Genomic DNA, 118,280 nt, shown 5'->3' on the forward strand with positions numbered 1-118,280 from the left:
CATCCGTACACGGGCCCCGGGGAGCTTCCGGCTGATGAGGGAATGGGAACCGATGGGTCTCTCAGACAGAGCTGAGCTCCAGCTGTCTAAATGCAAGGATCGGGAACTCGGAGAAAGGGAACAAAATCTTTTACATCAGCTGTTGTGAAAATCACCTTTGTTCTGCCTCCAGTCACAAACCAGAGAAAATCTGCAGATGCTGGAAATCCGAGCAACACACACAAATTGCTGGAGGAACTCAGCATTAGTACTCTTTTCCATAGATGCTGCCTGGCCTGCTGAGTTCCCCCAGCATTTTGTGTCTGTTGCTGGTTCCACCCCCTCTTGTTCTGGACTTTTCTACCCGTGAGAACATGTTTTGTCCCACTCTCTCTGGGTACATAATGATATCAAACACCTTTGCCCTGGGCAACAAGTAGCTTTCACATCACAAATGTGCCAGACTCCAATGAGACAGACTACTGCCCTTCCCTTCATATTCATTGGCATTGCCATCACTGAGTTCACCACCGTCAGTCACCTGGGGGAGGGTTCAGGGGAAATATTTATGTACAATACAGAAACTGGTGTTACCTGTGTGTATTGTGGTGATGCAAAAGTAGCTGGAGAATTTACAAGTGGGAAGAAGTGGAGTGATATTTGAAATCTGACTTTTTTAAGCATCATTTAGCAAGCAAACCAGATATGGACAGTGTGCAAAAGCTGTGGTGAGAAAATCCTTCATCACCCACTACAGGCCTGCTACATAGGTTATGTGAGAGTGCAGATGAACTTGATCAAACCCAGAGGACATCAAAGTTTTTATTAACAGTGATTTGCTAGCTGTTAAAATGAATAGCTCAAAATTTTAGTGCCCACACGTTGTCACTGGGCAAAAAATTGCACAGCACAAGATTTTTCCGCACACTGGTCATTACAAATTACAGGGGAGACCTCCAGTGTCCCCGATGCCCTCACCTACAAGATGTGCATCCAGCTGCAGCTTGTAACCCTGCACTTTAAGGAGTTGAAATGGATGAATTCTGGATCATCCAGGAGATGGAGGCGGTGATTGATATGACATGAAGAGAGGTGAGTTACACCCAAGGTGCAGGACATAAGAAACTGGGTGAGAGTCAGGAAGGGGAATGAGGTTAAATAGCCATCGCAGAGTACTCTTGTGTCCATCCCACACAACAACAGGTGGACCACTTTAGAAACTGTTGAGGGGATTACTGACAGAGGAAAATCAAAGGGGTGAGAGGGGATTCGTTAGTTAGAGGAACAGAACAAGAGGGGACTAATATCCCAGTGGTGAGGCTCGCTAGTGCTAGTGTGGGTGGAGGGGTGATGTGGTTAAAATAAGTTGTAGGGGATTTGGGAGATAGAATGACAGAACAGATAGTGGGGAGGGTGAATTCAATTGAATTGACTTTATTACATATATCCTTCCTATACATGAGGAGTAGAAATCTTTACATTACATCTCCGTCTGAATGTGCAATATATAATTTATGGTCATTTATAATAAATAGTTTGTACATACAGCAGTCAATATAACATGGAAATGCAATTGTATCAGCATGAATTAATCAGTCTGATGGCCTGGTGGAAGATGATGTCCCGGAGCCTGTTGGTCCTTTTGCTGTGGTACCATTTCCTGGATGGTAGCAGCAGGAACAGGTTGTGGTGAGTTGGGTCGCCAATATGCTTTGGGCCCTTTTTCACACAGAGGGTTGTGGTTCTGTGGAATGCTCTGCCTCAGAAGGCAGCGGAGGCCAATTCTCTGGATTCTTTCAAAAATGAGTTAGATAGAGCTCTTAAAGATAACGGAGTGAAGGGATATGGGGAGAAGGCAGGAAAAGGGTACTGATTGTGGATGATCAGCCATAATCACAGTGAATGGTGGTGCTGGCTCGAAGGGCTGAATGGCCTACTCCTGTACCTATTGTCTATTGTCTACACACCTGTCTCTGTAAATGTCCTGAATAGTGGGAAGTTCACATCTACAGATGTGCTGGGCTGTCTGCACCACTCTCTGCAGGTTCCTGCGATTAAGGGGAGTACAGTTCCCATACCAGGCAGTGATGCAGCCAGTCAGGATGCTCTCAATTGTGTCCCTGTAGAAAGTTCTTAGGATTTGGGGCCCATCCCGAACTTCTTCAGCCGTCTGAGGTGAAAGAGGTGCTGGTGTGCTTTTTTCACAACACAGCCGGTATGCACAGATCATGTGAGATCCTCGGTGATGTTTATGCCAAGGACTTAAAGCTGTTCACCCTCTCAACCCCAGATCCATTGATGTCAATCGGGATTAGCCTGTCTCCATTCCTCCTGCCGTCCACAATCAGCTCCTTTGTTTTTTTTAGATCAGATTGGATTCAACTTTATTGTCATTGTGCCAAGTACAGATACAAAGCCAATGAAATGCAGTTAGCATCTGACCAGAAATGCAAAGAATAGTGTTATTTACAAAATAACTGAGAATAAAAAGTAAGTACTACAGCACACAAATATAAAAGTACTGAGACAGTAATACTGTCCCGAGTAGTACTGAGACGGGTGCAATACTGCTTAGCGCTGTGATGAGAGGTTCAGCAGGGTCACAGCCTCAGGGAAGAAGCTCTTCCTGTGCCTGCTGGTGTGGGAGCGGAGGCTCCTGTAGCACCTACCAGATGGGAGGAGAGTAAAAAGTCCATGGTTAGGGTGAGATGCATCCTTGATAATGCTTTTCGCCCTGCCCAGGCAGCATTTATGGTAGATGTTCTCAATGGTGGACAATTAGGTGCTGATAATCCGCTGGGCAGTTTTCACCACACGCTGGAGTGCTTTGCAGTCCGATACAGGACAATTGCCATACCACACTGAGATGCAGTTGGTGAGTATGCTCTCAATGGTACAGCGGTAAAAGTCCGTCATATCCTGGGACAGAGGAGAGCTTTATTGATGCTCCGCAGGAAGTAAAGGCGCTGTTGCACCTTTTTGATCAGGATGGAGGAGTTCAGGGACCAGGTGAGATCATCGAAAATGTGGACACCAAGGAGTTTGAAGCTTGATACACGCTCCATTACAGATCCGTTGATGTAGATGGGGATGTGAGTGTGGCTCCTAGCATGCCTGGAGTCCACAATGATCTCCTTGGTCTTCTGGGTGTTAAGAGGCAGATTGTTATCAGCACACTACACAGCCAGGTGCTGGACCTCATCCCTGTAGGCCATTTCGTCATCCCCTCTGATCAAGCCAACCACCATGGTGTCATCTGCGAACTTGATTATGGAGTTAGAACCATGTACAGGAATGCAGTCATAGGTGAAAAGGGAGTACAGAAGAGGGTTCAGCCCACAGCCTTGAGGCACGCCGGTGTTCAGGGTGAGAGTGGAGGAGGAGAGGTTGTCTAACTTAACTGATTGGGGTCTGTTTGTCAGAAAGTCCAAGGTCCAATTGCAGAGGGATGAGCTGATACCAAGCTGGCGAAGTTTGGTGATCAGCTTGAAGGGGCTTACAGAATTGAATGCCGAACTAAAGTCAATGAACAGCATTCTGACGTAAGAGTTGGGGCTGTCCAGGTGGGTCAGGGCAGAGTGAAGTGCCGTGGAGATGGTGTCCTCTGTTGACCTGTTGGTGCGATGGGGGTCCAGGGTAGTGGGCAGACAGGATTTCAGATGTGATAGAACCAGTCTCTCAAAGCACTTTGCAATGATGGGGGTGAGTGCAACTGGGCGGAAATCATTCAGGCTCGTGGCAGTGGAATGCTTCGGCACTGGCACGATGGTGGTGATCTTGAAGCTTGTGGGGGACAACACCCTGGGCCAGGGACAGATTAAAAATGTCTGTGAAGACCCCGGCCAACTGTCCTGCACAGACTCTGACCACACGGCCAGGTATTGCATCCGGACCAGCTGCCTTCCGTACATTCACCCTGCTCAGGGTCCACAAACATCGGAGGTGGAAAGTGAGAGAGACAGTTCACCAGGTGGGAGATCCGCTTTGAGGGTGACCTCCTTGTTCCCTCGATCAAAGCGAGCGTAGAAGTAATTGAGCTCATCAGGGAGGGTAGCAGAGCTGGAAGGGGGCACAGTACTAGGAGGTTTGAAGTCTGTAATGACCTGTATGCTATGCCACATGGGCTGGGGGTCAGAGGAGTTGAAATGCTCCTCGATTCTCTGTTTGTAAATGTGTTTAGCCTGAGAGATTCCCCTCCTCAGGTTGGCCCTGGCTGAGCTGTAAGCCTCCTGGTCTCCAGACCTGAAGGCTGAATCTCTGGCTTTGAGCAGGAGGTGAACCTCTCTGTTCATCCATGGTTTCTGACTGGGGAAAACTTTTATTTGTTTTAGTGATGTCTCTCTATCTACACACTTGTTGATGTGCTCAAGGACAGAGTTGGTTTATAAATCAATGTTAATCTGAGAGTCTGTGGTGGTATGGGCAGCAAACGTGCTCCAGTCTGTGTGCTGGAATTGGTGCTGAAGAGCAGAGTCAGCCCCCTCCAGCCAGATCTTAATAGTCTTCATTGTGGGTTTCACACGTTTAGTGACCGGGCTATACTTGGGAAGCAGAAACAATGAAAGACGGTCGGACTTTCCCAGGTGGGGGAGGGTAGTGAGTTTGCAAGCATCAGCCACATTTGTGTACACATGATCTGAGGTTTTATTCCACGTGGTGGTGCATAATACATTTTGGTAAAATCTTGGAAGCACGGTACGTAGGTTACAATGATTAAAGTCCCCAGCGACAGTCAAAGCTCCATCTGGATGCAATGTCTGCAGCTTGCTAATAGCAGCACTGAGGTCTTTCATGGCTACTTTAGCATTAGCATCCAGTGGAACATAAACTGCGACAGCAATGATGCATGTTTTGTGACAATGAGGGGAGGTTGTTTTCTTGACACCAGTCAGATGTTGTTCAGACACCAGATACAGTCAGCAATCAAATGGTTGAGCCTGGAGCCTTCTCCTCCCCACCCTCCCGCCACCTTCTTTATTGGGCCTCTGCCCCTACCCTCTTCAGTCCTGACGAAGGGTTATGGCCCGAAATGTTAACTGATCATTTCCACGGATGCTGCCCGACCTGCTGAGTACCTCCAGCGTGTTGTGAATGGTGCAATGAATGTGCTGAGCTGTGTATATCACAATGCAAGAAGCATCGCAGGAAAGCCAGATGAGCTCAGGACAGGGAATTATGATATTGTAGCCATTACTGGGATTTGGTTGCACCCAACATCTGAGGGATTTAGAGGGACAAATTTGTAGAGAGATCGCAGACCATGCCAAGGAACAAAAGTTGATTCAGTAAATGATTTTAACTTTCCATGTATTGACTGTGAATCCCATACTGTAAAAGGACAAGATGGGGTGTAGGTTGTCAAATGTGCCCTTAATCAGTACGTAGAATTCCCGATGCAGAAGTGTGCAATGATCTGTTAGGAAATGATACGGGGCTGGTGACAGAAATTAGTGACCATAATGCCATGAAATTCAGGATAAATATGGGAAAAGAGAGGTCTGGACCATGGGTTGAGATTCTAAATTGGAGAAAGGTCAATTTTAATGGTATCAGAAAGGATCTAACAAGTGTGGTTTGGGACAGGCTGTTTCCTGGCAAAGGAGTACTTGGTAAGTGGGAGGCCTTCAGAAGTGAAATTTTGAGGGTGTAGGGATTGTATGTGCCTACCAAAATAAAAGTTGAAAGGTAACTGGTGCAGGGTACCTTGGTTTTCAAGAGATATTGAGGCCCTGGATATTTTGTTCCCCTAAATGCCTCAGACTGTTGGGTGATACCAAGACTCACTAATGACTACATTATCATAATTCCACCGCCTGAGCCCATCTGACTTTTTTTTTTAGTCATCATCTGTTGGTTTCTAAAAGCTTCCCAGTCGTTTTTGCTCTTTTGTTTGCCCTCTCTTTGGCTTTTATGTTGGCTTTGGCTTCTCATTTCATCCACAGTTGTGTCTTCCTGCATTTCCAATGCTTCCACTTCTTTGGGATGTATCTATCACTCAGCTCCCGAATTGCTCCCAGAAGCTCCAGCCATTGCTGCTCCATTGTCACTCCTACCTTTTCCCTTCCAACCAAGTTTGTCCAGCTTCTCTGTCATAGAAATATGGAGAGGTTCAGTACGGAAACAGGGTATTTGGCCCATCTAGTCAATGCCGAAAAAAACATTTAAGGTCTCTACTGCAAATACCTGCACTGGGACTTTCGCCTTCAGATGCCTGCCATCCAGGCTCCCATCCAAACTTCTTTTAAATGGTGAAACCGAGCTCATATTCACCACTTGAGTTGACATCTCATTCCACACTCTCACGACCATTTCAGTAAAGAGCTTTTCCAAATGTTCCTGTTAAATTTTCACCTTCTCCACTTACCCATGACCTCTGGTTGTCATCCCACCCAACCTCAGTGGAAAAAGCTGCTTGCATTTACCCTATCTATACCCTCATAATTTTGTATACTTCCAACAAATCCTCAAAGCAATGTATAATTTCCTTCTTTATGTTTAGAGCCTTTTTTAGGTGTATAAGCTAATGAGGGGCATTGATCATGTGGATAGCCAGAGGATTCTTTCCCAGGGCTGAAATGGCTAACACAATTGGGCATAGTTTTAAGGTGCTTTGAAATAGATACCGAGGGTATGTCAGGGGTAAGTTCTTTACACAGAGAGTGGTGGGTGCGTGGAATGCACTGCCAGCTATTTGTGTGAGAGGGTTTCAGTTACTGTGGGGCCAGGCACCCATGCAGCTCAGTGGGAACGGAATAATGCCAATGGAGAGAGTCAAACTGAGCCAGGTCACAGATTGGAGATGGCAGAAATGCCACATTCTTAGAGAGACAGGAAGAGCATCAGAGAATTTGGTGGTCATTCCAGATACCAGCACTGTGCCCAGTTAGAAGATGATTTCTCTCTCCACCTTGGGTTGAACTTCACTGTAACAGTGTGAAGTCAGTTCACAGCTTGACAACTCAAGGGATCTCATCTGAAATGTTGTCCTACACCCATTGATGGATTTTGTAAATATTTTTACAGGTTAAAAATGACAAGGAATTTGTCTACGGGAATCTCGAACACAACACGACAGTTTTGCTGTCTCTGTACAGATATTTAAGAAGTGGAGCAAGGGATTCACTCGATCATCCTTCCTGCTCCAACTGTGGGGAGGGATTCACTTGGTCATCTCAACTGAAGGTACATCAGCAAGTTTACACTGGGACAAGGTCATTCAACTGTTCTGTGTGTGAGAAGGGATTCAGTCGGTCTTCCCACCTGTGGACACACCAGTTAGTTGGGCAAATTGCTAGTCATCTGCTGAATTTGTAGGGAAGGATTCACTTGTTCATCTGACCTAATGGCTCACCAGCGAGTTCACACTGGAGACCGGCTGTTCACCTGCTTGGACTGTGGGAAGGGATTCACTGAATCATATAAGCTACTGAGACACTGGTCAGTTCACACTGGGGAGCAGCCGTTCACGTGCTCAGACTGTGGGAAGGGATTCCCTTGTTTCTCTAAACTGAAGGTACATCAGCAAGTTCACACTGGGGAGCGGCTGTTCACCTGCTTGGACTGTGGGAAGGGATTCACTGAATCATATAAGCTACTGAGGCACCAGTCAGTTCACACTGGAGAGCAGCCGTTCACGTGCTCAGACTGTGGGAAGGGATTCACTGAATCATTTAACCTACGGATACACTGGTCAGTTCACACTGGCGGGAGGGCGTTCACGTGCTCAGACTGCAGGAAGGGATTCACTCGCTCATCCCAACTGAAGGTGCATCAGCGAGTTCACACTGGGGAGAGGCCATTCACCTGCTCAGTCTGTGGGAAGGGATTTACTCTGTCATCTCGGTTACTGAGACACCAGTCAGTTCACACCTGGGAGTGGCCGTTCACCTGCTCAGACTGTGGGAAGGGATTCACTCTGTCATCTGCACTGAAGGTACATCAACGAGTTCACACTGGAGAGAGGCCGTTCACCTGCTCAGTCTGTGGGAAGGGTTTCAATTACTCATCTCAACTGAACATACATCAGCGAGTTCACACTGGAGAGAGGCCGTTCACCTGCTCAGACTGTGGGAAGGGATTCACTCGTTCATCTCAACTGAACATACATCAGCGAGTTCACACTGGAGAGCGGCCGTTCACCTGCTCAGACTGTGGGAAGGGATTCACTCGTTCATCTCAACTGAACATATATCAGCGAGTTCACACTGGAGAGAAGCCGTTCACCTGCTCAGACTGTGGGAAGGGTTTCACTTACTCATCTCAACTGAACATACATCAGCGAGTTCACACTGGAGAGAAGCCGTTCACCTGCTCAGACTGTGGGAAGGGATTCACTCGTTCATCTCAACTGAACATACATCAGCGAGTTCACACTGGAGAGCGGCCGTTCACCTGCTCAGACTGTGGGAAGGGATTCACTCGTTCATCTCAACTGAACATACATCAGCGAGTTCACACTGGAGAGCGGCCGTTCACCTGCTCAGACTGTGGGAAGGGTTTCACTTACTCATCTCAACTGAACATACATCAGCGAGTTCACACTGGAGAGAGGCCGTTCACCTGCTCAGACTGTGGGAGGGGTTTCACTCGTTCATCTCAACTGAAGGTACATCAGCGAGTTCACACCGGAGAGAAGCCGTTCACCTGCTCAGACTGTGGGAAGGGATTCACTTGCTCATCTCAACTGAACGTACATCAGCAAGTTCACACTGGAGAGAGGCCGTTCACCTGCTCGGACTGTGGGAAGGGATTCACTTGCTCATCTCAACTGAACATACATCAGCGAGTTCACACTGGAGAGAGGCCGTTCACCTGCTCAGACTGTGGGAAGGGATTCACTCGTTCATCTCAACTGAAGGTACATCAGCGAGTTCACACTGGAGAGAGGCCATTCACCTGCTCAGACTGTGGGAAGGGATTCACTCAGTCATTTAATCTGAAGGTACATCAGCGAGTTCACACTGGAGAGAGGCCATTCATCTGCTCAGACTGTGGGAAGGGATTCATTCAGTCATCTGAACTGAAGGTACATCAGCGAGTTCACACTGGGGAGAGGCCGTTCACCTGCTCAGTGTGTGGGAAGGGATTCACTTGCTCATCTCAACTGAAGGTACATCAGCGAGTTCACACTGGAGAGAGGCCGTTCACCTGCTCAGACTGTGGGAAGGGATTCACTTGCTCATCTCAACTGAACGTACATCAGCGAGTTCACACTGGAGAGAGGCCGTTCACCTGCTCAGACTGTGGGAAGGGATTCACTCGTTCATCTCAACTGAAGGTACACCAGCGAGTTCACACTGGAGAGAGGCCATTCACCTGCTCAGACTGTGGGAAGGGATTCACTTTGTCCTCTCAACTACTGAGTCACCAGCAAGTTCACACTGGAGAGAGGCCATTCACCTGCTCAGTGTGTGGGAAGGGATTCACTTGGTTGTCTCATCTTCAGAGACACCAGCATGTTCACACAGGGGAGAGGTAGTTCACCTGCTCAGTGTGTGGGAAGAGTTTCATTCGGTCATCCAACCTGCAGAGACACCAGCGAGTTCACACTGGGTAGAGGCTGATCTGCTGCTCAGACTTTGGGAAGAGATTCTCTCAGCCATCGCCACCAAATGTCCATCATTGAGTTCACAATGGGGAGAGGCCGTTCACCTGCTGTGAATGTGTGAAGCAATTCGCTCAGTCATCTAACCATATTTAACTCTCACTTCAGCTAGCAGCTTAATATAGGGGGTGATAGCCCCCAGCCCGGCCAAACTTAAGAAATCTCGTTTGGGTGGATGCTGCACGATGTGACCCCCATTACAAATCAGTACCCTGAAATAACAAACGGTACATAATATACGATTAAACAATTGGGCTTTGTAGTTATTACTTTGACTATAGAGTTAGTAAAGAAAAAATAAAGGAAAATGGCCCACTCTCTCCATTCATGTCTTCTCACCTCTCCCCAGCAAAAGACCGCAAAAATCTCTCTTCCAGACTCACAAGAAAGAACAACATTTCTCCCATTGGATAGCCCTGCACTTCAAAACCCTGTTGTCTCTAGTCGTAACGTAAACATTGCTGCTACAGAGAAACAGTAACCTCAGCAGTGATACATTACAGAGAGGCCATTACATTAACACTGAAACCTCACAGCATGTTACAGTTGTGACACATTACTGGGTTCACAATAGACAATAGGTGCAGGAATAGGCCATTTGGCTCTTCGAGCCAGCACTGCCATTCACTGTGATCATGGCTGATCATCCACAATCAGTACCCCGTTCCTGCCTTATCCCCATAATCTTTGACTCCGCTATCTTTAAGAGCTCTATCCATCTCTTTCTTGAAAGCATCCAGAGACTTGGCCTCCACAGCCTTCTGGTGCAGTGCATTCCATATATCCACCACTCTCTGGGTGAAAAAATGTTTCCTCAACTCCATTCTAAATGGCTTACCCCTTATTCTTAAACTGTGGCCTCTGGTTCTGGACTCACCCATCAGCGGGAACATGCTTCCTGCCTCCAGTGTGTCCAATCCCTTAATAATCTTATATGTTTCAATAAGATCCCCTCTCAGCCTTCTAAATTCCAGTGTATGCAAGCCCAGTCGCTCCAATCTTTCGACATATGACAGTCCCGCCATCCCGGGAATTAACCTTGCGAACTTGCGCTGCACTCCTTCAATAGCAAGAATGTCCTTCCTCAAATTTGGAGACAAAAATTGCACACAGTACTCCAGGTGTGGTCTCACCAGTACCCTGTACAGCTGCAGAAGGACTTCTTTGCTCCTATACTCAATTCCCCTTGTTATGAAGGCCAGCATGCCATTAGCTTTCTTCACAGCCTGCTGTACTTGCATGCTTGCTTTCAGTGACTGATGTACAAGAACACCTGGATTTCGTTGTACTTCCCTTTTTCTTAAATTGATTCCATTTAGATAATAATCTGCCTTCCTGTTCTCACCACAAAAGTGGATAACCTCACATTTGTCCATATTAAACTGCATCTGCCATGCATCCGCCCACTCACCCAGCCTGTCAAAGTCACCCTGCATTCTCATAACATCCTCCTCACATTTCACACTGCCACCCAGCTTTGTGTCATCGGCAAATTTGCTAATGTTACTTTTAATCCGTTCATCTAAATCATTAATATACATTGTAAACAGCTGCGGTCCCAGCTCTGAACGTTGTGGAACCCCACTGGTCACCGCCTGCCATTCCGAAAGGGACCCGTTAATCGCTACTCTTTGTTTTCTATCAGCCAGCCAATTTTCAATCCATGTCAGTACTCTGCCCCCAATACCATGTGCCCTAATTTTGCCCACTAATCTCCTATGTGGGACTTCATCAAAGGCTTTCTGAAGCTCCAGGTACACTATATCCACTGGCTCTCCCTCGTCCATTTTCATACTTACATCCTCAAAAAATTCCAGAAGATTAGTCAAGCACGATTTCTGCACTGGGGAGAAAGTTTCAATAAGCTGCATGCTGGATATTTGTCCATCACCGTTGCTGAATGCAATTTTGAGAGTGACTGTCGGTGCTGAACTCTACAATTATTGCTGATGCTCACCACACCCAGTTCTGCACCCTGGTCACTGAGCATGGGAGGAGGTTCTTCTGCTGCATATTCACCTTTATTGGGACTGGAGTTTAACGTGGACTGGAGTGGAGAGCGGCCAGTGAAGGAGTGGAGCTTTGAGGCTTTGGCTCGAGAGATTTCAGCGAGCAGAGGCAGAGGATGAGCTTGCTCCCAGTAAGGTAAGGCCGGGAAAGTTTATTTAATTAATTAACTTAGGAGTTAGTAATGGAGGCAGTAGATAGGGCAGTCCAGTGCTCCGATTGTAGGATGTGGGAAGTCAGGGACAGGACAATTGTCTCCGATATCTACACCTGCAAGAGGTGCATCCAGCTGCAGCTCCTGTCAAATCGGATCATTCGGGGGGCAGAGGCAGTAATAGATCAGAGTTTCAGGGAGACAGTCACCCCTAAAAGTCAGGAGACAGGTAGCTGGGTGACTGTCAGGAGAGGGAAGGGGAATAGACAGAAAGAGCAGAGCACCCCTGTGGCCGTTCCCATCAACAATAAGTATACTGTTTTGGATACTGTTGGTGGGGACGACCTACACCTACCAGGGACAAATTGTAGTGGTCACGTCTCTGGCACCGAGACTGGACCCTCAGCTCAGAAAGGAAGGAGTGAAAAGAGGAGAGCAGTAGTGATAGGGGATTCGATAGTTAAGGGGACAGTTAAGAGGTTTTGTGGGAAAGATATAGAATCCCAGTCTGTTGCCTCCCTGGTGCCAGGGTCCGCGATATCTCGGATGGAGTTCTCGGTATTCTCAGGAGAGAGGGTGAGCAGCCAGATGTCCTGGTCCACGTGGGGACCAATGACATAGATGGGAGTAGGGATGAGGTCCTGAAGAAGGAATATGGGGAGTTAGGGAAAAAAAGTGAAAAAGCAGGACCTCAAGGGTGGTAATCTCGGGATTGCTTCCTGTGCCGCGAGACAGAGAGGGTGGGAACAGGAAGTCGTGGCAGTTGAATGTGTGGCTGAAGAGTTGGTGCTGGGGGCAGGGGTTCAGATTTCTGGAGCATTGGGATCCTCTCTGGGGAAGGTCTGACCTGTACAACAAGGACGGGCTGCACCTGAACTGGAAAGGGACCAATACCTTGGTGGGCAGGTTTGTTAGAGCTGTTGGGGAGGGTTTAAACTAGATTGTCAGGGGGGGTGGGAATCAGAATGTGAGTGCAGAGATGAGGGTAGAAGGACAAGGGCATGATGCTGTGTGTTCTGAGTTGCTGAGGAAGGACAGGCAGGGACAAAACATACATGTAGCCAGTTCAAGGGGTTGAAATGTGTCTATTCCAACGCTAGGAGTATTAGGAATAAAGGGGATGAACTTAGAGAATGGATCAGTACGTGGAACTATGACGTTGTGGCCATTACTGAAACTTGGCTGGAGGAAGGGCAGGATTGGCTGATGCAGGTACTGGGGTTTAGGTGTTTTACAAGGATTAGGATGGGAGGTAGAAAAGGGGGGAGTAGCATTACTGGTCGGGGATAGTATCACGCCTGTAGAAAGGGAGGACGCTGCAGAGGGAGTGTCCACTGAGTCGGTGTGGGTGGAAGTCAGAAATAGGAAGGGATCAATCACTGTGCCGGGAGTGGTCTATAGGCCCCCAAATAGCCCTCGGGACACCGAGGAACAGATAAGCAGGCAGATTTTTGAATGGTGCAGGAAATACAGGGTTGTAGTTATGGGTGATTTCAACTTCCCTCATATTGACTGGCACCTCTTGACTGCAAGGGGGATAGATGGGGCTGAATTTGTCAGGTGTGTTCAAGAAGGATTCCTGACACAGTATGTGGACCGGCCGATGAGAGGACAGGCCATTCTGGATCTAGTTCTCGGTAATGAACCTGGTCAGGTGGCAGACATCTTGGTGGGGGAGCATTTTGGTGAGAGTGACCACAACTCCCTTAGCTTCAGCATAGCTATGGAAAAGGATAAAAACAGACAAAATGGGAAAGTGCTTAACTGGGGAAGGGCTAACTATGAATGGATGAGGCAGGAACTAGCGAGAGTAAATTGGAAACAGGTGTTCAAAGGTGCAAGCACAGGAGTAATGTGGAGGAAGTTTAGGAACCACTTGTAATGGGTTCAGGATAGGTTTGTCCCACTGAGGCAAGGAAAAAATGGTAGGAAAAGGGAACCGTGGCTGACGAAACACGCGAGGCAACTCGTCAAGTGGAAGAAGGAAGCATATGTTAGATATAAGAAGCAGTCAGAGCCCTGTTGGTCGCTTTTCGATTGCTCCTACCTTGTTTACTTAATTGTCTCTACCAGTCTTTTTTTTTGAAACCTTATTATAATACTTCAATACTGCTTTACTATGGCTGGGAAAAGAACCAGAGCATTTGCAAAAGAAAGAGAAACAGAAGATGAATCCCCAGTCACTTTGGATTCAATCAGTGACTTCCTTAAATCGCAGAAATAGGAATTCTCTGAGGAGTTTCAATGGCTTAACAGCAAATTGGATACAATTCAACAAACTTTATTTGAGCATGAGAACCAAATTCAGGAGAATACTGCGAAGCTAATGACACTTGAAGAGGACATTGAAGATACAATTAAACTCTGCAAAGAGTTATCTTTATCCAGTGATAAAATGCTGAAAAGGATCATCAGTCTCGAAAACAGGAACAGGAGAAATAACTTGCAAATCCTGGGTCTTGAAGAATCAGTTGAAGGCGCTGACCGTTCGAAGTCTTTGCAAACTTTCTGAAGCAGATTTTCCCAGCTTTATTCACTTCTGAGCCGAAGCTCAATCGAGCTTTTCACTCTCCGACTTTGAAGCCGTTGTCCTCAGCGGCGAAACCCAGATCGGTCGGACTAACCTTTCAGGAGTTTCATATTAAGGGCCTTTTAATTTGCCATACCCGGCGACAAGGAATGATTGATTTCCAAAGTTACATGGTTAGATTTGTGGAAGACTATTCACCTGAAATTTTGACTGATTGCATGAAATATAAAGAAGTTATGTTGGAATTTTATAATGAAGGATATAAACCATCCCTTCGGTTCCCCGCTCATCTGAGTATTGTTTTGAAGAACGGATTGTGAAAAAGAATAAAGTCAGTTGAAGATGCAAAAGATTTTCTGAAGGATGAAGTCTAAAACTGTTATACTTCTTATTTGATCAAGTTTTTTCTTCTGTTAATATGAATTTAAAATAAGGTTTCATTAAGCTTACATTTGGCTGTTCATATATTGTCTTTTGTTTTTTTTGATACTACTTTATTTTATCCCTTTTTGAGGCTTTATTTTAATACAGCTTTTTTGGATTTGTTTAAAGTGACCTTTTCATATTTTCGAATACTGAGTTCTTTTGCTTTTTATGTTGTGTATTGATAGGGACATAATGACCTTGCAAGACTGGAGTTTTTTCTGTCAACAGGATTTTTTTGGGGCCGGTACTTAGTTCTTAGCTCACTGACTGTCTATTGGTCAGCTTTCTCGCTTTGGATGGGGGAGGGCGTAGGGCCTATTTCTCTCTGGGAGCTGTGTTGGGTTGAATATATAATTGTTTGAGATTCCTGCGCCCTAAGGACAAAGAGTTTTCATTCTTCTCACATGTTTATCATTCTTATTCTCGAATTGATTACTTTTTTATTGACTCGTCTAATTCCATCTGTAATCGACTGCAAATATGACATTATCGCCATTTCAGATCATGCTCCAGTGAAACTTTCTATCAAGTTAATGGATACCACTTGTACTAATAGGCAATGGTGATTTAATTCCAATTTGCTTCAAGACCTGTACTTTGTTAAATTTATGAAGGAACAGATTGATTTCTTTTTTTCCAACTAACATTACGGAAGAAATTTCCAAAGGCACAGTTTGGGATGCTTTTAAAGCTTATATCTGCGGACAGATTATTTCTTTTTCTGTTGGTTTAAACAAACGTATTAAGAATGAAACATTTTTGTTGGTTGATAAAATTAAAGAAATTGATAAGAAATATTCTATTGCTCCTAGTAAGGAGCTCTACAAACAGAGAGTCAAACTTCAAATGGAACATAACTTATTATTAACATCCTCAATTGAAAATCAATTAATGAAAACTAGAAATAAGTTCTATATTCATAGTGATAAATTGGGTAAATTATTAGCTAATCAATTGAAAACTACTTCAGTTAAATGTCAAATTATCCAGATTCGTAAACATGATGACACTTTGACAGTTGATCATGACGAGATAAACAAAACTTTTGAAGAATTTTATATTTCTTTATACAATTCTGATTTTCCTCATGACTCTAACACTATGCATGATATTTTAAGGAAATTGAACTTTCCAAAATTATCACACAAAGAATGTTCAACATTAGAAACTCCGATGACAGATGAAGAAATAACAATGAATTCTGGCAAAATACCTGGTCCTGATGGTTTTACAGTGGAATTTTTAAAGTTTTTTTTCCTCTATTCTCTCTCCTTGGTCGTCTAGAATATTTAAAGAAGCAATCAGATTAGGTAAATTACCACAATCATTTTATGAAGCTTCTATTTCTTTAATTCTTAAAAAGAATAAAGATCCTACTGATTGTGCATCAGACAGACCGATATCGCTTTTGAATGTAGACTCCAATTTTTTTTCTAAAATATTAGTGACTAGGTTAGAAAAGGTACTACCTCAAATTATCTCTGTGGACCAAACAGGATTTATTCAAAATCATTATTCATTTTCTTAATATTAGGAGGTTAATGAATATTGCTTATACTCCTTCATTTAACACTCTGGAATGTATTATTTCATTAGCTGCTGAGAAGGCTTTCAACAGAGTTGAATGGCCATATTTAGTTACTGTGTTTGAGAAATGTAATTTTAGTCCGATATTTATATCTTGGATTAAATTGATATATCATTCCCCTGTAGCTTCTGTTTGTAGTAACAATCAAAGATCTTCCTTTTTTTGTTTATCTCGGGGTACTAGGCAGGGATGTTCATTATTATTTGATATTGCCCTTGAACCTTTAGCAATTGCCATCCCAGACTCACCTAACATTTTTGGTATTACCCATGGAAATGAAATACATAAGTTATCATTATATGCGGATGATTTGTTATTATGCATCTCTAATCCTGGAAAATCTATTCCTGTTACTTTATTCTTGTTGGCTCAGTTTAGTAATTTCTCTGGTTACAAATTTAAGCTTAATAAGAATGAACTATTTCCCCTAAATATGCAGGTTTCTATTGATGGATGTTTACCATTTAAATTGGTTACTGACTCTTTTATATATTTAGGGGTTAAAATTACGAAAAAGCATAAAGATTTATTTAAAGCTAATTTTTCTACCTTTAATCGATCAGATTAAACTTTTGTTTACTAAATGGTCACCAATGTCTTTATCGTTGATCGGTCAGATCAATGTTATCAAGATGATTATTTTGCCTAAGTTTTTATACGTATTTCAAGTGGTGCCAATTTTCATTCCAAAATTATTTTTTGATAATGTTGATTCCAAAATCTCCTCATATATATGGCAGAACAAAAATCCTAGGTTAGGCAAAGGACATTTACAGAAATCTAAAAAGGAGGTGAGGTTTAGCTTTGCTGAATTTTAGATTTTACTATTGGGCAATTAACATTTGATATTTAAATTTTTGGTTATGAGAGTTGGACGCAACTTCAAGTCCACGTTGGGTGAGTCTTGAATGTAATTCTTTACAAGGGTTTTCATTGGGTTCTACTTTAGGGTCTTCGCTTCCCTTTACTCTTTCTAAATTGTATAAACAAATGGATAACCCAATAGTTAAATATACTTGACATATATGGTTTCAATTTGGAATTCTTTTTGGGTTGAATCAATTTACTTTAGCAAGTCCTATTGTATCTAATTTCTTTTTTCAACCCACTAGATTAAGAATATTTGGCTTGGAAAATTAAAAGTAGAGTACGATTTTGTGATTTATTTTCAGATAATTGTTTCACGTCTTTTGAACAACTAATAAATATAATTTGCCTAGATCTCACTTTTTTAGATATTTACAAGTTAGAAATTTTTCTAAAATACTGTTTTTCCTACCTTCCCGAATTTACAAACGTTTGTATATTCAATGGATATTTTGGAAAAACAAAATTAGATTTAAAGCCTCTTCAGAATGGTGTAATAGCAATTATTTATGATATAATTATGAAAATATGTCTAATAAAAATCAGAGTGATTGGGAAAGGGAACTTAAGATTATTGTACCAATTGAAAAATGGGAAAAACATCTTCAATTAGTTAATTCATCTATATGTGCGAAACATGCGTTGATACAGTTTAAAGTAGTAGATAGGGCTCATATGTCTAGGGATAAATTATCTCGTTATTATTCTCATATAAATTCTATCTGTGATAGATGTCACTCTGAGATAGCTTCTCTAACTCAAATGTTTTGGTCATGTCCTTTGTTGAAAAAAATATTGGAAATATATTTTTGATATTATCTCAACTGTTTTGAATATTGACCTACAACCTCACTCTATTACTGCCATTTTTGGGTTACCAATGATAGAATCAAGTCATTTAACCCCTTCAGCTCGTCGGATGATTGTATTTCTTACATTAATGGCTAGAAGATCCATTTTGCTGAATTGGAAAGAGATTAATCCTCCCACCACATTTCATTGATTTTCTCAAACTATGTTGTGTTTAAATTTGAAAAAAAAAATTAGAAGTGTTGTTTATGATCCCTCTATTAAATTCGAAGAAGACTTGGAGGCCATTTATTAAACATTTTCATATGATGTAACTTGACCTTTTCCAAACTTATTTTATTTCTTTGTAATACATGGTGAGAGGAACGGAGTCAACAACACTAATGGTTCCCTTTTTTTAACAATGTTACAAAACAGCCCGTGCCTTTTTTTAGTTCAGTTGATTAACATTGTTTATGTTAGTTTTTTTTTCCGGGATATATTTTTGTTTTTTTTTTTCTTTTTCATGATTTTTTTATATAGATTTTTTTGTTTTATATTGTTCATCTGTATCATGTATGATAGGGAGACTTAATACTCATGTGTCAACTGGGCTTATATTTAACTATGAAAATTACAATGCTGTATTCCCAATAAATTTGTATCAATACTGTGGTATGTTTATTATTATGATACTAATAAAGATTGAAAAAGAGAAAAAAAATATATATGATTGTTTGTTTGAATATCTTACTTTATGGTTTGCTTTCTAGTTTTAATAAGTTATGGCCAGATATTTTTAGTTACATGTTGATTAGTATTTAAAATGGTTTGAAATAGTAACCTATTTAATTTGAATGTGAAAGGGCTGAATCACCCCACCAAAAGGAACAAAGTGTTTGCTTATATTCAAAAATTAAAAGCACCTTTTTTTTTACAAGAAACACACATACGCAGCTGTGATAGCTTACGTTTTTTTTACTCGGTGGAAGGATATGCAATTCCACTCTTCGTTTAATGCAAAATCATGTGGAGTTTCGATTTTTGTAGGCAATACAATTTCCTTTATTCAGCATAAAGTTGTTTCGGACCCTAATGGTCGATTTGTTATTGTATCGGAGTTCAGACAGTAAATTGATTGTTTTTGCTAATGTTTATGCCCCCAATGTAGATGATCTATGATTTTTTGAAAGTCTATTTTCATTTTTGCCAGATTTGTGTACGTACTCCCTTGTGATGGGAGGAAATTTTAACTGCTGGTTAGATCCAGTATTAGATCGCTCATCTATTAAACCAGCCACACTTAATAAATCAGCTTTGTTTATCCAATCTTTTCTAACCATATGTGGTAGAGTTGATGCTTGGCGATTTCTTCATCTGACGGACAGGGAGTATTCTTTTTTTTCTCTCATGTCCATCATACTTATACTGGGATTGACTTTTTTATTGGTAGTCAAATGATTCTGTTAGTTCAATCGGTTGAATATAAAGAGATTGCTATCTCTGACCACTCTCCTGTAATTCTATTTTTTAAAGCTTCCTGTTCCTATCCCCATGAGTAGATTTTGGCGATTTAATTTAACTCTGTTATCCGATGAAGATTTTTTAAACATTTATGGAGAATCAAATTACTCTTTATTGTTGAAGAAAATATGTTGGAAAAGACATCTAGCCTTATCATATGGAATACTTTTAAAGCATACATCTGGGGTCAAATTATTTCTTATATCACAAACATCATTAAAAAAGCTAACAAAGAAAGAAATGAATTAGCCAATCAGTTAAAGCAACTGGACCATAAATATGCTTCAGTTCCTGATCCTGAAACATATAAGAGACGTACTGAAACTAAAACTAAATATGATCTTTTAATGTATCCAATTGAAAGCCAACTTTTAAAAGATAAGATTAGATTATGAGGACACTCAGTCCTCGTTTGTCATTTAGTAATGCATGCATTAAGAAATGATACAATGTTCCTCCAGTATATTACGGAAACACAAGACAGACCAAGACTAAAACTGACAAAAACCACATAATTATAACATAGTTACAACCCTGCAAAACAATACTGTATTTGATAAAGAGCAGACCATGGGCACGGTAAAAAAAAAAGTCTCAAAGTCCCGATAGCCCCATCATTTCACACAGACGGTAGAAGGAAGAAACTCTCCCTGCCATGAACTTCCAGCGCCGCAAACTTGCCGATGTAGCACCCTGGAAGCACCCGACCACAGCCGACTCTGAGTCCATCCGAAAAGGTCGAGCCTCCGACCAGCCCTCCGACATCCAGCACCATCTCTGCTGAGTGCTTTGACCCTGGTCCCGGCCGCCAAGCAACAGGCAAAGCCAAGGATTCGGGGCCTTCCCCTGCGGAGATTCTGGATCGCACAGTAGCAGCGGCAGCGAAACAGGCATTTCAGAAGTTTCACCAGATGTTCCTCCGTGCTTCTCACATCTGTCTCCGTCAAATCAGTATTGTGCACAGCATCCTACTTGACAAATAACAATATTCATCGCTGGAGTGGCCGCTGTGTGCTTCGTCACGCCACCGCCTTCTCTCAGTCAACTTTATATTTACGAAGATAAAACTGGTAAGCTACTGGCTAATCAATTGAAGCCATTTTCAGCCAATCGGCAAATTAAAGAAATACATAAAATTAATGGGGACATGACAACTGACCACCTTGAAATTAATGACACTTTTAGGGAATTTTATTCTAAATTGTATAGTTCTGACTCTGTTAATGATAATATTGCAATGAATAATTTTTAGATCAATTAAATATCCCAAATCTTTCATTAGATGATTGTAGGCAATTGGATCAACCTATTTCCCAGGAGGAAAGTGCTCAGGCTATTTGAGAATTGCATTCTGGGAAATCCCCAGGATCCGCTGGATTCTCTGGAGAGTTTTATAAGGCTTTTTCCTCCTTGCTTATACCACACTTATGTTCTACCCTTACAGATTCCTTTAAGGCAGGAAGACTACCGCAGTCTTCTTACGAAGCTTCCATTTCGCTCATTCTCAAAAAGAATAAGAATCTTACTGTATGTTCTTTGTATAGACCAATCTCTTTACTCAATTTCGATACTAAAATTTTATCCAAAGTATTGGCTCGCAGACTTGAAAATATTATATTGTAGCTGTGTGCTACACACAGCGCTAAAAATAACCACACGTAGTCGGTGAGTTAGGGTTGTGATAAAAGAGATTTATTCAAACTTCGCGGCCTGCTTTAAAGCCTTCCTGTTCCCGCCCTCCCTGGGTGGGACTGCTGTGGGGAATGCATAATCACAGACCCTTAACGCGCACGGGATTTCCCCCCTGCTGCTGAAGATGGCCTGGCGCCCTTTTTGGGGCCGGCCTCTCTGCCAGCGCGCGCCGGTTCGTGTGTGCTAGAAAGTGGGTCACCACGTAACCACCCCCCGCCCCCAGAACCGGCGATACCTCCCCCAATGTCCACAGTCTGGATTGGCCTCTGTTTGGGAGGTCTGCCCCTGCGCCGCGGTGCCTGAGCCTGGACCAGCTGCGCCAAGTCCACATGGGCCGGTTTGAGTCGGTCCACCGTGAAAACCTCCTCTCTCCCCCCCAATGTCCAGCATGAACGTGGACCCGTTGTTCCTGATCACCTTAAACGGCCCCTCGTAGGGCCGCTGTAGCGGTGCCCAGTGTCCGCCCCGTCATACAAAAAGAAACTTACAGTTCTGCAGGTCTTTGGGTACGCAGGTCGGGCTCTGTCCGTGCTGTGAAGTGGGGATGGGGGCCAGGTTACTGAGACGCTCCCGTAGTCAGACCAGGACTGCTGTGGGTTCTTCCTCTTGCCCCCTTGGGGCTGGTATGAACTCTCCTGGGACGACCAGGGGTGCGCCGTACACCAACTTGGCCGACGAGGTGTGCAGATCCTCCTTGGGCGCCGAGCGAATTCCGAGCAGGACCCAGGGAAGTTCATCCACCCAGTTAGGCCCCTCCAGGCCGGCCATGAGAGCCGACTTCAGGTGATGGTGGAAGGTATTTGTGTGGTGTAGCTGCGATCCTAAAAGGCTGGCCATAGCCGACCACAGGCTGGAGGTGAACTGGGCTCCCCTGTCGGAGGTAATGTGGGCAGGTACCCCGAAGCGGGCTACCCAGGTTGCGATCAGTGCTCGGGCGCAGGATTCGGAGGTGGTGTCGGTGAGCGGGACTGCCTCTGGCCATCTCGTGAACCAGTCTATCATAATTAGGAGGTACCGCGCTCCTCGTGATACTGGCAGGGGCCCCACGATATCCACATGAATGTGGTGGAACCTCCAGCGGGTGGGTTCGAACCGCTGCAGCGGAGCCTTGGTGTGCCGCTGCACCTTGGCCGTTTGGCACTGCATGCACATTTTGGCCCATTCACTGACCTGTTTACGCAGTCCATGCCACACGAACCTGTTGGCGACCAGCCGGACGGTTGTCCTGATGGAGGGATGCGCTAAGTTGTGAATGGATTCGGAAACCTGCCGGCGCCAGGCTGCTGGGACGATGGGGCGGGGTTGGCCGGTAGCTACGTAACACAGTAGGGTCCTCTCACCTGGGCCTACGGGGAGGTCTTGGAGCTGTAAACCGGAGACTGCAGTCCTGTAACTGGGGATCTCAGCGTCTGCCTGCTGTGCCTCTGCCAGCGCTGCATAGTCCACCCCCTGGGACAGGGCCTGTATGGTAGGTCTGGATAGTGCGTCCGCCACGATGTTGTCCTTTCCCGGACATGCCGGATGTCCGTCGTATATTCGGAGATGTAGGACAGATGTTGCTGCTGGTGGGAAGACCAGGGGTCGGACACCTTAGTGAACGCAAAGGTAAGCGGTTTGTGGCCTGTGAACGCAGTGAAGGGCCTACCTTCTAAGAAATATCTGAAATGCCGGATTGCCAGGTATAGTGTCAATAGCTCCCGGTTGAAAGCACTGTATTTGAGTTCGGGTGGTCGTAGGTGTTTGCTGAAGAATGCCAGGGGTTGCCAGCGACTCTCGATGAGTTGTTCCAGCACTCCACCAACTGCTGTGTTGGATGCGTCCACCGTGAGGGCAGTAGGAACGCCCATTCTGGGGTGCACTAGCATCGCGGCGTTTGCTAAGGCTTCTTTGGTTTTAACAAAAGCGGCTGCGGCCTCTTTATCCCAGGTAATGTCCTTGCCCTTACCCGACATCAGGGTGAACAGGGGGCGCATGATTCGGGCTGCTGAGGGGAGGAAACAGTGGTAGAAATTCACCATACCCATGAAACGTCGACTGTACTTCTTCCTAGAGATGCTGCCTGGCCTGCTGCGTTCACCAGCAACTTTGATGTGTGTTGCTTGAATTTCCAGCATCTGCAGAATTCCTCATGTTTAGGAATGATGGTGCTTAGTTCTCTGAAGGTGGAATCTCATGTGGATAGGGTGGTGAAGAAAGCTTTTGGTTTGCTGACCTTTATAAATCAGAGCATTGAGTATAGGAGTTGGGATGTAATGTTAAAATTGTACAAGGCATTGGTAAGGCCAAATTTGGAGTATTGTGTACAGCTCTGGTCACTGAGTTACAGGAAAGATGTCAACAAAATAGAGAGAATACAGAGGAGATTTACTAGAATGTTACCTGGGTTTCAGAACCTGAGTTACAGAGAAAGGTTGAACAAGTTAGATCTTTATTCTTTGGAGCGTAGAAGGTTGAGGGGGGACTTGATAGAGGTATTTAAAATTATGAAGGGGATAGATAGACTTGACGTGGATAGGCTTTTTCCTTTGGGAGTAGGGGAGATTCAAACAACTGGACATTAGTTGAGAGTTAAGGGGCAAAAGTTCAGGGGTAACACGAGGGGGAACTTCTTTACTCGGAGAGTGGTAGCTGTGTGGAACGAGCTTCCAGTAGAAGTGGTAGAGGCAGGTTCGATTTTGTCATTTAAAAAAAATTCGATCGGTATATGGACAGGAAAGGAACGGAGGGTAGAGGCAGGTAGATGTGACTAAGTGACAGTAAGCGTTCAGCATGGACTAGAAGGGCCAAGATGGCCTATTTCCGTGCTGTAATTGTTATATGGTTATATGAACTTGCGGGTGTCTCTGCAGGTTGGACAACTGAGTGACTTCCTTCTCAGACTGAGCAGGTGAACGGCCTCTCCCCAGTGTGAACTGACTGGTGTGCTTGTAGGCTAGCTAACCGTGTGAATCCCTTCCCACAGACTGAGCAGGTGAATGGCCTCTCCCCAGTGTGAACTCACTGATGTATCTGCAGATCAGGTGATCGAGTGAATCCCTTCCCACAGACTGAGCAGGCGAATGGCCGCTATGCAGTGTGAACTGACTGGTGTCTCCGTAGGTGAGATGCCTGAGTGAATCCCTTCCCACAGTCTGAGCAGGTGAACGGCCTCTCCCCAGTGTGAACTCTCCGATGCACCTTCAATTGGGATGACTGAGTGAATCCCTTCCCACAGTCTGAGCAGGTGAACGGCCTCTCCCCAGTGTGAACTTGCTGGTGTCTCTGTAGATCAGATGATCGAGTGAATCCCTTCCCACAGACTGAGCAGGTGAACGGCCTCTCCCCAGTGTGAAATCGCTGGTGTTTCAGTAGGTCAGATGACTGAGTGAATCCCTTCCCACAGTCTGTGCAGGTGAACGGCCTCTCTCCAGTGTGAACTCGCTGATGTACCTTCAGATGAGATGATAAATTGAATCCCTTCCCACAGACTGAGCAGGTGAATGGCCTCTCCCCAGTGTGAACTCGCTGATGTACCTTCAGTTTAGATGAGGAAGTGAATCCCTTCCCACAGACTGAGCAGGTGAATGGCCACTCCCCAGTGTGAACTGACTGGTGTTCTTGTAGGTGAGCTGACTGTGTGAATCCCTTCCCACAGTCTGAGCAGGTGAACGGCCTCTGCCCTGTGTGAACTCGCTGATGTATCTGCAGATGAGATGACTGAGTAAATCCCTTCCTACAGACTGAGCAGGTGAATGGCCTCTCCCCAGTGTGAACTCGCTGATGTATCTGCAGATCAGGTGATCGAGTGAATCCCTTCCCACAGTCTGAGCAGGTGAACGGTCTCTCCCCCGTGTGAAGTCTCTGATGCACCGTCAGTTGAGATGACGAAGTGAATCCGTTCCCACAGTCTGAGCAGGTGAACGGCCTCTCCCCAGTGTGAACTCTCTGATGTTCCTTCAGTTGAGATGACGAAGTGAATCCCTTCCCACAGTCTGAGCAGGTGAACGGCCTCTCCCCAGTGTGAACTCGCTGATGTATCTGTAGATCAGATGATCGAGCAAATCCCTTCCCACAGTCTGAGCAGGTGAACGGCCTCTCCCCAGTGTGAACTCGCTGATGTGCTTGTAGGTTAGCTAACTGTGTGAATCCCTTCCCACAGTCTGAGCAGGTGAATGGCCTCTCCCCAGTGTGAATTCGCTGATGTACCTTCAGTTGGGATGATCGAGCGAATCCCTTCCCGCAGTCTGAGCAGGTGAACGGCCGCTCCCTGGTGTGAACTCGCTGGTGAGACATTAGGTCAGATAACCGCGTGAATCCTTCCCCACAAATTCAGCAGATGACCAGCCTCTGCTCAGTGTGAACAGACTGGTGTATCCACAGGCGGGATGACCGACTGAATCCCGTCTCACACATAGAACAGGTGAATGGGCTTGTCTCAGTGTAAACTTGCTGATGTACCTTCAGTTGAGATGATGGAGTGAATCCATTCCCACTGTCTGAGCAGGTGAATGGCCTCTCCCCTGTGTAAGATGACAGGCACGTCAGTCGGTCAGATGATCAAATGAATCTCTCCCCACAGTCTGAGCAGGAAGGATGATCGAGTGAATCATTGCTCCACTTCTTAAATATCTGGACAAAGACAGCAAAACTGGCGTGTTGTGTTCGAGATTCCCGTAGACAAATTCCTTGTCATTTTTAATCTGTAAAAAGATTTACAAAATCAATCAATGAGTGAAGGACAACATTTCAGATGAGATCACTTGAGTTGCCAAGGTGTGATCTGGCATCACACCGTTACAGTGAGGTTCAACCCAAGTTGGAGAGAGAAATCACCTTCTAACTGGGCACAGTGCTGGTATCTGGAATGACCATCAAATTCTCTGATGCTCTTCCTTTTTTTATAAGAATGGGGCATTTCTGCCATCTCCAATCTGTGACCTGGCTCAGTTTGACTCTCTCCATTGGTATTATTCCCTGTTCCCACTGAGCTGCATAGGTTCCTGGCCCCACAGTAACTGAAACACTCACACACAAATAGCCGGCAGTGCATTCCATGCACCCACCACTCTGTGTGAAAAACTTACCCCTGACATCCCCTCAGTATCTATTTCCAAGCTCCTTAAAACTATGCCCCCTCGTGTTAGCCATTTCAGCCCTGGGAAAAAAACCTCTGGCTCTCCACACGATTAATGCCCCTCATCATCTTATACATCTAAAAAAGGCTCTAAACATAAACAAGGAAATTATACATTGCTTTGAGGATTTGTTAGAAATATACAAAATTATGAGGGTATAGATAGGGTAAATGCGAGCAGCTTTTTCCACTGAGGTTGCGTGGGATGGCCAGAGGTCATGGTTAAGTGGGGAAGGTGAAAATTTAATGGGAATATTTGGAAAAGCTCTTTCCTGCAGTGGTCGTGAGAGTGTGGATTGAGATGTCAGCACAAGTGGTGAATATGAACTCGGTTTCACCATTTCAAAGAAGTTTGGATGGGAGCCTGGATGATAGGGGTATGGAGGGCGATGGTCTCGGTGCAGGTAGTTGCATTAGACCAGCGGTCCCCAACCACCGGGTCGCAAAGCATGTGCTCCCGGGCCACAAGGAAACAATATGATTTGGCGATATGAGTCAGCTGCACCTTTTCTCATTCCCCGTCACGGCCACTGATCAGCCATTACACATGTGAGGTCATGACCCGCGCGTCATCTGTGTCAGCGCGGGAAGGAGATCAACTCCTCGAGCTTGCAAATGACGGCGGGCTGAGAAGTATGTTTGAAATAACATCTCTGTCGGCATTCTGGATCAAAGTCAAGGCTAAATATCCTGAGATAGCCACGAAAGCACTGAAAACGTTGCTTCCATTTCCAACATATCTCTGCGAAGCGGAGTTTTCTCCAATGAATGCAACGAAAACTAAATTGCGGAATAGACTGGACAGGAACTCACTTCGAGTATCGCTGTCTCCCATCATCCCTCGATAGGACCGTGTTGTTGGAGGGAAACAAGCCCAGGGCTCCCACTGATTCAGCGATATTGGTGTGTTCCAATGATCTTATATATTCATACGGGGAAAATATGTGCTGTGTGTTTAAAATCCAAATGTTACTTAAAATGTCATGATGCTATTGACTTACTTATATAACCATATAACAATTACAGCACGGAAACAGGCCATCTCTGCCCTACTAGTCCGTGCCGAATGCTACTCTCACCTAGTCCCGCCGACGTGTACTCAGCTCATAACCCTCCATTCCTTTCCTGTCCATATAGCTATCCAATTTTTCTTTAAATGATAATATCGAACCTGCTTCTGCCACTTCTACTGGAAGTTCATTCATCACTTACTTCAAGCTCCTCTGATAATTGACTTATCACTATATTCATGCGAGGAAAATATGTGCTGTGTGTTTAATATTAAATTCGTTAGATAAACCCTTTTAGAAATGAAATTGGGTGTATTAGCCATTTATTACGTATATTCCAGTCATGATTAACACCGCCCCCCCCCCCCCACTCCTGACACTCCGACAGAATCACGAAAAAGGATTTGCAGGAAAAATCGGCAGGTCACGACGCGCATGCGCACTGGTGCCCGCGCAAGGCTTCATGGTCATTGTTGTCTTTCTCTGGGTAAACGCAACGTATTTGACTGCTACTCTTGTCCGTTGGCAACCCTACCCACCACCGCCACCCCACCGGGTCGGCCGCTCCACAAGAATATTGTCAATATTAAACCGGTCCGCAGTGCAAAAAAGGTTGGGGACCCTTGCATTAGACAGCTTAAATGTTTTTTCAGCATTGACCAGATGGGCTAAATAGCCTGTTTCTATACTGAACTTCTCCATGTTTCTATGACACAGAAGCTGGCCAAACTTGTTTGGAAGGGAAAAGTTGGGAGTGACAACGGAGCAGCGATGGCTGGAGTTTCTGGGAGCAATTTGGGAGCTCAGTGATCGACACATCCGAAAGATGTGGAAACATTGGAAAGGCAGGAGGACACAACCGTGGTTGAAATGAGAAGCCAAAGCCAACATAAAAGCCAAAGAGAGGGTAAACGAAAGAGTGAAAACGATTGGGAAGCTTTTAGAAACCAACAGAAGACGACTAAAAAAAAAAGTCCGATGAGCTCAGGGCGTGGAATTATTATATTGTAGTCATTAGTGAGTCTTGGTAGTGCCCAACAGTCTGAGGCATTTAGAGGAACAAAATATCCGGGGCCTCAGTATCTCTTGAAAACCAAGGTTCCCTGCACCAGTTAACTTTCAACTTTTATTATGCAGGCACATACAAACTCTACACCTTCAAAATTTCACTTCTGAAGGCCTCCCACGTACCGAGTACTCCTTTACCAGAAAACAGCCTGTCCCAAACCACACTTGTCAGATCCTTTCTGATACCATCAAAATTGACCTTTCTCCAATTTAGAGTCTCAACCCATGGTCCAGACCTCCCTTTTTTCCATATTTACTTTGAATCTCATGGCATTATGATCACTAATTTCTGTCACCAGCCCTGGATCATCAGCCTATTGCACACTTCTACATCAGAAATTTTATGTACTGATTAAGGGCACATTTGACAAACTATACCCCATCTAGTCCTCTTACAGTATGGGAGTCCCAGTCAATACATGGAAAGTTAAAATCACTTACTGAATCAACTTTTGTTTCTTGGCATGGTCTGCAATCTCTCTACAAATTTGTTCCTCTAAATCCCTTGGATTGTTGGGTGCAACCAAGTCCCCAATAATGGCTACAATATCAGAATTCCCTGTCCTGAGCTCATCTGGCTTTCCTGCGATGCTTCTTGCATTGTGATATACACAGCTCAGCACATTCATCGCACCATTCACAACACGCTGGAGGTACTCAGCAGGTCGGGCAGCATCCGTGGAAATGATCAGTTAACATTTCGGGCCATGACCCTTCATCAGGACTGAAGAGGGTAGGGGCAGAGACCCCATAAAGAAGGTGGCGGGAGGGTGGGGAGGAGAAGGCTCCAGGCTCAACCATTTGATTGCTGACTGTATCTGGTGTCTGAACAACATCTGACTGGTGTCAAGAAAACAACCTCCCCTCATTGTCACAAAACATGCATCATTGCTGTCGCAGTTTATGTTCCACTGGATGCTAACGCTAAAGTAGCCATGAAAGACCTCAGTGCTGCTATTAGCAAGCTGCAGACATTGCATCCAGATGGAGCTTTGACTGTCGCTGGGGACTTTAATCATTGTAACCTACGTACCGTGCTTCCAAGATTTTACCAAAATGTATTATGCACCACCACGTGGAATAAAACCTTAGATCATATCTACACAAATGTGGCTGACGCTTACAAACTCACTACCCTCCCCCACCTGGGACAATCTGACCATCTTTCATTGTTTCTGCTTCCCAAGTATAGCCCGGTCATTAAACGTGTGAAACCCACAATGAAGACTATTAAGATCTGGCTGGAGGGGGCTGACTCTGCTCTTCAGCACCAATTCCAGCACACAGACTGGAGCGTGTTTGCTGCCCATGCCACCATAGACTCTCAGATTAACATTGATTTATAAACCAACTCTGTCCTTGAGCACATCAACAAGTGTGTAGATAGAGAGACATCACTAAAACAAAGTTTTCCCCAATCAGAAACCATGGATGAACAGAGAGGTTCACCTCCTGCTCAAAGCCAGAGATTCAGCCTTCAGGTCTGGAGACCGGGAGGCTTACAGCTCAGCCAGGGCTAACCTGAGGAGGGAAATCTCTCAGGCTAAACACATTTACAAACAGAGAATCGAGGAGCATTTCAACTCCTCTGACCCCCGGCCCATGTGGCATAGCATACAGGTCATTACAGACTTCAAACCTCCTAGTACTGTGCCCCCTTCCAGCTCTGCTACCCTCCCTGATGAGCTCAATTACTTCTACACTTGCTTTGATCGAGGGAACAAGGAGGTCACCCTCAAAGCGGATCTCCCACCTGGTGAACTGTCTCTCTCACTTTCCACCTCTGATGTTTGTGCCACCCTGAGCAGGGTGAATGTACGGAAGGCAGCTGGTCCGGATGGAATACCTGGCCGTGTGGTCAGAGTCTGTGCAGGGCAGTTGGCCGGGGACTTCATGGACATTTTTAATCTGTCCCTGGCCCAGGGTGTTGTCCCCATAAGCTTCAAGATCACCACCATCGTGCCAGTGCCGAAGCATTCCACTGCCACGAGCCTGAATGATTTCCGCCCAGTTGCACTCACCCCCATCATTGCAAAGTGCTTTGAGAGACTGGTTCTATCACATCTGAAATCCTGTCTGCCCACTATCCTGGACCCCCATCAATCTGCCTATCGCACCAACATGTCAACAGAGGACACCATCTCCACGGCACTTCACTCTGCCCTGACCCACCTGGACAACCCCAACTCTTACGTCAGAATGAGGTTCATTGACTTTAGTTCAGCATTCAATTCTGTAAGCCCCTTCAAGCTGATCACCAAACTTGGCCAGCTTGCTATCAGCTCATCCATCTACAATTGGACCTTGGACTTTCTGACTAACAGACCCCAATCAGTTAGATAACCTCTCCTCCTCCACTCTCACCCTGAACACCGGCGTGCTTCAAGGCTGTGTGCTGAGCCCTCTTCTGTACTCCCTTTTCACCTATGACTGCATTCCTGTACATGGTTCTAACTCCATAATCAAGTTCGCAGATGACACCATGGTGGTTGGCCTAATCAGAGGGGATGATGAGACGGCCTACAGGGACGAGGTCCAGCACCTGGCCGCGTGGTGTACCAACGACAATCTGGCCCTTAACACCCAGAAGACCAAGATCATTGTGGACTTAAGGCATGCTAGGAGCCACACTCCCAATCTACATCAACGGAACTGTAGTGGAGCGTGTATCAAGCTTCAAATTCCTTGGTGTCCACATTTTCGAGGATCTCACCTGGTCCCTGAGCTCTTCCATCCTGATCAAAAAGTCGCAACAGCGCCTTTACTTCCTGCGGAGCATCAATAAAGCTCTCCTCTGTCCCAGGATATGACAAACTTTTACCACTGTACCATTGAGAGCATACTCACCAACTGCATCTCAGTGTTGTATGGCAATTGTCCCATTTCGGACCACAAAGCGCTCCACCGTGTGGTGAAAACTGCCCAGCGGATTATCGGCACCCAATTGCCCACCATTGAGAACATCTACCATAAACATTGCCTGGGAAGGGCGAAACACATTATCAAGGATGCATCTCACCCTAACCATGGAACTTTTACTCTCCTCCCATCCGGTAGGCACTACAGGAGCCTCCGCTCCCGCACCAGCAAGCACAGGAAGAGCTTCTTCCCTGAGGCTGTGACCCTGCTGAACCTCACATCACAGCACTAAGCAGTACTGCACCCGTATTGTACTGTCTCAGTACTTTTATATTTGTGTGCTGTAGTACTTACTTTTTATTCTCAGTTATTTTGTAAATAACACTATTCTTTGCATTTCTGGTCAGATGCTAACTGCATCTCATTGGCTTTGTATCTGTACTCGGCACAATGACGATAAAGTTCAATCCAAACAACAGGAATTCTGCAGATGCTGGAAATTCAAGCAACACACATCAAAGTTGCTGGTGAACGCAACAGGCCAGGTAGCATCTTCAGGAAGACTAGTCCTGACGAAGGGTCTCGGCCTGAAATGTCGACTGCCCCTCTTCCTACAGATGCTGCCTGGCCTGCTGTGTTCACCAACAACTTTGATGAAAGTTGAATCCAATCTAATCTAAAAAAAACAAAGGAGCTGATTGTGGACGACAGGAGGAATGGAGACAGGCTAACCCCGAATGACATCAATGGATCTGGGGTTGAGACGGTGAACTGCTTTAAGATCCTTGGCATAAACATCACCGAGGACCTCACATGGTCTGTACATACCGGCTGTGTTGTGAAAAAAGCACAACAGCGCCTCTTTCACCTCAGACAGTTGAAGAAGTTTGGGATGGAGCCCCAGATCCTAAGAACTTTCTACTGGAACACAACTGAGAGCATCCTGACTGGCTGCATCACTGCCTGGTATGGGAACTGTACTTCCCTTAATCGCAGGAACCTGCAGAGAGTGGTGCAGACAGCCCAGCACATCTGTAGATGTGAACTCCCCACTATTCAGGACATTTACAGAGACAGGTGTGTAGACAATAGACAATAGGTGCAGGAGTAGGCCATTCAGCCCTTCAAGCCAGCACCACCATTCACTGTGATCATGGCTGATCATCCGCAATCAGTACCCGTTTCCTGCCTTCCTCCCATATCCCTTCACTCCGCTATCTTTAAGAGCACGATCCAACTCTTTTTTGAAAGAATCCAGAGAATTGGTCTCCACTGCCTTCTGAGGCAGAGCAATCCACAGAACGATAACCCTCTGTGTGAAAAAGGGCCCAAAGGATATTGGCAACCCAATTCACCACAACCTGTTCCTGCTGCTACCATCCAGGAAACGGTACCACAGCAAAAGGACCAACAGGCTCCGGGACATCATCTTCTACCAGGCCATCAGACTGATTAATTCATGCTGATACAATTGCATTTCTATGTTATATTGACTGCCATATGTACAAACTATTTATTATAAATGACCATAAATTACACATTGCACATTCAGACAGAGATGTAACATAAAGATTTCTACTCCTTATGTATGTGAAGGATGTATGTAATAAAGTCAATACAATTCGTTCACCCTCCCCATCTGTTCTGTCATTCTGGCTCCCATTCCCCCTACAACTTATTTTAACCACATCACCCTCTCCCCACACTAGCACTAGCGAGCCTTACCACTAGGATATTCATCCCCTCTTGTTCTGTTCCCCCAACAGTTTCTAAAGTGGTCCACCTGTTGTTGTGCGGGATGGACACAAGAGTACTCTGCGATGGCTATTTAACCTCATTCCCCTTCCCGACTCTCACCCAGTTTCCTGCGTCCTGCACCTTGGGTGTAACTCACCTCTCTTTATCTCACCCCCTCCGACTCTCGGATGATACGGAATTCATCCATTTCCGGCCCCAACTCCTTAAAGTGGCGACACAACATGTGCACACTGAATTTTATATATAGAGGTACTCATTTTAACAGCTAGCAAATCACTGTCAGTAATAATTTTGATCTGCAATCTCACACAACGTATGTAACAGGTCTGTAGCAGGTAATGAAGGATTTTCTCACTGGAGCAATTGCACACTGTCCATATCTGATTTGCTTGCTAAATAATGCTATAAAGTGTCAGATTTTCAAATATCACTCCACTTCTTCCCACTTGCAAATTCTCCAGCAACTTTTGCATCACCACAATACACACAGGTAACACCAGTTTCTGTATTGTACATAAATATTTCCCCTGAACCCTCCCCCAGGTGACTGACGGTGGTGAACTCAGTGATGGCAATGCCAATGAATATGAAGGGAAGGGCAGTAGTCTGTCTCATTGGAGTCTGGCACATTTGTGATGTGAAAGATACTTGTTGCCCAGGGCAAAGGTGTTTGATATCATTATGTACCCAGAGAGAGTGGGACAAAACATGTTCTCACGGGTAGAAAGTCCAGAACAAGAGGGGGTGGAACAAGCAACAGACACAAAATGCTGGGGGAACTCAGCAGGCCAGGCAGCATCTATGGAAAAGAGTACTAATGCTGAGTTCCTCCAGCAATTTGTGTGTGTTGCTCGGATTTCCAGCATCTGCAGATTTTCTCTTGTTTGTGACTGGAGGCAGAACAAAGGTGATTTTCACAACAGCTGATGTAAAAGATTTTGTTCCCTTTCTCCGAGTTCCCGATCCTTGCATTTAGACAGCTGGAGCTCAGCTCTATCTGAGAGACCCATCGGTTCCCATTCCCTCATCAGCCGGAAGCTCCCCGGGGCCCGTGTACGGATGGTGGGGCTGAGAGAGAGGGAAGAGAGCAGGACTGTCCCGGGATTGCGGGTCACGGAGTCCGGAGTCACAGCAACTACCCGAAGTCGGTGTTGAAAACGCCGCCCGGTGAGACCCCCAACCCGGAGATCCCTTCTCACCTCAACCGATCATCCGGGGCCTTTTGTGCCCCGCGCGCTGGTGAGCTCGAGCTTGGTCGGTTTAACGGCCGGGCTACGAATCACGTGACCAGCCCCTCCCCCACCGCTGTCTACAGAGGAGTCACGCGCTGCGCTATTCCCATTGGTACGAAGCGATGTCAATCACTGCTTCCAGCCAATAGCGGAGGCGGACCAGCCGAGAGGGCGTTACCCCCGCTGACACCGTCTCCCGAACTTTCCGTCACGGCGGGACAACCGTCAAAGTAAATGTCCGCTTTCTGATTTATTTCCATTTCCCTCCGAGGGAAGTTGGGGCGTTTGTGAAGCGTCTCCTGCGGCCGGAGTCTGATGTGTCGCTGAGAGGTAGGAGGAGACCGCTCGGCCCGTCGGTTTGATGCCGGTTCCCCGGGGAGGGAGAGGATGAAGACGGTGAGAGAGGGGGCGGACAGGATGTTTGTCCCGGTGGGGACAGGAGGGGCTCATCTGTGGAAATGTCTGAGCCCACGGTGGTGGCGATTCACCACATTGGGGGGCAAACACCGGCAGACTGTTGCCCTGCGAGCGGGGCCAATGGTCCGGGCAAAGTGACAATTATTTGTGTTTTGTTGAGACTGTACCGGGAATATGGTGTAAAATCCCGCTCCCCACACTAACACGGGTCACACAGACCAAAGAACAAACTGCCGGAGGAACTCAGTGGGTCGGGCAGCATCTGTGGAGGGAAATGGACCGTCAACATTTCGGGCCGAGACCCTCCCTCTGGACTGAGAGTGGACGGGAAATAGTCCGAGAAAAGAGGTGAGGGGTGGGGATGGGGCAAGAGCTGGGGAGTGAGAGGTGGATCCAGGTGAGGAGGAGGTGGGAAGGTGGAAATAGTGACGGGGTGGGAGGTGAGTGGTTGGGGCAACACGGGGCTGCAGAAGATGGAAATTAATTCCATAGAGGATTAACAAAGAGGTTAGAGAGTAATTGTTATGGAGAGTGCAATGAAGATTCACCAGACTGATTCCTGGAGTGGTGGGTCATCATATGAAGAAAGATCAAATGTGATAACCCTTTCATTTGGCGAATCGAGGACTGAGAGGTGAACACATTGAAATGCACAACATCATTACCGGTTGAACCAGGGATCCCAGTCTCTGAAAAAGGAGGTGGACTGTCCGGGACTGAGATGAGGGGAAATGTCTCCACTCCGAGGGTGGTGAATGTCTGTAAATCCCCACCACAGAGGGTGGTGAAGACTCAGTGATCGGAGGAATGTGAATAGAAATTAGTGTTAATAAACATAGAACTCTGTGACCCGGGGGGGGGGGTGGAGAGGAAGGGACAGGGAAGATATGGAGGGAAAAATTAAAAATGTTGCTGAAATAATACGGGAAATAATGAAATAAAGTGGGAATGCGTCGGGCAGCGTGTGAGGGGCGAGGAGACGTCACCGGGTCACGTGGGAGACCCTTCTCCCGTCACGTGATCCCGTTTTGCCGCAGAGATGCGGCAGCTGCAAACACGAGGAAATCTGCAGATGCTGGAAATTCAAGCAACATACATCACAGTCGCTGGTGAACACAGCAGGCCAGGCAGCATCTTTAGGAAGAGGTACAGTCGACGTTTCAGGCCGAGACCCTTCATCAGGACTAACTGAAAGAAGAGCTAATAAGAGATTTGAGAGGGAGAGGGAGAGGGGGAGGGGGGAGATCCAAAATGATAGGAGAAGACAGGAGGGGGAGGGATGGAGCCAACAGCTGGACGGGTGATAGGCAAAAGGGATACGAGAGGATCATGGGACAGGAGTCCCAGGGAGAAAGACGGGGGCGGGGGGCCCCAGAGGGTGGGCAAGGGGTATATTCAGAGGGACAGAGGGAGAAAAAGGAGAGTGAGAGAAAGAATGTGTGTATAAAAATAAATAATGGATGGGGTACGAGGGTGGGGCCTAGCGGAAGTTAGAGAAGTCGATGTTCATGCCATCAGGTTGGAGGCTACCCAGACGGAATATTAGGTGTTGTTCCTAAGTGTGGCTTCGTCTTTACACTAGAGGAGGCGGTGGATAGACATGTCAGAATGGGATGTGGAAGTAAAATGTTTGGCCACTGGGAGATCCTACTTTCTCTGGCGGAGAGAGCCGCAGGTTTGGTTCAGAGGCCCCGCCCACCGCGCTGATGACGCGCAGACGACATCGCGCATGCTCAGTACGGGCAGGGCGGTGTTGTTTTCCGTCCTTTGTTGAAGTGAGTCGGCGGTGGGATCGGGTTCGGGATCCGGGAACGGATTATTCTCTGCGGGGCAACACCAACAATTTCCATTCGGTGAGTATTGAAGCCGGTCCCGAGCGGGGAGTTCTGATGTTGGGCAGTGAGTCCCTTTAACTTTTCCGAACTCAAACAAGAGGAAAATCGGCAGATGCTGGCAATGCGAGCAACTTCCGCAAAGTGCTGGAGGAACTCAGCAGGCCCGGCAGCACCCAGGAAAAGAGTACAGTCGCGTTACCGGCCGAAACCCTTCGGCAGGACAGGAGAATAAAAGGTGGGGGTGGGAAAGGGAGAGAGAAACACAAGGTGATCGGTGAAACCTGAAGCGGGAGGGGATGAACTTTCCCAAACTGGCGGCCTCGCCTCGCTTCCTTGACAGAATCTGCCGGGGTCGGTCCGGGTTGTGAGACCTTCACACCGAACCGTCTGAGATGAGCCGCCGTCCAGTCCCTGTTGTTCTGGTCCTGTTAGCATGGTGACGTAAAATATATTTCTATATTGTTACTGACAGAGAATCGTATAATTTGTTTTCCGTGTGTCATCAGAATGTGCTTGCCTGTGATGTTGCTACAAGTCAGTGTTTCTCTGTCCCTGTAACTTCCCGTACTTGTGCATTTGTCAAATTCAACAGGACCTGAGACAACTCAGTGAGATTTGATTAGAGACGATCACCTTGGCAGCTCGGTTGGCCAAATGTAAAGAGACAGGACACTGTTAAATGCAAGATGCTGAACAGTGATGATGATCAGAGGGATCTTAGAGTCCACATTCATCTCTCCCTGAAAATGACTGCACAGATTGATCGAGTGGTTAAGAAGCCAAATGGCATGGTTGTCTTTATTAGTCGAGACATTTGAGTTCAAAAGTCTGGAAGTTGTGTTGCAGCTTTATAAAAACCTGAGGGTGGCCTCATCTTGGCACAGGAGGAGGCGATGGGTTGACACGTCGAAACAGGTAAAAAAGAGGGCATCTCCCTCGGTCCTGGAATGAAAAACCTCATCCTGAGAGCAGATGCGGCGGAGACAGAGGAATTGCAAGAAGGGGATGGCATTTTTGCAAGAGACAGGGTGAGAAGAGGAATAGTCCAGGTAGCTGTGAGAGTCCGGAGGCTGATAGTTGACATCAGTAGATAAGCTGTCTCCAGAGATAAGACAGAAAGATCAAGAAAGGGGAGGGTAGTGTCGGAAATGGACCAGGTAAACTTGAGGTTAGGGTGAAAGTTGGAGGCAAAGTTAATGAAGTCAACAAGCTCAGCATGCGTGCAGGAAGCAGCGCCAATGCAGTCGTCAATGTAGCAAAGGACAAGTCGGGGACGGATACCAGTATAGGTTTGGAACATGGATTGTTCCACAAAGCCAACAAAAAGGCAGGCATAGCTGGGACCCATATGGGTGCCCATAGCTACACCTTTAGTTTGGAGCAAGTGGGAGGAGCCAAAGGAGAAATTATTAAGATTAAGGACTAATTCCGCTAGACAGAGCAGAGTGGCGGTAGAGGGGAACTGGTTGGGTCTGGAATACAAGCAGAAGCGGAGAGCTTTGAGACCTTCCTGGTGGGGGATGGAGGTATACAGGGACTGGACATCCATGGTGAAAATAAAGTGATGGGGGCCAGGGAACTTAAAATCATCAAAAAATTTCAGAATGTGAGAAGTGTCATGATCATAGAGAGCGATTGAACAAGGGAGGGATAAAACCGTATTGAGGTATGCAGAAATGAGTTCGGTGAGGCAGGAGCAAGCTGAGACAATGGGTCTACCTGGACAGGCAGGTTTGTGGATCTTGGGTAGGAGGTAGAAATGGGAAGTGCAGGGTGTAGGAACCATCACCAACTTTATCTGCTCAAGGGATCTCCCATCCACTGCTACCAACCTTATAGTTCCCACACTCCGCACTTCCCGTTTCTACCTCCTACCCAAGATCCTCAAACCTGCTTGTTCTTTTTTAAAGAAAGGGGCTTCCCACCTCCACCATCAACTCTACTCTCAAATGCATCTCTCCCATTTCACGCACATCTGCTGTCACCCCATCCTCCCACCACACCACTAGGAATAGGCTTCCCCTTGTCCTCACCTACCACCCCACCAGACTCCGGGTCTAACATGTAATTCTCCATAACTTCCGCCACCTCCAACGGGATCCCACCACTAAGCATATCTTTCCCTACCCCCCTCTCTCTGCTTTCCGCAGGGATTGCTCCCTGTGCGACTCCCTTGTCCATTCATCCCCCATCCCTCTCTATCGATCTCCCTCCCGGCACTTATCCTTGTAAAGGGAACAGGTGCTACAGATCCCCTTACACTTCCTCCCTCACTACCATTCAGCGCCCCAGACAGTCCTTCCAGGTGAGGCAACACCCCACCTGTGAGTCCAGTACTCCCGATGCGGCCTTGTATATATTGACGAGACCCAGCGCAGACTGGGAGACCATTTCGCTGAACACCGACGCTCTGTCCACCAGAGAAAGCAGGATCTCCCAGTGGCCACACATTTTAATTTCATGTCCCATTCCCACCCTGATATGTCTATCCCCGGCCTCCTCTACTGTCAAGATGAAGCCACTCTCAGGTTGGAGGAACAACACCTTATATTCCGTCTGGGTAGCCTCCGACCTGATGGCATGAACATTGACTTCTCTAACTTCCGTTAATGCCCTACATCCCCTTCATACCCCATCTGTTACTTATTTACTTTCCAGCTCTTGGCTCCATCCTTCCCCCTCCTGTCTTCTATCATTTTGGATCTCCCCCTCCCCCTCTTACTTTCAAATCTCTTACTATCTCTTCTTTCAGTTACTCCTGATGAAGGGTCTCAGCCCGAAACGTTCACTGTACCTCTTCCTATAAATGCTGCCTGGCCTGCTGCATTCGTCAGCAAATTTTATGTGTGTTGCTGGCCACTTATTCATTTATCTTCCAGCTATCTGCGCTCCTGAAAGATGTATTCCCTAAACTTAACTCTCCCTGCGGAAGATCCTGATCAGCAACCCAGGCGGTCAATTTGCAGACACTTAATATAGTGAATGACCCTCAGGATAGAGGGGTGCATATTTAAAACCAAGATGCAGCGAAATTTCTTTAGCCAGAGTGTGGTGAATTTGTGAAGGCAGCTATGGAGGCCATGTTGGGGGTATTTAAGACCGACAGTAGATGGGAAATTGAGAAGATGTGTGAGGGGTGGGGATGGGGCAAGAGCTGGGGAGTGAGAAGTGGATCCAGGTGAGGGGGTGGTGGGAAGGTGGAAATAGTGTTAGGGGTGGGAGAAGAGTCATGGTGGAAACACGGGTGAGGTTAGACAGTGCAATGAAGATTCACCAGACTGATCCCTGGGGTGGTGGGGTCATCATATGAAGAACAATCAAATGTGATAACCTTTTCATTTAGAGAATCGAGGACTGAGAGGTGAACACATTGAAATGCACAAAATCATTACCGGTTGAATCAGGGATCCCAGTCTCTGTAAAAGGAGGTGCACTGTCTGGGACTGAGATGAATTAAATGAAATTGAATCGGATTTATTTCTTATGTCCTTCATATACGTGAGGAGTAAAAATCTTTATGTTGCATCTCTATCTAAATGTGCAATGTGCAATCATAGTTATTTAAAGTAATTTATAATAAATAGAACAGTCAATGTAATATAGAGTACACTCGAGTCAGCGTGAGTTAATCAGTCTGATGGCCTGGTGGAAGAAGCTGTCCAGGAGCCTGTTGCTCCTGGATTTTATGCTGCGGTACCATCTCACGGACGGTAGCAGCTGGAATAGACTATGGTTGGGATGGCTTGGTTCCACAATGAGTCTTCAGGCCCTTTTTACACACCTGTCTCTGTAAATGTCCTGAATAGTGGAAAGTTCACAACTACAGATGCGCTAGGCGGTCCGCACCACTCTCTGCAGGTTCCTGCGATTGAGGGAGGTACAGTTCCTATACCAGACAGTGATGCAGCCAGTCAGGATGCTCTCAATTGTCCCCCTGTGGAGGTTTCTTAGGATTTGGGGGCCCATATCAGACTTCTTCAACCGTCTGAGGTGAAAGAGGCACCGTTGTGCCTTTTTCACCACACAGCCGGTAAGTATGGAACTGTGATGTCCTCAGTGATGTGGATGCCGAGGAACTTAAAGCTGTTCACTTTCTCAACCCTAGATCCAATGATCAATAGGGGTTGGCCCGTCTCCATTTCTCCTGTAGTCTACAACCAGCTCCTTTGTTTTGGCAACATTGAGGAAGGGTTGTTTTCTTGACTTCTTCCCTGTAGGCCACCTCGTTACTGACTGAGATTAGGCCAATCAATGTAGCGTTGTCGGCAAATTAAATTCGCAGATTGGAGCTGTGGGTGGTGATACAGTCATGAGTATACAGGGACTAAAGGAGAGGACACAATACGCAGCCCTGAGGTGCACCTGTGTTGGCAGTCAGTGGGTTGGCAGTGAGGGAGCCCACTTTTTACAACCTGCTGGTGACATGACAGGAAGTCTGGGATCCAGCTGCCCAAGGCAGGGTCAAGGCGAGGGCTCTGAGATTCTTATTGAGCCTGGATGGAGCTACGGTATTGAATGCTGAACTCTAGTCCAAGAACAGCATTCTCACATAAGCATCCTTCTTCTCCAGATGTGTAAGGACGGTATGTAGAGCTGTGGCTATTGCACCATTTGTCGATCGATTGTTTCAGACTAAACACATTGATGAAGGGAGAGCCATACAGTGTATATGGATTGTTTAAGAGCCGTGATGTAATGTTGCAACTATATAGGACCCCAGTCAGAGCCCAATTGGAGTCCTGTGCTCAATTCTGGTCACCTCACTACAGGAAGGATGTGGAAACCATAAAAAGGGTGCAGAGGAGATTTACAAGGATATTGTCTGGATTGGGGAGCATGCCTTATGAGGATAGCTTGATGAATTCGGCCTTTTCTCCTTGGAGCGACGGAGGATGAGAGGTGACCTGATGGAGGTCAGGGACAGGAAAGTGCCGGATTTTAGATGTTTCAGAAAGGACAGGGAGGGAGGCAAAAGAGCTGGGGCCGTGGCACTGTTGATCAGAGATAGTGTCACGGCTGCAGAAAAGGTGGACGTCGTGGAAGGTTTTTCTACTGAGTCTCTGTGGGTGGAGGTTAGGAACAGGAAGGGGTCAATAACTTGGTGTTTTTTATAGGCCGCCCAATAGTAACAGGGATACCAAAGTGCAGATAGGGAAACAGATCCTGGAAAGGTGTAATTATAAGAGTTTTCGTGATGGGAGATTTTAATTTCCCAAATGTCGGTTGGCATCTCCCTGGAGCAATGGATTTAGGTGGGGTGGAGTTTGTTCGGCGTGTTTAGGAAGGTTTCTTAACACAATATGTAGATAAGCCTAGAAAAGGAGAGACTGTATTTGATTTGGTATTGGGAAATTAATCTGGTTAGGTATCAGATCTCTCAGGGCACTTTGTAGATAGTGATCATAATTCTATCTCCTTTACAATAGCATTGAAGAGAGATAGGAACAGAGAAGTTAGAAAAGTGTTTAATTGAAGTCAGGGGAATTATGAGGCTGTCAGGCAGGAAATTGGAAGCTTAAATTGGAAACAGATGTTCTCAGGGAAAAGTATGGAAGAAATGTGGCAAATGTTCAGGGGATATCTGTGTGGAGTTCTGCATAGGTATGTTCCCATGAGACAGGGAAGTTATGGTAAGGTACAGGAACTGTGGTGTACAAAGGCTGTAATAGACCTAGTCAAGAAGAAAAGAAAAGATTACAAAAGGTTCAGAGAGCTAGGTAATGTTAGAGATCTAGAGGATTATAAGGCTAACAGGAAGGAGATTAAAAAGGAAATTAGGAGAGCCAGAGGGGCCCATGAGAAGGCCTTGGCGGGCAGGATTAAGGAAAACTCCAAGGTATTCTACAAGGATGTGAAGAGCAAGAGGGTAAGATGTGTAAGAATAGGACCTATCAAGTGTGACAGTGGGGAAGTGTGTATGGAACCGGAGGAAACAGCAGAGGTACTTAGTGAATACTTTACTTCAGTATACACTATGGAAAAAGATCTTGGTGATAGTAGTGATGACTTGCAGCAGACTGACAAGCTTGAGCATGTAGATATTAAGGGAGAGGATGCGCTGTAGCTTTTGGAAAGCATTAAGTTGGGTGAGTCACCGGGACCGGATGAGATGTACCACAGGCTACTGTGGGAGGCGAGGGAGGAGATTGCTGATCCTCTGGCGATAATCTTTGAATCATCAATGGGGACGAGAGAGGTTCTAGAGGATTGGAGGGTTGCGGATGTTGTTCCTTCATTCAAGAAAGGGAGTAGAGTTAGCCCAGGAAATTATGGACCAGTGAGTTGATGGAGAAGATCCTGAGAGGCAGGATTTATGAACATTTCGAGAGGTATAATATGATTAGGAATTGTCAGCATGGCTTTGTCAAGGGCATGTTGTGCCTTACGAGCCTGATTGAATTTCTTGAGGATCTGACTAAACACATTTGTGAAGGAAGAGCAGTAGATGTAGTGTATATGGATTTCAGTAAGGCATTTGAGAAGGTACCCCATCGCAGGCTTATGGGAAAGTAGGAGGCATGGGATCCAGGGGAACATTGCTTTGTGGATCCAGAACTGGCTTGCCCACAGAAGACAAAGAGTGGTTGTAAATGCATCATATTCTGCATAGAGTCCGGTGACCAGTGGTGTGCCTCAGGGATCTGTTCTGGGACCCGTGGTCTTTGTGATTTCAATAAATGACTTGGATGAGGAAGTGGAGGGATGGGTGAGTAAATTTGCTGATGACACAAAGGTTGGGGGTGTTGTGGATGGTGTGGAGGGCTGTCAGAGGTTACAGTGGGACATTGCAGCTATATAGGACCCTGGTCAACCCCACTTGGAGTGCTGTGCTCAGTTCTGGTCACCTCACTACAGGAAGGATGTGGAAACCAATGAAAAGGTGCAGAGGAGATGTACAAGGATGTTGCCTGCATTGGGGAGCATGCCTATGAGAATAGGTTGAGTAAACTCGGCCTATTCTCCCTGGAGCGACGGAGGATGAGAGGTGACCTGATAGAGGTGTACAAGATGATGAGAGGCATTGATCATGTGTATAGTCAGAGGCTTTTTGACAGGGCTGAAATGGTTGCCACAAGAGGACACAGGTTTAAGGTGCTGGAGAGTTCGTACAGAGGAGATGTCAGAGTTAAGTATTTTACTCAGAGTGGTGAGTGCGTGGAATGGGCTGCCGGCAACGGTAGGGTCTTTTAAGAGACTTCTGGATAGGTAAATGGAGCTTAGAAAAATGGAGGGCTATGGGTAAGCCTAGTGATTTCTAAGGTAATGACATGTTTGGCACAGCTTTGTGGGCCGAAAGGCCTGTATTGTGCTGTAGGTTTTCTATGTTTCTAGTCGGCAAACCGTAGGAGGTGCATTTTGGGTGGTATCAAGCTGCTGATCCAGCATCAAGAACAACCCCATACACCTGCCCTCTCGTCATGTCCTTTGCCCTGACAGATCAGTAAACTCTGACATTTCCCCTTAAATATATGCATGAATTTGGCCTCCAGTGCAGCCTGTAGCCAAGCATTCCACAGATCTACTACAGTCTGGCTAAAAATTCTTCTTAACACTGCTCTAAAGGGTACCTTCCTCAATTTTGAGGCTGTGCCCTCTAGTGTTGGATACCCCCACCAAAGGAAAGATACTCGACTTCCACCCTAGCCAGTCCTTTCAACATTCGGTAGGTTTCAATGAGATCCTCCCCCACCCCACCCCTGCATCCTTCTAAATGCCGGTGAATATTGGCTCAAAGCCGCCAAACACTCCTCAGATGTTAACCCCTTCATTCCTGGAATCATCCTCGTTAATCTCCTCTGTACTCTGCACAATGAATACACATCCTTTCGGAGATATTGAGCCCAAAACCATTGACAATATTCAAAGTGTGGCCTGACTAGTGTCTTATAAAGGCTCGGCATTATCTCAAACAACATTATCTCCTTGTTTTTTATATTTTACTCCCCATCAAATAAAGGACATTTTATTTGCCTTCTTTACCGCAGATTCAAACTATAAATTAACTTCCTCGGAGTCTTACATGAGGACTCCAAAGTCCCTCTGCAGCTCTGACATTTGAACCTTCTCCCCATTTAGATGATAATGTGTACTATCATTCTTTGTACTAAAATGCATCATCATACTTTTCCCAACATTGTATTCAATCTGACACTGTTTGCCCATTCTTCCAATTTGTCTAAGTCCAGCTGCAGTCACATTATTTCCTCAGCACTACCTACCCCTCCACCTACCCGCATATCATCCGCAACCTTTGCCACAGAGCCATCAATTCTATTATCTAAATCATTGGCAAACAATGTGAAAAGCAGCAGACCGAATACTGACCCCTGTGGTACACCACTAGGCAGCCAACCAGAAAAGGCCTCCTTTATTCCCACTCGATGCCTCCTGCCTGCCAGCCATTCTGCTATCCATGCCAGTGTCTTTCCTGTAATGCCATAGGATTTTACCTTGTTAAGCAGCCTCATGTCTGGCACCTCATCAAACGCATTCTGAAAATCCAAGTAAATGACATTATTCTGCTGTTGAAGAAAGGCTGAAAAAAAACCCAGAAGACTATAGACCAGTGCTTCTGACATCAGTAGTGTGGAAGTTATTAGAAGCACTGCATATATAAGTATTTGAAAAGACAGGACTGATGTTGTTTACGTACACTTTTGCTAGCATTTAACAATCCCGTGTAGGAGGTTGGTCAAGAAAATTCATTTGCATCATGTTCAACGTAAGGACATAAATTGGAGTAGACAATGGCATTTTGGGAGAAGGTAGACAGTGATGGTAGATGATTATCTCCATTAATTGGGGCTTATGACCAGTGGAGAGCCGCAGGAATGGTAGTTGGGTCTGTTGCTGTTTGCCATCTACATCAATGATTGGGATGATAACTTATTTAACTTGATAAGCACATTTGCATATGACACCGAGATTGGGGATGTAGTTGACAGAGAGGCAAGTTTTCACAGGTTACAGTGGGATCCGGAACAGCTAGAAATTCTGCGCTGACAATGGCAGACGGGATTTAATGCAGGCAAGTGTGAAGTGTTGCACTATGGTAGGTCTTACACAGTAAACAGTAGAGCACTAAAAATTGTGGTGGAACAAAAGGATCTGGGAATACAGGTCCATAATTCATTGAAAGTAGTGCCACAGGCAGATAGGGTCGTAAATAAAAGCTTTTGCCAAAATGACCTTCATAAATTAAATTATCGACTGCAGGAGACAGGATGTTATTTTGAAGTTGTATAAGACATCGATGAGGCTGAATTTAGAGTATTGTGTGTAGTTTTGGTCACCTACCTACGGGAAAGATGCAAGTAAGTTTGAAAGAGTACTGGGAAAAATTTCAAGGATGTTTCCGGAGGACCTGAGTGATAAGGAAAGGTTGAGTAGTTTCAGACTTTAATCCTTGAAACAAAAAAAATTGAGAGGGGATTCGATAGAGCAGTACAACAGGATGATGCGTATAGATAGGTAAATGCAAGCAGGCCTTTTCCACTGAAGTCGGGTGGAACGACAACCAGAGATCATGCATTATGGGTGAAAGGTGAAAAGTTTTAGGGGGACATGAGTGAAGACGTCTTCAATCAGAGAGCGGAGAGACAGTGGAACGAGCTGCCAATAGAAGTGGTACATGCGAGCACGATTTCGCCTTTGAAAATATGGATGGGGGAATATGGCTACTGTGCAGGTGGGCGGGAACAGGTGGTTTAAATGGCTCGGACAAAGCGTCTGTACTGTGTTCTGTTTCAATATGACTCTCTTAACTATGACTCTGTGACTCCTTGATCACAGACAAAGATTTGATTGAGTAAAGATCCGAAATTCATATCAGACTTGAATGATTCACACCTTAATTCCCCAAGAATATTCAACAGTGTGGATGTGTTTTGATGCGGTTTCAAACTGCCCACACACTCCCAGTCGTGGATCTTTCGTAACCAGGGAAAGACAAAATGCTGGAGTAACTCAGCAGGTCTGGGCAATATGTATGCAACTGAATACAACGGGGAATGTTTCAGGCCGAAACTCTTCAGTGGAACTGGAAAGGAAGGGGGAAGAGGCAATATCACTGATTGATTTGGAAAATGTGGGTTGCTTTTCTGTGAGACTCGGAGCTCAGGGTCTGTGTTTAACCAGCTGACTGCATGTTCTTTAGAGCAGAGAGTGGCCTTTCTGCTGAAACCAATTCCAACCGGTTTGACATTTCACTCTCAATCACGTAAACAAACTCACTTTAGTATTCTGGTGTATAATACACTTAAAGTAGTGCCACAGGTAGATTGGGTCATAAAAAAGAGCCTTTTCCAGATTGCCTGCGTAAATTAATGTACTGAATCCTGGAGATGGGGTGTTATTTTGAGGTTGGTGACATTGGTGCGTTCGAATTTGGAGTGTTTACTGCAGTTTTGGTCATCTACCTATAGAAGAGAAATAAATAAGGTTGAAAGAGTACTGGGAAAAGGTGTGGGTTGTTTTTCTGTGATATAACAACCTTAGGGTCTGGTGCAAGCAGCTATCTGGCCCCGCACATTCCACAGAACTGGAGGCAGTTTTTCCTAAAGCAAAACTTTAGGCTGTTCTGCTAAAAAACCATATCCAACTGGTTTGTCGTTTCACTTTCATTCAGGTGTGAAAACATTCACATTATTAGTCTGCTTAACTGCAGGGAAGGTCAGTGAATGTGAAAACTGATATAAAGAACACTACTGGTAGTCTCGAAACCACAACGTTCAGGTGTAACCTGTCCTTTTTGAAAAGGTCATACTTCCCCCAGAAGAGATCCCAATGATCCAAGAATCTGAAGCCCTGCCCCCTGCACCAGTCTCTCAGCCGCGCATTCATCTACCTGATCCGACTATTCTTGCCCTCGCTAGCACGTGGCACAGGTAGCAATCCCGAGATTACTATCCTGGAGGTCCTGCTTCTCAGCTTCCTTCCTAACTCCCAGAAATCTCTCTTCAGGACTTCCTCCCTTGTCCAATCTATGTCATTGGCACCAACATGTACCAAGACAACTGGCTGCTCACCCTCTCCCTTTAGAATATTCAGGACCCGATCCGAGACATCCTGTACCCTGGCACCTGGGAGGCAACACACCACGCAGTTATCTCTATCAGGCTCACAGTATCTCCTGTCCGTTCTTCTGACTGTGGAATCCCCTACGACAACCGCATTTCTGTTCTCCCTCCTTCCCTCCTGCACAACAGCGCCAGGCTCAGTGCCAGAGACCCGGTCACCCTGGGCGTCCCCGTCAGATCCTCCCCCTCAACAGCATCTAGAACAAGATCTTTGTTGGCAAACGTTGGCAAACCTCTGCAGATGTGTGATGGAAGGTCTGATGACTGGCTGCATTATAGACTGGTCGGGGAACACCAATGCCTTTGAGCAGAAAATCCTACAAAAGTTAATGGACTTGGCCAATATGTCACGGGTCTTAACCATTGAACACATCTAGATGAAATGTTGCTGTAGAAAGGCAGCATCTATCATCAAAGATCCTCACTGCCCAGGCAATACATTTTTCTCACTGCTGCCATCAGCTACAAAGTACAGGTGTCTCAAGATGCATACCACCAGGTTCCCGAACAGTTACTATCCTACACACATTTGGATGTGAATGTACAAGGCTTGATCAGTAAGTTCACAGATGACACAAAATTAGTAGATGGTGCTCACAGTGAAGATTATCGTAGCTTATAGGGGATCTGAATGGCAGAGGAATGGTAAATAAATTGTAAAGCCAACACAAGCAGCAACGGTTGCATACAGAGGCTGGTGATAATGTGGAGGGAAGTGCCAGAGGAAGTGGATGAGGCAGGCACAATTGTATAATTCCAGAAGCAGTTGGGATATGTAGGTGGAGTGAAGAGGCCAGGAGGGAAATGGGCCAAACACAGGAAATTGGGACCATCTCTGTGGACACTGTGGTTGTCATTGTCCCATTGTGCTGAAGGGTCGGTGTCTGCGCTCTGTTGCTCTGTGATTCTGTCAGTAGGATGCGCCAGATATCACTGGACAAACATACAGACGTGGTGTGGGACTTGATGTTAACAGGGAATGTTTGCTCCCTAAGCGAACTGCTGCTCTGATGCAGAGGATGGTGATACTCTCACATTTGCAAAGTAATCCTACTCTCTCTGACTCACTGTCTGCTTGTTGTGTGTAATTCAGGGCATCACCAGCAGGTGGAGCTGTCCTGCACCGCGACCAAAGTGTAAACAAGACGACAACAATCAACAATCGTCAGTCAGAATCAGAATGGCTACAGGTATGTTCACTGGGCTCTTTATAATTAAACCTCTGTCCTGTGGTGCACAATACCTCAGATGAAGAAACTTACACAGACGCTAACAGGGCAGAGAAAAGTTTCATCAAGCAGTGTCATTGATGCCACTGGTAAAGCGGCTTTGTGTAATCGATCAGTCCAACAGTCCCAGCGCAGGGACCTGACACCAATAATGGTCGAATCACTCTGCTCACCATGCAAAGCTTCACCTGAGTGAAAGGAGCCAGAGACCCTGAATCAGGTGGTTGAGAGTCAAACATACAGGAATGTGACAGCGGTGTTGTGTTGTTTGTTATGTAAAAGTCCAGGTTCAGGGTTTGTTGCACACCAGGGCCTGTTTAGAGGTGACAGACATCTCCAACTTTCATTTACACAATTCAGAGCCAGATGATTGGAGCATTTCAGGGATTTCAGAGATTGTGTGATAACACAACATTGCAGGTTTTGGAAGGGTAGCTATCAACTCCCGCCTGGTTTTCATGACTGCTGTGCGAAGGAGATGAGGCTGAGGTGTGTTTCTGAAATCTGTTTTCTGCAGCCGAGCCGAGAATAGCTGAGAATCAGGATGTAGCTCGTTGTAGATAAATGTGTGGTCTGCTTCGATGTTTTAATACCCCAATGAATGACAGGTCTGTGGACAAATGGTGAACGTGGGTCTCTCAAAAAAAAAGTTTAAGGAGCTTCGATGGCACAGGAAATATAAAACAACAGGAGACAAACATGGAATCAAAGAAAGCTATCGGGACAATGCAATGTCATTGGTGAGTAGGATTAATGTGATTCAGACGGCGTTTCCAGAGGGGAACTAAAGCGGATAACACAGAAAATGATAGGGGATCTCAGCAGATCAGGCAACATCTATGAAGGAAGATGATTTTCTCTGAGGCAGAATATGTTCTCATCCGATTAAATATTTTGTAATTGAATATTCAATCTGCAATCTCTCCAGTACTAATATAACCATCCTGTAGTATTGTTACCAGAACGCACACGCTATTCCACCTGGTCCAACCAACAGTTTATAACCTTGTCACAAGATCTTTCTGCGCCTGTATTCTGTGCTGCAGCTAATGACGGTAAACATGCTGTCGACTCCACACATTGTCTACCTGTAATCTTTGGAGTATTAAAAGTTCAAAGTTCATTGCGAATTTATAATCAAAGTACATGTATGTCACCGTAAAAAAAAACCCTGAGATTCATTTTCTTGCGGGCGAAACAGCCGACTGGATACAGAGCTGGCAAGCTGGAAGGAATCAGATGGTTAATAATAGAGGGCTAGTCAGTTTGGAGGCTTGTAACTGTGGTGTGGGTGGTTGTTGGGTCCACTGTTTGTTCTTTCAATTAAAGACTTCGTAGATAAAATTAATGTCGTTCGATAGTTTGTGGATGACGTCAAACTTGGTGGTATAGTGGGGTTATGTAAACTCACAAGGAGACTGAGTCGAACATGGAAAGTGCTCCAAGGAGTGCGTTCACTTTGTAAAGTTAAACCAGGGCAGGAGTTGTATTGTAAATTGTAAGGCCCTGAACATTGTTGTAGAACGAGGGGGACCAAGGGTACAGATGCACGATTCCCTGGAGCAGTTTATACACGTAGATAGGGCACAGAATGGATGTCATTATGATGGAAAGGGTACAGACAAGATTCCTCCAAGGGACAGGACAGTGTGCGTCTTAAGGGAAAGGTCAGTCTGCGAACCAGGGGACTGGACAGTGTGCGTATCAAGGCAATGGTCAGTCTGTGACCCAGGAGACAGGATACTGTATGTCAAAGTGTAAGGCGAGTATGTGGGGCACCCAAGGTTATGGGAAGAAGGCCGAGAAATGGGATTGAGGACGAGAAAAAAGATCAGCCATGATTGAATGGCAGAGCAGATTCGATGGGCCAAATGGCCTAAGTATGTTCCTATATCTTATGGTCTTATTGTAGCCACCCTTTGTGAATCCTTGTTTTGCTGAGCTCTAAATCAGTCTAGTATAACTTGTAATTCGTCATTTATTTCAGGCGGGAAATTAAATCGGCTGAGGAAAGCACTCAAGAGGTTTTCACGAGGCGGTTCATCGAGTGAAGGTGATTGGGACACCGGAAACAATGCACCAAAGCAGGGTCAGATTGAGAACAATGTCTCAGTTGAATGTGGTCCGGCCGCAGAGGAGGGAGAGCAAATTCAGCCCAGAGACAGTGACGTCAGAGACACTGATCAGGACCCTAAAGCCGGCACAAGTGAGGCGACTGTCTGTCAGCCCAGAGACAGTGACGTCAGAGACACTGATCAGGACCCTAAAGCCGGCACAAGTGAGGCGACTGTCTGTCAGCCCAGAGACAGTGACGTCAGAGACACAGAGCAGGACCCTGGAACCAGTACAAGTGAGGCGACTGTCTGTCAGCCCAGAGACAGTGACGTCAGAGACACAGAGCAGGACCCTGGAACCAGTACAAGTGAGGCGACTGTCTGTCAGTCCAGAGACGCTGCTCAGGATCCTGGCACCAGTACAAGTGAGGCGACTGTCTGTCAGCCCAGAGACAGTGACGTCAGAGACACAGAGCAGGACCCTGGAACCAGTACAAGTGAGGCGACTGTCTGTCAGTCCAGAGACGCTGCTCAGGATCCTGGCACCGGCACAAGTAAGTCGACTGCCTCGTTAAATACAGAATTGTCAAGCCAACAGCAAGGAATCAGTGAGTAAAATCTGAGGGTGATGTGTTCACAGAATGTGGCAGGGAGGAGGGTAAATGTGAGGCCTTGTTGGAGGGATGGTCAGGGGAGAGGGGAAATGTGTGGCTGTGGTACATGTGGTGTAGTGGGGCACCCGTTATCCCACTACAGGAAATCTATTACCTCTTCCGAGGATTTCCAGGATGTGCATTAGAGGAAATGCAGCTGTCCAGATAAAAGAGCATTTCTGGGATATGAATTCAGGGAAATGTTTTCGCCAGGATGCTGAGAGCATCTCTGGGAAGCGACTCTCATTGACAGCCCCAACATTTATTCCAATCCTAAATTGAAAGAGGTGAGTGGGTGGGGTGGGAGGGCTTGGTTTCTGGTAAAGTGGTCCTTATGGTAAAATAATTCCAAGAGCATTGTTGGGTAGGTTTTTGAGGCCACTTTTGGAGAGGGGGACATATATGGCTGATACCAGTGTGGTTCCTTGTGGATAATCACTGGTCAAAGATCGTCAGCCAGGTTAACCCTCATTACCAACTGTCTGCTATGAAGAAGAAAACTATGAATCCAAAAGGCCATTTTACCACAGTTCCCAAGCATGTTAATTTTCTGTATGAGACTCCGATGTGGGACCTTGTCAAACACCCGACTAATATCCGAGTAGACAATATCCACTGTGTAACTTCATTTGTCACCTCCTGGAAGTACTCCATCCAGTTAGCAAAACACTACTTCCCCCACCCAAAGCCTTGTTTGCTGAACCCTAACCCACCGCAAAACTCTCTCTTCCATACTCCCGTGGGGCAGAAGATATCAAAGGCTGAATGTAAGAACCGCCAGCCAAAAGGACATCTCTAATTCTGCATTTTATAAGACTATTGAATGGTCACTATTCAATGTTCTTATTAGCTCTTAATAATAATGAGACAATTTTATATTTAAAATTGTAACATTGTGCATGTCATATCTAATAACCACTCACTTAGCGAACCACAATATACTTACAGAAGAGCAGAAAGAATACTGTTAATGTATGAACAGATTTAAGAAACAATTGGTAATATATTATCTAATTCTATATCAAGTCTTGGGGAAAGCAGAAATCTTTAAATTTTATATTGTCTATCAACAACCATTTGATTCTGTCCCTCATTCACGGTTAAAAGAACTTCCTAATATATACACCTGATACTTAGAACATCTGAAGCATTGGCAGACAGTAATCACCCTATTAACAACCTCAAAGGAACAACTACTGTTTTCAAAATAAATGGAGGCATTTTCCAGAGCAAAACACAACGCCTGCTATGGTTTAGTCTAGCCTTAAATCCGCTCTCTAATTTACTGAATCGGACAAAAATCGGATATTAAAGCAGAGGAAAAAAAAACAAATGAAGTATACCTTGACACATCTACTGTACAGAATGATTTGAAATTATTCACTCTTGCATCAGTAAAGCTAAAACAATTAATTCAAATAATGGAACTGATGTCCAAAGATTTAAACGTGAGCTTTAGACTAGAAAAGTACAGAACATTAAAAATTACAAGAAATATTGTAGAGCTTATAGCGTATGACAAAGCATCAGCATTCAATACAACAGATGGATGGATATGAAACATAACGATACTAAGGATATCAACAAACAAAGAAAATTGATCATCATGTGATAAAGAGAACTGTTTCAACAGAATTTCCTTCAAAGCTTAAGAAAATCTGCCAAACTGAGCTGAATAGTAACAATATAACAAAGGCAATAAACATGTTCGCTCTGCCTATATTAACGTATTCTTTTGGCATAATATCTTGGTCTGAAACCGATCTGGAAAACTTACTAAAAAAAAGGACTGAAGTAACAGTCCAGTGCACTTAAATTAACATTACCTACCACAGTATGAGGAAGAGGATTAACAGACATAAACAAAAATACGCAACAGTCAGATAAAACTTCTCAGAATTAGAAACAGGCTTACTATCACAGATATATGTCGTGAGATTTATTGGCATTTATTTATATATAATTTTATACTATAGATAAATAGTATACACATCCCGCATGTCTAGTCCTATTTAGTAGATGACACTTTGGCAGCAATTACAGGCTTGACTTGTGCGGATAGGTCTCTATCAGCTTTGTGCATCTGGACACTGCAATTTTTCCCCATTCTTTCCAAAACTGCTAAAGTTCTGTCAAATTGCGTGGGAATCGTTAGTGAACAGAACATTTCAAGTCCAGCCAAAAATTTTCAGTTGGATTGAGGTCTGGACCCTTACTTAGCCTCCCCAGGACATTAACTTTGTTGTTCTTAAGCTCTTCCTGTATAGCTTTGACTTTACGCTTGGGGTTATTTTGCTGCTGAAAAAATCTTTTCCCAAGTCGCAGTTCTCCTGCAGACTCCCTCAGATTTCCTTCCAGGATTTCCCTGTTTTTTGCTACATTTATTTTACCCTCTACCTTCACAAGCCTTCCAGGGCCTTCTACTTGTGCAATGTCCCCACATCATGATGCTTCATGGTAGGAATCTTGTGATTTTGACGATGTGCACCTCCTGACTGCAAGGGGGATAGATGGGGCTGAATTTGTCAGGGGTGTTCAAGAAGGATTCCTGACACAGTATGTGGACCGGCCGACGAGAGGACAGGCCATACTGGATCTAGTTCTCGGTAATGAACCTGGTCAGGTGGCAGACATCTTGGTGGGGGAGCATTTTGGTGAGAGTGACCACAACTCCCTTAGCTTCAGCATAGCTATGGAAAAGGATAAAAACAGACAAAATGGGAAAGTGCTTAACTGGGGAAGGGCTAAATATGAAGGGATGAGGCAGGAACTAGCAAGAGTAATTTGGAAACAGATGTGAAACAGGGTGAAAGCAGAGAAGTAATGTGGAGGAAGTTTAGGGACAACTTGTGCTGGGTTCAGGATAGGTTTGTCCCACTGAGACAAGGAAAAAAAGGCAGGAAAATGGAAGCGTGGCTGACGAAACACATTAGACAACGCGTCAAGAGGAAGAGGGAAGCATATGTTAGATATAAGAAGCAGGAAGCAGGAGGGGCTCATGAGAAATATAGGGTAGCCAGGAAGGAGTTTAAGAAAGGACTTAGGAGAGCTCGAAAGGGGCATGAGAAGGCCTTGGCACGTAGGATTAAGGAGAACCCCAAGGCGTGCTGTGTATGTGAAGAACAAAAGGATGACAAGAATGAAGGTGGGGCCGCTAAAGGACAAAGAAGGCAACAGGTACCTGGAGGCGGAGGAGGGTGGGGAGGTCCTAAATGAATACTTTGCTTCAGTATTCCCAAGTGAAAAAGACCTTGATCAGGGTGAGGTCAAATATAACAGGCCTGTGCGCTGGGCAATGTCGACATTAAGGAAGAAGAAATGTTGGATCTTGTTAAAAACATCAAGATCGCTAAGTCCCCAGGGCCGGACGTGATATACCCCAGGTTGTTGTGGGAAGTGAGAGAAGAGATCGCTGGAACAGTAACTATCATCTTTGAATCCTCTTTGGCTGCAGGGGAGGTGCCAGAGGATTGGAGAATGGCAAATGTAGTTCTCTTGTTTCAAAAAGGTAATAGGGAGAAACCTGGGAACTATAGACCGGTGAGTCTTACGTCGGTGGTCTGCAAACTATTGGAAAGGATTCTTAATGATAGGATCTACGAGCACTTGGAGAAGTACAGTCTACTCAAGGATAGTCAACATGACTTTGTGAAGGGAAGGTCGTGCCTCACGAGCTTAATGGAGTTTTTTGAAGAGGTAACAAAAGAAATTGATGAGGGTAGGGCGGTAGATGTGGACTACATGGATTTTGGCAAGGCATCTGACAAGGTCCCCCACGAGAGACTCATCCAGAAAGTCATGAGGCATGGGATCAGTGGAACTTTGGCTGTTTGGATAAAAAAGGGCTTACAGGAAGAAAGCAGAGGGTAGTTGTGGAAGGAAAGTATTCTGCCTGGAGGTCGGTGACTAGTGGAGTGCTGCAAGGATCTGTCCTGGGACCCCTGCTCTTTGTGATTTTCATAAATGACCGGGATGAAGAGGCAGAAGGATGGGTGAGTAAGTTTGCCGATGACACGAAGATTGGAGAAGTGGCAGGAGCTGTAGGTTGTCGAAGGTCACATGAGTATATAGACAGGATGCAGAGTGGAGCAGAAAAGTGGCAGATGGAGTTCAAACCTGTTAAGTGTGAGGTGATGTATGTTGGAAGGACAAACCAGAAGATTGAGTACAGGGTTAATGGTCGGTTAAGTAAGAGTGTGGATGAACAGGGGGACCTTGGGGTTCAAATCCATACATCACTCATGGTTGCTATACTGGTTGATAGGACAGTTAAGAAGGCCTGTGGGAAGCTAGGCTTCATTAATAGGGGGATTGAGTTCAAGAGTAGAGAGGTCATGTTGTAACTCTACAAATCTCTGGTGAGACCACAGTGAGAGTATTGTGTACAGTTCTGGTCACCTCATTAGAGGAAGGATGTGGAAGCTATGGAGAGGGTGCAGAGGAAATTTACCAGGTTGTTGCCTCGATTGGAAAACACGTCTATGAGGCAAGGTTAGCAGAGCTGGGACTTTTCTCTTTGGAGCATGGAAGGATCAGAGGGGACTTGATAGAGGTCTACAAGATTATGAGAGGCATAGATAGGGTGGATAGTCAGTACTTGCTTCCCAGGGCACGAATTGCAAACACCGGAGGTCATATGTACAAAGTTAAGGGAGGGAAGTTTAGGGGAGACATCAGGGGTAAGTTTTTTACACAGAGGGTTGTGGGTGCCTGGATTGACTTGCCAGGGATGGTGGTGGAGGTTAAAACATTAGGGATATTTAAGAGCATCTTGAATAGGCACATGGATGGAAGAAAAATAGAGGGTTACGGAGTAGTCTGGGTTTAGTACACTTTTTTTAGGAATATATGAGGGCCGAAAGTCCTGTACTGTGCTGTAGTATTCTAGTCTCTAGTGTGGTGTTTTGCTTACACCAAATATAGCATTTAGACTGAGCGCCAATAAGCTCAATTTTGAGTTAATCAGACCTTCGAACTTCAGGGTCTCCCAGATGCCTTCTGGCAAACTCTGGCCGAAATTTCATGTGAGTTTTCTCTTTTCAACAGTGCGTTTGTGTTTGCCACTCTCCCATAAATCTGTGACTGGTGAAGCGCCCGGGCAACAGTTATTGTCTGCGCAGTCTCTACAATCCCAGCAACTGAAGCTTGTAAATCCTCACGAGTTGTCATAGGTCTCTTGGTGGCCTCCCTCACCCGTCCTCTTATTGCACTGTTGCTCAGTTTCTGAGGACAGTTCCTCCAGGCAGATTTACAGCTGTGCCATTTTCTTTCCATTTCTTGATGATTGACTTAACTGTACTGCAAGGGATATTCAGTGACTTGGACATTTTCTTATATCCATCTCCTGACTTAAGCTTTTCAATAACCTTTTTGCGGAGCTGCTTGGTGTGTTCTTTTGTTTTCGGGTTTTTTTTTTTTTTGCCAGGATACTGACTCAGCAGCAGTTGGACCTTCCAGATACAGGTGTATTTTACTACAATCGGTTGAAACAACTTGACTGCACACAGGTGTCCAAAAACAGATCTTATTTAACTAATCATGTGACTTATAAAACCAATTGGCTGCAACAGTGTTGATTTGGTGTCACATTAAAAGAGGATGAATATTTATACAATCAATTATTTTGTGTTTTATATTTGGAATTGAGTTAGATCACTTTAAATAGATGTTTTCACATTGACTTACGTAAGTATTTTATGTTGATCATTGTCAGAAAAGACACATTAAATCAAATGTCATTGAACGTTGTGAAACAATAAAACATGAAAAGAGAGAACATAGAAATCTACAGCACATTACAGGTCCTTCAGCCAGCAATGTTGTGCTGACCATGTAACCTACTCTAGAAAATGTCCAGTATTGTCCTACAGTATAATCCTCTATTTTTCTAAGGTCTGTATACGTATCTAAGAGTCTCTGAAAGGACCCTATTGTGTTCGCATCTACTATCTTGCTGGGAATGCATTCCATGCACCCACCTGTATCTGCATGATATCCCTCTGTACCTAATTCCAAGCACCTTAAAATATGACCCCTCGTGCTAGCCATTTCAGAACTTGGATAAAGCCTCTGTCTATCTACAAGATCAATGCCCCTCATCATCTTATACACCTCTATGAGGTCACCTCTCATCATCCATCGCTCCAAGAAGAAAAGGTCAATTTCACTCACCGTACTCTCATAAGGCACACTCTCCAATCCAGGCAACTGCCTTGTAAATCTCCTCTGCATTCTCTCTACGGTGTCCACATCTTTCCTGTAGTGAGGTGACCAAAACTGAACACAGTATCCAAGTGAGGTCTAACTATGGTCTTATATGGCTTTAAGCATCATGTGGATAGTCAGAGGCTTTTTTTTCCCCAGGGCTGAAATGGCTAACACGGGAGGCCACAATTTTAAGGTGCTTGGATGTAGGTACAGAGGAGATGTCAGGGGTAAGTTTTTTTTTACACACAGTGGTGAGTGCGTGGAATAGTCTGCTAGCGACGGTGGTGGACACGGATACGATAGGGTTTTTTAAGAGTCTCCTGGATAGGGACATGGAGCTTGGAAATATAGAGTGCTGTGGGTAACCCCGGGGAATATTTAAAGTAAATACATGTACGCACAGCATTCTAGGCCGAAGGGCCTGTATTATGCTTTAGGGTTTCTGTGTTTCTGTTTCTGTCTCACAGGTCTCGAAATCAATCCCACAGCTGATGAAAGCACTCACACCATACGCCTTCTGAACAACACTGTCAACCTCCACAGCAGCTTTGAGTGTCTTATGGACACAAACCCCAAGATCCCTCTGATCCGCCACACTGCCAAGAGTCTGACCATTAATACTATATTCTGTCTTGAAATTTGATACCCCTGGTCACCGTTCTGAATGCAGAATTCGAACCATCTACAACTATCTTTTGCCTTCTGTGAGCAGCCAATTCTGGATCCACAAAGCAACGTCTATTGGATCCCATGCCTCATTACTTTCTGAAGGAGCCTTGCCTGGGGAACCTTGTCAAATGCCTTCCTGAAATTCATAGGCGCCACATCCGCTGCTCTACCTTCATCAAAGTGTTTTGTTGCGTCCTCAAATAGTTCAATCAGGTCCGTAAAGCATGACCTGCCCTTGATAAAGCGAAGTTGACAATCCCTAATCAGATTATTTGTTTCCAAATGCTCATAAATCCTGCCTCTCAGAATCTTCTTTAACAACTTGCCCATCACTGAAGTAAGATTCACTGCTCTATAATTTACTGGGTTATCTCTAGACTCTTCCTTGTACAAGGGAACAATATTTGCAAACCTCCAATTCGCTAGTATTTTCCCCATCATATTGATAATGGAAAGATCATCATCAGAGGCTGAGCAATCTCCTTCCTTGCTTCCCATGGTAGCCTGGGGTATATCTCTTACAGTCCTGCGACATATCTAACTTAATACATTTCACAAGCTCCAGCACATACACTTTCTTAATGCCTATACACTCAAATACCTCAGAATATTCCGCAGGATGTGGAATTCTCCTCAGGACGGAGGAGAAGATGGCGGCGTGACGCAGCGTGCGCGGCCTCTGCGGTGAATGATATCTGTATGTGTTAAGTAGGGTACCGTGAACAATTCTGATTTGATGGAGACACGTGAAAACACGGCGGAACATCTGGAGAAACTTCTGAAACGTCCACTTCGCTGCCGCTGTAACTGTGTGGTCCGGAATCTCCGGAGGTGAAGGCCTCCTGACTTTCCCAATCCACTTTCATATTAAAATCCCCCATAATTATCTTGACATTTTCCTTCTGACACGCGTTTTCTATTTCCAGCTGCAACTTGTAGTCCACATCCCGGCTGCTGTTTGGAGGCCTGTATATAACTGCTATTAGTGTCTTTTTACCCTTGCCATTTCTTCATTCCACCCATAAGGATTCTGCCTCTTCAGATCCTATGTCCCTTCTTTCTATTGTTTTGATATTGTTACTTACCACCAGGGCCACGCCACCTCCTTTACCTACCTTCCTTTCTTTCCTATACACTGTGTATCCTTGGATATTCAGCTCCCAATCACATCCATCATTTAGTCATGACTCGGTGATGGCCACAATGTCATATCTTTTAACCTGCAGCTGTGCAGCAAGGTTATCCACTTTATTTCTAATGCTGCGTGTATTTAAGTACCGTACATTTAGATCAGTATCTGCTGCCGATTTTGCTATATTTCTATTCTGCAGCAAATTATCCTGTACATTTACCGGCCTGTCCTTCTTGCCATCTTTGCTGCACAGTATTTTTGACTTATTTCTATCTTCCTCTTCCTCGATCCTAACAGATTGGTTTCCTTCCCCTTGCCGACTTAGTTTAAACCCTCCCTAAGAGCTATATTAAACAATCCCGCCAGGATATTACTGCCTTTTGAGTTCAGGTGTAATCCATCTTTTTTTGTATAAGTCATACCTTCCCCAAAATACATCCCAATGATTCAAGAATTTGAAGCCCTGCCCCCTGCACCCGTTACTTAGCCACACATTCAGCTGCTTAATTCTGCTATTCTTAGCATCATTAGCGTGCAGCTCAGGCAGCAATCCTGATATTATTACTCGGGAGGTCCGACTTTTCAATTTTCTTCCTAGCTCCCAGTAACCTTTCTTCAGGGCCTCCTGTCTTTTTCTGTCTATGTCATTGGTACCAACATGTACCAACATGTACCATGGCCCTCTCTCCTCAGAATACTCGGGACTCGATCTGAGACATCCCGTACCTTGGCACCAGAGAGGCAACACAGAATCCGGGTATCCTTGTCCGGCTCGCAGAATCTCTTGTCCATCCCCCTTATGACGGAATCCCCTATAACTACCGTATTTCTTCTTGCTCTCTTGATTTCGGCACTGGGCAGAATGCCAGAGTCTCGTTCACTGTGGTCCTCCTCTGTCAGGTCTGCCTCTTCAACAGTATCCAAAACAATATATCGATTTCTGAGGGGGACTGTCACAGGGGTGCTATCCACTACCTCTGTATAGGTAGTACCTATCAGCTCCTCACTTTCCCTAATTAGCCAAAGGTCATCAATTTCCATCTCCAGCTCCTTAACACGGTCCTTCAGGAGCCTCATCTCAGTGCACCTGGTGCACATGTATCCTTGGGGAGGCTGCGGGTCTCCCAGGGTCCCCACACCTGGCACTCCAAGCACAACACTAATGCTAGATGCATACCTCTAATGCTACTGTTTGTATTAAATACCAGAAAACTGTAACTTACTCCGTTACTGTGAGACTCAACGGTCGAAGTCCGTTGAGCCAAAGCCCTTTCACTCTGCACCCTCTCACTCCGCAGCCCGCTCCGACACTGCCCGCAGGATATAGCGGTTTTCTTTTTGAACTGTTCGCGCTCAACCGGCTGACGTCACCCGCCTGCGCAGTCTGGCCTCTCTCCTACTCCGGGAAATAAAATGTCTTCTCGCTGGAAATCCTTAGCCTCATACCGCTGTCTTCTTGATCCGAAGAGAAAATTATGGTATTGCTTTGCACTGCTGTAACTATGTGTTATAATTATATGGTCTTGTCAGCGTTAGTCTTTGGTTTGTCCTTTTTTATGTGATATCATCTGGAGCAACATGTATCATTTCTTAGTGCATGATTTCTAAATGACAATAAACGAGGACTGAGTGTCTTCATAATCTAAGGTAATCTAATAATCTAATATTTAAAATAACCTACAGATTGAGAAACATCTGTTGAGAATGTAGCGTGAATTCTAACAAAATCAACTTGACATTGCTGGCAACCCCCAATGATATGTTATACTTGCATGACGTTCCCTCAACTCCAATGATAATTATTACAAAAGTCGATGATATGTTATTATTATTATTTAGGTGCCTTACCGTTCGGCATGGGCGATCATGTCTCTCCATCCATCACGGTCTCTGACCCTCCGAATTGTAGTTGTTGCCTCCCTTGTTTCTAACCATGATGTTAATCCAACTATAATTTTCATTCTCTGTCTGCCTCTGCTTCTTCTTCCTTCCAGCTTTCCAGTTGTACCTAAATGTTCTAATGTCTCTCTTCGCATGAAGAGTCCAAAGAACTTTGATGGTTGTTTTCTGAGTTTTTTAAAAGTAATGTACGTCTTTTTTTCGTTCTTTGCAGAACTTCTTCGTTGGTTATCCTGTCCGTATATGATATGCATCGCATTCTTCTGAGGAACCACATCTCTGCTGCATTGATTCTGTTTTCCATTGCATTTGTGATGGTCCATGACTCGCAGCCATACAGCAATATAGGGAGAATGTAGCAGCTGACAGTTCTAAGGCGGATGTCCATCATTATTTTCTTGTTCGTTAGGATGTTTCTTATTTCTGTAAATGCTGTTCGTGCCATTGCTATTCTTGCTTTTATGTCTGTTTCACATTTGCCATCAGATGTTACCCATGATCCAAGGTACTTGAAGTTGTGAACTTGTTTCAGGATTTCGTTTACCAATACGATCCCACAGTTTGGATATCAGCTTTCTTTGATATTACCATTACTTCAGCTTTCTTTTTGTTTAAGGTTAGGCCAAGTCTTTCGCTCTCTGTGTTGATGGTAGATGCTAGTTTCTTTAAATTTACTTCACTGTTTGCTATCAGTACTGAGCGGAGGTTGTTGATATTGTATCCTCCCATGCTTATTCCAGGTAGGTCTTGTATGGTTCTCATGATGATTTCACTGTACAGAGAGAACAGCTCTGGTGATAGAACACAACCCTGTCTGACTCCTCGCTTTATTGGCTGATATTCACCAATCTCGTTGTCTATCTGTATGGCTGCACTTTGTTGCCAGTAATTCTTAGATCTTTTCCGTCGATATTAACATCTTTAAGCATTTTCATGATGACCTGGAGTTTCACTGTGTGAAAGGCTTTTGTGTAGTCAATGAAACAGAAGTATAGGTCTTGAAGTCTAGGTCTTAATTTTTCTACACCAAAATCTTCTAGCGCTTCATGCAGTTTTACCAGAAAGTTATCTGGACACGATAATTTTCCCTTTCACATTTTCTTCATAGTATGTTCCACTTCTTCTTTCAGTATTGGCAACAACAGTGATATGTATCCGATCCTTTATTAGCAATTAGCAAACATACAATCGCGAAGCAATGGAACTGAAGTGTAGCCAAGTGTCAGTTCAGCGTATTTGAATGGATAATAATAAAATATATGACATCGGTCAGTTCCTAGCTGTGTATCGCATGGAACACAGCACAAATATGTAACTAATTCCCTCCGCGTTTACCAAACCCCGGCTGATGCGGATCATAAAAAAAAGCATCATAAATACACAATGCAGATAGAGAACAGATACATGACTCCGACACACAGGCTCAGCTCCGATACATGGTCTTCCACCTGAAATATTAACATACCCTCTGTCTTGTTGAATAATTCCAGCATTTTGTTTTATTTATTTAATCAACAATCAACAATCTCCTCCCTCAGTTCCCGCAGCAGCTTGGGGTATAATTCATCCAGTCCCGGCGACTTATCAAACTTAAAGACTTTCAAAAGCTCGAGCACATCCTCTTTCTTCAAGTCTATACACTCAAGCATTTCAGTCCGCTGTAAGTCACGCCCACAATTTCCAAGGTCCTTTCCACTTGTGAATACTGAAGCAAAATATTCATTAAGTACATCAGAATGTTTTAAATGATCGGCAGATTGAGAAACATCTGTTGAGAATGTGGTGGTGAATTCGAACAAAACCAAGTTGCTGTTGCTGGCGACCCCACAGGTTTGTTATATTTTCATGGCTCCCGTCAGCTACAGTGATAATTGTTACAAATGTCGGTGATATGTATTCCATTCTTTATTAGCAATCAGCAAACATGCAATCGTGAAGCGATGTAACTGAAGTGTACCCAAGTGTAAGTTCAGCATATTTGAGAGGATAATAACAAAATATATGACATCCGTCAGTCGCCAGCTGTGTACCCCATGGAACAAAGCACGAATATGTAACTGATTCCCTCCGCGTTGCTAGTTACCATAAGAAGCATCATAAATACGCCACACAGAATACAATGTAGATAGAGAACAGTACATGGCTCCGACACACAAGCTCAGTGCTGATACAGGGTCTTCCACCAAAAATATTAACACACTCTCTGTCTTGTTGAATAATTCCAGCATTTTGTTTTATTTATTTCAAAGATTTTTTGCCAAATGTTGTTTTGGATGTATGGCGCCTACATTGTGTTTAACAATGTGCCATGTAACTATTTGATAATAACCAGGTGATATGCTCAAAGAAATTTTGATCGGAGTACTGAAGATAATTATGGTCTTAAAGTCCTGCTAGAGAAACTGTAACGGTTTAGGACTAGATGTCTTGATGCTGTGGGTGGGATTGCGTTGATAGGGATGTCAGAGTGTTTCTATGTAGAAACAAATCATATATTGCTATAGGTGTCAATGCCAGGCGATGTTAAACTGAAAGGAGACGATGAGAATCAGTTCTGACTAAGAAATCTGTATAATTCAGTGACGAGAGGAATAGATATCCCATTGGTCAGCAGAAATGTTTCACCCCACACTGCTGTAATAGCTGTCCATTACTCACCACAGCGCCACCAGTGGTAGGAGGACCAAAGCAGCGGGCGCTGTCAGCTCAACCTGCCTTGCCTTTCTGTTAACACATCCCTCCCGGTCCAGGACGCAAGTTTGCTCCCTAAAAGGGAATTGCCTGCAATAAGGCGAGTAGATACCCTGGAGAATCCTGGCCCAGTGTACAATCCATGAAGACAGCGGAAATGTGCATTGTGTGACTGTGGGTGGATGGGCGCAGGTGGACCAGGCCATGCCAAGGCTTCAGTGGGCAGGCCCAAGATGTTTGGAAGTGTTTGCCTCCGTTTATAAACAAAACGGTGTTCTCCTTTAAACCCCAATTAACGTTTGACCCTTCCGTTATTTTTTTTATTTTTTTATTTTTTTTTGTTACAGAGCAGCAAAAACTGGTCACTCCCGTCGTCAAAAAGGGTCAAGATGTGAGCAGTGGAGGAGTTCCAGTGACGTCAACATCGGGAAAGGACACGGGTATGTTAGCGTCTGCTCCTGCTCCTCTAACAGATTGTGATGGACATTAAAATAGCGAGTTACTCCAGAAGACAAGTCATTCCACAGGTGCTGAAAGTTCTGGGCAGCAAAAAGACACACAAAACATTTGCAGAACTCAACAGGTCAGGCAGCATCCATGGAGAGGAATAAACATTTTACGCTTAAGATCAGGACCACAAGGAATAGAAAGTAATGTGGCAATATCTGGAATTTTGTCCCCTTCATTTTCAGTCCCAATGAAGGGCCTTGGCCCGAAACGTTGATTGTTTATTCTCCTCTACAGATGCTGCCTGACATGCTGAGTACCTCCTGCATTTTGTGAGATATTGCAGAGATTTTCTGAGGAAGAGTTTGACCAGGCAGGCAGACAGTGACTCAGAGCAAAGCGGTCGTGATGGGCAGTACCAGGGAGTGATGGTGATGGGTTACTATATTCTCAGGAATAAACAGAGTCCTTTCCAGACAGAGAGATATACTCCTGGGACCAAGAAGGCTCAACAGATGGAACTAAACCCCCTCCTACACCCCCGATTCTCCGACCCCCTGGCCGCATCCATTCTCCTCATCCGCAGCCCCACACCTGTCTACCCCTTCCCATCTCGGATTGTGTTCCATGACCAATTTACCAATTTTAGTTTCCTGAGAGAAAGTTGCTGTCTAATGGGACGTTGATAATTTATTCAATTGTTTCCCCATTTTCCTTCACAGATCCGAGCTCAGCGATCACTGAGCTCCTGGCAAGCTGGAACAATTTCCAGCTGCTGCAGTTGACGGATTTCTACCGGGACAGGCTGGAGCAGGCGATGGAAGGAGGGGTGCACGGAGTGAGCCTGGCGTTAACGGCCGAGAATCAGTTCAGTGGAGAGGAACATCGGGTGAGTGGGAGGGAGAATGGGTTTGAATTTTCACACATCACAGGACTGATGGGTGTCGGAACTCTGACTCATCGGATATGAAATTAGATAAACAAACAGCTGGAAAATAAATACTGTACATGCAATTACAAACATGTGAGTCTGAACCAGTGATAGAAAGGGGTGAAAAGACCCCGCGGACTGGTGGGTGGCTGCTCAGTGTTCAGACTGAGTTGAGCAGGTAACAGTTGTGTGAGTTTACAGTACTAAATGGAAATATGACAGGAGGTTTCGGTTTGGGAAGACCGTGCAGCGTGACGGCAGGATGTCATTGAGAACCGGGACATCATCAGTGGGTGCCGCGGGAGCTGGAGTGTGTTCTGTTCTGGGTGGAGATGATTGTGTTACAATCTGTAACTGCAAACAGTGTGGATCGGGGAATACTGCCATGTTGTAAAGTGTAATCACTGAATAAACCTTCACTGGAAAAGGCAAAGGAAAGGCGTCAGGTGTCAGCCGGTAATCCGCTGTCATGTTGGAACAGGTTGATTAAGGAGATGAATTACGTCACCTTTTCTGCAACTTCTCTGCAACTGCTCACTGTTATAAAATCTCTCCTGACTTCTTTCTTCCTCTGCGATCATTATTTTCTGATTTTTGTTCTACACCATCAAATCCGGTGAGGAATTATTTATGGATTTGGAGCCACATCAATGAAGCGGTCACAGACCAGCCAGGATCTCATTGACTGGCAGACCAGGTTCACGGTGAATGTCCCTCCGTGTTCTCTGCACTCAGAATGTACAGTCCGTGTCCAGACAGGATCAGCACCCGTCCGGGTGACTGCTCAGTGTGATCCCGTTACAGAGCACATCATTTACTCCTCATTCTCTGTGTGAATCTGTCAGTCCCCAATATGTTCACTGTTACTCTTCACAGAAAATCTCTGATCTCGCTGATAAGGGAGAGCGGGCGGACAGTTCTAAACTCCTCCTGAGCCTGGTGATGGAGAAAGGCTCCCGCGCCCGGAGGGTGATGTGGGAAACCTTTGTCAAAATGCGGATTGGTGTTCCAAAGTTGGACAAAATACTGAAAGAAATACAGGCACATGGTGAGATAATACCAGATATTAATTTAATTTTGGATTCAAACATCACACACTTAATAATTTTACAATTTTCAATTCCTTAATTTTTTTAATCCGAGCAGGTTGTGTTCCGGTCCATCAATCCATACCGACGATTCCCGGTGAGCTGAAAGGTAAGTGAAGAAACAGTTGTTTCCACCAATGGTTGATATTGTGTAGGGCCATATTGTTGTTGAGCCATGTGAATTTGACCAGATAAATGTTTGCAACATAGCACAATGACACACATGGAAAATGTTTGCTGGAGGGAGAGCTTTCAGAGGACACTATGAGGTAGAATTCGAAGAGTTAGGGGGCGGGGTTGCTGAAAGGGATCACACCTCTCTGGGTTCTGCAACTAAAGCTCCTTCCACCGGGGTCAGAGTGGAAAATAAGATGATCTGGAAGAGTGAAAAGCTGATTTTGTTTTTCATTTTCTTTATCGTGAAACGGAAAATCAATCCCTTACAGCCGTCCAATCCCCGGAACAGCCCTCAGCCTAAATCGCTTTTCTAAATTCTCTTACATCCCACAGGTCATCATTTTTAGAGTTGGGAGTCAATTGAAGTTCACGTCAGAGAATGACAATGACGGTTTCCATTTAATGAGAAAAGCAGATAACACCCCAACTAGTCTGTTCAACGCCGGAGCAGCATATGAACCCCACTCTGTTCACACCGGCACTCCCTCAGTTCAAACAGTGATACTGTTACCCAGTTTAATTTCCAAATCAATAATCCTGGGAAGTCCATCAGGAGACGGTGTTAGTGAGGGTGAGATTCGGGACAAAATCCTCTGCTCAGTCCGCAGAAACTGACATTCATGTGTGCCGGTGTTATGTGACGGACACTGTGGAAGGGTGAGAGATGGGAATTGGGACAGGGAAACCGAGGGTTGTGGGATTCTGGGAAGGAAGCTGGAAAGGACTGAAAATACCTATAAACAATATTGCAATTAATTAAATTGTGACCGTCTGGATGAGAAGCTCACTACATCGGTAAGCACATCGTCTCAGTAAGACTGGAGCACAGAGCAGCGCATGGGCTCAAGAGATTGTGAGGATTCCTAACTACAGACTGAATTGGATCACACAAATGCACATTTAACAGAGGAGAGGGCGAAGAAAACACATATTGTAAACATTATCAATATTGCATCAGCCCATATTTTATCTGATTACTCGAAGCTCTTGAACAGATACATAAGAAATCTTGGCCAGAACCATGATTCAGCCTCCATTCAGTTCCATAAACAATTTCCAAAGATGTTAATTTTCATTTGGGACCAGAATAGTTGAATCAGGAAGTTTACAAAACTCTCACGTCTCTGTCGCCTCTGTTAATGCTTTTCCAGTCCATATTTAGAGAAAAAGCCCTTCAGTTTCCCTGCACCATGGATTTGGTAAATCCCTACAAATTGCCTGCAAACTTGTTATTCACTGTTCTTCATGTTGTTTGCTAAGGAAGCAGACATGGCAGTGAAATTCCCACACATATTTCTGAATTCGAAACAAGTTCAATCCTTGGTTATTGAAGAACTTCATTTATACCACTGTCACATTGTCTAAAGCAACCATGTCAACATCAATGTTTTCCTATTTCACCCGAATACATTGAATAGAGACCCACACACCCCTGGCGAGGTCCCGACCTATTGGACTGGCAGACCTCTTACTCATTCCCATTGAAGCTGCCTCACCTGTTGAGCCCCTGTAACTCATTTGTAAGTTGCTTTGGAGTTCCGCCAGCATTTTGGATTTCCAGCATCTTGAGCTTCTCGAGTTCACCCTTTTAAGAGTCTCTGTTCAGCTGTAGCATGGCTGCAAGTGACAGTTCCCACACTTCATCCAGACCCTGTCTTACACTAATATCTGCCTTAAGGTTCTCAATACTCGGGGCATCGCCATCCCTTTCCAAAACTAAGACAGATGACCTTATATCCAGAATGCTTTCCCACTGACACTCCAAACACTTGTCCAGCTACATTATCTTCAGTCTAGTCGATGGAAGTTGCAATTTGGGCTAATAAGGCTTATGGTAAGACAGGCTGGCAGGGCCGGCTAAATAAACATGATGGGATAGCTGGATCTGAATTGTTTAGTTCAGTGGAGAGAGTGTTGTGGGTCAGGTAGTTGGACCTTGAGAGTGCATCAGCACATGGAAGTGTGATGTTGTTGCCTTTATGAAGACTTGATTGAGAGAGACAGAATTCGCAGCTCCATCTTTCAGAATTCCCATATTTCAGATTTAAGGGCGAGGAAAAGTGGTTGGGGTAGCTTAATAACTGATCTGGGGAATTTGAAAGCTGCATTCAGAGAGGACACATTGGGGAGGTCAAGCATCTCTACAATATGGGGAGAGTTCAACCATAAGACAGATACAATCACCGATGGGTCTTTACTAAACATCTCTCAGTAGAACATCAGGAAATAGAGGAACTGATATGCAGGCAAAGTCTGGAAAGATGCAAAAACAGTGTGTTGTAGTGGGTAATTTTAATGTTCCTTCTGTTTTTGAGGATATAAAATGTTCTTCCTCATCTTTCCTTAATGCAGGAATATTTTAGGAGTTTCTCTGGCGAGATCTGCCCTTGGACAATTATGTGTATTGTCCAACGGGAGGAGAAGCTGTACTGGGATGTGAACCTCCAAGGTGCTCGGGTTTCACTGGAAGAGGTTTTCGGAGCTGTGAGCAAAACTCCAGTTCTGAGATTGTTGTGAAAAATAATAAATCTGCAGCTTGTGCACTATGGGGCTGTGGGGAATTTAAATTGGGGGACATTCAGCAGGTGACATGCATTGTGGAAGTATGGAGTGAATGTCAGGACACTGACATCAAAGATGTACGGAGGGATTTTGGTGTCAATCTCCATAGCTCCGTGAATGTGACAACACGTCAGAGAGGACATGGCCGCATATCCCCCTTCATTAGGCGGACCACTGAGTATACCGATCTTTATGTTACAACTGTGTAAAAATTTGGTAAAACTTTGACTTGTCTGCACTTGGATTATGCGAACAATTCTGTCTCCCATTACAGGAAGAATGAGGAGTCCTTGTACAGGGAGCAGGAGGTTTTACCGGAGTGCTATCAGGATTAGAAATCATCCTGCTCTTTAAGATGTTCGTTCCCTTTGCATCATAGGTCTAGAGCATCCACTGTGTACCTTTCTGTTCAGATGTTGTCAGACCTGTTGAGTATTTCCACGCATCCTCTTTAGGAGACACAAACGATCTTCTGGAGCAACCCAGTGCGTTGTGCAGCATTTGTAGTGGTTGTAGGCAGATGAAAATATTGATGTTTGATATAGAAACGCTCACTGTCCACGATGCTTGCCAAGATCTTTACAATGGCTCCCCCTGGCGTACAGGAGCTGACTGACATGCAGTAGTGTTTTATATATATATATATAATTAAACATCAGAGAGGAGCGTATTGCGGGAGATGTGATTCCCAGACCTAGTCCTTGGACAGAATGCCCACTACACTTCTTTCTCAGTTCATATGTCACATTAGCACTGGGGATTAAACTTTTCTTCCACAAGAATATGATATTTGTGGCAGTATTGGGAGGGTGCCGTTTATGGGACAGTCGGAAATCAGTAAAATATCAAGGAAATATTCACCTTCACAGCACAGTTAATTTGGAATCTGAGGACCTGCTGTTTATGTAGGCCAGGCCTCTCTGTTCTTTATCTGAGTTTTTTTTTGTCCTACATCAGGTCCGCAATAGCAATTATTTCCTTCTCCTTTACGCTTATCCATCTTGAATCTTGAATCTGTTGAGTATTTACAACACACACTCTTTAAGAGACACGAGACTGCAGATCTGTCGTCTCATACCATTTCCTTCAGGGACTCAGTGAGCTGAGCAGCATCTCTGATTCTGGAAGGGGAAAACTGCGTTTTGTGTCAAAATGCTGACTGTCTCAATTTTCTGAACAAGACATTGACATTTTCTCCACCAACCACCGACCCACAGTACACGTGCTGATCAACAACTATACTTTGTATTTTGAATCAGTGAGGGGGTGGGGAGCTGTGATTCCCCGACCTGCTCCTTTGAGAGAATGCACACTACCATTTCCTCCATCTCCATATGCCACATCAACACTGAGCTTTCAATGTTCGTGTACAGGAACAATGGCAGCTGTGACAGTAGTGAGAAGGTGTCCAGTGCGGGACAGTCCGGGGTTAGTATACAACCAGGGAAATACTCACCTTCACAGCAAAATTAATGTGGAAATGTGATGATCGGTGTTTATCTAGACCAGGACCCTGTGTCCAGTCAGGAGTCTGTTAACCCAATTTACTTTACTGTACGAACATCCATCGAAGAATTCAATTAATGCAATAGCTTTGAGCTAACCCTTGTGTGCTTAAATACTGAGTTCTGAGTTGAGGCATCTGACAGTTTGTCCACTCTCTGTTCCCATGGAAGATGTTCAGCAGAAACACAAGGAGACTCTGCGGGCACAAACTGAAACACTGAGAGTGAACACGATCCTGATGAGGGAGAAGGTGAAGGTTTTCCAGCTGGTTGATCGATACGCTGAGCTCACGGTCATTTCTACTGTTCGAGATCGGAGACTGGTGGAACATGAGCTGCTGGCAAGAGGCAGAGACCACGAGGAGTGGACAGAAAAACATCTCCGCAGAGAGCTGGAAAAAATCCGGACTCATCAGTTGATCCAGAGCAACTTTTCCCGGAGTAAATCCAAATCTGGGAGTTCGGCAGCAGTGGCCGGAGTCCCGGGGATCGGGAAAACAACAATGGTACAAAAGATTGTTTATGACTGGGCCACGGGGAAAATATACCAACAGTTCCAGTTTGTCTTCAGTTTCAAATTCCGAGAGCTAAACACTATCAATTGCATAATAAACCTCTCGAACCTGGTGCTGTTTTTCTATCCATACCTGAGGAATGTTCTGGAAACATTGTGGAATAATCCAGAGAGGTTGCTGTTTATATTCGATGGTTTGGATGAATTCAAGGACAAAATTGATTTTGCTGACAGTTGGAGAGACACAGAACCTCAGCACCAGTGCCTAGACCCTGAATTCCGTTGCAAAGTGTCTGACATTGTGTACAGTTTAATCCAGCACAAGCTGCTCCCAGGGTGTTCAGTGCTGGTGACCACCCGTCCCACTGCGTTACATTTATTGGAAAAGGCGAAGATTGGTATCTGGGCTGAAATCCTGGGATTTCTTGGAGAGGAACGAAAGGAATATTTCATCAGGTATTTTGAAGATCGGACGGTGGCAGAAGCTGTTTTCAAACACGTGAAGGAGAACGAGATCCTGTACACCATGAGCTACAACCCCTCCTACTGCTGGATCCTCGCTCTGGCACTGGGCCCCTTCTTCACACAAAGAGTCAGGGACCCGCAGCGAGTTCCCAAGACCATCACCCAACTGTATTCCTACTATATTTACAACATCCTGAAAAACCATGGCCGTGAGATTGAGAACCCCCGTGATGTGTTACTCAGGGTTGGTCAGATGGCCTTCAGAGGAGTATCTGAGAAGAAGATTGTGTTTACCGATGGTGATTTGATCAACTACAATCTGCAGCCTTCCCAGTTCCTGTCTGGGTTCCTGATGGAGCTTTTGGAGAGAGAGGATTCTGGCCGGTGTGTGGTGTACACATTCCCACACCTCACCATCCAAGAGTTTGCAGCTGCAGTCGCACAATTCCTGACTCTAAATCCCGGGGATATCCTGAAACTCCTCCCTGAAGCCCACAGCACGACAGATGGGCGATTTGAGGTATTTCTCCGTTTTGTTGCTGGTCTCTCCAACCCAATGACAGCTCGGGGCCTGGAGGAGTTTCTGGGTCCATTTCCTCATGAAACAACCTGCCAGGTGATTGACTGGGTGAAGGAGGAGGTTAAACGCCAGAGTGGAAACACGAAGAGTGAAGCTGGTAAAAGGAGCCTCCTGAACACATTGCACTACCTGTTTGAGTCTCAGAATCGTGGACTGGCTCAGGCCGCACTGGGATCTGTGAAAACACTTTCCTTCAGTGGAATGACGCTGACCCCGATTGACTGCGCGGTCCTGTCTCATGTCATCGGACTCTGTGATACAATAAAACACCTCGACTTGCAGAGCTGCCACATTCAGAGTGAAGGAATCCAGCGGCTGGGACCCGGGCTGCACAAGTGCCAGGAGTTGGGGTAACTCTATTAATCTCTCACTCTGAACTGTGAAACTGTCCCATTGCGTTGTTTCAATGTAAATGAATTTGGGTAAAACTGTAGTAAATCAGATTGTGTAGAATTCTGACAAGTGACCAGGGAATCGATCAGTCATTCCCCAGAAATGGGGTGGCTCTGTGATTAATTGTGAATGGATGTTGGAGGCTTCATCAAATCAGTGAACAACGGCCATTGGTTTAATGGTAGTAAATCACAGGAATGGCTGTGTTTCTCACTGCTTGTGACACGTCCATTCACAATGTTCCTGATCACTGTTACTGACACCCAGACCGACACTGACTGCAGCAGTTGGGTCAAAGCTTCACACCCTCTTCCCAGTGAGGGACAAGAGACCGCCAACGGACTGTCCCAGTGAGAGGGAGAGAATTACCATTGTGAGATTGTCCTCCCCTCCCCTTCCTCATGTGTGACTATCACCATCAGTCCAACTGTGTGACTGCGCTCACTATCAGATACCCAGACCCCATGGGTGCATATCCTTTCCCGATTGTGGGAGTAAATTCAGACACACCCCATCCGTTCAGCCTATCGCTGCATCCCGTCGTCTCGTGGGATAGCCTCCTCTGTGACCTCCCCAACCCCTTCCTCCCGTGGGGATCGCTCTTCCCTACACTCCTTCTTCCTGTGCTAACTCTGATTCGCATTCCCCTTCCTCCTATGGGGATCGCTCTTTCCTGCCCCTTCCGACTTTCATCTCAATCCCCTAACCTCCTGGTGGAGCTCTGTTACCGACCTCCCATCTCCTATACGTTCTGTGGAAATATCCCATCGACATTTTCAAATTCGCAAATCATCCTCACTGTGGGACTTTCGTCTACCCTTCAACCTTGCCCCTCCCAACATTCTCATGTCAGTAACACTTTTTTTGAACATCAGGGAGTGAGACAGAATATGTGGAGTTTGCGGGGTCACACCGACAGACTAAATTACTGACATTCGGTGAATAGCCTGGAGCTGGGCAGTGAGGGACATTGACAGTGATGGGAACTCTGATCAGTGATTTACTGAAGGGTTTAATGTTTCCTGAAATATCCGAGTGAGAGAAATTCCCTCAGACCCACAGTTTGAATCACTTTGTTCATCAATTTGTCTGTTTGTGTTTAGACTTGGGGCGAATAAACTGGGAAATTCAGGAGTGAAACTGGTGTCTGCGGCTCTGAGGAACCCGGAGTGTAAAATACGGAAACTGGGGTAAATACCAAACGGTGAGAGACTGTGTTTACAGCCACTGGGAATCTGACACTGAACATTAATGTGATCAGTAATTGTGTTACTGATAAACACGGGATTTGTACTGTCTCCTATCTCTCTGTGTCCCTCACCCTCACTCTCTCTTATCTCCAGGTTGAGGGGTGTCAGAATCTCAGATTCTGCTGTCGACGATCTCGTCTCCTCTCTCAGTGCAAACACATCACTGACGGAGCTAATCCTGAGTTTTAATCAAATGGGAGATTCAGGAGTGAAAATGTTGTCTGTTGCTCTGAGGAACCCGGGGTGTAAAATACAGACACTGGGGTAAGTACCAGACTGTGGGAGATTGTGTTTACAGTCACTGGGTGTCTGACACTGAACATTAATGTGATCAGTAATTGTGTTACTGATAAATACTGGAGATTTGTACCGTCTCCTGTCTGTCTGTGTCCTTCACCCTCACTCTCTCCCATCTCCAGGCTGGAGAGTGTCAGTCTCAGAGAATCTGGTGTCGAGGATCTCGCCTCTGCTCTCAGTGCAAACCCATCACTGACGGAGCTGAACCTGAGCAAAAATAACCTGGAAGATTCAGGAGTGAAACTGGTGTCTGCGGCTCTGAGGAACCCAGAGTGTAAAATACAGAAACTGAGGTAAGTACCAGACTGTGGGAGATTGTGTTTACAGTCACTGGGTGCCTGACACTGAACATTAATGTGATCAGTAATTGTGTTACTGATAAACACTGGGGATTTGTACCGTCTCCTGTCTCTCTCTCTGTCCTTCACCCTCACTCTTCCTCATCTCCAGGCTGGGCAATGTCGGTCTCACAGGTTCTGGTGCCGAGGATCTCGCCTCCGCTCTGACTACAAATCAATCACTGACGGTGCTGTACCTGAATGATAATAAACTGGGAGATTCAGGAGTGGAACTGCTGTCTGCAGCTCTGAGAAACCCGGAGTGTACAATACGGGAACTTGTGTAAGTACCAGACAGTGAAAGATTGTGTTTACAGTCACTGGATGTCTGACACTGAACTTTAACAAGACGATAAGTAAGGGGAGCAATATTTGAACATTTGGCCCATTGAGTGTGCTCCGCCACTCATTTATGGCTGATACTTTTTTCTCTTCCACAACCCCATTTCCTGGCCTAACCTGCTGTAACTTTTGATGTCATGGCCATTCACGAACCTGTCAATCACTGCCTTAAATACACCAAAGGAGCTGACCTCCACAGCTGCACGTGGCTACAGATTTCACAAATTCACCACTCTCTGATAAAGAAAGGAATCCGCATCCCTATTTTGAATGGACGCTCCTCCATCGTGAGGCCGTGCCTCTTATGCTAGACTGTCCCAGCACGGAGGCATCTTTTCATTTCTACTCTGTCTCGTCCTTTCAACTTTGAAACGTTTCAATGAGATCTCACCTCAGCTTTCTAAATTCCAACCAGTACGGACCAACAGCCATCAAACGTTCTTCGTATGATAACCCTGTCATTCCTGGAATCATCCTTGTGGACCTCCTCTCGACCCTTTCCAATGCCAGCAAATCTCTTCTAAGATGGAGTGCCTGTATTGGGCAGTAGGTTTTCTATGTTTCTATGAGGAGCCCAAAACTGTACACAGTAATCAAGGAGAGGGCCTTATAAAGTCTCAGCATTACATTCTGGACATCTTGAGGTGAACGCTAATGTTGCATTTGCCTTCCTCGCTACCGTCTCAAACTGCAAGTCACTCGTCAGACCACACACATCAAAGTTGCTGGTGAACGCAGCAGGCCAGGCAGCATCTCTAGGAAGAGGTACAGTCGACGTTTCGGCCCGAGACCCTTCGTCAGGACTAACTGAAGGAAGAGCTAGTAAGACATTTGAAAGTGGGAGGGGGAGGGGGAGATTCTAAATGATAGGAGAAGACAGGAGGGGGAGGGATGGAGCCAAGAGCTGGACAGGTGATTGACAAAAGAGATATGAGAAGATCATGGGACAGGAGGCCTCGGGGAAGGAAAAGGGGGAAGGGGGGAAAGCCCAGAGGATGTGCAGGGGTTATAGTGAGAGGGACAGAGGGAGAAAATATAGACAGAGTAAAAGAATGTGTGTACACAATTAAATAATGAATGGAGTACGAGGGGGAGGTGGGGCATTAGCGGAAGTTTGAGAAGTCAATGTTCATGCCATCAGGTTGGAAGCTACCCAGACGGAATAAAAGGTGTTGTTCCTCCAACCTGAGTGTGGCTTCATCTTTACAGTAGAGGAGGCCGTGGATAGACATATCAGAATAGGAATGGGACGTGGAATTAAAAGGTGTGGCCACCGGGAGATCCTGCTTTCTCTGGCGGGCAGAGGATGTCCCCCTCTCACTTTCAAATCTCTTACTAGCTCTTCCTTCAGTCAGTCCTGACGAAGGGTCTCGGCCTGAAACGTCGACTTTACCTCTTCCTAGAGATGCTGCCTGACCTGCTGCGTTCACCAGCAACTTTGATGTGTGTGGCTTGAATTTCCAGCATCTGCAGAATTCCTCGTAGTCACCCTTCAGGATGTTCTGCACGTGGACTCCTTAGTCTCTTTGCCTCTCGGATTTTTGGATTTTCTCCTCGTTCAGAAAATAGTCCACACTTTTATTTCTACTACCAAAGTGCATGGCTATCCATTTTCCAACATTATATTTCATTTGCCACTTTCTTGCCCAGTTTCTTAATCTGTCTATGACCTTTCTTATCCTACCCACCTGCCCCTCCACCAATCTTTGTATCATCTGAAAATTTGGCAAAAACCATCTATTTCATTGTCTAAATCATTTATATACAGCATAAAATGAAGTGGTCCCAACATGGAACCCTGCGGAGCAGTAGTTACTGGCAGCCAACCAGACAAGGATCACTTTATTCCCACTCACTGTCTTCTTCCAATCAGCCAATGTTTTAACCATCTGAGTAACTTCTTTGCAATACCAAGGGATTCTAGCTTGGTAAGCATCCTCATATCTGGCACCTTGTCAAAGTCCTTCTAAAAGTCCAAACATACAACATCCACTGCAACCCCTTTATCTATCCTACGTGTAACGTCCTCAAAGAATTCCAACAGGTTTGTCAGGCAGCATTTTCCCTTCATGAAACCATGCTGACTTTGTCCTATTTTGTCCTTTGTCAGCATGTACTCCACCATCTCATCCTTAACAATCGACAATAACATCTTCCCAAACATTGAGGTCAGGCTAACTGATCTATAATTTCCTCTCTGCTGCCTTCCTCCTTTCTTAAAAAGTGGAGTGAAATTTGCAATTTTTCAGTCCTCTGACAGCATGCCAGAGTCTAATGATTCTTCAAAGATTATTTCTAATAGCGCCACAATCTCTAACGCTACCTTTTTCAGAACCCTAGGGTGCAGTTCATCTCGTCCGGGTGATATGTACCTTTATGTCTTTCAGCTTTTTGAGCAACTTCTCCCTTGTAATAGTAAATTCACCCATTTCCCTTTCTTAACACACCACAACACCTGGAACACTACTGTGAAGACTGATGTAAAATATTTATTTAATCTCCTTGTCCTACCTTTTTATTTCTCCTGTCTCATTTTCTAACAGTCCTATATCCACTCTCATCTCACCTAATTTATACACATTTGAATATGTTTCTACTATTCACGTTGATACTATTGCTAGGTCGCTTTCATATTTCTTCTGTTCCCTTCTAATGATTCTTTTTATTTGTCTCTGTAGATTTTAAAACTTCCCAATCCTCCATATTTCCAGGTTTTAAAACTTCCATTATTCAATATTCCCATTATTTTATTGCTGTGTTGTATGCCCTCACTTTTGTTTCTACATTAGCTTTGACTTCCTTTGTCAGCCACGCTGGTACTATTTTGCCAAGTGAAGCATTTCTTCACTTTTGGAATACACATGTCCTACGCCTTTCTCATATTTCAGATAAATGCACGCCATAGCTGCTCTGCGGACATCCCTGCCAACAACTCCTTCCAATTTACGTTGGCCAACTCTCTCTCATACCACTGAAGTTCCCCTTACTTCTCTGAAATGTTGCTATGTCAGACATTGCTTTCTCCCTCTCAAATTTCAGGTTGTACTCAATCATATTGTGATCACTGATTCCTAAGGGTTCTTTTACCTTAAGCTCCCTAATCGCCTCCAGTTCATTACATAACACCCAATCCAGTACAGCTGCTCCCCTCGTAGGCTCAACGACAAACTGCTCTATAAAGCAATCTGTGGCATTCAACAAACTCAATCTCTTGAGATCCGTTACCAACCAGATTTTCCCAATCGACCTGCATGTTTAAATATCCCATGACTATCATAATATTGCCCTTTTGACTCCCGTTTCTCATACCTGTTGTAATCTGTGGTCCACCTCCCAGCCACTGTTGGGAGGCCTGTATACAACTGCCTTTCAGGTCCTTTTTAACCTTGCAGTTTCTTAACTCAACCCACAAGGATTCAATATCTTCTGATCCTATGTTGCATCTTTCTACTGATTTGATGCCATTATTTACCAGTAGAGGCACGCCTCCCCTCTGACTACCTTGCTATTTCTCCGATACAACGTGTAACCTTGGACATTCAGCACCCAACTGCAACAGTCCTTCAGCCATAATTCAGTGAAGGCCACAACATAGACATAGAATAGTACAGCACTGTACAGGCCCTCCGGCCCACAATGTTGTGCCGGCCCTCAAACCCTGCCTCCCAGATAACCCCCCACCTTAAATTCCTCCATATACCTGTCTAGTACTCTCTCAAACTTCACTAATGTATCTGCCTCCACCACTGACTCAGGCAGTGCATTCCACGCACCAACTACTCTCTGAGTAAACAACCTTCCTCTAATATCCCCCTTGAAAATCCCACCCCTTAGCTTAAATCCATGTCCTCTTGTACCGAGCAGTTGTGCCTTGGGGAAGTGGCCCTGGATGTCCACTCTATCAATTCCTCTTAATATCTTGTATACGTCTATGATGTCTCCTCTTATCCTTCTTGTCTCCAAAGAGTAAAGCCCTAGCTCCCTTAATCTCTGATCACAATGCATACTCTCTAAATCAGGCATCATCCTAGTAAGTCTCCTCTGTACCCTTTTCAATGCTTTCACATCCTTCCGCAGTGAGGTGAACAGTACTGAACACAGTATTCCAAATATGGCCTAACCAGAGTTTTATAGAGCTGCATCTTTACCCCGCGACACTTAAACTCTATGCCTCGACTTATGAAAGCCAACACCCCATAAGGTTCCTTAACTACCCTATCTACCTATGAAGAAATTTTCAGGGATCTGTGGACATGTACCCCCAGATCCTTCTGCTCTTCCAGACAGCCAAGTATCCTGTCATTTACTTTGTACTCTGCCTTGGAGTTTCTACTTCCAAAGTGTACCACCTCACACCTCTCCGGGTTGTTCTCCATCTGCCACTTCTCAGCCCACTTCTGGATCCTATCAATGTCCCTATGTAATCTTCGACAATCCTCTACACTAACTACAATACCACCAACCTTTGTGTCGTCTGCAAACTTTCCAACCCACGCTTCTACCCCCACATCCAGGTCGTTAATAAAAATCACGAAAAGTAGAGGTCCCAGAACTGATCGTTGTGCGACACCACTAGTCACAACCCTACAATCAGTCTGTACTCCCTCCACCACCACAAACCTCTGCCTTCTGCAGGCAAGCCAATTCTGAATCCACCTGGCCAAACTTCCCTGGATCCCATGCCTTCTGACTTTCTGAATAAGCCTACATGTGGAACCTTGTCAAATGCCTTACTAAAATCCATGTAGATCACATCCACTGCACTACCCTCATCTATATGCCTGGTCACCTCCTCAAAGAACTCTATCAGGCTTGTTAGACACGATCTGCCCTTCACAAAGCCATGCTGACTGTCCCTGATCAGACCATGATTCTCTAAATGCCCATAGATCCTATCTCTAAGAATCTTTTCCAACAGCTTTCCCACCACAGATGTAAGGCTCACTGGCCTACAATTACCCGGGCTATCCCAACTACCTTTTTTGAACAAGGGGAAAACATTCGCCTCCCTCCAATCCTCTGGTACCATTCCCATGGACAACGAGGACATAAAGATCCTAGCCAGAGGCTCAGCAATCTCTTCTCTCGCCTCGTGGAGCAGCCGGCGGAATATTCCGTCAGGCCCCGGGGACTTATCTGTCCTAATGTATTTTAACAACTCCAACACCTCCTCTCCCTTAATATCAACATGCTCCAGAACATCAACCTCACTCATATTGTCCTCACCATCATCAAGTTCCCTCTCATTGGTGAAAACCAAAGAGAAGTATTCATTGAGGACCTCGCTCACTTCCACAGCCTCCAGGCACATCTTCCCACCTTTATCCTAATCGGTCCTACCTTCACTCCTGTCATCCTTTTGTTCTTCACATAATTGAAGAATGCCTTGGGGTTTTTCTTTACCCTACTCGCCAAGGCCTTCTCATGCCCCCTTCTTGCTCTTCTCAGCCCCTTATTACGCTCCTTTCTTGCTGTCCTATATTCTTCAATAGACCCATCTGATCCTTGCCTCCTAAACCTCTTCTTCCACCTGACTAGATTTTCCACCTCACTTGTCGCCCATGGTTCCTTCATCCTACCACTCTTTATCTTCCTCACTGGGACGAATTTATCCCTAACATCCTGCAAGAGATCCCTAAACATCGACCACATGTCCATAGTACATTTCCCTGCAAAAACATCATCCTTATTCACACCAGCAAGTTCTAGCTTTATAGACTCATAATTTGCCCTGCCCCAATTAAAAAAATCCTGTTCTCTCTAATTCCATCCTTTTCCATGCAAATGCTAAAGGCCAGGGAGCGCTGGTCACTGTCCCCCAGATGCTCACCCACTGAGATATCTGTGACCTGACCCGGTTCGTTACCTGATACTAGATCTAGTATCGCTTTCCCCCAGTCGTCCTGTCAACATACTGTGACAGGAATCCGTCTTGGGCACATTTAACAAACTCTGCCCCGTCTAAGCCATGGTAACTAATCAAGTGCCAAAAAATGTTAGGGAAGTTAAAGTCACCCATGATAACAACCCTGTTATTTTTGCAGGTTTCCAAAATCTGCCTCCCAATCTGCTCCTCTGTATCTCCGCTGCTACCAGGGGGCCTATAGAATACTCCTAATAGAGTAACTGCTCCCTTCCTGCTTCTGATTTCCACCATACTGACTCAAAAGAGGATCCTGCTACATTACCCACCTTTTCTGTAGCTGTAATGTTATCCCTGACCAGTAATGCCACCCCTCCTCCCCTTTCCCCCCCACCCCACTCTATCCCTTTGAAAGCACTGAAATCCAGGAAAATTGAGAATCCATTCGTCTCCTGGTGCCAGCCAAGTCTCTGTAATGGCCACTACATCATAATTCCATGTTTGTATCCAAGCTCTCAGTTCATCACCTTCGTTCCTGATGCTTCTTGCATTGAAGTATACGCACTTTAGACCATCTACCTTACTACCTGTACACCATTTATTCTGCTTCTCTCTCCTCACATCCTCTCTATCTCTTAGATCTCGCTTTATTCCATGCACTTCATCCACTGCTCTATCGCTCCGGGTGCCATCCCCTTTGCAAATTACTTTAAAACCTCCCGAACCATGTTAGCAAATCTACCTGCAAGGATAGTGTTCCCTCTGGAGTTCAGGTGCAACCCATCCAATCTGTACAGTTCAGACACATAATTCCCTGAAATTGGCGTCACAGGTAGACAGGTTTGTAAAGAAGTATAGGAGTTGGGATGTTATTCTGAGGTTGTGTAAGATATCGGTGATGCCAAATTTGGAATATTGTGTGCAGTTCTTGTCACCTAACTATGGGAAGGATATCAGTAAGTTTGAAACAGTGCAAAAAAGATTTACTAGAATGTTGCTAGGTCTTCAGGAGTTGAGTTACAGGGAAAAATTGAACAGGTTAGGACTTTAAACCTTGGAACGTACAAGAATGAGGGGAGATTTGATAGAGGTTTACAAAATTATGAGGGGTATAGACAGAATAGATGCGAGCAGGCTCTTTCAACTTAGATTAGGAGAGATAAATATGAGAGAACATGGCTTTAGGGCGAAAGTTGAAAGATTTAGTGGGAACTTCTCCACTCAGAGAATGGGGAGAGTCTGGAACGAGCTGCCATCTTATGTGGTTAATGCGGGATCACTCATATTTTGAGAATAAATTGGATAGGTACATGGATGGGAGAGGTCTGGAGAGTTATGGAGTATGTGTAGGCCAATGGGACGAGTGGAATAAAGTTTCGGCACAGACTAGTAGGGTGGAATGGGCTGTTTACTGTGCTGTTGTGTTCTACGGTTATATGGAATTTATGGTGCCTTTATGAAGTGGTGAAGGGCATTCATAAGTTTGTATTTTAAAGCAAGATACTGGTACATGATATTTGCCACTTGATTGTATGTTTGTAAGTAAACCTTAAGACCATAAGACAAAGGAGCAGAGGTCGGCCATTCGGCCTATTGAGTCTGCTCTGCCATTTTATCATGAGCTGATCCATTCTCCCATGTAGTCCCACTCCCCCGGATTCTCACCATAACCTTTGATGCCCTGGCTACTCAGATACCTATCAATCTCTGCCTTAAATACACCCAATGACATGGCCTCCACTGCTGCCCGTGGCAACAAATTCCACAGATTCACCACCCTTTGGATAAAAAAAAAATCTTCGCATCTCTGTTCTGAATGGGCGCCCGTCAATTCTTAAGTCATGCCCTCTCGTACTAGACTCCCCCATCATGGGAAACAACTTTGCCACATCCACTCTGTCCATTCCTTTTAACATTCGAAATGTTTCTATGAGGTCTCCCCTCATTCTTCTAAACTCCAAGGAATACAGTCCAAGAGCGGACAAACGTTCCTCATATGTTAACCCTCTCATTCCCGGAATCATTCTAGTGAATCTTCTCTGTACCTTTTCCAACGTCAGCACATCCTTTCTTAAATAAGGAGACCAAAACTGCCCACAGTACTCCAAGTGAGGTCTCACCAGCACCTTACAGAGACTCAACATCACATCCCTGCCCCTACATTCTATTCCTCTAGAAATGAATGCCAACATTGCATTCACCTTCTTCACCACCGACTCAACCTGGAGGTTAACTTTAAGGGTATCCTGTACGAGGACTCCCAAGTCCCGTTGCATCTCAGAACTTTGAATTCTCTCCCCATTTAAATAATAGTCTGCCCGTTTATTTCTTCCATACACTTTCCAAAATTGTATTTCATTTGCCACTTCTTCGCCCATTCTTCCAATCTATCCAAGTCTCTCTGCAGACTCTCCATTTCCTCAGCACTACCGGCCCCTCCACCTATCTTCGTATCATCAGCAAACTTAGCCACAAAGCCATCTATTCCATAATCCAAATCGTTGATGTACAATGTAAAAAGAAGCGGCCCAACACGGACCCCTGTGGAACACCACTGGTAACCGGCAGCCAACCAGAATAGGATCCCTTTATTCCCACTCTCTGTTTCCTGCCAATCTGCCAACGCTCTATCCATGTGTGTAACTTTCCAGTAATTCCATGGGCTCTCATCTTGTTAAATACCCTCATGTGTGGCACCTTATGAAAGACCTTCTGAAAATCGAAATAGAAAACATCCACTGCATCTCCCTTGTCTAGCCTACTTGTAATGTCCTCAAAAAATTGCAATAGGTTTGTCAGGCAGGATTTTCCTTTAAGGAAACCATGCTGAGTTCTGCCTATCTTGTCATATGCCTCCAGGAACTCTGTAACCTCATCGTTGACAATCGACTCCAACAACTTCCCAACCACCGACGTCAAGCTAACAGGTCTATAATTTCCTTTTTGCTTCCTTGCCCCCTTCTTAAATAGCGGAGTGACATTTGCAATCTTCCAGTCTTCCGGAACCATGCCAGAATCTATCAACCTTTGAAAGGTCATCGCTAATGCCTCCGTTTTCTCCACAGCTACTTCCTTCAGAACACAAGGGTGCATTCCATCTGGTCCGGGAGATTTATCTAACTTTAGACTATTCAGCTTCCTGAGTACTTTCTCTGTTGTAATTGTGACTGCGCACACTTCTCTTCCCTGCCACCACCGAGTGTCCGGTACACTGCTGATGTCTTCCTCAGTGAAGACTGATGCAAAATACTCTTTCAGTTCCTCTGCCATCTCCTTATCTCCCATTAAAGTTTCTTCAGCATCATTTTCTATTGGTCCTATATCTACTCTCACCTGTCTTTTACTGTTTATATACTTGGAAAAGCTTTTAGTATCCTCCTTGATATTATTTGCTAGCTTCCTTTCATAGTTCATATTTTCCCTCTTAATGACCTTCTTAGTTTCCCTTTGTAAGCTTTTAAAAACTTCCCAATCCTCTGTCTTCCCACTAATTTTTGCTTCCTTGTATGCCCTCTCCTTTGCTTTAACTTTGGCTTTGACTTCTCTTGTCAGCCACGGTTGCGTCCTTTTACCATTCGAAAATTTCTTCTTTTTTGGAATATACCTGTCTTGCACCTTCCTCACTTCTCGCATAAACTCCAGTCACTGCTGCTCTGCCGTCCTTCCCACCAGTGTCCCTTTCCAGTCAACTTTGGCCAGTTCCTCTCTCATGCCACTATAATTTCCTTTACTCCACTGAAATACCGACACATCGGATTTCGGCTTCTCTTTGTCTAATTTCACAGTGAACTCAGCCATGCTATGATCACTGCCTCCTAAGGGTTCCTTCACCTCAATCTCTCTAATCACCTCCGGTTCATTACACAATACCCAATCCAGTACAGCCGATCCCCTAGTGGGCTCAACAACAAGCTGTTCTAAAAAGCCATCTTGCAGACATTCTACAAATTCTCTCTCTTGCGATCCAGTGCCGACCTGATTTTCCCAATCCACTCGCATGTTAAAATCCCCCACAATTATCATAACACTGCCCTTCTGACAAGCCTTTTGAATTTCCTGTTGTAATTTGTAGTCCACATCACTGCAGCTGTTTGGAGGCCTATAAATAACTGCCATCAGGGTCCTTTTACCCCTGCTATTTCTTAACTCAATCCATAAAGATTCTGCACCTTCCGATCCTATATCACCTCTTTCTAATGATTTAATATCATTTCTTACCAATTAAGCCACGCCTCCCCCTCTGCCTTCCCTCCTATCCACCGTGTAATCTTCGACGTTCGGCTCCCAGAGATATGCATCCTTTAGCCACGTCTCAGTGATGGCCACAGTATCATACCTGCCATTCTTTAGCTGTACGAGAAGATCATCCACCTTATTCTTTATGCTGCGTGCACTTAAGTATAACACCTTCAGACCAGTATTTGGTACCTTTTGCTTTGATTTCACTTAAACTTTATTGCACTGCAACTCATCCGAATGGCTACAAATTTGCCCCATCACTTGCCTGTCTTTCCTGACATCTTTACTGCTCACTATATTAGATTTATTTCTGTTTTCCCCTTCCTCTGCTCTATCATTCCAGTTCCCATCCCCCTGCTAAATTAGTTTAACCGGTAAAATATTAAATAAAATCCTTAGAAATAAGTGGCATAGGGTTGGAAGCTGTAGAATCTGTGGGTAGGATTAAGGGACAGCAAATGTAAAAAGAATCCCTGATGGGAATTGTATAAAGACATCCGTTAGTCTTACGAGACCATGGATCTGCGCCTGGAAAGTCTTCACTCTTCAGGGTGCAGGCCTGGGCAAGGTTGTATGGAAGACCAACAGTTGCCCATGCTGCAAGTCTCCTCTCTCCACGACACTGATGTTGTCCAAGGGAAGGGCATTAGGACCCATACAGCTTGGCACTAGTGTCGTCGCAGAGTACTGTGTGATTAAGTGCCTTGCTCAAAGACACAACACGCTGCCTGAGCTGGGGCTCGAAATCAAGACTTTCAGATCGTTAGTCGAATGCTTTAACCATCTGGCCACGTGCCCACACAATTGTATAGAGACCTCCAAACAGCAGTAAGTATGTGTTCCACAAATTACAATGCGAGATAGAAATTGCGTGCCAAAAGGGCAATGTTACAATAGTCATGGGGAATTATCATGCTGGTGATTAGGAAAGTTAAGATGGTGTTGGTCTGAAAAGGAGGAATTCCCAGAATGCCTACAAGATTTTTTTTTAGAGCAGCTTGTGGTTGGGGAACAGCTATTCTGGATTGGGTGTTGTAATGAACCGGAATTAATCAAGTCAATTAAGTTCAAAGAGCCCTTAGGGGCAAGTGATCATAATATGATCAAACTCATTCTGACATTAGAGAAGGAGAAGGTCAAGTCAGATGTGGAATAAAGAGAATTGGAGAGGCATGAGACAAAAATATTGGTCAAATTGATTTGAAAAGAACATGGGCAGGGATGAAAACAGAGCAACAATGGCTGGAATTTCTGGAAACAATTCAGAAGGCAGAGGATGAACACATCACAAAGAGGAAGTAGTACTCTAAAGTTAAGGGGACAAAGCTATGGCTGATAAGAGAAACCAAAGACAACAAAAAACCAAAGAGAGGGCATAGAGCAAAAATTGCTAGGAAGTCAGAGGATTGGGAAGCTTTTACAAACCAACAGAATGCAACTAAAGTAATTAAGAAGGAAAAGATTGAGTACATTGGTGAGCTAGCCAGTAATATTCAAGAGGATACCAATTTTTTCTTCAAGTACATAGAGTGTAAAAGAGAGGCGGAAGTGGATAGCAAACCTCTCAAAAATGATACTAGAGAGGTAGTAATGGGGTGGGGGTGCCAGGTGATGGCAGATGAAGTGAATAAGTATTGTACATCACTCTTATCTGTCGAAGACACTGGCAGGAATATGGAAGTCCCAGATGTCAGTGTCACAAGGAGGGCGCTAGGAACAAACCCAAATGCAACACACAGACACTGATGTACTAGGAACAAGACTAGGACCAGAGTTAAGCAAGCAAGGGAACTGGAGAAGAAAGGACGCTGGACATGACACAGGCCCGGGGCGAGACAAGGATACAAGGCCTGGGCTAGGACTTGACTAGGATATTGGAACCAGGACATGGAATTATGAACTAGGAGCCTGGGCTTCGACTCAGAGCCAGGGACTGGTCAAGGACCCAGAACCTGGGTCTTGCCTCAGGCTCGAGCCCCAGAACCAGGCAAGGCCATGACATGACTGCAGGACTGGAGGCTGGGGACTTGAGGCTAGAGCTTGGAGACAGGCTTGGGGTCTTGAGGCCTGAGCAAGGTGACAAGTTTGGGGTCTTAAGGCTTGAGCTAGGGTTTTGAATCTTGAGTCTTGTGTATTTGAAGACCAGACGAGGACATGACAGGGCAAGGGTACTTCGAGGCAACTCCTGGGCAGTACGCAGGACTCAACCCGACAGAGGTATGGAACAGTAAGGAACAGAACCAACCGCAGGGTAACGGCAATCGGCCTGGCTTACCCGATGGAGGTAAGTGACAGGAAGGGGCAGGAGCACAGAGCCTTGGAATCGGAAGAGACAGGAGCACGGAACATAGAGCCGGGTCCCCTCCTTGGGAACAGGACGTAGTGCCGGGACTCATTACATAGAACGCAGAATATGACAAGACAGTTCCAAACACAAGGTACCGGCAAACGGCCGGATCTACCTAGCGAAGGCGTGGGTATAACGACAGATCCGAACACTAGGTAGCAGCAAACGGCCAGACCTACCTCGTGGAGGCGTGGACACAGAGACAGTTGAAAACAACAACAGACAGTTCCTTATCTTGCTCCAGCGATTGAACTAGACAGAGGTGCAGGCGAGGGATACAGGCGGGGTATCTAGGCTAGGTGAGCAGGCAGAGAGTCAGGCGAAGTATCCAGGCAGAGAGTCAAGGGAGGGGAACAGAACAGGCTAGCAGCCAAGCCCTGGTCTCTGGAGGTATTTATGAGTCTGCCCAAACTAGACTAATGTGCCTCAATTAGAGTGCTCAAGAGAAACGGGGTAAACAGGAAAACCTGGAACAAGGGTCAATGGACCGGACCGTGAACTGGAATGCGGACTTTGCGGACCGGACCATGACAGTCAGTGGTCAGAATGTGTAAAGTTACATTACTCGGGAGAAGGTTCTTGGGAAACAGAGATGGTCTGAAGGTGAATAGGTCACCTGGACCAGATGGTGTTCACCCCAGAGATCTGAAAGAGGTGGCTGAAGAGATGTGGGGGTATTAGCAACGATCTTTCGAGAATCGTTAAGGAAATTATATCCCAAGAAATTTTTCCCTTCACTACTCCCTCTCTCCCAGTTTTTCCTATCACCTACCACTTCTTCCACCCCTTTCACCCCCACACTTCTTCCTCTGATGTCTCATTTTTTTTTCTCTCCTGATGAAGGGGCTAGGCCCGAAACGTCAACTATTTACTATTTCCCACGCATTTATCTGCCAAATCAATCTATTTCTACCCTCACTGGCGCTTGGCACAGGCATCAGTCCAGAAATTACCAGCCTGGAGGTCCTGCTTCTCAGTTTTCTACCCAGCTCTGTAAACTCCCATTTCAGGACCTCTTTACTTTTGCTTCCTATGTCATTTGTACTAATATGTAGCAAGACATCTGGCTGCTCTCCCTTTATCTCCAGAATTTTGCGGACGCGATCTGAGACCTCCCTAAACCTGACACCTGCGAGGCAAGAAGCAATCCATGTGTCCTGTCTGTTCCACTCACTAATGAATCCCGTATCACTACCGTTCCCTTCTTTTCTCTCTTTCCCTTCTGCGCCACGGACCCATGCTCAGCGCCTGTAACTGGTCGCCGTGGCATTTCGCCGGGAGGTCAACACCCACGAAAGTATTCAAAGCGCTATACTTATTTTTGAGGGCAATGGCCACAGCTGTGCTCTGCTCTAACTGCCTATTTGCATTTCCATTCCTCTTGACAGTCACCCAGCTACTCGCCTCCTACAACTTCCGGCCGACTACTTCCCTCTAACTCTGATCAATGTGATCAGTAATTGTGTTACTGATAAACACTGGGGATTTGTACCGTCTCCTGTCTCTCTGTGTCCCTCACCCTCACTCTCTCTCATCTCCAGGCTGATTGATGTCGGTCTCACAGATTCTGGTGCCAAGGATCTCATCTCCGCTCTCAGTACAAACCCATCACTGACGGAGCTGGACCTGGGAGCAAACTCGCTCACAGACCGATCTGTCCCCGCTCTCCGCGTCCTCATACTGACCCACCCGAGTCTGAAGAAGATAGAGTAAGTGTTTGTATTAATGTTCAACGTATTAAAATATCAGCAGATCCACGGGTTTTCTGGTGATATTTGTCTGTGAGTGTTGTTGAAACATTAACCCCAGTCCCCTGTTACTAACGCTGTTGTGTAATCTGTTTATTTCATCTATATCTTTCCATATGTTTCAGCCTGGGGGACAATCAGTTCAGTGAGACCGGGAGGAAGGAACTGAGATCTCTGCAGGAACCCAGACCCGGACTGACAGTGATGGTGTGAACATCTGAATGTATGAACATCCCCGCCCGCGGGATGGGGACAATTTGCTCAGTGACTTAATTCCGCCTCTGGTCCTGCGGCACTTCGTGTCCGCGTTCGATTGCTCCCCCAATCCCCAAGTGGGGAATTACACAAGAAAAGCCCGGGTGAGCTGGGGCTCAGTCTGGGAGTCCAGTGTCCCGGGGTGGGATTATCCAGGGAGAGAATCCTTTTGCTGCCTTTGCTGAGGACGGTGCATTCGGCAGTCTGGCCGATGTAACGATGTTAAATTGACAAATACCTCGGCAGTGACCCTGGATCTGCAGCGATCTCGGACACGGCGCTGAAGTGTGATTTTATAATCATCGGTTCCCCGATGCAGAGTGATGGTGAGAAACGGGACTGATTATTCAATCTGTCACTCGTTGTCCCCGGTCAGGTAATTCTGTGTCACTATGAGTGAGATGGGAGCAGCTTATTTATTCCTGCATGTTAGTACTTCACACACTGTTTAATTTACATTTCCCATGATGAAATCAATAAATCGCTGTAAATTACTGTCTTGGTGTCGGACTTGATTCTCATTAAAGGAGAAAGAAGTGTCCTGGGGTTTACGACTGACTCTCGCACCCGGTGAAATGCAATAATGGGTCTGAGCTCCTCACACTGGTACAGCAGCGTCTCAGCTCCAGACTGAGGGATGTCAGTCTGATAGTGTCTGGTCCCCAGGATCTCTTCACTCCCATCCCCATCCTGGCTGACACACCGCTTCCTAACATCCCAGATACGCGCATTCTCCAGACCCCCACATCCCTGCGCTTTCGCAGACAGAAATGACAAAAGAGATTGGAAGCTCATATACTGATAGCGTCAGACACAGACTGAAGGTCACTCCACAGCGTCCTATCACACAATCCCGGGGACAAACACGGGGAGAAGCTTCCTACACACCATCCCAACACACACTCCGGGAGTCCGACCCACAGTGAAGTTCTCTCTGCTCCATCACATCAGTCTCTCCCGTGATCAGACACAGAGGGAATTTTCCTCCATATCTTTCCATCACACACTGAAAGGGTCAGACATTGAGAAACTCTCCCATCGCAGCACCCTACCTCAAATTCCTCGGAGCAGACACAGAAGGAAGCTCCCTCTGCACCGTCCCGTCACACACCCGGATCAGACACAGAGAGAAGCTCCCTTGTAACCATCTCATCACAAACTCCCCGGATTAGACACAGCGTGAAACTCCCTCCACACCGCCCAATCACACACTCACAGGGTTAGACAGAGATAATTCCCTCCAAGCCATCCCAGGATACACCTCAAGGGTCAGGCATTGAGACAATTTCTCCCTGCGTCATCGCATTACAAAATTCCTGCGTCAGACACAGAGTGAGACTCCCTCCACACCATCAATTCACAAAGTTAGAGGGTCCTGCATTGAAAAAATTACACACGGCACCACTCTATGTCAGCTTCCCCGGATCAGACATCGGTTGAACCTCCTTCAACACCGTCCCATCACAGAATCCCTGAATCAGAAGCAGAGTGAGGCTCCCTCCACGCTGTCTCGTCACACTTTTCCTGCATAAGAAACAGAGTCAAGCTCCCTCCACACCACTCAATCACAGACTCAACGGATCAGACACGAAGTGAGTCTCCCTCAACACAGTTGCATCACAAACTCCCAGGGTCAGATACAACATGGAGCTGTTCGGAATGAGTTGGGAGAAATCGTGGAAAATTTGCTATATTATGATCGTGATTTGGAGGTGGTTTGAAATGCCTATTGGATATGTGAGTGAGTGGCTGTTTTAGTGTGGAAGCTTCGTTTGGAGTTTCTCTGCCAGTTTGGACCGGATTTGTTGACGGCTGCTAACTGCGTAGCTCTCAGCTGAGGCCGCTGGCAACTCGCCAGGAAACCGGTTCGCTCCAAAAACCGGAGACAAACGTCGTTGTTTCCCCCCACCCCCCCCCCCACCACCACCCGTCGTCGTGATTCTCGTTCGGTGTAGGAGCCGGAGCAGCGATTGAGACCTCTCATCTCTCACGGTCTAGGAGTTCTCCAGTACCGATGGAGCCTTTCCTGGCTTTGGAATTTCTTGCGCCTAGTCAGCAAGGTACTGTCGAGTACTAACTTTTCCGGCCAGTTACTCTACTCGCTCCAGGACTTTATAACCGACACCGCCGTAGATTTCTCGATTCAGACATGGTGCCAGCATGCCGGACCGGTCTCCAGGGAGTCGCAGGCCTTCGGGGAGCGCGGGGTGCAATGTATTTTGCGTCCTGGAACTACTCTGGAACAGTGTGCGGAGGCCATGGAGGACCTGGTTGGGAAAGGTGGTATTCTGGGCACCGAGGAAGAGTTCGGGAAGGCAGCGTTTTATCTGGGGAATGATGAGTTGGTGCATCGGGCTTTCAGTAGCTGCATCACTGTGGAAAACATCTTTTTACAGATGGAGATGGTGGCAGCTCCCACGCAAAGCATCGTCCTCGGTCACGTTAAGCCTTTCATCCCCAACGAGGACCTGCTTCCCCCACTAGCCCGCTTGGGACAAGTAAGGTCGGAGATAACTGCCATCAGACACAAATTTAAGAGACGCACCCTCCGCACCGTAATCTCTTTCCGGCGTCAGGTATTCATGCAAGCTGGAAAGGGAGGATGACGTTGAGTTCCCCTCTACCACCACTCTGCTCCATCTAGCAGAGTTAGTCCTTACTCTTAATAATTTCTCCTTTGGCTCCTCCCACTTCCTCCAAACTAAAGGTGTAGCTATGGGCACCCGTATGGGTCCTAGCTATGCCTGCCTTTTTGTTGGCTTTGTGGAACAATCTATGTTCCGTGCCTATTCTGGTATCTGTCCCCCACTTTTCCTTCGCTACATTGACGACTGCATTGGCGCTGCTTCCTGCACGCATGCTGAGCCCGTTGACTTCATTAACTTTGTCTCCACCTTTCACCCTGCCCCCAAGTTTACCTGGTCCATTTCCGACACATCCCTCCCCTTTCTAGATCTTTCTGTCTCTGTCTCTGGAGACAGCTTCTCCACTGATGTCTACAATAAGGGCACCGACTCTCACAGCTATCTGGAGTATTCCTCTTCTCACCCTGTCTCTTCCAAAAATGCCATCCCCTTCTTGCAATTCCTCCGTATCTGCCGCATCCGTTCTCAGGATGAGGCTTTTCATTCCAGGACGAAGGAGGTGTCCTCCTTTTTTAAAGAAAGGGGCTTCCCTTCCTCCACCATCAACTCTGCTCTCAAACGCATCTCCCCGCATTTCAAGCACATCTGCTCTCACTCCATCCTCCCGCCACCCCACTAGGAATAGGGATCCCCTTGTCCTCACCTACCACCCCGCGTTTGGGTCCAACATATAATTCTCCACAACTTCCACCACCTCCAACGGGATCCCACCACTGAGCACATCTTTCCCTCCCCTCCAGCTCTCTGCTTTCCGCAGGGATCGCTCCTTACGCGACTCCATTGTCCATTCGTCCCCCCGCCCCATCCCTCCCCCCCCCCCGATCTCCCTCCTGGCGCTTATACCTGTAAGCAGAACAAGTGCTACACATGCCCTTACACTTCCTCCCTCACCACCATTCATGGCCCCAAACAGTCCTTCCAGGTGAGGCGACACTTCACCTGTGAGTCGGCTGGGGTGATATACTGCGTCCGGTGCTCCCGATGCGGCCTTCTATATATTGGCGAGACCCGACGCAGACTGGGAGATTGTTTCGCTGAACACCTGCGCTCTGTCCGCCAGAGAAAGCAGGATCTCCCAGTGGCCACACATTTTAATTTCACATCCCATTCCCATTCTGATATGTCCACCCACGGCCTCCTCTTCTGTAAAGATGAAGCCACACTCAAGCTGGAGGAACAACACCTTATATTCCGCCTGGGTAGCCTCCAACTTGATGGTATTAACACTGACTTCTCAAACTTCCGCTAATGCCCCACCTCCCACTCGTACCCCATCCGTTATTTATTTATATACACACATTATTTTCCTCTCTCTCCTTTTTCTCCCTCTGTCTCTCTGACTATACCCCTTGCCCATCCACTGGGGTTTCTCCCCCTCCCCCTTTTCTTTCTCCCTAGACCTCCTGTCCCCTGATCCTCTCATATCCCCTTTGCCAATCACCTGTCCAGCTCTTGGCTCCATCCCTCCCCCTCCTGTCTTCTCCTATCATTTTGGATCTCCCCCTCTCCCTCCCACTTTCAAATCTCGGACTATCTCTTCATTCAGTTAGTCTCGACGAAGGGTCTCGGCCCGAAACGTCGACTGTACCTCTTCCTAGCAGCAACTCTTATGTGTGTTGCTTGAAATTCCAGCATTTGTAGATTTCCTCGTGTTTGCGTTTAGATGAAAAGGACGTTGTCACTTTGCAGGAGTCTGTTATATTAGAAGATTAGTTTGCTTTAACTCATAAGGTTAAGTTTACGCTGAATAAGAGTTTCCAAGAGAGTAGCAGGGATAACCAGGGTAAACCAGAAATTAAAGCTGGTGCTAATAACAAGAGTAAGGATGAAGGGAAGCAGTTGAAGGAGAAGTATTCTGGTCTTACTTGTGTAGGGTTCTCCGTAATATTAGATGGGCTGTTAACTGTTAATTGTTTATTTCAAAATGGCTTCTTGTACTGTTAACTGCTGAGTTCACTGTAACCTCATGTTTGTGTTATTATTAGTGATAATGGAAATTGTATTCATTGGGTAACCAACGGAAGTCATGTTTTGCTATCTTGTACGTGTGTGCTGGGTGAGGAGCGCGGGCTTTTTCGGGAGGCAAGCAGAGAGGACGGACGTGTGAGGAACAGACAGCAGTTCCAGGGCGGCGGATACCGGACCTCGGGGGTTCGGAGGGTAGCCGGAGTCTCTTAAGGAAGTTGTGGAGGGAATCGGAGGCGTGAGCTCCAACGTATTAAAATATTATGTGCGCAAGACTGATAAGTTACTTACGTGGCGCCTTTTTCTTTTATTTGCTTCCACTAACCCATCACTACAAATTACTTTAAAGTATATTTCGTTACTCACATTTGGTCTATTGTGTGATATTAGGGTCGGGGCTGATATTGGTGGGGTGGGGAGGGGGTGGTGTCTCACACCGTACCCGCACCAATCGTTTACACTGATTGGCAGCGTCGAAAAGGATGCTGCCACTTTGCAGGAGTCTGCTAGATTAGCAGATAAGTTTGCTTTAACTCATCACGTTAAGTTTACCCAGAATAAGAGCTTCCAAAGGAGTAGCAGGGATAACCAGGGTAAACCAGAAATTAAAGCTGGGACTAGTGACAAGAGTGAGGATGAAGGGAAGCAGTTGAAGGAGAAATATTCTGGTCTCTCTTGTTACTATTGTAAGAAAGCTGGTCATATGATGGCTAATTGTTCTGTCCTGAAGAAGAAAAAGGAAAAGGAGGCAGTCCCACATGCCTGTGATCAGTATGTTGAAGCACCTATAAACCCACAGGGTTCTGAACTTTCTGTTGAGGCTCAGTTAAGGACTGAGAGGTCTGACTGAGTTAAGTAGGGATTCCATCATTTTATGTCAGATGGGTTTGTATTAGTAATGGAAGGGTCAACACCGGTACCAGTGAAAATTCTTCGAGATACTGGGGCTTCTCAGTCACTTATATTAGACAGTGTTCTAAAGTTTGGTGATGAGACGAACAGTGATGAAGTAAATCTTATTAAAGACATTGGGGGTGACATGGTTTCTGTGCCATTGTACAAGGTCACTTTACAGTCAGGGTTGGTTTCGGGACCTGTTAAAATCGGATTATGCTCCAGTTTACAGGTGGAAGATGTTACTTACCAGCAGAGGTGAGGTGATTTGGCCCTGAATTTAGAGCATATTCACAAACGATAGGATATTTGTGGAGCATCTTGATAGAGTAACTCTCCTCGTCAGTTAGAGAGCTACAGAGAGGGGTCGATAAGGGATGCTCATTTCAAATGGAGTTGTGTGAAAATTCCAGGATTTTTTTTACATTTTATTTAATTTTGCTTTGTGATCAATGAGGTATCTATCTATTTGAGTGTGCAATCTTTGGGATTCACTGCCCCAAGTGTGTGAAGGCCGGTTGCCTGGGTATTTTTGAGGTGGAGATAGATAATAATTAAAGGGAATGAGGGGAATGAATGCAGGAGTTTAGATCATGCAGGGTCGTGTTGATTAATCATAAGATCATAAGACACAGCGGGAGAACTTTTCCTCTTCTCTGTTCTAAATGGAGGTCCCACTATTCTGAGGGTGTGTTCCCCTGGTCCCCGACTGCAGGAAAAATCTTCTCCACATGCACTCTTTCTCAGCTTTTCGGCATTCGAGAGTCTCCCTCGCTTTTTTCTAAATGGTCTCGGATACAAGCCCAGAGACATCAAATGCCCCTCATGCGTTAAACCTCCAGAATTAACTTTTCCCTAATGGGCACAATTGCAAGCTGTTCTAAAAGGCATCTCATTGGTATTTTCCAAATTCCCTCTCTTGAGATCAAGCACCAACCTGATTTTCATAATCTCCCTCCACCCATCCCACTCATGGACTGTTTGTCCCACTCCCATCTGGGTAGACTACGCAGCATCCTCACCAGGACGGCCAGCCTCTGGGACAGCTACTTTCCCCAAGCAGTAAGGCTGATAAATATCTCTACCCAACTAACCCACCCTTCCACACACCAAACACCTCTACTTTATCATTTCCTGTCTCTCATCTTATGTGCAGGCACTTTATGGACATACAATCAATCCGTGCACAGTTTATAAGCTGTGGATATATGTTTTTACTGTTGTGTTTTCGTGCTGCATTGGAGCCAGAGTAATAATTAATTCAATCTCGTTTACATTTGTCTGCTGGAAATGGAATTAAACAACCTTGAATAAACATTTCAGCAGACTGCAGCGTCACATTTCTGTCTCTCAGTGTTACTGCGGCAGAGCGTCACCCGGTGACAATGGAATCCACAAATCAGGGGCTCCTGTTATTGTGGCAAATCACCACCAAGTGGCAGTGTTGTCCACAAAAGGGAGAGGTTTGCAGCGATATGGAGGGGTGCAGGGGGCTGGAAGCCAACTCTGCAAGTAGATGAAGTGCCAGTCCTGCCCCAAACCACTCTCCCCACCACCAGTCAGGGTCCCAAACAGTCCTTCCACATGAGGCAACTTTTCAACATCATCACTTGTTGGGGTCATCTCCTATTTCCAGTTTTCCAGGTGTGGCCTCCTCGACATTAGTGAGACCCGATGTAGTCTCTGCATTCTGCACTCTGTCCCGATGAGATTCTGCAGATGTTGGAGATGCAGAGTAACAAAAATTTTGGAGGAAGTCAGGAGGTCAGATAGCTTCTATAGAGGGGGATAAAGTAAAACACAGATTTCCTGCCGAGACCCTTCATCAGGACTGGAAGTGGGGAGAAGCTGGAACAAGATGGTGCGGGAGTGGAAAGAGTCCAAGCTGGTAGATGACAGGTGAAACCAGGTAAGAGTGAAGGTGAGAGGGTGGGGGAGGTGGGAGATGATGTGAGACACTGTGAGGTGGGAGGTGGAAAATGCAAAGGACTGAAAAGAAGGAATCTGATAGGATAGGAGAGCGGACCATGGGGAAAAGAGGAAGTAAAAGAGGAACCAGAGGGAGACGATCCACAGTGGAGAAGAGAGAAGTGGGGAGACAGAATGGAGGAGACGGGTGTGTGGGTTGATGAAAAGAAAAGGAAGAGGTAGAAGTTAAAGATATCAATGTTCATGGCCTCGGGTTGTAAACTACCCGGATGTAATATGAGGTGTTGCTCCTTTAACCTGAGAGTGAACTCATCGAGTTAGTTAAACAATGAACCGGAAGGGAGAGCGGATTAATAATTTTCCCTTGGCATCCCTATTAAATCAATCCTCTCTCACCTTGAACCGATGCCGTCTGGTTGTTGGTTCCACAAAAGTGGGGAAAAGGACGGTGCACGTTCCCCAGTTCTGTACACTCAGGGTTTGGGACACCTGCATCATGTCAGCCTCAATCTCCTGCAGTTCAAGGTGTGAAGTCCCAACCTGCCCAGCCTCTCTCCAGAACTCAGTCCCTCGAGTACCGGCACCATTCTCGTAAATCTCTCCTGCACTCATTCCAGATTGACGTCCTCTCTCCTACAGCAGAACCACCAAAACTGAATACAATAATCCAGGCGCGGATACCCTAACAATACCCTAACCCTAACGCAACCTCACTAGACTCTTCTTCAGTCCATGAGCCATGAGATGTGAGACAGAGGCTGCTCAGCCAATCGAGTCTGTTCAACCATTCCTTTGTGTCCAATTCATTATCCCTCTGAACACCATTTTCCTGCCTTCTCCCCTTAATCTTTCAACATCCATTTAAAATACACTCACTGATTTGGCCTCTACTCCATCCATGGCAATGAATTCCAAAGATTAACCACTCCCTGACAACAGAAATTCTCTGCTGTCAGTGGATGCTCAATACATTGAGGCCGTGGCCTCTGGTCCCAGACTCACACAGCGTAGGGTGCATCTTCTTCATAGCCACTCTGTCCAGGCCTTTCAATATTTGATAGATTTCAATGAGATCCCCTCTCTTTGGTCTAGACCAGTGAGTACAGGGTCAAATCCGTCTAACGCTCCTCATACGTTAAACCTTTCATTCCTGGAATCATTCTCATGAACCTTCTCCGGACGCGCTCCAATACGAGCACATCTTTTTCTCAGACAGGAGGTCAGAAACCGCTCACAATACACCAAGAGCGAACTGACCGATGTGTTATAAAGCTACAGTGTCACATCCTTGCTCTTATATGCGAACATTACAGCTGTCATCCTTAATCAACTCAATCTGCAAGCAAACCTTCAGGGGCTCCTGCTCACCGACTCCCAAGTACCTATTTCTGATTTTTGTATTTTCTCCCATTTATTTTTCTTCTCTCCATCTTTATTCTTTCTACCAATTGTACATGACCGTACACTTGCATACAATGTATTTCATCTGCTACTTCATTGTCTGTTCTCCAAACCTATCAAAGTCCTTCTGCAGACTCCGGCTCTGCTCTAAACTACCTGTCCCGTACCTATCTTTGTATCAACTGCAAAGTTCATCACCCAGGTATCAATTCCGTCATCCATATCATTCAGATTTAATATGAAAAGATGTGGTCTCAATACTGACCCCTATGGAACACCATTAGTTACTGACAGCAAAACAGAATTCTCCACATTATTCTGACTCGTTCTCCCTTGTCAGTCAACTAATCTTCAATCCATACAAGTATCTTTCCTGTAATTCCATGAGCTGTGATCTTGTTCAGCAGCCTCACGTGCAGCCCCTTAGAAACATAGAAAACCTACAACACAATACAGGCCCTTCAGCCCACAAAGCTCAGCTGAACATGTTCTTACCCTAGAACTACCTAGGCTTACCTATCGTCCTCCAGTTTTCTAAGCTCCATGTACCTATCCAGGAGACTCTTAAAAGACCCAATTGACTATTCACACGATCAATGCCTCTCATCATCTTATACACCTCTATCAGGTCACCTCTCGCCCTCAGTCACTCCAAGGAGAAAAGGCCGAGTTCACTCAACCTATTCTCATAAGGCATGCTCCCCAATCCAGGCAACATCCTTGTATATCCACTGTGCACCCTGTCCATGGTTTCCACATCCTTCCTGTAGTGAGGCAACCTGAATTTAGCAAATTATTCCAACTGGGGTCTGACCAGGGTCCTATATATCTGCAACATTACCTCTCGGCTCTTAAACTCAGTCCCACAGGAGGCCAATGCACACTATGCCTTAACCACAGAGTCAACCTGCGTAACAGCTTTGAGTGTCCTATGGACTCAGACTCCAAGATCCCTCTTATACTCCTCACTGCTAAGACTCTTACCATTAATGCTATATTCTGCCGTCATATTTGACCTACCAAAATGAACCACCTCACACTTACAACAGGAATTCTGCAGATGCTGGAAATTCAAGCAACACACATCAAGGTTGCTGGTGAATGCAGCAGGCCAGGCAGCATCTCTAGGAAGAGGTACAGTTGACCTTTCAGGCCAAGACCCTTCGTCAGGACTAACTGAAGGAAGAGTTAGTAAGACATTTCAAAGTGGGAGGGGGAGGGGGAGATGGGGAGGGATGGAGCCAAGAGCTGGACAGGTGATTGGCAAAGGGGATATGAGAGGATCATGGGACAGGAGGCCCAGGGAGAAGGAAAAGGGGGAGGGGTGGAAAACCAGAGGATGGGCAAGGGGTATAGTCAGAGGGACAGAGGGAGAAGGAGGAGAGTGAGAGAAAGAATGCGTGTATAAAAATAAATAATGGATGGGGTACGAGGAGGAGGTGGAAGTTGTTGGAACTCGGCAATTAATGCTTTGGCACAGACTAGATTGGCTGAATGGTATTTTCCTGTATTGTGGTGTTCTATGACTCTAATGCCTTCACAATCTCTTCAGGTACCTCTTTCTGAACCCTGGGGTGTTCACCTTCTGGTCCAGGAGTCCTATCCACCTTCAGGCCTTTCAGCTTCCAAAACACCTTCTCTCCTTGGTAAAAGCATGTATCCTCACTTCTGCCCCAGATACTCCTGAATGTGTGGCACTTACGTAATAAATTTAAACACACAATTATAGTAGGGAACTTCAATCTGCAGGAGAATTGAGAAAGTCAGATTGGTGTGAGATCGCAAGAGAGGGAATGTATTGAATGCTTATGAGATGGCTTTTCAGAGCAGCTGATGGTTGAGCCTACTCGGGGAACTGCTACCTTAGATTGGGTGTCGTGTGACAACCCAGATCTTATTAGGGAGGTTAATGTAAAGGAACCATTAGAAGGCAGTGATCATAATATGATTGAATTCCTCCTGCAATTTGTGAGGGAGAAGCATAGGTCAGATGCGTAGAATCGCAATAGAATAAAGGGAATTGAATTGAATTGAATGATATTTATTGTCATTATACATGGGTAAAATGAAACTCTGTTTGGCTTCCTCTCAGGCAATTAAATAAACAGTAGATAAAAACAAGACAGTAATAGAAAAACAATATTAAATAGATAAGTAACAGAAAATAAATTACACCAGCACCAGAATGTCACAGTAATGCACAAGAATGTGTGCATCTGTGTGCTCACAGTTTCAGTCATTGTTCTGTGGGAGTGGTGTGATGGAGGCCACTGCTCTGGGATAGAAGCTGTTCCTCAGTCTGTTTGTTCTGGCTTTTAGTGTCCTGAACCTTTTGCAGGACAGCAGCAGGTCAAACAGGGAGTGGCCGGGGTGTGTGGTGTCTCTGGTTATGCTGATTGCTTTCCTCCTGAGTCTGCTGGAATAGATGGTGTCAAGTCCCGGGAGCTCCATCCTGACAATCCGCTGGGCCGCCTTCTCCACGTGATGCAGGTCCCGTTGCTCAGCGGCTGTGGAGCCGGCATACCACACGGTGGCGCTGTTGGTCAGGGTGGTTTCAATTGTGCTTCTGCAGAAGTTAAGCGACAGCTTTTGTGGGAGTTTGGCCTGTTTCAGCTTTCTGAGGAAGAAGAGTCTTTGTTGTGCCTTATTAACAAGCAGCGAGGTGTTGGTGGTCCGTGTCAGCTGTTTTGACAACATAACTCCAAGGAACTTTAGGTTTTCCACATTTTCCACTACCTCTCCATGTATATAGAGTGGAGGGAGTGTATTCTGTCCTTTGATCTCCTGATTACAGAGGCATGAGAGAGGCGATTCCCCAGGTGGATTGGAGAAGGATCCTGGTGGGGATGACGCCAGAGCAGAAGTGGCTGATGTTTCTGAGAATGGTTCATAATGTACTGGATATGTCCTGTGGAATTAGTTCTCAAACAGCGGGGCTAGGCTACCGTGGCTGACAAAAGAAGTTAAGGACGGTATGAAAGTCAAGGAAAGTGCACATAAGGTAGCAAAAGTGAGTAGCAAGTTTGATAATTGGGTAGCTTTTAAAATCCAACAACAGGAAACCAAGAAAAAAGCTCTATGAAGGGGAAAGGTGAAATATGAGAGCAAACTAGACAATAATATAAACCATGATAAAAAACGTGTTTATATTAGACCACTGGAAAATGATGCTGATGGGGTGGAAATGGGGACGAGATGGTAGATGAACTTGATGGGACTTTGCATCGTCTTCTCTGTGGAAGACACTAGCAGTGTGCCAGAGATCCGTGAGTGTCAGGGAGCAGGAGTGAGTGCCATTACTATTACAAAGTAAAACGTGCTAGGTTCCCAGGTTGTTAAAGTGGATCAGTCACCTGGACCAGATGGACTACATCCCAGAGTCCTGAGAAAGGTTGCTGAAGAGATAACAGATGCATTGCTCATGACCTGTCAAGAATCACTTGATTCTGGCATGGTCCCGGAGCACAGGAAGATTGCAAATATCAATTCACTCTTTGAGAAGGGAGGAAGGCAAAAGAAAGAAAATTATAGTCCGGTTAGCCTCACCTCAGTGCTGGGAAAGCGTTTGCATCTATTGTAACAGATGAGGTTTTGGGGTACTAGGAGACTAATGATAAAATCAGTCAAAGCCAGCACAGCTTCTGCACAGAGAAACCTTGCCTGGCAAATCTGTTAGAGTTCTTCGAAGAAGTCATAAGCAGAATGGACAAACGAGAGGCAGTGTACATCTTTTACCTGGATTTTCAGAAGGCATCTGATAAGGTGTCACACATGAGACCGCATAACAGGATAAACTTCAGAAGAAATACTGGCATGGATAGAGGAATGGCGGAAAGCCAAGAGGCAGCGAGTGGGAATAAAAAGAGCCTTTCCTAGTTGGCTAGCAGTGACTAGTGGTCTTCAGGGATCAGTAATCGGTCTGCTACTTTTCACATTGTTTGTCAATGATTTGGATAATGGAATTGATGGCTTTGTGGCAAGGTTTGCAGATGATACAAAGATAGGTGGAGGCGTTGGTAGTGCTGAGGAAGCAATGTGATTGCAGCAGGATAAAGACAAATTTGTAGAATGGGCAAAAAAAGTGGCAGATGGAATGCAATATTGGGAGATGTACGATAATGCATTTTGGCAAAAGGAACAACAGTGAACTATTATCTGATTGGGGAGAAGGTTCAAACAACAGAAGTACAGAAGGAAATATGAGCCCTCGGGCAAGACTCCCAGAAGGTTAATTTACAGGTTGAGTCTGTGGTAAAGGAGGCAAACGCAATGCTGGCATTTATTTAAAGTGAAGTAGAATATACAAGCAGGAAGGTAATGCTGATACTTAAAACACTACTTAGGCCGCACTTAGGCTACTGGGGACCCATATCTCAGAAAAGGTGTGTTGTCATTGGAGAGAGTACAGAGGATATTCAAGAAGATGATTCCGGGAATGAAGGGGTTAAGATATGAGGAGTGTTTGCCAGCCTTGGTCCTGTACTCCTGCACTGACCTATGTTTAATAAACGCGGGTGGGGAGGGGGTGTTAAATCTCACTGAAACCCACCAAATGTGGAAAGGTCTCGATGGGGTGGATGAGGAGAGGACTTTTCGTATGGTGGGGGTAGCCATAACAGAGGGCACAGCCTCAAAACTGAGGAGCGACCTTTTAGAATAATTAAGGAGGATTTTATTTAGTCAGAGAGCAGTGAATCTGTGGAATTCTCTGACACAGACGGCGGTGGGGGCCAAGTCCGTGGGTGCGTTTAAGGTAGAAGCTAATAGTTTGCTGATCAGTCAGGGCATTACAGAATATGCCGAGGAGGCAGGTGCATGGGGTTCAGTGAGAACCGGGATCAGCCATGATAGAACGGCGGAGCAGACTCGATGGGGCTGAATGGCCTAATTCTGCTCCTATGTCTTATTGTCTTATACTGTCTTACACAGTGAAGATTGACACAAAACACTTATCACATTCAACCACTGTTTCTTTGCTCGATTACAAAATTGACAGCATCATCTTCCAGCGGTACAATATGAATTCTTGCCTCTCTTTTACTCTTAATATATCTGAAAGGCTTTTGATATTATTGGCTCACTTACCTTAATGTTTCACCTTGCCTCCCCTGTGTGTTTTTTTTAGTTGTCTCCAAAAGCTTTTCAATCCTCTAACTTCCCACCATTTTCTTGCTTTATTATATGACCCCACTTTTGTTTTTATGAAAAATAGGAGAAAATCTGTGGATGCTGGAAATCCAAGCAACACATAGACAAAATGCTAGAGGAACCTAGGAGGCCAGGCAGCATATATGGGAAATAGTAAACAGTCGACGTTTCGAGCCAAGACCCTTCATCAGGACTGGGGAAAAAAAAGATGAGATGTCAGAGGAAAAAGTGTGGGGGTTGGAGGGGTGGAAGAAGTGGTAGGTGATAGGTGTAACTGGGAGAGGGAGAGTAGTGAAGGAAAAAACTTCTTAGGATCTAATTTCCTTAACGATTCTCCAAAGATCATTGCTAATGCATCCACATCTTTTCAGCCACCTCTTTCAGATCCCTGGGGTGTGCACCATCTGGTCCAGGTGACCTATTTACCTTCAGACCATCTCTGTTTCCCAAGAACCTTCTCCCGAGTAATGTAACTTTACACATTCTGACCACTGACCTCTGCGAGCTCCATATTGCTGCCAGTGTCTTGCACAGATATGAGTGATGTTCAATACTGAATGGAGAGAGTGGGTCCTTTTTCTCTTGACTTTGGTAACCATACAGTCAAAATGAGAATTGTAACGCTCAATCATTTCATTGTACATTGTGTACTCTTTGTTATTTCAGCTGTCACGTATTCTGTGATGGAAATGAAGAACCAGCAGAGATGGAAAACACTTTGAAGTCCAGTATTGTTGGAAACTCATAATATTTATCTGTAACTATGCAATACAGTATTATAAATGTAGATAAATCTAACAGGTTAGTAATGATTACGTAAAAGTAAGTGTGGAATATATATGTATGAAAAACCAAGCTTCTTTCATTCTAGCAGTAAAACGATACAGTTTTACAGGAACTTCAGCAATAGCTTGGACCTTGGCCTGTCCGGGAGCCAAGTGGCCTCGGCCCAACGTATAACACAGACATGTACGAACAACTGTAACATGGCCAAACTCACTTTTAGTGAGGTTCACAGTAAGACCGGCCTTGGAAAATCTGTCAAACAGTTTTTCTACAGCTGCAATCTGCTCTTCCCACGTGTCATTCAAGACCAATAAATCACTGATATAAGCCCCTGTGTTTACTAAACCTCTAATCACAGAATTGATCATTCTTTGAAATGTCCCAAATGCTGATTTCTCTTTAGCCCTCTCTGTTAAGGGAACACCCCAGTATTCTTTTAACAAGTCAAACTTTAAAAGGTATTTAGCCTTCCCCACTCTATCAATACAGTCATTCATTCTCTGTCCTTGTTCTTTCCTATTTCTAATTTCTTCAACCATTTTCCTTTCTTGAAAGTTCTCTCTGTAAAGGTACCATTTCATGGGCTGGGCTGAATTCACAATGACGTGATGCACTGCACCTGTGCTCTATTTCAAAATGCCAATTAGTCCTTTCGCTAGTTGTTGTGGTCTAGGGTCCAACTGATGGACCTTATCAGTCATATTTTCCAAAACAATGGAATTCTGACATCTGAGTGAGAATAGATTCAGTGGGTAAACATGTTTTTCCACTCCATTATCAGATTCCATGACTCCATTTTGTTCCATAACAATTCTCCCAGCTGCAATTCTAGCAAACAAGTGTTTTATTTTAATTCGACCATTTTGTAAACTTTCCTTTGCAAGGACACAAAGCTTACTAAATTTTCCCAGAATTTTAAAACAACTTAAACACACTGACGGATTTTTCTCAATCAGACCATAGTTCTCTGAGTAGGGTCAAACGTCCTTTTGGCCTGTAACTCAATACAGGTTTCAACAAACTACCCTTCAAAGCCTTCTGAATCGAATCTCCAACAATAAATAAGAGGAGGGGAACCCCTTCATCCCAATTTTTCCCATTTCTCACACAATATGTTTTAATCATCGTCTTAAGAGTTGAGTTGAGCCGTTCCAAGGCTCCCTTGGACTCTTACATCTGTAGATGACACCATGTGCTTAGCTTCTAATTCTGTAGCTATCCCCTGCAATGTTCTCAAAGTAAACTTACAACCCTTTTTAAATCAAATTGAATTTCTTTGGGCAGACCTACCAGAGGGAAAAACTTACTGAATGCTGTTACCACAGTCTTGGCCAGGGTGTTTTCAAAAGACACTACTTCAGGTGACCTAGACACAGCACACATGATTGTTAACACTTACTGATGACCAGCTGCAGTCTTTTGCAATGGGCCTACACAATCCAGTATGACCCCAGGAAAAAGATTCACTAAAAGCAGATACCGGTTTAAGTAGTGTTACCTGAATAACCTGATTAGATTTCCCCCCCACATGACAGGTATGGCAAATCCTGTAAAAATTCACAACATCCTTCCTTGAACTAGGCCAGTAAAATTCCTTCATAATCCTGTTCACTGTCTTTCTCACTCCATGAGGTCCACCTAAAGGCACACTGTAAGCCATGTTTAAAATTTCAGCCCTGTAAACTTTCAGAACCATCACGTGACTTGCAGGCACAGTGGCTGGTCTCCACCTCCTCATCAACACCCCATCTTTATGGTAATATCCCACTGACTCTCTCTGAACCTCTTCTCCTATGAGAGCTACCTCCCTTAAAGCCACCATTCCAGAATCTCCCTTCTGTTCTCTATAAATACCTTCCTCAATAAAGACAAGTCTTTCCCATACACCTTACTCTCAAAGTCCTGCCGAAATCTGGAAGGTAGAAAAGTCTGTGATACATCGTTATAATTTAAACCTCTGGTTTTCCTACCGTAGGCCTCAACAGCAGCTCTGCTCATCAGCTGAATTGCTGAAACACTCTTATCGTGGAGAGCTGTCAACATGTCTCCATTGTTTACTAAACTCAGCACCATCATCAGGCTTATGAGAACCATGTATACATTATGGAAGAGACCAAACAATCCGTTCATCAAATTTCTCCGACTTATCTCCATAACATTACACTGAATTAGCTTGCAGGTGCTGAAGTATCCAAACAAAATTCCAGAGTAGCACATCCTTGCTCGGCAGGCCTTTGTCCTGCAAGCAGGGTCAAAGGTCACGCAACCAATCCAAACTTTTCCGCAAACAACAGGAGTTCTGCAGATGCTGGAAATTCAAGCAACACACATCAAAGTTGCTGGTGAACGCAGCAGGCCAGGCAGCATCTGTAGGAAGAGGTGCAGTCGACGTTTCAGGCCGAGTCCCTTCGTCAGGACTAACTGAAGGAAGGGAGAGTAAGGGATTTGAGAGGGGGAGGGGGAGATCCAAAATAATAGGAGAAGACAGGAGGGGGAGGGATGGAGCCAAGAGCTGGACAGGTGATAGGCAAAAGGGCATACGAGAGGATCATGGGACAGGAGGTCCGGGAAGAAAGCCGGGGGGGGGAACCCAGAGGATGGGCAAGAGGTATATTCAGAGGGACAGAGGGAGAAAAAGGAGAGTGAGAGAAAGAATGTGTGCATAAAAATAAGTAACAGATGGGGTACGAGGGGGAGGTGGGGCCTTAGCAGAAGTTAGAGAAGTCGATGTTCATGCCTCCAACCTGATGATTCCCCCTCCCCCCCCTTGTCTTTCTTCCCGGACCTCCTGTCCCATGATCCTCTCATATCCCTTTTGCCAATCACCTGTCCAGCTCTTGGCTCCATCCCTCCCCCTCCTGTCTTCTCCTATCATTTTGGATCTCCCCCTCCCCCTCCCACTTTCAAATCCCTTACTCTCTCTTCCTTCAGTTAGTCCTGACGAACGGTGTCGGCCTGAAACGTCGACTGCACCTCTTCCTACAGATGCTGCCTGGCCTGCTGCGTTCACCAGCAACTTTGATGTGTGTTGCCCAAACTTTTCCAGCACTTTATCCAAAAGTCCAGGAACAGCACTTTTCCCATTATTTTCAGCAACACTGACCTCACCAGAACCCACTTCTTCACCAGCCTTTAAACCACGGTCTAATACAAGTAACTGAGAATCCTCACATTCCACCGGTACCAAGGTTAACCCCTTATTCACTGAACCAAGATCATCTGACACACAAAAACTGCATTCCTTTTCAACCAAGTCAGGCACCTCAGATTTTAACTGAGCTTCAACATAAGGTTCAGAACCCTGTGAATTCACAGGTACTTCCACAACCTGAACACATTAAATCGGGACAGCTGCCTCTTCTGGGCTGTCATCACTTGTCCCAGTTTCAAATTCAAGGTCACCCCGAACCTCCCAGCTATTCTCTGGCAAACTCTTTTTGGGTGTAAACTCAACCTCGTGGGTTAAAACTTCTTCGTCTGCTTTCTTATCAAACCCCTGCAGGGTAGCGGCATCCTCTGCATCAGGGTATGACCTTACATCATCAAGAACACAACTTTTCAATTCATCACACAAAACAAGCCCTTCCGAGCTGTAAAAATCATCAGGGTCCAACACTAAACCTCTTTGCTGCAACTTCCCTATCTTTTCCAGCTTGAACCGCTTCTGTTTGTCGTCTGCCACCTGATCTTCACATTGCCATATCTCCATCTCGGCTGTCTCTGTCTTTCTGCCTCTTCTCTCTGTTTTTCTACCCTTCTCTCTGTCTTGCTGCCTCTTGTCTACATCTTGCTGCCTTTCTAGCCTCTCTCGAGCTGTTTTAATTTCAATTCATGCTCCATTCTTAATTTTTCCAACAGAAGCTGAAGCTCATCCTCAATACTAACATCCATTTCTGCTGTATCTCCACACAACCAAATAAAACGAGATTTTCCCCAATCAATTCAAACAAGCCTCCCAACCAATTTTGTTCATGACACTGATGCAGGCCCCAATTTTGCAAGAGGTCCAGGGTTCATATCCCGGACGAGCCCCAATTTTGTACACGTAGCCCATGACGGGAATAAAGAACCAGCAGAGATGGAAAACACTTTGAAGTCCAGTATTGCTATAAACTAATAATATTTATTAGTAACTACGCAATACAATAATATAAATGTAGATAAATCAAACAGGTTAGTAATGATTACATAAAAGTAAGTGTGGAATATATATGTATGAAAAACCAAGCTTCTTTAAGTCTAGGGGTAAAAAGATACGGTCTTACGATGATGAGTAAAGTTCAGTTCAGTTCAGTTCATGGTATTGAGTTGAGTAGTGATGGAGAGAGAGAGGGGGAGAGATTTGAGTCTTCAGGTGAGCTGATGACGTTGATCTTCTCGTTGTCCTTTGAAATCCTTTAAAAGTCACCGACTGTGACTTTAACAAAGGGGACCGGTTTTCTGTGGTGGAGCTATCCCCCAGGCAAGGGTGGACACATGGACAACTCCCCACGAGTCAACCCTTTTCCTCTTTCCACTGCAAGAGCGATGGATCGATCTGCCTGATCGATCCTCCAAAACCCACTTTACCTGCAGGCACAACAATGCTCATTCAGTGTCCAAACATGTGTCTGAGGTCTATCATCTGACCTATTTTATCTTCCCGTGCTGAGCGTCAACTATCATTCAAATAACTCTTCTATCCTCTCCCTGTGAAAGAAATCCAAGCAGGCAAAAATCCTTGAAGAAAGTGTCAACAACCTGCCAAAAATCATGACATCAAGTGTCCATTAAATAATACCGCCTTCGGTTACAATTGCAACTTACGAGCTGCTCGGTGCTTTCTCCAACTCAGCAGAATGCCTGAAGTTAACGAGTTCTTTCTCATGCCTTAAAGTGACAGTCCCACAGTTAGTCTTTGTCTCTCTCTCTTTCAAAACAAGCTATCGATGTTAAATAACTCTCTCTCTCTTTTCAAAAGCACAGTTAATAGGGGTAATCGAACACAGTTCATAGGGGTAATTCAGGACCCTGTCACACAGGGTACTGATTTGTAACAGGGGACACATCATGCAGCATCCACCCAAACGAGATTTCTGAAGTTGGGCCGGGCTGGGGGGCTATCACTGCCTATATTATGCTGCCAGCCGAAGCGCGACTTAGATAAGGTTAGATGACCGCGTGAATCGCTTCCCACATTCGCAGCAGGTGAACAACCTCTCCCCAGTGTGAACTCAATGATGCACATTTGGTTGACACGGCTGACAGAATCTCTTCCCAAAGTCTGAGCAGGTGATCAGCCTCTACCCATTGTGAACTTGCTGGTGTCTCTGCAGTTGAGATGACCAAGTGAATCCCTTCCCACAGTCTGAGCAGGTGAATGGCCTCTCCCCAGTGTGAACTCGCTGATGTCTCTGTAGGTGGAATGAGCAAGTGAATCCCTCCCCACACACAGAGCAGGTGAACGGCCTCTCCCCAGTGTGAACACGCTGATGTACCTTCAGATGAGATGACTGTGTGAATCCTTTCCCACACTCTGAGCAGTTGAATGGCCTCTCCCCAGTGTGAACACGCTGTAAACTATTTTAATTGTGTGGAACTATTTGACTGACTGGGTTGTTATTTTGGAAATTCTGGAGTGAAGCTTAACTAAACTGTACTAAACTATAACTAAACTTATGAAAAGCTCAGATAAATACAAAAGGCTAAATTCTCACATAAATGGGTCATACAGCCAGAAACATTGGCTGCCCTTCAGCAGGTAAAAACAGTGGAATGAGGCCTAATCCCAGGCCTCGGCCCAGTGGTTATGGTCTGAGGTCTGGGACGAGGTGAGATTGGCACGTGCATTTGGCACGGACTAGAAGGGCCAAGATGGCCTGTTTCTGTGCTGTAATTGTTATGTGGTTATATGGAAACATGCTGAAAATATTGCAGAATAAATCATTGTCCACCCACAACGAGAGGACGTGATAGATCCGGATCTCACTGCCTTTTCTGAACGGGTGAAAGATGAAGGTACATGGACACGGAGAGCAGTGAACTACAGATGATGCAGGTCTGTGGAAAAACGTGAACAGGAAATGGGATCACATGACGGGTGGAGGGTCTCCCATCTGAACCGGTGACTCTGCTCCTCGCCCCTCACACGCTGCCAGACCCAACTGCTTCATTTCCCACATCATTCCATATTTACACCAGATACATTTTTACTTTTTCCTCCGGATCTTCCCTGTCCCTTTCCCTCCACCCCCAGGTCACAGAGTCACAGGCTCGATTCCCATCCCGGTCCAACACACAATTCAGAACCAAACTGGAAATGTGCAGGTTTCATTTAAATCAGTTCTGTTTATAAACACTAATTTCTATTCACATTCCTCCAGCCTCACTGGACAGGAACACTGAAACATCAAGTGAGAAACAGCAGGAGGTGGCCATTCAGCCCCTCTAACCATCAACAAGCTGACGGCTGCTCTCCCATCTCAGCCACATGTTTCTGCCCGATCCTCATTCCCTCGATCCTTTGGTCTCCACACATCTGCTGGCCTCTGTTTTATGTGAGGACGATCACTGAGTCTTCACCGGCCTCTGTGGTGGGGATTTACAGACATTCACCACCCTCGGAGTGGAGACATTTCCCCTTATCTCAGTCCAGGACAGTCCACCCCCTTTTTCAGAGACTGGGATCCCTGGTTCAGCCGGTAATGATGTTGTGCATTTCAATGTGTTCACCTCTCAGTCCTCGATTCTCTAAATGAAAGGGTTATCACATTTGATCTTTCTTCATATGATGACCCCACCATTCCAGGGATCAGTCTGGTGAATCTTCATTGCACTCTCTATAACAAATACTCTCTAACCTCTTTGTTAATCCTCTATGGAATTAATTTCCATCTCCTGCAGCCCCGTGTTGCCCCAACCACTCACCTCCCAGCCCCGTCACTATTTCCACCTTCCCACCTCCCCCTCACCTGGATCCACCTCTCACTCCCCAGCTCTTGCCCCATCCCCACCCCTCACCTCTTTTCTCGGACTATTTCCCGTCCACTCTCAGTCCAGAGGGAGGGTCTCGGCCCGAAATGTTGACGGTCCATTTCCCTCCACAGATGCTGCCCGACCCACTGAGTTCCTCCGGCAGTTTGTTCTTTGGTCTGTGTGACCCGTGTTAGTGTGGGGAGCGGGATTTTACACCATATTCCCGGTACAGTCTCAACAAAACACAAATAATTGTCACTTTGCCCGGACCATCGGCCCCGCTTGCAGGGCAACAGTCTGCCGGTGTTTGCCCCCCAATGTGGTGAATCGCCACCACCGTGGGCTCAGACATTTCCACAGATGAGCCCCTCCTGTCCCCACCGGGACAAACATCCTGTCCGCCCCCTCTCTCACCGTCTTCATCCTCTCCCTCCCCGGGGAACCGGCATCAAACCGACGGGCCGAGCGGTCTCCTCCTACCTCTCAGCGACACATCAGACTCCGGCCGCAGGAGACGCTTCACAAACGCCCCAACTTCCCTCGGAGGGAAATGGAAATAAATCAGAAAGCGGACATTTACTTTGACGGTTGTCCCGCCGTGACGGAAAGTTCGGGAGACGGTGTCATCGGGGGTAACGCCCTCTCGGCTGGTCCGCCTTCACTATTGGCTGGAAGCAGTGATTGACATCGCTTCCCACCAATGGGAATAGCGCAGCGCATGACTCCACTGTTGACAGCGGTGGGGGAGGGGATGGTCACGTGATCAGTAGCCCAGCCGTTAAACCGACCAAGCTCGAGCTCACCAGCGCGCGGGGCACAAAAGGCCCCGGATGATCGGTTGAGGTGAGAAGGGGTCTCCGGGTTGGGGGTCTCACCGGGCGGCGTTTTCAACACCGACTTCGGGTAGTTGCTGTGACTCCGGACTCCGTGACCCGCAATCCCGGGACAGTCCTGCTCTCTTCCCTCTCTCTCAGCCCCACCATCCGTACACGGGCCCCGGAGTTAAGGAGTTGGGGCTGGAAATGGATGAATTCCGTATCATCCGGGAGTCGGAAGGGGTGGGATAAAGAGAGGTGAGTTACACCCAAGGTGCAGGACGCAGGAAACTGGGTGAGAGTCAGGAAGGGGAATGAGGTTAAATAGCCATCGCAGAATACTGTTGTGGCCATCCCCCACAACAACAGGTAGGCCATAGATAGGGTGCAGAGGAGATTTATAAGGACTTTGCCTCGACAGGCGAGCATGACTTATGAGAATATGTTGAGTGAACTCGGCCGTTTTTCCTTGTAGTGACGGAGGATGAGAGGTGACCTGATAGAGGTGTACGAGATAATGAAAGGCATTGATCATGTGGATAGTCCGAGGCTTTTTCCCAGGGCTGAAATGGCTAGCACGAGAGGGCATAGGTTTAAGGTGCTTGGAAGTAAATAGAGGAGATGTCGGGGATAAGTTATTCATGCAGAGAGTGGTGAGTGCGTGGAATAGGCTGCCGGCGGCAGTGGAGGAGGCAGAAACAATAACGTATTTTAAGAGACTCCTGGATGGGTACATGGAGCTTAGAAAAGTAAAGGGCTCTGGGTAAGCCTCGGTAGCTCTAAGGTAGGGACATGTTTGGCACAGCTTTGTGGGCCGAAGAGCCTGTTTTGTGCTGTAGGTTTTCTATGTTTTTTTTATGTTCTATGTATTCTACCACTTTAGAAACTGTTGGGGGGAGGAGATTACGTGGCAGAGGAAAGTCAAAGGGGTGATAGGGGATTTGCTAGTTACGGCAACAGAACTAGAAGGGGACTGATATCCTAGTGTTAAGGCTTGCTTGTGCTAGTGTGGTGGGTGGGGGTGGGGTGTTAAACTAAAGTTGTAGAGGGGATGGGAGCCAGAATGCCAGGTAATAGAGAGGGTGAATTGAATTGACTTTCTTACTTACGTCCTTCACATGCATGAGGAGTAAAAATCTGTGTTGCATCTCCATCTAAATGTGCAATTTATAGTAATTTATAATAGAACAGGACAATCAATATAACATAGAAATACAGTTGTATCAGCATGAATTAAGCAGTGTGATGGCCTGATAGAAGAAGCCTGTTGGTCCTGGCTTTTATGCTGCAGTACTGTTTCCCGGATGGTAGCAGCTTGGAGCAGTTTGTGGTTCGGGTGAGTAGGGTCCCCAACGGTCCTCCGGGCCCCTTTTACACACCTGTCCTTGTAAATGTCCTGAATCATGGCAGTTCATAACTACAGATGCGCTGGGCTGTCCGCACCACTCTCTGCAGAGTCCTGCGATTAATGGAAGTACAGTTCCCATACCAGGCAGTGATGCAGCCAGTCAGGATCTCTCAGTTGTGACCCTGTAGAAAGTTCTTAGGATTTGGGGCCCCATCCCAAACTTCTTCAACCGTCTGACATGAAGGAGGCACTGCTGTGCCTTTTTCACCACACAGCTGGTATGTCCAGACCATATGAGATCCTCAGTGATGTGTATGCCGAGGAACTTAAAGCTGTTCACCCTCTCAACCCCAGATCCATTGGTGTAAATAGGGGTTAGCCTGTCTCCATTCCTTCTGTCATCCACAATCAGCTCCTTTGTTTTTTGTGGCAGTGAGGGAGAGGTTGTTTTCTTGACACCAGGCAAATGTTGTTCAGACCTCAGGGCATCGATTTGCGATCTTGTTGCCATGACTGGGACTTGTTTGTACCCAACAATCTGAGGAATTTGGAGGAACAAGTTAGCAAGAGAGATCGCAGACTACGCCAATGCTTGATATACTAAGCGATTTTAAATTTCCATAGATTGACGTGACTCCCATATGTAAAAGGACTAGACAGGGTAGAGTTTGTCAAATGTGCCATTAATCAGCACATAGAATTCCCAGCATAGAAATGTGCAATAAGCTATTAGAAAATATTCCAGGACTAGTGACAGAATATTAGTGTATGGGAACACTTTGCATCTAGTGATCATATTGCCATGAGATTCCAAGTTAACATTGAAAAAGAAAGGACTGAACCATGGGTCGAGATTCTAAATTGGAGAAAGGTCAATTCTGATGGTATCAGAATGGATCTGACAAGTGTGGACAGGCTGTTTTCTGGCAAAGGAGTACTTGGTAAGTGGGAATTCTTCAGAAGTGAAGTTTTGAGGGTGTAGAGTTTGTATGTGCCTGCCAAAATAAAAGTTGAAAGGTAACTGGTGCAGGGAACCTTGGTTTTCAAGAGATATTGAGGCCCTGGATATTTTGTTCCTTCAAATGCCTCAGACTGTTGGGTGCTACAAAGTCTCATTAGTGACTACAATATCATAATTCCACACCCTGAACTCATCTGACATCTTTTTTAGTGATCTTCTGTTGCTTTCTAAAAGCTTCCCAATAGATTTTGCTCTTTTGTTTGCCCTCTCTTTGCTTTTTATGTTGGCTTTGGCTTCTCATTTCATCCACGGTTGTGTCCCCCTGCCTTTCTAATGCTTCCACTTCTTTGGGATGTATCGATCACTCAGCTCCCGAATTGCTCCCAGAAACTCCAGCCATTGCTGCTCCATCGTCATTCCTTCCAGCTTCCCCTCCCAATCACGTTTGGCCAGTTCAGTACAGAAACATGCCCACTCTGGACGATCAGAATGGTAATCTGTATGAGGAGACAAAATATATGGGGGAGATTTTAAATATTATTAAATTTAAAACAAAATACTGCATCCCCAAAATCGCGGGTTTGGTGATTGGCGCTGTATTTGTTGGTCTCTGTTTAAAAAACATCCCATTTTACTTCCTGTATATGGAAACAACAGGTTTTTTGAACGGTAACTGGGTCTGTTTCGGTAGACCCGCACTTGCTTTCTCGGGATCGTTTGAGGGGTTTTATTGGGTGGACCGTCTGTTGAATCCGCTACTTCCTTTCTTCCTCATTTTGACCCTCAATGCTCTGACCGTCAGACAGATACTGGCGGCGAGCAGAGTCCGCAGGGGACTCAAGGGACGGGGAAATTGCGGGAAACAGCAAGATCCGGAGATGGAGAGTCGGAGACAATCCATCATTCTGCTCTTCAGCCTGTCGGCGAGTTTCCTTCTCTGTTGGGCGACAAGCACTCTGGTCTTCATTCTCATGCGATGCCTCCACACAGACCTGGAAATGTCTATTCGGCTTTTCCAGGCACAGTTTTGGGGTTCTGTGATTCAGAATTTCAGCAGCTGCACGAATATATTTATTTACGGAGTGACCCAGACAAAATTCAGAGAACAGTTGAAAGTTGTTCTATTCTTCCCTGCTATTTTAGTTTGGAAACATTTTAGAAGTTTGTACCGCTCAATTGAAAGGGTGAAATAATTTTCCCATTTCAAGAAATATAAGTTGAACTTCCGGAAAACTTTGCTGTTCCCAGCAGTTCTGCCTTTCCGTCATTTCAGAAAACAAACTATTTTTTTATATATAGATTAGATTGCTTGGATATTTCCCTTCTGTAAAATGTATTTTACCTCGCACATTATATCACTGTAATATCCGGTATTGAAAACAAAGAGATCTAGTCTGGAAGGGTGCATTATGCAAACCTTTAGAGTGACCCAGCCGTGTCTGCCATCTCGACATCCGTTCTCTTTCCATCTTGCTCGGAGTTTTCCCTTTATTTAATGTTCCAGTTTGCCTACTATACCAGCATGTAACCGGGAGATTTATTGCTCTTTTCTCTGTCTAGCTGAACTTTTCCAGTTTCGGCAAACATCGAAGCGCACAATATAATTGAATCGATTCACTGAACGGCTAATTCTGCTGCTGTAGTCTCATGATCTACTGGAACTTGTTTTGATTCCACGTCACATCCCGTCAGTTTCTCAAGCCTTCAAAACCTGCTCTTTGATTTTAAACTGTAAATCTCGAGTCAAAAACTTCGTTTCCCAATCTTTTTTTTCTTAACCGAATTTTCCTTGACAAGTTATTTAAATATTTCTGTGTGCTCGTCTGTGACGCGAAATTCACATTGTACAGTATTTCCAAAAGCTCGATGCCTCTCTCTCACTCGATCACAATCACTCTGGTCACTCTCTGTCACGCTGCATGTGTTATCAGGCTATCGTGAAAAGAGCGTGACGCGTCTGGAAATCCGGACGTCTGTCCTTGTTCTCGGAAAACATTGACTGGCGTTATATTAAAATAAGCAAGAGCACTACAGATTGTCTAATAAGTAGTACTACACACGATTTATTATAAATTACCATAATTACACATTGCAAATTTAGACGGGAAAAATCGTAAAGATTTTTGCTGCTCTTTATACGAAGTATGTCAGAAATATAGCCAATTCAGTTCTTTTTTTTTTCTTAAGTCTGTCTGCCCAGTATTATCTGAAAATAAAAGTAACGTGCTGACAGTGAACTATGCCCACTTAAACGGACAATTTAATGCCATTCCAAATCACTTTACATAAACGTCCCAATCAGTAGAGCAACATATTATGATCGAGTCCCAACTTTTAAATTGCCCGTTCGTCTAACTCGGAATTTCTGGAAACATTCTGTGCAATCCAGAATTGCCACCTCACTTTAAAAACATTGAACTAGTGACAAGTCGTTTCCATTCACTTAAATACCAAAATTCTCTCGAATTTCCTCAATATGTTGTGTCACTTTGCTTCACGTTGCTCTCTTCAACATCAAGGTTGCAGAAAGGTTAGATTAGCTGTAATTTCAGTTTAGTTATCGCTATGAGAATATTTATAACTTGACGTGTAGCAAAATCCGGAATTCACTTCTAATTTTAGGTGCAATCAGTGCTTGATTATTGCTTTAAAATTCAGACAGATTAATTTGCGTTCAGACCGATCTACCTTACTGAAGCCCAGCGACATCTCTCAGACACCGTCTCTTACTTACCCCTCCAACGGGACCCCACCACGGAGCACCAGGCCATTGTCTTCATACCATCACTGACCTTATTAGCTCTGGGAATCAACTTCCACTCTAACACCCTCACAGTTCCCGCACCCAGCGACTCCCGTTGCTACCTCGTACCCAATAGCCTCAAACATGCCTGTTACAGCTTGTTCCGCCCCACTGAACTCATATCTGTATAACCTGACTCAGTTTCATCCCTTCCTATACACATCCATGACAGCTCTCACGCTTTGGATCTTTTCAATGTCTTCAGGTGCCCTGGCCCATGTCCAGTCCCTATACACATTATCCCTCACCAGGATGTTCCCAAAGCTCGCCCATTTCTATCTGGACACCAAACCCAACGACTTCCATTCCACCATCTCTTTCCTCCGTCTGGCGGAGCGTGTCCTCACTCTCAATAATTTCTCCTTTAGATCCTCCCACTTCCTGCAAACAAAAGGTGTGGCCATGAGCACTCGCATGGGTCCGAGCTATGCCGGCCTTTTCGTCCGCTCCGTGGAGGCGCGGGTCAATAAATTCAAACGGATATACCAAACACCAGAGAGTCTGCAGATGCTGGAAATCCAAAGCAACGCACACAAAATGCCAGAGAAGCTAAGCAGGCCAGGCAGCATCTATGGAAAAGAGTAAACAGTCATTTTTTTCGGGTTGAGACCCTTCATCGGTACAGGAAAGGGAGGGGAGAAGTCAGATTAAAAAGCTGTGGCTGGGTGGGGAATAGTTAAATTGGCAGTTGATAGATGTAACCGGGAGAGAGGGAGGGGTGAAATAAAGAGCTGGAAAGTTGATTGTTAAAGAAATAAAGGTCTGGAGAAGGGGGAATCTGAATCGAGCAGAAAGAAGCCCGTGGAAAAGAGAGACGTGGGGTGGGTAGGGGAGAGCACCAGAGAGTGGGGATGATCAGGGTAGAAGAAAAGTTGTGAAACGGAGACATGAATGCGGAATGGTGAAGAGTTTGTCGGGGTGGGGGTGGGCAATGACCAGACGTTAGAGAAATCGATGTTCATGCCATAATATTGCAGGCTACCCTGATGGAATACAAGGTGTCAGTGCTCGAACCTGTGTGTCGCCGCCTTGGCAGCAGAGGAGGCCACGGACTGGCGTGTCAGAATGGAAATGGGAAGTAGAATTGAAATGGGAGGCCATCGCTTTTCGTGGCAGGTGCTCGACGAGGGGGAGAGGCTTCCGATCTACGTTGGATCTCATTGATATCTAGGAGCATCGGATACAGTAGATGACCCCAACAGACGCGCAGGTGAAGTTCGCCACAC

The 118,280-nt window shown here is 45.5% G+C and overlaps 3 protein-coding genes across 6 annotated transcripts; 2 read left to right on the forward strand and 1 right to left on the reverse strand.

The window, feature by feature from the left end:
- The first annotated feature begins 7,034 nt into the window (after positions 1 to 7,034).
- LOC140208500 (uncharacterized) lies at positions 7,035 to 13,674 on the forward strand. Its single transcript, XM_072277208.1, has one exon. It carries the CDS (start codon positions 7,322 to 7,324, stop codon positions 9,455 to 9,457), a length of 2,136 nt encoding a protein of 711 aa, XP_072133309.1. The 5' UTR covers positions 7,035 to 7,321; the 3' UTR covers positions 9,458 to 13,674.
- Positions 13,675 to 18,887: 5,213 nt separating this feature from the next.
- Positions 18,888 to 27,117, reverse strand: LOC140208501 (uncharacterized). Of its 2 annotated transcripts, none has more exons than XM_072277209.1 (3): positions 27,087 to 27,117; positions 21,649 to 25,839; positions 18,888 to 20,436 (listed from the first exon to the last, which is right to left on the reverse strand). In XM_072277209.1, the coding sequence occupies exon 2, from the start codon at positions 25,430 to 25,432 to the stop codon at positions 24,227 to 24,229; it is 1,206 nt and encodes a 401-aa protein (XP_072133310.1). In that variant the 5' UTR covers positions 25,433 to 25,839; positions 27,087 to 27,117; the 3' UTR covers positions 18,888 to 20,436; positions 21,649 to 24,226. The 2 variants fall into 2 exon arrangements, with proteins under 2 accessions (XP_072133310.1, XP_072133311.1); XM_072277210.1 differs by having other exon boundaries at positions 18,888 to 20,439.
- Positions 27,118 to 36,270: 9,153 nt separating this feature from the next.
- Positions 36,271 to 89,900, forward strand: LOC140208502 (NACHT, LRR and PYD domains-containing protein 3-like). Of its 3 annotated transcripts, none has more exons than XM_072277211.1 (14): positions 36,271 to 36,470; positions 48,624 to 48,720; positions 50,747 to 51,421; positions 64,412 to 64,504; positions 65,234 to 65,400; positions 66,319 to 66,490; positions 66,589 to 66,639; positions 70,946 to 72,683; positions 73,830 to 73,916; positions 74,070 to 74,240; positions 74,396 to 74,566; positions 74,724 to 74,894; positions 88,944 to 89,111; positions 89,276 to 89,900. In XM_072277211.1, exons 1-14 carry the CDS (start codon positions 36,324 to 36,326, stop codon positions 89,361 to 89,363), a joined length of 3,996 nt encoding a protein of 1,331 aa, XP_072133312.1. In that variant the 5' UTR covers positions 36,271 to 36,323; the 3' UTR covers positions 89,364 to 89,900. The 3 variants fall into 3 exon arrangements, with proteins under 3 accessions (XP_072133312.1, XP_072133313.1, XP_072133314.1); XM_072277212.1 differs by having other exon boundaries at positions 50,747 to 51,367; XM_072277213.1 differs by lacking the exons at positions 74,396 to 74,566; positions 74,724 to 74,894; positions 88,944 to 89,111; positions 89,276 to 89,900 and having other exon boundaries at positions 73,830 to 73,930; positions 74,070 to 74,159.
- Positions 89,901 to 118,280: the final 28,380 nt, after the last annotated feature.

The sequence above is a fragment of the Mobula birostris genome, chromosome 13, assembly GCF_030028105.1.
Source record: "Mobula birostris isolate sMobBir1 chromosome 13, sMobBir1.hap1, whole genome shotgun sequence".
Classification (NCBI taxonomy): domain Eukaryota; kingdom Metazoa; phylum Chordata; class Chondrichthyes; order Myliobatiformes; family Myliobatidae; genus Mobula; species Mobula birostris.

Bases quoted from the DNA above. Each gene is read 5' to 3' on its own strand.
- LOC140208502 (XM_072277211.1), top strand. From the start codon at position 36,324: ATGACGCGCAGACGACATCGCGCATGCTCAGTACGGGCAGGGCGGTGT. The intron at 72,684-73,829 runs GTAACTCTATTA...GTTTGTGTTTAG, and splicing joins CACAAGTGCCAGGAGTTGGG to ACTTGGGGCGAATAAACTGG. The intron at 74,567-74,723 runs GTAAGTACCAGA...CCTCATCTCCAG, and splicing joins TGTAAAATACAGAAACTGAG to GCTGGGCAATGTCGGTCTCA.
- LOC140208500 (XM_072277208.1), top strand. From the start codon at position 7,322: ATGGCTCACCAGCGAGTTCACACTGGAGACCGGCTGTTCACCTGCTTG.
- LOC140208501 (XM_072277209.1), bottom strand. From the start codon at position 25,432: ATGTCTCACCAGCGAGTTCACACCAGGGAGCGGCCGTTCACCTGCTCA.